We start from the raw sequence: 143,061 nt of genomic DNA, 5'->3' as shown, positions 1-143,061 counted from the left end.
GTAAATTTCAGTGTTCCTCAAGGCTCCGTTTTAGGACCACTATTGTTTTCACTATATATTTTACCTCTTGGGGATGTCATTAGAAAATATAATGTTAACTTTCACTGCTATGCAGATGACACAGTTGTACATTTCGATGAAACATGGTGAAGCCCCAAAATTGCCCTCGCTAGAAGCCTGTGTTTCAGACATACACAGACATTTCAGACACAGACATTTCAGACAGAGATGCTTGTTTTAGGTCCCAAGAAACAAAAATATCTTCTGTTGACAATTAATCTTGATGGTTGTACAGTCGTCTCAAATAAAACTGAAGGACCTCGGCGTTACTCTGGTCCCTAATCTCTCTTTTGACGAACATATCAAGACTGTTTCAAGGACAGCTTTTTTCCATCTACATAACATTGCAAACATCAGAAACTTTCTGTCCAAAATTATGCAGAAAAATTAATCCATGCTTTTGTTACTTTTAGGTTAGACTACTGCAATGTTTTACTTTCCAACTACCTGGATAAAGCACTAAATAAACTTCAGTTAGTGCTAAATACGGCTGCTAGAATCCTGACTAGAACCAATTTTTTTATCATATTACTCCAATGCTAGCCTCCCTACACTGGCTTCCTGTCAAGGCAAGGGCTGATTTCAAGGTTTTACTGCTAACCTACAAAGCATTACATGGGCTTGCTCCTACCTATCTTTCTGATTTGGTCCTGCCGTACATACCTATACGTACGCTACGGTCACAAGACGCAGGCCTCCTAATTGTCCCTAGAATTTCTAAGAAAACTGCTGGAGGCAGGGCTTTCTCCTATAGAGCTCCATGTTTATGGAATGGTCTGCCTACCCATGCGAGAGACGCAGACTCGGTCTCAACCTTTAAGTCTTTATTGAAGATCTTTGTGGGCTATATTCGGCCTCGTCTCAGGATGGTAAGTTGGTGTTTGAAGATGTCCCTCTAGTGGTGTGGGGGCTGTGCTTTGGCAATGTGGGTGGGGTTGTATCCTTTCTGTTTGTCCCTGTCCGGGGGTATCATCGGATGGGGCCAGTGTCTCCTGACCCCTCCTGTCTCAGCCTCCAGAATTTATGCTGCAGTAGTTTATGTGTCGGGGTGCTAGGGTCAGTTTGTTATATCTGGAGTACTTCTCCTGTCTTGTCCTGTGTGATTTAAGTATGCTCTCTCTAATTCTCTCTTTCTCTCTCTTGGAGGACCTGAGCCCTAGGACCATGCCTCAGGACTACCTGGCATGATGACTCCTTGCTGTCCCCAGTCCACCTGGCCATGCTGCTGCTCCAGTTTCAACTGTTCTGCCTGCATCTATGGAACCCTGACCTGTTCACCGGACGTGCTATCTGTCCCAGACCTGCTGTTTTCAACTCTCTAGAGACAGCAGGAGCGGTAGAGATACTCCTGACATTTACTCCTGAGGTTCTGACTTGCTGCACCCTCGACAACTACTGTGATTATTATTATTTGATCATGCTGGTCATTTATGAACATTTGAAAATCTTGGCCATGTTCTGTTATAATCTCCACCCGGCACAGCCAGAAGAAGACTGGCTACCCCTCACAGCCTGGTTCTTCTCTAGGTTTTGGCCTTTCTAGAGAGTTTTTCCTAGCCACTGTGCTTCTACACCCGCATTGCTTGCGGTTTTGGGTTTTAGGCTGGGTTTCTGTACAGCACTTTGAGATATCAGCTGTTGTAAGAAGGGCTATATAAATACATTTGATTTGATAGCCAGACATCCTGGGAGCTGAAATGAACCACCAGCATCAGATATCACAAAGGTGGAACATTTCAAACACCACCAGTCAATGCCACCAATCAGGTAGTCCGGTCTGAAACGCATGCCAGTCATGAAGATTGGGTAATGAAGTTAGATACATTCAGATCAACAAATACTTCATACCAAGACAAACTAATGTAAGGAGATCACGTTCTGTTTGTACAAGTCAGATAGATTGATGTGACCCAACATTACTAAAAACCAAGAATGCAAAGATAAGAAATATATTTCACATTTTCTCTTATCCATCTTTGCTGCTGCCTGCAAACTAAATAATTACTGAAATGAGACAATATAGATTTGTACCTGGTTTCACTGGTTGCTCCCAGATTGTGCTGTGGGAAATGTGATGCTCCTCTATGTACTCCAGGAAATAGTGAAACATTTTCTTTCAGTTTTGAACAAGGACTACAGGAGATATTTCCATATTGTGGTTGTACTCTCACTGTTAGACCAGGCGGGACACCCAGGTCTGGTTAAAGGATGTAGCGCCGGCTAAAACATTTTCACTGAAATAAAGTGATATTTCAGGGGCGTTTTGGTTGCACTGTAGCCTTTATTCATATTTGAAGTGGCCCAATTTTACTGTACAAGATGACAAGAGAATATGCCCAAACAATAAAAAATGGAGACCATACGAAACATTCCACACAATCATATCTACAACATGTAATAAAACAGTTGAGATGTCTAAAAGGTTTTTCAATGGACATCAACTGAGTCATGTCAGTGTATGAATATAGTTGCTGTACATCTCCAGCCAGGTTGAAGCAACGGGGACTGTGCAGGCAACTCACAGAGTAGGCAGGACTCCACCCGGTAGTGAAATCTGAAGTTAGAGCAGCGTTATTCATTGTTCAACTCAATGTATTATCAATAGTATTACAAACATCAAATATATATTTCAAATGGTTGCCAGTGTTATACCCCCATGGGGAGTGCAAGAACTACAAATGTTGAGTCCTTTCAAAATAAGCATTATCTTATAATAATGGAAAATACCACTGGCACATAAGACAGGGGTATTTTCCAATAGCTTTTCTCTCGTTCACACAGCCATAAAATTGTGATAGTTACAGTCAACATTATAATGGTACCACTTTGCCTGTGAACATCTTTCAGGTGAGATCATAGTTCAGAAGACTACTGTACCTCCGTTTCACTTCTTCCTCAGTCTCTTCATGAATGTCACCTCATCTCTGTTTCTGATCCCATAACTGACAATAAAACAATACAAGAAATGTTGTTTTCAGTTAACAAAAGCATTATGTAATATACTCCATAATCACAATGGTGTTTGATTGAAACTTACTCCTTTAGTTTCATTTTGTCATCATCAAGCTTCTCTCCTTGAAATACAAGATGAAAGGTTCTCCATACGTATCTCCTTCACAAAAAAATAAGAAAAACTGTGTGTGTGTGTTGTGTGTGTATAACTATAGTTGTGGGGACAATAATTTCCCACAAGAATAGTAAACAAACAAAAAAAAATGACCAATGATCAGGCCCTACACCCAAACAAGGGCACTGCGTTCATCCACCTCTGGCCTGCTCGCCTCCCTACCACTGAGGAAGTACAGCTCCCGCTCAGCCCAGTCAAAACTGTTCGCTGCCCTGGCCCCCCAATGGTGGAACAAACTCCCTCACGACGCCAGGACAGCGGAGTCAATCACCACCTTCCGGAGACACCTGAAACCCCACCTCTTTAAGGAATACCTAGGATAGGTTAAGTAATCCCTCTCACCCCACCCCCCCCCTAAGTTTTAGATGCACTATTGTTAAGTGACTGTCCCACTGGATGTCATAAGGTGAATGCACCAATTTGTAAGTCGCTCTGGATAAGAGCGTCTGCTAAATGACTTAAATGTAATGTAATGTAATGTAATTTAGTCCCCAGAAGGCCAAATGCTATTTCTAGGGGGTTAAGGGTTAAGATTAGAATTAGTGTTAGGAGCTAGGGTTTGTTTTAGGGTAATGGTTAGGATCCAGGGTTAGGTTTAGAGTTAAGGTTTTCGGGTTAATTTTTAGGATTAGGGTAAGGGTTACGGTTAGGTTTGGGGAAAATAGGATTTTGAATGGGACTGAATTGTGTCCCCCCACAAGGTTAGTGTGTGTGTGTGTGTGTGTGTGTGTGTGTTACCAGCTGACGTGCTTTACCCCACCCTCCCGTTGCTGTTTCAGCTCCATGAACCTCTGGATGGCTTTCTTCAAATCCAGCACCATTGCATTCTGCACCACCACTATGGCTGACCAACACACATTGGAATGTCACTTACACACACACAGTATCATTCATTTGACCTGCTCAAATAGTAGAATACCATATTTTTGTTCTAAGAAACATTAGTCAGAAACTCACGCATTACTTCGCCATCCGCTTTGCATACACGGACCGTCATGGCTTGGCCATACTCCAGGGCAACCTGGGAATTCACCTCCTCCAGAGTCACCTGCAGGAAAGCGACAGACAGTAAGTAGTGAGCCATTGGATAGGCTGGAGGACTTTACATCATCAAATAGATACATTTCACCAGTATGGATTAGGTCACCAACCTGAATGGGAAGGTCACAGAGTAGAGGGTCCTGTACAAGGCGAGCCAGTCCTTCTTCAAAGATGTCCAGGAATTCAGAGTGTGGCAATGCTTCTTCATCCTCCTCCTCATCTTCCTCTTCAACCTCCTCTGGCTTTTCATCCTCCACTTGGTTCATCTTTCCCTCTGCCTGTCCGAACTCCTCTTCCTTTATAGACAGACCCTCATCCTCCTCCATCATTTACACTGTGAATAGGAGTTTGTAACTAAAGTTGCTGACCAGTTTATGTTAGCTAGCTAGCTATTTCATGTAAGAGTAGCTAGCTAGATAAACGAAGATTTTCACACCTTATACTCTATTGATCAACGTGTAGAGTGAAATATATATTTCGTCATTCCTAAAACATACATAAACTGTAGTTTAAAAATAAAATAAAAAGTATATTTGGTTAAGTCTGAAGCTCTGCAATTCATGCTAAAACATTTAGCGACCGGCATGTACGTCACCTACAACATGCCGGAGTCAAACTAGTGGAGTGGAGGTTCTGACTTGTACCAATTTGGGATACTGCTATTTCTATCATCATTGCTCCATTTCTAGGGCTATTTTTCTAATATAATACAATATAGTTAACTTTAAATATAAATTATGATTTTAACAAAGAACCATAAAGAAAGAGCAAATGTAGTTTCTTACCGAACCTTTTTAGATGTAACAACGTTTCACACGAGCGTGGAGGTCAACAACGTTGTCAGGGATTTCGTAATTTAGATAAATGATTGAAATAGATGTACAAACCTAGCTACATTGTGAGATCGGTGCTGACCAATTTAGTCAAAAGAATATGCTTCTGTTTTGTCCAACATGTGGGAATGTGTTGATTGTAGAGGAAGGACAGAAGTGCTATCGATTCGCCTGCAACACATGTCCGTACGTGCATAACATTACTAGGAAGGTAAAACTAACTTTTACTTCATTCCTAGACTTCTTGCCAAGTAACTGATGTCTGTCATGTGTTCTCTCTTACAATGTGTCATTTTAAAACGTATTGATACATTAACATGTCCATCTTTCCCATAGGTAAACAACAGGAAGTATCCCAAACTGAAAGAGGTTGATGATGTGCTTGGTGGAGCTGCAGCCTGGGAAAATGTGGATTCCACGCCAGGTAAATTACCAAATCACCTGCATAATTTAGCTAACATTTCAATCATTCTGTGGTCACTGGTTATCCACGCCTAAAATTATAGAACACTGGCTGGATTGTAAGCCCAAAGGCTGGCAGATGGCATAGCTGGATTAGATTTGCCCAGCCTCCTCTGTCCTGTCTACCACCGGACCTATAGAGAACAGATGGTCCTAATGGGCAATATTCACTGTTACTTATAGCCAGGTATGTATTTACTCTAACCCTTGTTTTGTGTTCTTTAGAAAAATGTCCCAAGTGTGAGCACCCCCGAGCATTCTTCATGCAGATTCAGACTAGATCTGCAGATGAACCAATGACAACATTCTACAAATGCTGCAATTATGAGTGTGGACATCGCTGGAGAGACTAAACTGGTGTTCAATAGGATCTAGACCTGAGAACACTAGTTGAGTCAGCTAACCTGGTTTTATGGTGTATGTGCTGTAGCCAAATCTTCTGTTGTCATGCCAGACAGCTTTGGCATAACAGTGAATAAACAGATAGGAGTTTGGACCACATGACTTCTAGTTGACCACACCATTGGTGCCAAGCGTGTTGGAGAAAAAGTAGCAAGAGTTGGTGTAATATACACTTCTACCAAATGTACTTCATACACAAGAGTATGTCCTTATTTTATTTATCATTGTGATTAGTTATCTTCTCTGGGTTGTTTCCTATTACATTCAGAAGTCAATTGCACTTCCAAGTTATAGCTGAAGATACATAATTTGTGTTTGAGTAGTTGCCAAATGACCAGAATCCATTGTTGGTGTCATTTTATTTCTCCTAGATGTTTAACATACTATATAAAAATGACTGTTTTTGGATTAAAAGAGTATGACCATCTGACAAATGACTAATACTGTAAAATCACAAATACTGGTTTGTTATATTAAAATAACTGCACTGTATGCAACAGTAATGACCCAACTTATCATTTAGATGTACATTATACCATTTTTTTTTGAGGGGGCAACAGACCAAACTAGCTACCAACATCAAAGACCATCATTGTGTTCAAAGTTAAATACAATCCCTAAACTCTGCTTTTACTACATGTTCATTTTTTAAAATCCTACAGTGATTTTCTGGATTTTTTTTCTCATTTTGTCTGTCATAGTTGAAGTGTACCGATGATGAAAATTACAGGCCTCTCATCTTTTTAAGTGGGAGAACTTGCACAATTGGTGACTGACTAAATACTTTTTTTGCCCCACTGTATGGCCAGAGAGGACAAGTGCACAAAATTACAGTGATATCATGCAGAGCGCTTCACCATTCTAATGTGCCCCTCCTGCAGAGCGGATTGGACTCTGCCAGCCAGGTCGGCTTCGCTCCATTCCCTTCCTATACAGAAAAATACAAGGGAACCTGTTTCTCTGTGGACTGATAGATCAACTAGAAAATCTCAGCCTCTGACATGTGCATGGTGCTCGGTGACTGCACGAAGCTCAATGTAGTCCTGCATCAATGACAGGTGATCAGGTCTTACAAAATTAGCTAGTCTCCTTACCAGTTGGGTCTTAATGATAATGAAGCTTGGCAAGCAAGGCTATAAAGTATCTAACTGAATGACAGTCTAAACCACTTAAATAAAAACTGTACAGTAAATTCATGTTAATTCTGGTTTTATGAATGTATGACATTTCACATGGGAACTTGTGCTTATATAATGGTATTGCGAATGCACACATTTGCTTCATTATCAAAATTGAATACATTAACATGACTGGCATTATTGTAACAGCTCTAGCAAAAATCACTGGACATCAAGTGACTATCTAAAGCACATAGAGGATTAAAAAAGACAGTAACACATACTTCTCTCAATTAAGTGAGAACTAAATAAATTAAACTCAGTCTTACCAACTCGAGTTTGTCCTGACATCTGATACATGGTTATTTACTTGTAACATTTAAAATGGATATACATTAAGGTTGTAGGACAAACAGGGTGATAGAACATAAACAGAAAGTAGGTCTCAGACATGGACGTAACCGTCATTGTGCTCAATATTAACATGTTAAAATACATTAAATTACAAAAACAACAAAATAGTGACCCTGCAATTGCTGATGATTGCTGACAATTTTGATTAAAGTGACAAATGTTTACAGCTTTCCCAAAGTGTGACCTTCTCTACCCCTCAAGTTCAGAGCCTTCCCGTAACCAAAGACGTTTTTATAAAATATGCAAGATGTACCGTGTCTGCAACTCATCTTTTCTCAATTGTTATAGGTTTCTGTTTTTAGATCAGGTTCAGTCCTGTGTGATGTGTCTATCTAGCACTTATCTAAATGCCTGTACATAGCTAGGTAAGTGAGTCTGGACAATATATATAGCATAGGCGGCTGGTGGGAGGAACTATAGGAGGACAGGCTCATTGTAATGCCTGGAATGGAATTGCACCAAACAAATCGAATACATGGACACAACGTGTTGGACTCCGTTCCATGGATTCCATTCCAGCCATTACAATGAGCCTGTCCTCTTACAGCTCCTCCCACCAGCCTCCTATGATATACAGTAAGTATAGTGAGTGTGAACAAGTGCTTTAGAAAGCAAGAGTAAAGTTAGGAGGGCTAAATGAAGCACGACACACTGAGCAAATGTTGGAGAAAGAACATAGGCTGCAACTACAACCATGAGGAGCTGTGAGTTAATATGTGCATAATATATATACAAACACACGTCTGTCTGTTGGTGGTTAGCAGATACGCTTGTATGTGTAGATGTAGCCCTTGCAGTAAGGGCAGGTGTGTATCACATCCTTGAGATCATCGATCAGACAGGGAATCAAGCAGCAGCCCAGATCACACCTGTGGTAGAGATTTTTAAAAATTACAAAAACAAACCACCAGAGAATAGTCTTATTATAGTTAACCCCACTCATTTCATTCTGTGGTGTTCAGCCTGAAATCAAATATTTCCTGCCATAGTATATTATTCTGTGTTTATACCATGGTATTGTTGAATACTCGTTTCCGATTGGCTTGAATGTCATTCTAGAGCATGCATTATTTCCTTATAACACATGGTAGAATTCAATGGCTACTTCATTCTTACATGTTCTATGTTTGAGTTGCTTTTGAAAACAGAAGTTTAATTGAAAACATTATTGGCATTGTTGCATTCGATTTTCATAACAGCAAGCAGGACTGATGGTTCGGTTAGCTATACTAGCAAGTCGGTTTGGTTACCGAGGCAACTACTCTCACTACAGTGTCTTCAGAAAGTATTCACACCCCTTGAGTTTTTCCAAATTTTGTTGTGTTACAGCCTGAATTTAAATTGGATTCAATTGAGATTTTGTCATCACTGGCCTACACACAATACCCCATAATGTCAAAGTGGAATTATTTTATTTTTACAAATGAACAGATTGTACCTTTTTTCCCCCTTCCAATTTTCACCTAAAATGACATACCCAAATCTATTTGCCTGTAGCTCAGGACCTGAAGGATATACATATTCTTGATACCATTTGCAAGGAAACACTTTGTTGCCGTGATAAAAAAAAAAGTGTTTTGTTGTCATGCACTCTCTGCAAACAATAGCATGGCATTTTAACTGTAATAGCTACTGTAAATTTGGCAGTGCAGTTAGCTTAAAATCTTGTTAAACTTTCTGCCTATATAAGACATGTCTATGTCCTGGAAAGTTGGCTGTTATGTCATTCTAGTCACATTAGCAACAACCGTCCCGGTTTAGGGACACCGATCCTGTGGACGTTTTAATAAAAATTAAAAAGTTGAGTCAATAAATACTCAATCCCTTTTTTCATTGGAAGACTAAATAAGTTCAAGAGTAAAATGTTGCTTAACAAATCACATAAAAAGTTGCATGGACTCACTGTGTGCAACTGTTTAACATGATTTTTGAATGACTACCTCATCTTTTGTACCCCCCATACACACAGTAGTGACCCGTCATTCAGAACAGAGTTGCTTTGACCCCCACATTTTTTAGCTAAAAACAAATTTTGGGGGTGTGCCTGTTTTTCCATGTTATTTTGGCATTAATACGTGTCACATTATCAGTTTACAAACAATGTAAAAAAAAGTTAAAGACACATACGAATGTGATCTCTTTTTTTTGCTTTCTTGCGTAAGGCAGCTCCAAAATGCAGGTGTTTCAGCCTAGCGCAGTGCTTTCAGTGGTGGTGGGGCAAGCCAGCGCAAAATACGATGCGTAGGGGTTGGTAATGTTCTCTAGTTGCGCTGTGATTGGCTCAGTGTTCTGTTAGAAGTGCCCATCCAAGAAGGCTCAAGGTCATTGGCCACATAAAATGACATGAAATCATGTTATATCTACAGTAGCTTTGATTGATACTGACATGATCAGTCCATACTTTTCTAAATCTTTGCTAGTAATCATCATGAATCAAGTCAACGATTTACTGGCAAATCCTTTTCAATCCTTGTCATATGAAGAGAAATAATAGATAAAACGTATCGGTGCTCATTGGCCATTGGACATAAACATTACACAACAAGTTGGAAATCGCAAATTCAACAGTGAGTGGTTTGGAAGGAATCTGTGGCTAACTGCAAGTATTGCAAAGCAATCACTAGCCTGCTATTCAATTGAATGGCTGTGTGGTCCCAAGTCTGTGTTTAAGGGTCTCTTTTCCAAGCTTAAAATTCTAAACATTCAACATTGACCATGCTGTCAATCCAGCGTGATTTCTGCCTCGCTCAAAACAACTTAACTTGGAACTGGGAAAATCTGACTACAGCGAGTTCAAGACAACTAGGAACACGAAAAAACCAGGCTCCTACTGTGAAAATGAGTTTTAAACGGTCATCCAACTCGGAATTGTAAGTCAGAAACTCAGGCCTCTTTCTTAGAACTACGACCTGAAGATCACTGACGTAATCGTGATTCGACCTTGTTTTTCCCCAAATTCCCAGTTGTCTGGAAGCAACATAAATCCAGAGAATGCCCAACTTTGATGACAAAATTTGCCCACGATGGACCGCTGTGCCACCTTCCTGTTCAAATGAGCACAGCACAACAAGGTGAGTCCAAAAATGTCTTGTATGCGGCGGCATAAATTATGCAATATGCCAGGGAGATATGTATACAGTAGCTAAGTATTACTTTCTTAGCTACTGTAAGTGTATGTTGTGTAGTAAGCTTGGGTAGTAGCCCATGTGACTCACCCTAATAATTTGGTCTAGTTCACCTACTGCCCTGACTTTGTGGTGCACATGAAGACTATAACCTGTTTTAGAGAAATGTAATCATTGAATATTGTAAGACCTTTCATTGTCTGCTCATGTGCCCTTTATTTATCCTATGGTTCTGACTTGGTGTACAGAGAGAACACTATAAGAACGGCCCATGTTCTGAATTCTGCCGCTGTACATTTCAAAAGTTCCGAACAAATAGTTATACAGACTACGTCCGTCCTAGCTTGCTCATTAATGTCTTAATCAAAATGACGGATTGCCTCTTTTCAGCTTATCGTCCCCTTATGCCACAGTTTGTACATCTCAATTGTCAGTAGAAACCACATTTGTTTAAGCAAGTCAGCCATAACAGCTGTTTTTTTAAAGGCAGACAAGGCTCCACTGATAGCCAGGTGTAGCATTGGTAAGGTGTAGGCCCTAACGGTTTGTGGGCACTGTTTGTCACCGTTATAATGCAATTAATTTATTGTTTAGTGTTGTGGCTTTGCTGGCATGCACACCCACCACAAAAAAATTGTCCCACCAAGTAGCCACAAACACAGGTTCAACAACAAAGACCAGGGAGGTTATCCAATGCCTCATAAAGAATGGCACCTATTGGTAGATGGGTAAAAAAGAAGCAGACATTAAATATTTGTTTGAGCATGGTGAAGTTATTAATTGCACGTTGGATGGTGTATCAATACACCCAGTCACTATAAAGATACAGGCGTCCTTCCTAACTCAGTTGCCGGAGAGGAAAGAAACCGCTCAGGGATTTTACTATGAAGCGAATGGTGACATTAAAAGAGTTACAGAATTTAATGGCTGTGAGGATGGATAAACAACTTTGTAGTTACTCCATGATACTGACCTAATTGACACAGTGAAAAAGAAGACGCCGGTACAGAATAAAAATAGTCCAAAACATGCATACTGTTTGCAACAAGGCACTAAAGTAATACTGCAAAAACTTTGCTAAACAATTCACTTTTTTTCTTGAACACAAAGTGTTATGTTTGGGGCAACTCCAATACAACACATTACGGAGTACCACTCTCCATATTTTCAAGCATATGAATGCTATGGGTATTCATGTTATGGGTTTTCTTGTAATCATGAAGGACTGGGGAGTTTTTCAGGATACAAAATAAACAGAATGGAGCTAAGCACTGGCAAAATCCTAGAGGAAAACCTGGTTCAGTCTGCTCTCCACCAGACAGTGGGAGACAAAAATGGTTGTCTCGCAATGATCAACAACCAATTTGACAGAGTTTGAAGAATTCTTAAAATAATAAAATGGCCAAATGTTACACAATCCAGGTGTGGAAAGCTCTTAGAGATTTACCCAGAAAAGACGCACAGCTGTAATCGCTGTTTCTACAAAGTATTGACTCAGTGGTGTGATTACTCATGTAAATTAAATAGTTCTGTATTTAATTTTTAATACATTTTCTAACATTTCTAAAAACACGTGTTGACTTTGTCATTATGGGGTATTATATGTAGATGGGTGTGAATAAAACATAACATTAAATACATTTTGAATTCAGACTGTAACAACAAAATATTGAATAAGTTGAGGGGTATGAATACTTTCTGAAGGCACTATATCTAGTAAACATGTTAGCTACTTCAGTGGATGTGGAACACATTTCTACCTGCAAATGAACACATTTCTAGCAACAAATGTTTTCAATTATAGCCATGGTGTGAAAGAGATAATCAACTCGGGGCCTTACGCGCTCTCTGGAAAATAATGTAACTAAACATATCGTGAAACACATCTTCCACGTCGTTTTTATTATTTACCATAGAACGCATAGCCACTCGTTGGTTAACCTCTACACAATATAGTACACCAACTCTTCCTCTTACCCAACAAAGAAGCAGAAGAGGCAGAAGACAGCGTTCATGAGGCCCACACTGTGGTTGATGCGGGTGATGATGGGCTGCTGGCAGTGGTGACACACAGTCTGTACGGGTGCTGTCTGGAATATCTCTCCCTGTAGCACGGTCACTGTGGTAGCTGTCCCAGGGGGTGCTGTCACCGTGTGAGCCATCTGACCTGCCACAGGCCCAAATTGAATGGGCCCCGGGCCAAACTGCCCAGGGCCAAACTGCCCAGGGCCAAACTGCCCAGGGCCAAATTGCCCAGGGCCAAAGTGACCTGGCGGAGGGTAGAAGCCACCTGTAGGGTAAAAACACAAGGAGGCATGTACTGTTTATATTCTGTATACAGGTCCTATGCCAAATGACATGTGTATGCATTTAGAGTCGCCCATCTTATTTCATTCCCTCTGTAGACCAGTGTATGCCTACCATGTGGTATGGGCATGGCCCCATCTCCTGGGACGTGTGGCGGCAAGAAGCCTGGCTGTAGCGTGGCCTCGTAGGGTGGAGGGCCATAGTCTGGAGGCAGGGGGTGCCCCTGAGGAGGCCCCGTCGTTACAGGGGCCGCCGAGTCTGGGAGAGAAAAAACAGACAAACAAGAAGCATTTATTAGTGAGCTTTCACAGCAATGATTGATTGAAGAAACATGACTTATGTTGGGCTCAAATCAAGTAAGGCATTGGCCCATTATTGAGAACATGCATCATCATCTGTTACTCAGGCCAGAATAGCCGCACTTGTGTTTTTTCATAGCTTTACAATTCTCAAGGATTTGTTACGTAGTTTGTAACAAATACACTTTGTTGATCACATTCCTTTGACTGATCAAAACAGTATTTTGTTGTAAGGAAACCTGGGGTGGAAGGGGAGCCAGACAAATAAAGATTTGTTCAGACAGGGCCTACTTTCAAGGTTTAACTGATGATGTTTCTCTAGGCCTTCCTCTAACCAGCCACACAAGAGCTGTTATGGGAGGCATTTATGCAAATTCACACCAGTTTCCCTACAGCTAGTCAGCTACAGTGCAAATACTAAATCAGCAGCCCAGTCAAAGAAACCAGATGGTATTTTGAAGTTCACAGGTAATCAAAAGGCACTTGCACATCTGAGCAAACTTATTGCAGATGCATGGCAAAGCTGAACTTCATGAATGAAAAAGAAAACTGCACACTGCTCTTGATAGTGTCACTGATCTTTAATAAGCTTACGTATCGGCCTCACGGCCTTCGTCAGAGCTCTGATGAAGTTCACAGGTAAGCCTGTGTGTGGTTCCTACCCTGGACTTCTGTCCTTTTGTAAAATAGTCTCTTAAAATGTCTCTTTTTGTAGTCTTGTCCCAAACTAAATGTTTTTTTCCTCCACATCAAACACAATAAGAGACAATTATAGAATAATTGTACCCGGAGCGGCTGGCTGTCCATTCTTCTCCTTGATAAGAGGGGCGCTGGGAGCTCCGGGGTAGGGAGGAGGTGGGTCGCTGGACATGCTGGCTGGACCTTTGGATGGGGGGGCCTGGGGTAGAAGCTCCACTCACCACTGGCCTTGAACTATCTCAGCCACTATGTGAGAAGAACACACACACAGGCCTATCAGTTCAGTGACAGTCAGTTCAATACCCACACACTGCAACATGATACAACAGCTGTCTCGCACTTCAGCTATTGATGCATTCAAATAAATTAATTCATTTGTCATTTTGTCTCAGTATTGACTCGTCTAGGAAGACCCTAGATCTTTTCAATCCACTCTTTACCTAAACTTGTGTTAGGATAATAAACATTAGTAATGTTTAACATCTAACACACTCACGACAGTAAACATTAGGGAGTTGAGCAATGAGTTGGCAGTCTGACATTAAACAGAAATGACCTCTTAAAGCCACTAATATACACATAAAAACAAAACCTATGGCAGCAGGGTGAAGAGAAGGGACATCAGGCATGATTACCTGCTGATGACAGTGGGGAGTCTCCACCTACAGAGCCTGCTCTTCTGTCAGGTCCAACAGCCTTCAAGAAAAAGGGAAAAGAAAATATGACAAAAGTTTATTGCATGTGGTCCTATTTGGAAATTGCAATTGCTATTTTCTCAGGCGAATGAAAAACACTAACAGTGTGCAGCCATTAACAAGTGCTAGGTTAATTATAGACAACTTGCTTCCCTCAAACATTGGTACATTGGCATTTAGTCTCCAACATCATAACTATAAGATACTAACACATGCATGCCCATTAATCACAGTCGACTGCATTATGGCATTTCTATGGCTTCAATTCATTCACCTGACAACACAAGCGCTTAACCAAGCTAATCTCAGTAGCCTTTAAATAAAACAAGCACATTGCCTCAAAAATGGAACAGCAAAGCTGTCTGGTGTAACCAACTTATTAGCCTATGCCAATGAGAAATGTAACTCTATAGTCCTTCTTACTACAATTCACTTTAGCATAAAGGAGACTGACTGGCCAAATGACACAAAAGGAGCGGATATTATTGGAACAGTTAAGAACTAAGAACCTTTACCAACAATGCAGTTAAGAAAATACAATACAAAAAAAGAGTAACAAATACTTAAAGAGAAGCAGTAAATAACAATAGTGGGGCTATATACAGGGGGTAGCGGTACAGAGTCAATGTTTGGGGGCAATGCAAATAGTCTGGGTAGCCATTTGATTAGCTGTTCAAGAGTCTTATAGCTTGGGGGTAGAGCTGTTTAGAAGCCTCTTGGACCTAGGCTTGGCGCTCCGGTACCGCTTGCCGTGTGGTAGAAGAGAGAACAATCTATGACTAGGGTGGCTGGAGTCTGACATTTTTTATATACTTTCGTCTGACACTACCTGGTATAGAGGTCCTGGATGGCCCCAGTGATGTACAGGGCCATACGCACTACCCTCTGTAGAGCCTTGCGGTTGGAGGACAATCAGTTTCCATACCAGGCAGTGATGCAACCCATCAGGATGCTCTCGATGGTGAATCTGTAAAACCTTTTAATGATCTGAGGACCCATAACAAATCTTTTCATTCCCCTGGGGGGGGAATAGATTTTGTCATGCCCTCTTCAAGACTGTCTTGGTGTGCTTAGACCATGTTAGTGTGTTGCTGATGTGGACACCAAAGAACTTGAAGCTCTCAATCTGCTCCACTACAGCCCCGTCGATGAGAATGGGGCGTGCTCGGTCCTCCTTTTTCTGTAGTCCACAGTCATCTCCTTTGTCTTGATCATGTTGAGGAAGAGGTTGTTGTCCTTGCGCCACACGGCCAGGTCTCTGGTCTCCTCCCTATAGGATCTCTCATTGTTGTCGGTAATCATGCCTACCACTGTTGTGTCATTAGCAAACTTAAATTATGGTGTTGGAGTCATGCCTGGCCATGCAGTCATAAGTGAACAGGGAGTACAGGAGGGGACTGAGCACGCACCCCTGAGGGGCCCCTGTGTTGAGGATAAGCGTGGCAGATGTGTTGTTACCTACCCTTACCACCTGGGGGTGGCCCATCAGGAGGTCCAGGATCCAGTTGCAGAGGGAAGTGTTTAGTCCAAGGGTCCTTAGCTTAGTGATGAGCTTTGAGCGCACTATGGTGTTGAACGCTGAGCTGTAGTCAATAAATAGCATTCACACATGGGTGTTCCTTTTGTGCAGGTGTTAAAGACAGAGTGTGGGGTGCAACAGAGAGGGCATCATATGTGGATCTGTTGGTGCGGTATGCAAATTGGAGTGGGTCTAGGGTTTTGGGATAATGGTGTTGATGTGAGCCATGACCAGCCTTTCAAAGCATTTCATGGCTACATACGTGAGTGCTACAAGTCGGTAGTCATTTAGGCAGGTTACCTTAGTGTTCTTGGACACAGTGACTATGGTGGTCTGCTTGAAACATGTTGGTATTACAGACTCATGCCATCTCAGCAATGCAGTGCAATTAACATGGCTACAGAGTAGCCTAACACTTTCCCTAACAGACTCTACAACAACATAAACCTCACCTGACTACTACACGTGTCTGAAAACAAACACAGCCTAGGGAGCAGCTATGCCACCAGCTGTCCAGACCTGCCATCCATACTTCAGCCTACTAGGCTTCACTTTCCCAGTTTAGCTGACCATGCCTGTGAGAGATCACCATGCATGTCAGGGTGTCTCTAATTTGAACATAAGATGATTAGGAGGCTGGCCCGCCTGCTCCAAAACAAACAGTCAGAATGCCAGACAGCGCAATAAAAATAAGCCTTTCAAATAACTGGGTAATCTAAGGCAGTGATAAGGCAGAGGAGAGCTATCCAACCAGTTAGTGAGTGTGATGTGAACACTGATTAAGCTGGGGAAATGACAGGAATGTCCAGGGTATGATAGAAATAAAACTGTACAAATGCATGGCATCTGAATGTAGGCCACAGTTCTATAAGAGCCAGGCTAAGTTAATACCCGTATTTTGCCCAAGGCAACCTAGATGATGCCATGAATTTGCACTTCCTTCACAGTTTAATAAACAGAACAAGCATTAAGGCCTCGTACAATAGAACAGCATCAGAAATTCAGAATCAGAGTACAGAACACTTTGATTTAAGGGACATTCATTACATCTGGATGAGTTTGATTTGATCACAAACAGTTGAAGCGGGCCTTAATTTGTTCCAACAAAGTAATTGAGGATCAATGGATGGTGATGTTACAAAAAAGTGTAATTGTCAATGTATATGAATGAGCCATCATCCTTTTCAATAATGTATCTCTAGTGAGAGGCAACTTTCTAGAAAGCTTCATCCATCATTTTCCGGAATCCTCTTGCTACAGTAACGTTATTTACGTAGATGATCTGTTCAACCCACCAGACCAACACTCTTTACGTAATGTAGCTAACTATCTAGACATTGACACAGTTTATATCAAACATAAATGGCTGTCTTAGCTAGCTAGCTCGTCGTTACTGCATTTAGGACTTGTTGACGAGAGAGAAGCCTCGATTTGACTGGATGTTTACATCAGCTAGCTAGCGTTATACAACTGTCTGCCTAGTTAGTGTAGTTGCTAATGTAGCTAGTTCAACTAGCTAGTTAGGTATCTATCTAGCTATTATTTTCATCAGTGAAAATGGAACACATTTCAAAAGAACAGTCAACAGTCATTGAGTAACATCAGTTTATAACTAAACGGTGAATAACGTTAGCTAGCTACGTTACGTTAGCTAGCTGATAGCCTCTCAAATATTGTTTCCTAGTTATCTCTACACGGAATTTACCTGATGTGTTGTCTTTTCCACACAATTTGAATTGGGTGATGAGGATAGCTATATCCCAAGCCTGTTCGTAGGGAAGACAAATGATGGCAACCGTTAGCTAGACTGTTTATCATGAATCTACTCAACATCCGCCTCTTGTGGTGCTTTCAAGACAACTGGGAACTCGGCGAAAAAAACGAAGTCAAATCACGACATCGGTGAGCTTCAGGTCAGAGCTCAAGAAAGATGCAGCGTTAAAAACTCGGAAAGAAATCAGTTCAATTCAAATGGGCTTTATTGACATGGGAAATATGTGTTTACATTGCCAAAGCAAGTGAAATAGTATTTACAATGTTGGTTGTGATCCACTGGTTGCCCTTTTCACATGGCAACGGCCACAAATCCTGCTGCTTTGATTTCACACTGCTGTATTTCGCCTAACAGATATGGGAGTTTATCAATGCTTGATTTGTTTTAGAATTCTTTGTAAATATGTATCTAATGTGGTCATACATTTGGCAGGAGGTTAGGAAGTGCAGCTCAGTTTCCACCATTTTTTTGTGGGCACACAGCCGGTCTTCTCTCAAGATCAAAGTCTGCTATGGCAGCCTCTCTCAGTAGCAAGGCTATGTTCCCTGAGTCTACATTGTCAAGGTTTTTATTAATTTTGGGTCAGTCACAGTGGTAGAGTATTCTGCCACTGTGTACTCTCTGTTTAGGGACAGATAGTGTTGCAATTTGCTCCGTTTTCTTTGATTGATTCGTTCCAGTGTGTCAAATAGTTATCTTTTTGCTTTCTCATAATTTGTTTGGGTCAAATTGTGTTGCTGTCCTGGTGGTCTTTTTGTGAACAGAGCCCCAGAACCAGCTGACTGAGGGGACTCTTCTGTAGGTGTTTCACCTGTCTTTGTGATTGTCTCCACCCCCCTCCAGGTGTCACCCATCTTCCCCATTATCCCCTGTGTATTTATACCTCTGTTTCTAGTTTGTTTTTGTTTCGTCAAGCCTACCAGTGGTTTTCCCCTCTGCTCCTCTCTCTCGATTGTTCCTGTTTCCTAGTTTTTCCTTGTGTTGACCATTCTGCTTCTGTTTTGACTTGGTGGTGCACATGTAGCCTATAACCTGTTTTGTAAGAGCCTTCATTGTCTGCTTATATGCCCCCTTTATTTATCCTACCGTTCTGACTTGATGTACATGGAGAACACTGTAAGAATGACCCATGTTCTGAATTCTGTCGCTGTACATTTCAAAAGTGCTAAACAAATAGTTATATTAACTACGTCTGTCCTAGCTTGCTCATTACTGTCTTAATCGAAATTACAGATTGCCTCTTATCCGCTTGTCGTCCCCTTATGCCACAGTTTGCACATCTCAATTGTCATTAGAAACCACATTTGTTTAAGCAAGTCAGCCATATCAGCTATGTTTTTTAAAGGCAGTAAATGAGGCTGATTGAACTGTTTTGCTGGCAGACAAGGCTCCGCTGATAGCCAGGTGTAGCAGTGGTAAGATGTTGGGACAGCTTTATGTAGGCCCTAACAGTTTGTGGGCACTGTTTGTCACCGTTATAGTGCAATTAATGTATTGTTTAGTGTTGTTGTGTTGTGGTTTTGATGGCATATGCATCCCACTTATTATTCCTTTTTTTGCCCCGACAAGATTTAAATGGTAAAATCGCCACTGGAACCACAATGATTTGTCTTTCTTAACATATATTAATATGCCTCTGTGTGTTTTGTTTGTAAGCTCAAGTGATGTCCAATGGGCCTTCGAAAAACAAAATACTTTTTCTGTCTGTTATCATAGAATATGGGGTCATCCTCCAGGCTGTTTCTGAAACGAATTCAATATTTGTCAGAACATTTTGAGTCTAACATAGGGAGGGTTTCCGTCCAAGGTCAAGATAGAATGCCCTGCCCTGTTGTCCACTCCAGCCGCTAACAAGCTGCTTGTATCTGTAGTCTCATGTCAACAACATTGATGTGATGGTTAAGCTCATTCACCACCAAATATGGTCTACCTACCGGTTTATTGAAACTCTACACTACACTCAAGCTGTTGTGATATGTTGAATTTGATTACTGTACAATTATTGCAAGGTGCATTATGATGCAAAACCAGGTATAAACAGATGAACAAGAAAGTAAGGCTTTGAGAAAATGTACTTGAGACCTGTACTAGAGTTTTCTCCCAGGTGCCCTGGCATGTATGTCTCTGCTTGTCTTTGTCAATAAAACATCTAATACTCTGAAAGCCATCTTGATCTTTCTTTATTATTGATTACCCCGAGACCTTCACTGTCATTGAAATGGATATGCTTGAAAGTAACATGATAATTGTTGTTTGAACAGACCTGAAAAGGTGATATGTAGCCTCATATCTTTCTTATAATGTTCCATTTGCTTCAATAATAAGCGTGCTGAGTCAGATGTCCGTCCTGTTCTTTGGGAGATGTAGGCATATTTTCAGTCCTACAGAACAGAGAGTCATGAACCACTAGCTCCCTTTCCTTGCACAGCAGGAGAGGAAGAAGTGCTTGGGTGCGAGCCAAAGAGAACCTCCTGATACAGTGCAACTCTGAAGCAGACTCTCCACTGAGTCTTCTCTCTGGCTCAGAGCACTCTCAGTTTCACTACCCCCAGATGGCCTCTCGTAGTCTTTCTCAGGCAGCTACTGTTCGAATACTCAGTAGACACTTGAGAGCAGCTGAGCCCACAACCCTGTACCAGAAGAGTGCCATGTTCTTTTAAAGCTTGGATCTTTGTTTAAAAACATTAATTGGAGACTTGTGCATGTAAAAGGAACAAATTAGACAAATCAGTAACCCGCTATGTAAAGAGAGGATTACGCTATTGTTGCCGTTGGCCCTAGGATTTCCCAGACTCTCACTGTTTCCTTAGAGAATAAACTTAACTTAATTCCGCTCTCTGTTGAAGATGCATTAATGATATACATCATGCTAGGGGGCAAAACAGCAAAAACATTCACTTCAATACATAGACGAATGAAAGCGGTTGAAATAGGTGTCTCGATGGAGGTTTGCGATTATTTATATAGCCTGAATTTGTATGGTGTTGCGAAGCAATGGCTCCATGCCTAAAATGTCCACTAGAGAGCACTGTGCACAATGCATAACTATAGTCAGAAGTCTCTTCCTCAGAAGACACATTTAGTCTACCACTGCACTCAAATGCAACTATTTCCCCCGCATCTTAGGAGCAGATAATATGGACACTTTTATGCTGTTTTATCTCTAATGAGATATTTGTTTTTCGAACATTCTGTATGTTTTTGTTTCACATTGCATTTGAGTCATTAGGCCTACTGTCAGTTTTCCCATGCATTCAAACTTAAACAATAGTAAAGTTCCAGGCACAAGTTATAACAACAAAGTACTGCTGTTGGCAGAGTAGACACTCCCTTGTTCTCTGGCAGGTTTTACATCCCATAGTCTGAGCCAAGTTTAGAGGACAACCAACCCAGTCTCTCCTTTTCTATCACACTCCCTGTGATTGGTGAACTTGATCACAGTTTCCATGTGTTTATTGCCAGATGGAGTTGATGTGGTTATATTAAGAAAGTTGTTACTATGTCTGGTTTTGCAGTAGGATACATATTGACAAACTGTCCAGAAATAACTTCTTACATAGACTACAGTAGGCTACTAATTCGTGTTTTAGTACTAATATGAAGAGGCTGCTATAACATGTTGAACCAGCAAAACCAACCACCCTCTCTGTCCAGTATCTCCCAAACCCACACACCGGTGCTACAATTACTACAACTACTACACTGAAGCATGACTGGTGTTCAGAGTGAGATTGTTTCAGCAGACAAGAGGGTGAGGGGTCAGTCACATGCATGAATGGAATGAATGAAAGGGAGTGTTGTCTGTCCCACCAGAGCGTTATGAAAGGACATTTCTCTCTACCTGTGTCCCTGTGTCTGTTTTGTTTCACTGGAACACTAAGTTTCTGTTCTCAGATCAGTCTGTGTAATGAGAGACGAGGCACACTGCAGTGCTCTTATGTAACAATGGAGGGGGGGAGCAAGAGAGAGGGAGAGGATGGGAGTCATGGTGGAAAGAAGTGTCTCCTCCCCATCCTTTGAGAGTTGAACAGTCCTATTCCTCCCATTTGCACGAGCACACAAGTTATTGCACGAGCACACAAGTTATTGCACGAGCACACAAGTTATTGCACGAGCACACAAGTTATTGCACGAGCACACAAGTTATTGCACGAGCACACAAGTGAGATGTGAAGAGCAGTCCCACAGCAGAAATGATAGATGCTCATGGTGTATGTGTGTCAATATGATCATTCCCTTTAGGCAGTAGGATAAATACGACATGTTAATGCCATAGTAGCAGAGGGGCTACAAGTGATAAACATAGCTCTTTTCTTTGTCCTCGTTGCTGTAATCTCTACCTCCCTCTCCCTTTCTTCTATCATGTGCTGCTGTGTCCACTTTGTCCCCATCACCTTTCACCCACTTCCTGCTTTTGAGGGTTCACTCCAGGCTTACTCTCGAGTAGGTTTTTATCTCAGCAATCACGTCAGCTTCGCACAAGTTGTCCAGAAACATGTCTTATCTGAGATTGCATACTGCGACAGTCTATCCAAACAATGATCCTGACATAAACAATAGCTATCTTGTTATTGTATAGGCTAACCCACAATGTTCTGGAGATGGAGTGTATCATTTCTGTATATTTGAACCATTTCCCATCAGTACAATAGCTGGAGCACTTCTATTGTGTTATATCTTGAACACACCTACAATGCATAAGTTTCATAAACATTGCATGAAATCCATGTAAAAAAAATATGAAGTCAGCATAATGGTCATGGATGTGGTGGGTTGGAATGTGAGTAGTACAGAGTAGCAGAGAGTGGGGCAGTGTAATGTAGGAATTTCAGCCATGTAGCTCTGCTCCTCCATCTCGTCTTGTGTTCCTGGCAGCTCCACTATCATCCATGGCCAACCTGGCAGCTGCCTGGTATTCATGTCACGCCCTGCAAACAGAAACACACAAAAGTATTTTATGCACTGCTGCTGCCGGGGAAGTGGAGGTGAAACAAGGATAGTCATAGTCAGAAGAGACACACAACCCACCTCTCATTACTGCTGGTTATGTGGGGTGACAGAGAGAGTGGGGGGTAGAAATAGAAAAAGAGGGAGAGAAAGAAAGAACCGGAGGGGGTTCTGCATTATGAGAGAAGCCGTTGTTCATGTTTGCATGCCTGAGTGTTCTCCACATTTTGGGGCAAAAGCAAGTCACATTGCTGATCTCCCCTGGCGCATGCTCTCACCATTTCCTCTATTCTATTTCAGGCTAAAAGTACATCTCCAGTATGTATACCCAAACCATCATGTCTTAGTTTGGCTCAAACTAGCTTGCGCTTACAGTACTTCAAGGCTCTGCGCAGCAGGGAAATCTTGCGCTAGCCTGCTTACAGTTTTACAGTGCAGCAATTTGCAGTGTAAACAAACACCAACACGACTCACCAATCCCATGAGTTTTGAGGAGTTATGAGGATGGGTGGACTGCTCGGGGGCCACTCACCTTTCATTGTCAACTCAGAACAGACAGATCAGATCGATCAGTCTGATGTCAGCATGACATTATACAATGTACCAGACTAAGGCCTGTCCAGCTACAGAATACAGGGAGGTTCACCATGTGAGCAGAAGAAGAAGAATTGTTTGAGGTTGATAGGTGCACAGTCCAACTAGGCTCTGGTAAATGTTTGAATCCATGTCACTATGTGCTATGACTGTTGGAGCATAACCACGCTCACAGAACTGATGACGATCTTCAAGAGTTAAGTGGAGATTTTGCAAAGATACAAAACCACTCAAGTCAAAATAGAGAGAAGCTGAATAGCATACACAGGGGATGACATGAATGAAGACAACGTCTATCAAATGGGGAGAGCTGATTTCCTAAGCAGATGGGGGGGGGAAGTACAGTGGGGTGAAAATGTTTGTCATACAGAATCAAATCTGTACCACATAGACAAGGAAGTGGCCATAACATAGCACTGTTTGGTCTCTGCTTTGTCCTTGTAGTGAGGGATAAGCAGTATCTGACTCAACATCTCCTCCTCAGTCTGCTCTGAGGTTTTTCATCAATCCAAGGATGGAGAGGGAAGGACAAACTTTCATCTGTTTAGACCATTTCACATTTCCCCTGGTTTTTAAACAGTGCATCTCTCCTTGATGTGATGTGTGTGACTGAAGATTGCGTCATACGAACTCACTGGATTCAACATCCGTTGAGAAATAAACTGCCATCTGGAAAATACTAAAAGAACACAGGGTGTTGTGGGTTATAGTTCCATTAGAGCCCCATGTCCATTTGATACATAGAGTCAGACTCCAAGATCTAATGCAGTGTAATACATACAATATTTATTCAGAAAGACAAAATAATTAAGTTAATTGTCTGGTAATCCACAAAATTGTTGTGGTAGCTGTCTCATGGAAAACATTGAGGAACAGGCGTGTGTTCACGCAAACGATGTGTAAAGCAAAACTACGCTGTGATTATCAGATTAACAGATCGTAGAATATAAAACGTTTGGATGGGGCCTTCCCTGAATTTATCAGTTCCTTTCAATTGCAATTTTCATTCCATTGTACAAAATAAAAAAGATGATCAGGTGCCTAGACGAAACATTTTTGAGCCGAGAGTTCCTGAGACAGCATCACCAAATATGCTGGGTTTTTTCTTCTTTTTTTTTTTTAATCAATCTATATTATTTTTTAAAATATATTTTCCCTCTTTATTATTTTCCCCTAATATGCTGATTTCCATCTTAAGAAACGACAACACTGTATCAAAAACTATCTGTGTGCTACTTAGAGATGGTGCACAGCTGGAATATCAAGCAAGATGTCTGACTCTTGACAGAAACCTTTATCTCACTTATCCTCTGACACTAGTTGCTGAAAACAAAATCATACAAAAAACACTGAACAATGATTGAAGTATAACATCCTTTAGCATTCAATGCAGACATAAGACATAAAGAGGAGCAGTTTGTAAAGTTGCTTATTAAACATAGTTGGATAGCTGGTGTTCCTTCATTGTGTGAGTGGGACACCCAATGTTTGAAAAAGCAGATCCAAGTTGGTTTCTAAGCACATTAGAATACTAGAACACATGATATTCACACACTTACACTGGTTTAAAAAAATCAAGAAGAATGATGTTATTTATGCAGTGCACCCCCAGTATCAAAGGCATCCAGTCCATTGACACCACTCCAGAAAGACAAAGGAAAGATGATGACACTGTCATACACATCGGTGTGTACAACAAGAAGACCCTTCTTCGGCACTAGTCATACAAGTCCATCTTTGTCTCTGGTTTCAGATCAATGGAAAAAAATGAAACGTATGCCTAGCTAAAATTGTCTGCAGACTTTACAATGTGGCGTCATGTGAATGTTCATCAGCTGTATGCTCATAATTCCTCCTTTCTGTCCTCAGTGCATGTCCACAACATCGCTTGGTTTTCTGCTCTCCCTTACAGACAACTCAAAGAGGACTGCCCGATATTGGTTCCTCTTGTTATCGCGAGGCCCCTGCAGTGCTCTCATCTCTCTGCCTCCATGGTGACGCTGGCCTGTTCACTGGATGCCTGCTGAGTGACGGCTTGGGGCCACCCACAGGGAGGCACCTGAGAGGGCAGCTGCCCAGAAGTCCACAGGCCCTGCTGGGTCTGACCTGGGGCAGAAGGGCCCATGGCCCAGTTGACCTGAGGAGGAGAGGTCGCCATGGAGGCTATGGGACTGCTGCCGTAGAAGCTCTCTGAGGCCTTGAGGTGGGAGAACATGGCCAGGGCGTCTGGGAAGTTGGGAGGTGTTGCTGGTGTGTTGGCTGGAGTGTGCATCTGTGGAGAAAGGAGAGAACCATTAATAAGAGAACTTAAATCTGTATGCATTTATGATTGCATATTTCACTACTGACTTTTGTAATTACTGGCGCATTGTCTCCAGTTCTAATTGACATGGTTGGTTTGATTTGCCATCTTGACACTTATGTCCTCCCTCAACTGGTCCTTAGAAGTGCCTACATCATAATAGTTGTGGAAGCGAAAAAGGAAAAATATTTTCCCTTCGAAGCCCAACTTCCTCAGACTGACCCTTTGTCTTTGCACCAAATTCTACATCCTGCCCTGAGTCTGCCCTCTCAGCTGACACTACAGAGCGCAGGCCTCAGGAGACTGCTCTGTGACTGCCAAACACATTACCAGTCAGCCAAAACAAACATCATTCCACGAGCAAGAACCTAAGAGGGTCCAAAGGAATCGTACCTTCCGGGACATGAAAGGTCAAAGCAACCCGTGTTAGGATTCACCCCTACCATCTGAAGGCTACCAGAATGTCTGTTTTCTCATTGTGTGGACAGGATATCCACCACATAATAGATTATGCAATATCTCAAAACAGTCATGTGATTTGTAGTGCAACTAGAGGAAACAGATACCCCCCCCCCCCCCCCAAGGCACATGCTTGCCTTCAGAATAAGTTTGGACTGCGGTAAACATATTTCTGTAGGAGGATTGTCAGACAATTTAACTACATTTTGTTAATGAGAGCTGAAATACGTACAAGAAGAAAAAGATCACCACAGGCTAATAAAGAAATCCTTATTACTTGATAAGAACATTAGTGGAGTATCCCACCCACATTTATTTCTAAGGTTTCTATGGTGCAGTAAGAATGAATGAGTGAATGATTGAACAAACATTGGATTTCCCACAGGCATTAGCGTTGACCTGCTTCGGTAGGAACGAGACATGCAACGTAATCACTTATGATGCACAGTGAAGCTGGTGTGTGCATTGCTCAGTTCAGGACAAGCATGTCTTTGTTACAAAAAAACGGGTCAGCAGCAGTCATACTAGCATAAGGCTGGCTGCTTCAGAAATGTCCTTTTGCAGATCACTGGTAGCCTACATCTGCTTCAGTCGATAACACTGCAATAAATTGCAGCAATAAATTGTAGCAATAAATTGTAAGTGATCATAACAGACTTCCTGTCAATTGACACACATGGCGGCAACAAAACCATAACCTAAGATATGATTTTGAACTTTAAAAAAATATTCTGTATCGGTTTACAAAACGGTTAAAACTGTACAGCTGAAAAACACATATAATAATACAAAGTACTTCCGTTAATTTGATCACAATAACAAGAAAGCCTGGCCTGTGTGGGACTTTCCACTGCTTTACATTGAAAGAGGTCAGCAGTGTATAGGGAGAAGGGTGTTGAAGGGGTTGGCTATGTGGACACACGGGGTGTGGGCCTCAGTGTGTGGCGGCTGCTCAGTCAGATCAGCTGGCTCTGTACACATAAACACACAGGAGACCGACCGTGCATTTTCTCATCTGGAGCTGCAAAGTTGCTATAGAAACAGTCCTGTTTGATAGGGATGAATCCTGTAATAGCAGGGAAACAGTACATGAGAGCTTGTTTTAGAGAGTGTGGTCTTTCTCATCCCTTTTCCTATTGTTTATTGTCAGTTTGCCATATTTGTGCCTTAGAATAAACAATGGCAAACTGTACCCTGTACTAAAGCCCTGCATCCTGCCAACCAGCATTGTCCATATTAAAACACAATGTGCTATTGTACAACAGGCAGTCTACTCTGTCATTGTTCAAAGGGCTTGTAAACAAGCATCAGAGCACATCTAAATGTAGACACTAAACGTCTAATAGCCATCCCAAATATGAATAACAAGGGTAGTAGTACAGTTTACAAAAGCTGTTTCTTTTGGACGATGTTATGAAGACTCTTTAACTGACTCGATTCATGACTGCCACAGACCTCCTGGCATCCTAGACATTGACTGGGACATTGTGATAAGCCACACGTCTACAATATTGCCACCAGCCTATGCCTTATTAGCCTGCTTTACTTTTTAATCATTTTAATCATGAGGGATGTAATCATCTGTGGATTTAACATCCCATAAGCCCATTGAGTTTCAACACTGACCTCCATTGTGTGATCTACAAGATAACATTGTTGAGGGCATCATGGGTAATCTGTCTTTCGTGAGGCTGCAACCTTTTCCAGAGCAGTTTCACTAACTCACAGTCACCCTACACGTTGTCTGTCTCCATGTATGTGGTCAACTGTTCAACGAGATCAAAGAAAGGAAATTCAAACATCACGTGATACACAGTTTACATGACTGTTTTCTGTATCAACAAATCAATCTCACCAACCTCCAACACAAACAGGTCAATGAGCAACCATAGAGTGAGTCAATAATTAACCTAACACAGTCCCTTTGTTTTTTATTATACAGCCAGGGATAGATTAATATACAGATGCTGGTTTGTCATGTCAACTTGTTCAAGTGACAGAAGTGTCATTTGAAAACAAAGTCACAGTGCTCTTCATAGCAATACAACCCCTACTGACAACAGCAACAATAACCTACAGCACTTTCAAAAACATGACTTTTAATAGCCTTGGATGTAACAGAGTTAGTTTCGTAACCTCACTCCCCAGCTTGAAATGTCTCCACATCATGTTACATGTGCATTGGGCCTCTCCTACGCCTGGCCTTTCTGCACTGGTCTGTTTAAGGACACAGTGGGCACATACTGCACCATAGTTAACCTGACAACCATTTGTCAATGAAAGGGGCTCAACTTAACCTTATGCCACGCCTGACAGCCAACCCCTAATGTAAACAGACCACGCCAGATGTATTGCTGATGTCACTGCTTCTTATCTAATCTAATGTCTGCCCACATCCTGTTTATTTTCATCAGTTTGAAAATGAAAATAGAAGCCGAATGAGATCACTGGGAAATGGCAGACCCAGTGGTAGGTTATGAGAGGTAAGGTTCTAGACTTAAATAAGCTGATATCTTATTGCTCATGAAGCCAGATGTTGTTTTGAATGGAGGAAATCTATCGGCCAAATTGACAATCTATATGGCAAATGGTCTAGATTAAACTGTGCTAATGTCCTGTTATACATGTGTCAAGATTTTAACACTGCCATTCATTTTCAGTAATAATTTTTAATTAAAAGACAGCGTATGTTTTGTATAGTATGTACAGCATCATAAGTGCACTTAAATCATTTTATTTTATAACCTTTTTTTTTTTTTTTTACTAAAACAATGTTCACTTTTGCCGGAATCACCCTCCCCCACAAGACACATTTTCAAGACTTCAATTCAAGAAAAAGTATAGTAGCAGTGCAGATCCTCCATAACTCACATGACTTCATTTGACGACTATAAGTATTAGGCTACTATGTTTTTATCATGTCACCGTTCATGTGAAATAACACAGTAAGTAATATGCTACAGTACATGACAAGGCACTATGAACAACGTGGCCAATGTGTGTTTATTTTTGTCAGGCTTGTGTTTCGGTACAGGACATGGACGGCAAGTGAATGAATATGAATATAACCATAGATGTTGCAATAATCATCATCATAATGTAATAATAATAATAATACATCAAACATTCATTGTTATCAATAATACTGTAGGTTTTCTATACTTACCATTTGATGATGGTGACTGTATGGAATATTGGTTTCTTGAAAAAAGGCACTTAATGCAGTCTATTGAAAATAAAATATGTGTCAGTAAGCACCAGTCCAGTGTGCATTGCACATATGCCTATTGCAGACAGATACAACCTAAATCGATATTATACTCCTGTGAAAATGTTACATTGTGCCATTAGGCTGCTGAATACCATAGTTAACTACATTGTCATTGCATAATAGCATTACCCTACTGGGGTGTTGTAAAGATAACCAGATTATTTTACAAATGATTGGCATTACTGTATTAATTAGATGTATTTAATTAATGACTCCGAGAAACAGACACAGACTGATCTCTGTAACTGATCTATCTTCCATGCACCAAACTCAGACCATTGTCAAGAAAAGGTTCCCATACCTCGAACTGCCAATGTGCCGCTTGTAGAAGCTGTTTCGCTTGGTCTGCGGCGCATCCAGCAGTCAGGACGAACTGATTTATCATAACTTGGTGCTTTAGATCATCCATATTTGCAGAAGCGGGCTATTCTAAACCTTTCCCCTTGGGTTGGTGCTCAGTCCTTGAGGTTATTCTCCTTTGCACTACCCCTTTCCTCTCATCGACCATGGAGACAGCACAGTCCGCAGTGAAAACCCAAATATTTACTGTCTGAACTATGTTCAATGTCCTGAGCGCCCCTTTGATCGGCAGCAAGAGAGCGCAAATCAGAGCGATGGGGTGGGGCGATCAGTAGGTTGGTGACAGAAAGAACTACAAGTCCCTAACACCATGTAGTTTGACGTATCACACATCAGAAGGCTTTTGGCTAGAAACTTGTGTTTATTTTCTTTAGCGGAGACCAAGTTATTCTTGGTTCTATCGTTATTCTTGACAGGTACACAGTTGAATATATAAGTCGCTGTGTAATACCGAAGAAAGTCTAAAACTTGTTACAAAACGGTCCCTTGGACGATAAATACACTAGCGTTGGGGTTAGTAGTTAGCTAATTCTGTAGCTAATTAGCTAGCTAGCAACAACAAGGAAAGATGGGGTCGATTCTTAGTCGGAGAATCGCTGGCGTTGAGGATATTGATATCCAGGCGAATTCTGCATACAGATTTCCACCGAAATCGGGTAAATATAGCTATTAATTTAGATTGAAACCCTAAAACTCGAGCTATAGCTAACGTTAGCTAAACTTATATCAGCAGCTCCCAACATTATAGGCCTAACGTTACATGTGAACGCTATAAATGGTTAATTGTATGATTCTTCAGTCGTGGTGAGATGTCTATTTGATGAGGCAGAGTTGTGCATCGGTACACTGATCTTGTCCTGATTAAAGATAGGCCTTCCATCCTGATTTTATCCTGGTTCTAATCCAGTCACATACTTCTATTTTCTTTTAAGGGAATTACTTTGCCAGCCATTTTTTCATGGGAGGGGAGAAATTTGACACTCCCCATCCAGAGGGTTACCTATTTGGAGAAAACATGGATCTGAACTTCCTTGGAAATAGGCCTGTACAAGTAAGGACAAACAAGTGCGCTATACATTGGCAAAGGTTCTTATCTATGTTGTTAAGTTTTTCATTTTGCAAGTTGCTGACAGATAAGTAACATGCACAGCATATTAGTTGGAAGTGGAAGTTCAGGAGTAGTCCTTGATTCACATCCCCCATGCTATTGATTAGGCAAAAGCATTTGAAGTTTATCTGCATTGGGCTGTTCTTTTCTTAGACTAGTTGTCATGTCTCACCTTTGCTTAGTTTCCGTACGTGACCCCGGCACCTCATGAGCCTGTGAAGACCCTGAGAAGTCTGGTCAATATCAGAAAGGACTCCCTGCGCTTGGTCAGGTGAGGAAAAACCCCACCATATTCTACAGCGAGTAGTCTTCAGACTAACCTTTCCTCATGTGTTTTTCTTAGTGGTTTTCATTGTCAAGTGATTCAGGGTCAAAAATCCTGGCTGATTGAACTTAGCTTAACATCGATTCACTGCCTACCTTTCGTTTGATATTGACATGCTTTCATAAGTGTGGTGCATGAGCGATTATTTTTGTTGTTGTTGTTGTTGTTAACTTACTCATAGCTTCATTTTCAAAGTTATGTAATTTTGAAAATGGCCACTTGTGAAAGCTAGCTTAACATTGTTTTGTTTGTCTGCTTGACTACTAGGTACAAAGATGACACTGATGCTCCAGTAGAGGAAGGAGGGAAGCCAAAGGTTCTGTATGGTGTGGAGTTCACATTTGACGCTGATGCTCGTGTGGCTATCACCCTGTATTGCCAAGCTTTTGAGGAATTCACCAATGGGATGGCAATGTATGTAAGAGTCTGATTCAGAAACCTTTTCATTTACATGATAGACGATGCTTAGCATCAATATGCTATTTTAGTCATTCACTAATTACAAATACATATTTTCTTCCACTGTCTCTTGCTCCCAAATATATAACTAAATACAGTCCAGCGTTTTATCTGTTTCTGAAGATGTGAAATTGATTTATTCACTTTAAAGACGCATTGTATAAGAACATCTTATGGTAGTGGCCAATGTACTGGCCAACCACCTGTCTCCATGGATACGCATGTTGTCTGAAGAAGGAATTAATACAGTAGTTTATGCTGAGGTCATTATGTGAGTGGGTGGATGTGTTTTTCAGCTTTTCTGCATGTTTTTTATTGAGATTTTCCATTGATAAATTTAAGAGGGAAATTTCAGAAATGGATTTGAGTTAGGTCTAATGCTGTTTTTCATTATTTGTGGTCGAAGAAAGAGCTTTCAACAAGAGATCTGAAAAAGAACATCTTATATTTCCAGTATGCTAAATTAACTTTGATAGTTTTGTATTGATAATATATTGACTTCACTGTTTCTGTTCTGTGTAGGTACAACCCAAAGGGCCCAGCCCTGGTTTCTGAGACTGTACACTATAAGAGGGGTGTGAGCCAACATTTCTCCCTGCCTTCTTTCAAAATCGATTTCACCGACTGGAAGGAGGAGGATGTGAGTATATCTGGGCAGCAGCACTTAATCCTGTTGAGTGATGTCACCAGCTGACAGTTGATAAACTCATCTGTTGTCACCATTTATTTTATCTTTACAGCTGAACTTTGACCTGGACCGGGGTGTCTTCCCCATGGTGATCCAAGCTGTAGTGGATGAAGGGGATGGTAGGTGGTCCAAATGGTTGACGCTGAGGTTAATGTTCTTCGCTCCATATATCACCTCAAGGCTGACCTAATAACAAACTTAGTTGGCAACTGTTTCTCCGCTATACCACAATAGCAGGTGCTAGATGAGATATTCTGTATGCACAGAGTTCAGTTATCCCTTATAAATTAGTGTTTGTCCTTTTCCAGATTGCTTCGGACATGCACATGTGCTGCTGGCAGCCTTTGAGAGAGTAAGTAACTCATTGTGATGATTCAGTAGAAGAGGACAGTGTTTGAATTTGACTCAAATTTGCATCCCGTGTCTGATGTCATGAAGTTCTGTTTTCACACATTATGAAATATGTGAAGTAAACACAATTTCATCCTTTCAAGCATGTAGATGGCAGTTTCTCCGTCAAGCCTCTGAAGCAGAAGCAAATTGTAAGTTAACACAAGTTAATCCATGTCTTTATTATATTAGTAGATTATTCAAAATACAAAATGCCTGAATAACAAGAACATGCTCATTTACAACACATACATTTGTTAGCATGTGTGCTTACTTCCTCTTTATCTCCTATGGGACATAAGGCTACAATGTGTTCCTCCCATCGTTCTCTGTCCTTGGCCACGTGTTGCTACCATGTGTGCTCTCTGTTATAGGTGGATCGTGTGAGCTACCTGCTGCAGGAGATCTATGGAATTGAAAACAAAAACAACCAAGAGACCAAGGTTGTTATTCTAGAACTCACCAGGAACACCTTTTGTAGATGCATACAGTAGATTTATTTAACATGAATTTACAAAGGCTGTTGGAAAGCAGCACATTTTTACATTATAGAGGTGTAACCACACCTGACTCTTTCAGAAATGTAAACCAGAAATGTGGCTCATTATGCTGTAGGTTTTCAGACCGTTGGTTAGTCTATTTCTTTCTACCTGTTCATCACTCTTAACAAATATTTTTTGGTTCTCTGCAGCCGTTGGAGGATGAGAACAGTGACAACAGCAATGAGTGTGTTGTTTGTCTGTCAGACCTCCGAGACACCATCATTCTGCCCTGCAGACACCTGTGTCTCTGCAACTCCTGTGCTGACACCCTGCGTTACCAGGCCAATAACTGTCCTATCTGCAGACTGCGTAAGGAGCGACGCTGGTTTGTTTCCAATAGGCTTCCAAATGGGATGCCTTCGCAAATAGGAAATAGACCTGCCCGACTGCCATGTTTCAGAACTCTGCGAGAGAGACGCCAAATAGACGTAGAGATGAATGCCCTGTGGGGACTGAGCTGATTTAAGGAAAATGTTGTGAAGTTTACATTTTAGTGAAGATGCAGTCACATTTGACAGTGTGCAGTGTAACCAGTGTTTGGTCTCTTTCTCTCCCCAGCCTTCCGAGCCTTGCTGCAGATCAGAGCTGTGAGGAAGAAGCCTGGGCCGCTGTCCCCTGTCTCTTTCAGCCCTGTACTGGCTCAGACCATGGACCATGATGAGCACTCGGTACGGCGCACACGACCCAGGCATTTGTTGTTAATACACACATGGCATCATTGGTGTCAAGGATGGTTTCTTATTCTACTTGTATTTAACGAAACTCCAACTCCATCACTATGCAATTACAAAGCCTTTAATAAATGACTGTGAATGACTAGTGAAGATATGAGCAGTCTTTCTGTGTGTGCGTCTCTCCAGAGCTCAGACTCGGTTCCCCCAGGCTTTGAGCCCATCTCTCTGCTGGAGGCCCTGAACGGCCTGCACTCTGTGTCCCCCTCCATCCCCCCGGCCCCCCTCTACGATGATATTAACTTCTCTGGGAACCTGGTAGGGGAGGGCCGGCCGCTGGGCTCCCCAGAACACTCCGGTGACGGGGGCCTGCAGAAGGGCAAAGTCAGCAAGTCACCTGACAGGTAATCCTGGGACACAAGGGTAGTAACAAGCCCAGATCACTTTCTCCTCCATCTGAGAAGTACCATCTCCCTGAAGTGTACACTACACTCCCCCTCGTGGATTTAAAAAGAATGGACAGGTGTAAGGGAAGATGGTGCAACCTCCCTCCAGCGAATATTTAAACCAATCCAAAGCTTTGAAATCTTTTGACGTAGGGTGAACCAATGCACACTTTAGGAAGAAGGGGGAGAAACTGAAGTGGGCTAAAGTGTTCCAGTGCTGCTCTCTACAGTCCAGCTGCCTTCTGTGTGCATACATTCTACGTATGGGACCACCCATACGTAGAATGTATGCACACATGACTGTAAGTCGCTTTGGATAAAAGCGTCTGCTAAATGGCATATATTATTATTATTATTATTATTACATACGTAGAATGTATGCACACATGACTGTAAGTCGCTTTGGATAAAAGCGTCTGCTAAATGGCATTTATTATTATTATTATTCTACTGTAATTTTTCACACCAACACATTACCATTTGGTTTGAACAGCCTCTAACTTGGAGCATATGCAATTTTGAATTCTTTAGTTTTAGTATTGAGTTAATAGCCCTGACAGATTAACTGCCCTGGATGGATTTGCTTGTTGACATTGGGTTTGACTCTGGATTGATTGCTCATCAGTTTGTGTAACAGCTGGCCCAGAGTCTGAAAAAAAAATAGTCACCTTATGTTGTGATGAGCTGCTGCTAGAGGTCTTCTCCTGTATCCAGCGCCATGCTACAAACTGATTAGACGGCATGTCCTTGGCAATCCATCCAGTTGACATTGCTGAGCCTTGCCAACCTGCAGAAAATAAAATTACTAGGACAACAGTACAGAGTGCAGTCTGTTTATTATAAAGCTTCACGTCGGTTGTAAATGTTTTTTTGTTTACCAATGTCACCTCATTGTAAGTGTTTGAACCCCACAGCACCCTGAGGTCGCCCTCATCACCTATCCAGGAGGAGGATGAGGAGAAGCTGTCTGAGATGTCGGACGCCCAGCCTCACACACTGCTCTCCAGCAGCCCTGCTCCCACCGAGGCCACTGCAGCCGAGGATGTACCGGAGTCCATCTCCCCAGATGATGGTGAGTTCTGTCATGCTCTGAATGCGCGTAGTTAGCGGTCCAGTCTACATGTTTGGGTACGTGACCCCTCCAAATAATGACTTGAATTACCTACCAGGGTACATTGCAAACCCGTGTAAGGACATTTAGTTCTTGTTGCATGTTGTGACCTTGTCTCTCCCTCCTGTCGTGGGTGGTACAGAGGACAGGCTGCACTCTGGAGGAGAGAGAGAGATCCTTCAGGACTACAGAAGTGAACACCGCAGCCTGACCAAAACAGAGAGTGACCCGCCAGGGGACCTGTCTCTGCCAGGTAAGCTAATAATAACACAAGGCCCAGACCCGTGCGTATCTGTGCGCGTGTGCATGATTGTGTATGTTTGTCTGGATATTAAAGATATTCTCTGGTTCTTTTATATACTTTTTAGCCAGTAGTTCTGAAAGTAGGGCCCAGGAGCCAAAAGTGGCCCCAGACAATTGCGTACTATGTCACATGTGCACCATGTCTCTCTCTCGCTCTACTGTGTGCGTGTTGCTAGCTGTCGCTCCCTTGGCAGGCTGAAGATCATTGGCTGAAACTTTAATTGCTAGAGGGCTGGCCCACGTGGGGGTAAATGGAGGGAAAGTGGCACTGCACAGCTTCCAGAAAACAGGAATTTCTTGGCTAGTCCTGCTCATAGATTATGCATGAACTACAAATTAAAACATAAAATACGGGAGGTTTAAAAAAAGACTTACTAGTTGCCAAAGTACCAGAGCATGTCTTTAATGCTCAAACCAATTGTAAACATACATTTTTGATTGCACGTATAACACCTTTTAGCTATTTTTCTCTTTATTCTCCCAGGCTTTCAGTCCCCCAGCTTTTCATCTAACCTGTGTGCTGTTTGTTCTTCTGTTTCCTTACTTCCTGCCCTGTCCCTTTACCTGGCCTTGCTATGGCCAGCTCTAGGTCCTGATGCCTGCTCTATTGGTATGGAGGAATAAATGTGGTATGTAGGACTTCTCTGTCCTGTCTTTACCTATCTGTTTTTCTGTCACGTTGCTTCAGAGAAACCGATTCCTCGCTATCTGTCAGATTCAGGACAGTTGGTTAATAATCTGCTGCAGGTTGTAACTCTGTTTATCATGCAAATAGACAGCAAGTTTGTATTGATAAGTATGCAACTGTTTAGATTTATTTCACAGGTGTAAGAGATCCTCTTGTTTAATTGGATCATGCTCCTTGTGTCCACAGGGTCATCAGAGAGCCTGAAGAGTCAGAGTACCAACTGCTCCAGCCAGCCCCTCCTGTGTCCCCCCAGCAGCCTTCACATGGAGGATGAGCAACTTGACCCCTAATCTCTGGGCCCAATGGTTCTCCCTCTCTGGCTGAGTCCCAATTCACTTTCTTGCATGTATTTAACAATGGTGGAAACTCCCTCCAGTCAATAATTACACCAATCCAATGCTTTTAAATCCATGACGGGGAGTGTGAAAGTGCACATTTAGCCTGGATGGAAAATTTGGACTTGGTCTCCTCCCAAGCCCATCCCTCCCTCATGATCCAGTCCCCTTGGGCCTTGTAGAAGACCACTTTCCTACTTTAGTCATCGATTCATGCCATAACTGGCATTGATTCAAAATGTGTTTGTGGTGGTCACTGCAAGGATTTACTAAAACCATACTATACCTTAACTATAAAACAACAAGTCCTTAATTAGATTGCTTTACATTCAGTTGAAGTCAGAAGTTTACATACACCTTTGCCAAATACATTTAAATACATTTTTTCACAGTTCCTGTCATTTAATTCTAGTAAAATTCCCTGTCTTATGTCAGTTAGGATCACCACTTTATTTGAGAATGTAAAATGTCAGAATAATAGTAGAGAGTGATTTATTTCAGCTTTTATTTCTTTCATCACATTCCCAGTGGGTCAGAAGTTGTTTAACTCAAATGTTTTGGGTAGCCTTCCACAAGCTTCCCACAATAAGTTGGGTGAATTTTGGCCCATTCCTCCTGACAGAGCTGGTGTAACTGAGTCAGGTTTGTAGGACTCCTTGCTCGCACACACTTTTTCAGTTCTGCCTACAGATTTTCTATAGCATTGAGGTCAGGGCTTTTTGGTGGCCACTCCAATACCTTGACTTTGTTGTCCTTAAGCCATTTTGCCACAACTTTAGAAGTATACTTGGGGTCATTGTCCATTTGGAAGACCCATTTGCGACCAAGCTTTAACTTCCTGACCGATGTCTCTGAGATTTTGCTTCAATTTATCCACATAATTTTCCTACCTCATGATGCCATCTATTTTGTGAAGTGCACCAATCCCTCTTGCAACAAACACCCCCACAACATGATGCTGCCACCCCGTGCTTCACGGTTTGGATGGTGTTCTTCGGCTTGCAAGCCTCCCCCTTTTTCCTCCAAACATAACGATGGTCATTATGGCCAAACCAGAGGACATTTCTCCAAAAAGTATGATATTTGTCCCCATGTGCAGTTGCAAACTGTAGTCTGGCTTTTTTATGGCGGTTTTGGAGCAGTGGCTTCTTCCTTGCTGAACAGCCTTTCAGGTTATGTCGATATAGGACTCGTTTTACTGTGGAAATAGATGCTTTTGGTGACATCAGTGAGGGGCAGAGAAAGTTCCTTTGCTGTTGTTCTGGGATTGATGTGCACTTTTTGCACCAAAGTACATCCATCTCTTGGAGACAGAATGCGTCTCCTTCCTGAGCGTTATAACGACTGCGTGGTCCCATGGTGTTCATTCTTGCGTACTATTGTTTGTACAGATGAACATGGTACCTTCAGGGGTTTGGAAATTGCTCCCAAGGATGAACCAGACTTGTGGAGGTCCACAATTTTGTTTCTGAGGTCTTGGCTGATTTCTTTTGATTATCCCATGATGTCAAGCAGAGGCACTGAGTTTGAAGGTAGGCCTTGAAATACATCCACATGTATGTCATTTTATTGAATTTTCCAAGCTATTTAAAGGCACAGTCAACTTAGTGTATGTACATTTCTGACCCACTGGAATTGTGATACAGTGAATTATAAGTGAAATAATCTGTCTGTAAACAATTGTTGGAAAAATGACAATGACTTGTGTCATGCACAAAGTAGATGTCCTTACCGTCTTGCCAAAAGTATAGTTTGTTAACAAGAAATTTGTGGAGTGGTTGAAAAACACATTTTAATGACTCCAACCTAAGTGTAAGTAAACTTCAGACTTAAACTGTACATTTAGGAGTGTGTAATTGTTTGTCCATTCTGGATGGGGTTGTGGTGCAGTGGTGGACGTTGCATGATTCCAGTGGTTGAGTATGACTACCATCATATGGTAGTACTAGAAGCACACTCACTTTCAGTTTACTCTACTCAAATTACTGCTTGACACTAATTGTTTTAGAGAGCATTAATACCATTCCTGTTGTATTCATCTAAACTAATAACTTTTTAACATTTTATTTCTTGGTGCTTATATGATATGAAATGTTTTGGTGGACATTTGACATGATTAAACATGACAATTTAATGGAGTCATTTTTAAAGGTTTTGAGGATTCATTCATTTTGCTTTGTGAAATGGTGAATTCCTATGTCATAACAAGTCAAATTGAGGCATTTAATTTCAAATTGTCTTCAAAGGTTTTGAGGATTCATTCATTTTGCTTTGTGAATATCTACATTTGTTCGTTTTTATACTGAATTATGTGATATATTGTACCTGTACTAGAAATGTATGTAGATTCATTTGCAAAATTGTATATTTGTGTGTTGTAGAAGAAAATCTGGGGATTCAAATAAGGAGATTAGTAGATATAGCTACATGCACAGTATCTCAAATGTAGCTGATTGATTTTTAGTGACATAGTCCAGCTTTACACCTTAACAGCTGAACACAAAGAAAGATAGAGCCTGCAACAAGCCAATACACTATGCTGACCGTATAGCACAAACTGTGTTATTTGTAGATGTGGCATATTTCTATAGTTATATTGTGGCTTGTCATCCTGGCATAGTCGTTGCCTTGCTCAAGTTCCATGACTTGCAGTGTCTGACTTCCCTGTAGATGTAGCACCATACATATAGATCTATGTGCCTTCAACTAAACAGATATGGCTGCTGCTTGTTGCATTTTTTGGTGTTCTTGTGATGAAACGGTTTCAGGATATACATCTGTATGAGCCTGTAGTCCAGGAGGTTTTTATTCCCATTGGCTGGTATACATGTATAACATTTCTTTGCATTCTCAATGCATTTCTTTGCATTCTCAATGGTTCGTTAAATATTTTTAAGGAAACCTAATTGTTATTAAACCATTATTAAAACACAACTGTTCAGCAATTACAATTATGTTAAATCCATATATTGATACATTTTAATCTATAAATAGTAAGTACATTATGATTAGACTTGGTTGTTATATGGTCTGTATTATGTGTGTGTTTCTAATTTTTTTCCCAGGAGGAATAAACTAAATGCTTCTTAACCATTTTACTTATGCAACATCTTGAGACATTGCATCTTTAACCTAATGTTATCTTTTGCTTGTGAGTTTTGTTGTAGAACGATGTGTAAAACGATCCAAACTGCTTTGGATTAATACTGTTAATTTCATGTGTCTTTGACTAACGATGTGCCATGTTAACTTTGATGATACACATGTGCCTTGTTCCTGTTTCTCACTAGTATTGACCTGGTATCCAGGACAACCCCACATTTAGTGATTCATAACTCTATCAATATCGGTCTGTCCCTGTGTACAGATGTAGGATCTTCATTTGCTCAATCTTCTGTTACTGAGAATATTCCTGCACAGCAAGAAATGCAAACTTGTAGTGTATTCCATGTTTAAAAAGGCTTCTAAAGTTTGTAATTTCCACTTTAAAATATCAGACTAGATTTGCCCTAACGAAAAATGTATCAACCCCTACAAAAATGTCATTTTATTATAGTCCGAACACACAATTTAAATTTCCTGTTGCTGCAGGATTATTTTCCTGCTGTAGCGAACTGGCTCAGATTAAGATCCTACACGTGTAGCCTACAGCCGCATGTGAATAACAATTAAATAAATGTAATGTTGAACACTTCTGAACACAACTGCATGTCTCATGCTTGACTTCCATTGACATGTGAGGACCATTTAGGGTGAATTTGGAAAAAGTGGGACACTGCATTTCCGTCTTCTGTAACCTCTTTCGACATCTATCCAACCTATTAGCCCAACACATGATACATTTCTGAAATCCTCCAGATGTTTCCTAATCACACAAAAACACTACTGTTGATTTCATATTCACAGGAGGCATGACCATATTTTTAGTTCGCATTTGGTCGACTATGACACCTAATTGTACTTGTACTTAATTTTGTGTGATTAGGAAACATTTGAGGATTTCAGAAATGTATCATGTTGGGCCAATATGTTGTATAGATGTCTAAAGAGGTTCCAGAAGATGACAACGCAAAACGTGTTCCGCTTTCTGAATTCACTCAAATAACAGTACTACAAGACATAATTAACAGGATATAGTACTACAAGAACCAGAGCCTAACCTAAATACAGATGGTCCCTAATGTAAATCTTCCCTCCATTAGTAAAGCCTACTCCATTCTGTCCTACTTTAGCTAGCTATGGTTGGTAATGCGGGACAACAACAACAATGAAAGATAATACAATTACAAAATTGAAAGATATTGGGCAACATTATGTATTTTGATGCACCAGTACATAATATTCACATTTACATCAACATTTGACAGTGCATTATGTATGACAGTTTTACTAATTTAACAACAAAACAGAGAATCTGTCACTGATTTTACCGTGTGCTTCCCGAGGTGAGCTTCCTGTTTGAAGCTTTCTCTGCCCCTCACTGATGTCACCAAATAAGTGGTGATTTTGATCAGGCTTCTAGTAACAATAGTTTAAGATGTTCTCTTGTCAGACCAAGAAATAAAAGCATCAGGATTAATCTGTCCCAGATTATATCATGTCCAACTCTTTCCCGAATTCACCCTATGCATAGTCCTACAGGTTGAAATGAAATGTGTATATATTATATATACAGTACCAGTCAAAGGTTTGGACACATTGTCTCATTCAAGGGTTTTTATTTATTTGTACTATTTTCTACATTGTAGAAACTATTAAATAACACACATAGAATAATGTAGATACCAAAAAAGTGTTTTAAAAAATCTAAATAGATTTTAGATTCTTCAAAGCAGCCACCCTTTGCCTTGATGACAGCTTTGCACACTTTTGGCATTCTTTCAACCAGCTTCACCAGGAAAGCTTTTCCAACAGTCTTGAAGGAGTTTCCACATGCTGAGCACTTGTTGGCTGCTTTTCCTTCACTCTGTGGTCCAACTCATCCCAAACCATCTCAATTGGGTTGAGGTCTGATGATTGTGGAGGCCAGGTCATCTAATGCAGTACTCCATCACTCTCCTTCTTGGTCAAATAGCCCTTACACAGCCTGGAGGTGTGTTGGGTCATAGTCTTGTTTTAAAACATGATAGTCCCACTAAGTGAAACCAGATGTGGTGGTGTATTGCTGCAGAATGTTGTGGTAGCCATGCTGGTTAAGCGTGCCTTGAATTCTAATTAAATCCCTGACAGTATCACCAGCAAAACACCATCACACCTCCTCCATGAGGGAACCACACAATGTGGAGATCAAGCGTTCACCTACTCTGTGATCTCACAAAGACACAACGGTTAGAACCAAAAATCTCAAATTTGGACTCATGAGACCAAAGGACAGATTTCCACCGATCTAACGTCCATTGCTCGTGTCTCTTGGTCCAAGCAAGTCTCTTCTTACTGGTGTGCTTTAGTGGGGGCTTCTTTGCACTTTGCAGCAATTCGGCCACAAAGCCCTGATTCACGCAGTCTCCTCTGGACAGTTGATGTTGGGATGTGTCTGTTACTTGAACTCTGTGAAGCGGCAGGTAGCCTAGTGGTTAGCGTGTTGGGCAAGTAACTTAAAGGTAGCTGGATCAAATCCCTGAGCTGACAAGGTAAAAATCTGTCATTCTGCTCCTGATCAAGGCAGTTAACCCACTGTTGCCCTGTAGGCTGTCATTGTAAATAAGAATTTGTTATTTACTGACTTAGTTTACTGCCTAGTTAAATATAAAAAGCATTTCTTTATGCTGCAATTTATAAGGCTGGTAACTCTAATGAACTTATCCTCTGTAGCAGTGGTAGTTTCCCTGTCAGCTAGGTATACCTACTGATTAAATAATGGGTATAGCAAGTACGAGAACCTAACATCGACAATAACCAGTAGATGTCGCTAATACATCATGTCAAAACCAGAATTACCCAATTTCATCACAGAGCCAGTATGTTCGCAATGTCTACTACACACAATCTCTTTAACTGTAACATTTATGTATTCAATGTCTATAAAACGAGGAATTAATCAAAAGTCAATTAAAATATCGACCATGTGTAGGTAAAGTCACATCACAGTTGTAAAACATTTAACTCCAAAGGTGGCTGTTTTTACAATTAACTAAGGATGTATTCATTATCTGCAATTATTCAGGATACCGTTTAAATAATATGTATCATTAACTGTCCAATAGCCTACAGAAGAGCCTTAGTAACAAAACGGCACTTTCGTTTTTAAATCAAAACTCATCCTTCTTACAATTCATAAATGCACAACGTATACAATGACAGTCAGAAGCCAATTTATTTCTGATTAAATTGGGTAAAAAATATTACGCAGAATATTAAGTGCAATTACATTCTGTTTTCACTGATTTAATAACACATTTTTCCTATATATGCACTCATACAGTGAGCCGTAGAAACAAAGGTGAAACCTGTAAATCACGGAGCCAATCAGCGACCTGCAATTTGTTTAGGGCTATTAAAACTCAAGGCGGTCTTTTCTGTCTTTCCCTCAGTATGTTCGGATCTGTTTCTCCGCCGTTGTGGGATTATTATCACGCATCGACAGGATCTGAATGAAGGCTACTTTTGCAAATGAAGTCTTGGGTTTACATGTTTAGATAGCAGTTCCTCACAAAGCCGTCTGTACAGACATCGCAATAACGTGTAAGAGGTTTGGGTACCATATGAGAACAGTGGAGCTGATCACTCAAGTTGTACTGCGGAGTACACCAAGGTAATTGTACTGCTTTTGCTAATACTTCTTTATGAATGAATGGCCACTGTTCTTTTATTTTTATGAGTTTATAACGCAATATTTCACATTGTAAATGTAAAGTCAGCTGAGTGAGATCACACCAATATGTAAAGGATTCACAGGAATGACAGCCAGCAAGAAATGTAATACAGCAATCTTTTGTGGGAATTTATTAACAGGGTCACTTTACAATGCCAGTACTACCAAGTCAGGAGATTGCCACCAGATTCAAGGAGAAATGGATGAAGCTTCACCCAGAAGACCAAGACAATGAGAATGGTTCAGTGCACCTGGATGACAGTCTCACCAGCCTCCAATGGCTCCAGGACTTCACCATAGTCAGTGCGAGTCTAGAAAGCCTACTGGGCTCCACTTGCCAGCCGTACCAGCTGCCTCAGCCCAGCCACCTGCACCCTCAGGGCTCCGACTCCCCCTCCAGTCCACCTGCTGGGGACACTGCAGCCTCCGGCATGCCTCAGAGTGCAGGCAGCCCCATCACCTCCAGTGCCTCAGCCAACAGGACTAGTTACTACTCACTTCACCCGACAGTGACCAACCACCACCAGATCACTGTGCCAGCCAAGTCCCTGGAGGAGGTAGACTTCAAGACCAACCACGAGGTGAAGCCTCCCTACTCCTACGCCACACTGATCTGCATGGCCATGCAGGCCGGCAAGAAGAACAAGATCACACTGTCTGCTATCTATAACTGGATCACAGAGAACTTCTGCTACTACAGACACGCTGAGACCAGCTGGCAGGTTAGTGACTCAGTCTGTCTTCTACATTATTGATCAAACCTGAGAGAGGTACACAACACGGGGGGGAGAGAGACGGGTGGGCGATTGCATGCAACTAATCCCTCAGAGATACAGTATTTATTTTGATGTTGTATGGAAAAGAAGTTCTAGGCCTATCGTGGTTATATTTGTTCATCATTGACGTGACCGTGGGTTATTTCTTGTTTGATTTTTGGGGGGGAAATAAATAGAAGATGAGTAGAAATCATCGGACAGGAACAGGCGCAACTCTCGTTGACCATTCAAAAATGTGTTGTTTTATTTGACACGTTTAAATGATTGACGTTGTTTGATTTTCTTGGAATCTCTGTGATGGGAACTATATGATTCAGGAGAATAATGAACTTAAATTGTTATTGCCTTGTCCTGACGATGCACATTTGACATGTTATAACCAATGATTTATACATGCACATCGTTAGGTGTAACATTATGACGATCCAGCAACAAATGACAGAGAACCTTTAGTAAGACTACTATCAGTTAGCTCGTCTTTTCATGAACTACATTCTATTCTCTCCTCAGAACTCTATCCGTCATAACCTGTCACTCAACAAGTGCTTCATGAAGGTTCCCAGGCAGAAGAATGAACCAGGAAAAGGGGGATTCTGGCAGATTGACCCTCAGTACGCGGACATGTTTGTCAATGGAGTCTTCAAGCGCAGGCGGATGTCAGCCATCCATTTCAACACCCAGAGACACAGCAAAACCCAAGGATCATCCCGTAACCGGAAAACCCAGGAGTACCACCAGCATTTCTCCCAGGCCCACTACACAGTGTCCCACAGAGGAGCAGGTGCTGGGAACAGATGCAAACTTGGTGGCACAAAGTGGGAGACCGTCCATAAGTCACCACTGTTGACACCGGATCTCATGGAACCAGAGGCACTGAAGGGTGAACTAGACTGGGCCATGGTGTTTGACGATGTTCTGAATGGGAGCAGCAATAACTTTGAGGATCAAGACATTAACTTAGCTCTGAACTCCCTGGGCTGTAAGGTGGAGCTCTCCCAGCAGGATCTAGACATTAACTTAGCTCTGAACTCCCTGGGCTGTAAGGTGGAGCTCTCCCAGCAGGATCTAGACATTAACTTAGCTCTGAACTCCCTGGGCTGTAAGGTGGAGCTCTCCCAGCAGGATCTAGACATTAACTTAGCTCTGAACTCCCTGGGCTGTAAGGTGGAGCTCTCCCAGCAGGATCTAGACATTAACTTAGCTCTGAACACCCTGGGCTGTAAGGTGGAGCTCTCCCAGCAGGATCAAGGCCGGGCCTGGCACCTGGGGAGGTGGTGCAGCGGAGGGGCTGACCGGGACCACCAGCAGGCCTGCAGGTACATGGAGGTGACCACCATGGGCTGCTACAACATGGAGGAGATCCAGCAGCCGCTCCCTTTGGGGCTCCCTCAGTCCCTGACTGGACTGCAGCAGCCGCTCCCTTTGGGGGTCCACCCACAGCACTTTGAGGAGCTGACACTGTTCCCTGATGAGCAGCAGAGGCACCCCTGGGAGGAGCTGAAAGAGGAGGTGCAGGCAGTGCCTATTACCCTGGACCATAGTCTCAGCTTCTGTGAAGGCTTCTTCACTGAGATGCAGCCATGGGGGACAGCAGAGTATTATATGTGACACCCTCACCCAGCACCAGCCCCAATACTGAACAAGCAGTCCAGCAGGAGGCCAGAGGACCTATAGAATACTGTTTTGCTACATTAGCATCATGGATTCATTCAGAAAAATGTACGTTAATTGATTTTTTATATTTTATGTGCATTTTCTATTTGCTTTTTGATTGTTTGCATCTATGAAATTAACATGCTGTTTTTAACGTAGCATTGAATGTCTGTTATAGAACTAATAAATCTATCCTAATTAACAACCACTTCATTCCAAAAATCTATACACTAAAATCTATACACCAGTCAAAAGTTTTAGAACACCTACTCATTCAAAGGTTTTTCTTTATTTTTTACTATTTTCTACACTGTAGAATAATAGTTAAGACATCAAAACTGTGAAATAACACATATGGAATCATGTAGTAACCAAAAAAGTTTTAAACAAATCAAAATCTATTTTACATTTTAAATTCTTCAAATAGCCACCCTTTGCCTTGATGGCAGATTTGCACACTCTTGGCATTCTCTCAACCAGCTTCATGAGGTAGTCACCTGTAATGCATTTCAATTAACAGGCGTGCCTTCTTAAAAGTTAATTTGTGGAATTTATTTCCTTCTTAATGCATTTGAGCCAATCAGTTGTGTTGTGATAAGGTAAGGATGGTATACAGAAGATAGCCCTATTTGATAAAAGACCAAGTCCATATTATGGCAAGAACAGCTCAAATAAGCAAAGAGAAACGACAGTCCATCATTACTTTAAGACATGAAGATCAGTCAATCTGGAAAATGTCAAGAACTTTGAAAGTTTCTTCAAGTGCAGTTGCAAAAACCATCAAGCGCTATGATGAAACTGGCTCGCGTGAGGACCACCACAGGAGTGGAAGACCTAGAGTTACCTCTGCTGCAGAGGATAAGTTCGTTAGAATTACCAGCCTCAGAAATTGCAGCCCAAATAAATGCTTCACAGAGTTCAAGTAACAGACACATCTCAACATCAACTGTTCAGAGGAGACTGTGTGAATCAGGCCTTCATGCACGAATTGCTGAAACCACTACTAAAGGACACCAATAAGAACCAACTTGCTTGGGCCAAGAAACATGAGCAATGGACATTAGACAAGTGGAAATTTGATATTTTACACACACACACACACATGAAGGATAAGCAATAATGAAAAATGTGTGTATATAGTGTTTTGGAACTCTTCACATATTAATATAATATACTTTCAGAATCAGTATTTTGTGGGCAATCAGAGAGTTGTGCCATGACAGTTTTCTGGCTGTCCAACCGGCTGCATTATGCTCTGAAAGTCTTCAACTGTAAAACTTTATGATGATTTTTTAATATTCTTTCCATTAGTAGATATTCTAAAAAGGCTCAGGATTACCTAACATTAGTATAGCCATGGTTGTAAGGGTATGTTATGTACATGATGTTTTATGTATGATTCAAGTAATACAGTTAAAATATGAAAATACTGAATAACTTTTTCAGCATAGATGGTTATTTCTTTGGCAGTAAGTTTATCTAAATGTGCATGTGATGAATGGGGTGATTAATTATTGAATGATTAATTAAAAGGCTATAAATAATGCATTAATTAAATAAAGACAGTGGACTTAAAAATAAATGCTTTTGTGATGTAGTTTCTATGATCTTCCTAGGGATAGGAAAAAGATGGAACAAAGTAAATAGGTGTTAACTTGTGGAATAGACACCAGCTGAAATAGGTTTTAACCAATCAGCATTCAGGATTAGACCCACCCGTTGTATAAATCTCATTATAAACTGGGTGGTTCGAGCCCTGAATGCTGATTGGCTGACAGCGCTGGTATATCAGGCCGTATACCACAGGTAGGACAAAAATATATATTTTTGCTGCTCTAATTATGTTGGTAACCAGTTTATAATAGCAATAAGGCAACTCGGGGGGTTGTGGTATATGGCCAATATACCACAGCTAATGGCTGTATCCAGACACTCCACTTATGTCACGCATAAGAACAGCCCTTAGCTGTGGTATATTGGCCATATACCACACCCCCTCGTGCCCTATTGCTTAACTATACTGTATTATCTATTGTTAATGTATGTAGTAGACAGACAGATAGGACAAGTACATTTACAACTCTTCTACTCTACCAGGAATGAACTGTCCTATCTCTATCCCCTACCTACACCCTCTCACCATACACCACTGAAAGTTCATCTTATGAGGACCAGCCTGCCTAAGCCCCGGTCCCTCAGTGCATTCTGAAATGGATGGTACAAAACAAAGCACTTCACTCAGCAGGGCAGATGAACACACTTCCATCTCTGCAAGATGAAACGTTGCTTTCAGATCCCTCGAGGAGTTGTTTATTTATCAGCCTTTCCCAACAAATCCAAATTCCATTTCCAGAGGATCCATTAGCGATAGAGTGTGGCGAGGTATTGTAGCAGCGCTCATTCAATTTCACTCATGGTGGAGAAGTTCTTCCAGGATAAAAATAATTGTGTGTGTGTGTGTGTGTGTGTGTGTGTGTGTGTGTGTGTGTGTGTGTGTGTGTGTGTGTGTGTGTGTGTGTGTGTGTGTGTGTGTGTGTGTGTGTGTGTGTGTGTGTGTGTGTGTGTGTGTGTGTGTGTGTGTGTGTGACCCATTCTGAACACTTCCCTCCTTCTCTTGCCCCATGGTGTAATGAAGATAACCTCTTTGTCTTTCATAACAGAAAAATGTAGATATTTCCCTCAGGCATGTCTGAGCTTCTCGAAGCTTTATAAGATGGCCAGACCCACTGGACTAATAACTATGGTGCAACTTGGTCTGTCTGTGGAAGTCTAATGTTTTTGTAATCGTCACCCTGAACATGAGCAGCCCAGAGGCAGGTGCTAAGGAAGAGTCAGGTCAGGTGGAGGTGGTGGAGCAGGTCTGGGCATGCAGGGGCCATTGTGTTATTATGCAGTTCTGAGTAAACATAAACCAGTTGGATGTGTAGGTAGGTTGGGTCATCCTGAGGTCCATGGCCAATCTGCACATCACTTAAACTCAAACTGAACCACACCACAGCTTGTGGGCCTTACGGCAGCTTACTTTCTAGACAATCTAATGGAAGGTACAGCTGGGTGGTGAGCTCAAATCTAACATTCCCCCCTGGACTAACTTCTTGTCTGTTGTCGAAGCCAAACCTCCTGAGCTGCCCTGATAGACTTATCTCCCAGCAGGCAGAACCATGGGGCTCTATTCAAACAAGGAACTGTGGCACACTGTCGGCCCAACATGCAGATCTGTCAGGGTGAACAAGCAGGGCGGTCAATGCACCCTGACCCTGTCTGCTTTATGTCCTCCTGGTACTGCTGATTACAGGAGCTGACTACTGGGGGGGCACAGGACAGCCAAGGAGGAGCTGACTGCTGGGGGGCACAGGACAGCCAAGGAGGAGCTGACTGCTGGGGAGCACAGGACAGCCAAGGAGGAGCTGACTGCTGGGGGGCACAGGACAGCCAAGGAGGAGCTGACTGCTGGGAGGCACAGGACAGCCAAGGAGGAGCTGACTGCTGGGGGGCACAGGACAGCCAAGGAGGAGCTGACTGCTGGGGAGCACAGGATAGCCAAGGAGGAGCTGACTGCTCGGGGGCACAGGACAGCCAAGGAGGAGCTGACTGCTGGGGGGCACAGGACAGCCAAGGAGGAGCTGACTGCTGGGGGCACAGGACAGCCAAGGAGGAGCTGACTACTGGGGGGCACAGGACAGCCAAGGAGGAGCTGCTGGGGGCACAGGACAGCCAAGGAGGAGCTGACTGCTGGGGGGGCACAGGACAGCCAAGGAGGAGCTGACTGCTGGGGGCACAGGACAGCCAAGGAGGAGCTGAAACAAAAGGTGAGCTGACTGCTGGGGGCACAGGACAGCCAAGGAGGAGCTGACTACTGGGGGGCACAGGACAGCAAAGGAGGAGCTGACTGCTGGGGGGCACAGGACAGCCAAGGAGGAGCTGACTGCTGGGGGGCACAGGACAGCCAAGGAGGAGCTGACTGCTGGGGGGGCACAGGACAGCCAAGGAGGAGCTGAAACAAAAGGTGAACTGATACTGATGGGTTCACTCACGTACACAATACATGAACAAAACAAATCAGTTCATTTTTTATTAGTCTTTCCAGTGATATACAGTAGAAAGCACAACACAGAGTGGGGACAGCCTGAAAGCTCCATGGCTTGTTGTGTACGTTTCTATTACATCTGTGCAAACAGTCCCAACCTGACATACATATTATTGAACACATGGTCCCCAGTCCACATAGTCCATTCACTCTGAGAATGATTGCTTCTCATTGTTCCCTGCATCTTCATCCAAACCAAGTGGAAGTCTTTGTGTGGTGGAGAGACTCTGCCTGTTTTATGGTCGAAGTTTAAAGAGGGAGATAAGGGTATGTTTGATCGGTAGTCCTCTCCAGGTTCCCTTTATCTGATCCATTTTGGATTACTCAATAGAGTTTTGAGCTCTGCCTCCAGCTGGGGATCCATCTCCTTCAGATGTGTGAAGCCAGAGCAGAGAAGGGGATGAGGACCTGCATGTCTTAATGCACAGCTCTGCTGAGTTTAAAACATCATTCTAAATATATTTCTATACTCTTGAGCATGGTTATAGATATGTCTTCAATTATCACTGTTGTATACATCATGATAGGAGAAACCTGACAGGTTCCAACTTTTACATTCTCGGCTTTGCTGAAACAATCTTTTGGGAGACCAAATGTCATGGTTGATATTCAGTCACTCAAAAGAGATCCATTTTTATCATGTGGGATGACTGTCTCTCTATCTGTCACATGAGGGGTTAAACAGACTTATCTCATTTTCTCACATGGTCATTTCATTTCCACAGTCCATTCCTAATTCTGACTTGGGTTCTTTCCTCCAGAAAGAAAGACAATCTAAATATAGAAAAAAAAGAGTATTTGTTTTTACCTGCTGTTTGAACGACCAGGTTGCAGACCAAGTTACCTGCTGTTTGAACGACCAGGTTGCAGACCAAGTTACCTGCTGTTTGAACGACCAAGTTGCAGACCAAGTTACCTGCTGTTTGAACGACCAAGTTGCAGACCAAGTTACCTGCTGTTTGAACGACCAGGTTGCAGACCAAGTTACCTGCTGTTTGAACGACCAGGTTGCAGACCAAGTTACCATGCTGTTTGAACGACCAGGTTGCAGACCAAGTTACCTGCTGCTTGAACGACCAGGTTGCAGACCAAGTTACCTGCTGTTTGAACGACCAGGTTGCAGACCAAGTTACCTGCTGTTTGAACGACCAGGTTGCAGACCAAGTTACCTGCTGTTTGAACGACCAGGTTGCAGACCAAGTTACCTGCTGTTTGAACGACCAGGTTGCAGACCAAGTTACCTGCTGTTTGAACGACCAGGTTGCAGACAAAGTTACCATGCTGTTTGAACGACCAGGTTGCAGACCAAGTTACCTGCTGTTTGAACGACCAGGTTGCAGACCAGGTTACCTGCTGTTTGAACGACCAGGTTGCAGACCAGGTTACCTGCTGTTTGAACGACCAGGTTGCAGACCAAGTTACCTGCTGTTTGAACGACCAGGTTGCAGACCAAGTTACCTGCTGTTTGAACGACCAGGTTGCAGACCAGGTTACCTGCTGTTTGAACGACCAGGTTGCAGACCAAGTTACCTGCTGTTTGTATAAATATTATAGTATTCACTGAAGTATTTTGCCGACTTTACTGTAGTATTCACTGTAGGGTTTTGTGCAAAAGCACTACAGTGAATTCTATGGTATTTACAGTTAAATATAGTATAAATATTGTAGTAAGAAGAAAACTGTAGTATATAATATAGTAATGATTTTTTTCTTCCCTCAAATCGTGAGTGTAATGAAAACAGAGGCAGGTTTAAACTTTTCAAGTACATTTAGGGAGAAGGTAGAAGGATGCATGTGTGAGAAAGGAACAATAAAAGGAATGGACTCGGAATGCTGGAAGGATAACCCCCATGAATAAACCACTTAATTCCCAAACAGCATCTCTTTATTGTGAGGGGAACTAAATAGGCCCAATGAGTGATAATCCAATCTGTTGTGGTAAAGAATTATCGGAAGTGGCATTCCTGTTCTATTATTCACCCAGGAACATGGAAGTGCCTCTGTGGTGTCCTGCAGTGGTGGTTCACAAGTTCAGAAAGCAGTTGATTCCTTATATGAAACGGTAGTGGGAGCATGTCTCACCCCTGAGGACTCCGGACAGAAAATAAAACCACAGCATGGGCTTAATGCCATTTTTAATATAGCTATGTTCTAGATCTCTCTGTGTATACACCAACACAAAGCTGGGGTCATGCAGTGTGCCCTCTGGCTTTGATGGGCAGCAGGGTAAAGGTCAGAGGTCACAGATCTGTCAGATAGTTCTCCTGTTGAGGCTGTAATTAACTTGGGCCCCTCTGAGAAAGAGGGTGAAAGGATTGTCTCCTTTAGATTTGGTCTGACTAGATTTTGGTCTCATCCTTGGCCCTATAGATAGTCCAGTCTGAACATTTCCCAATCTCAGTACATCGGCAGGATAACTGACCATTGATGTCAAAACAAAAGAGGGGTCCAATTAGAGCAGCATCATGTCAGAGGATCCTGAGGTGACAGGCTGGGGGTGAAACATCTTCACTGCTGTTTGTGAACCTCTGTTCACGTCTGTTTGAGAACCTCTGATCAGGTGATCCTTAGTCATCATCATTTATGTCACATTTGAGTCATTTAGCAGATGCTCTCATCCAGAGCGACTTACGGGAGCAATTAGGGTTAAGTGCTCCACCTCTACACCAGCCTCCACCTGCTGTGGGTCTGCTCTATCCCTATGGGGAATGTGGATTATCATCAATAATGAATACCAAACAACAGCCTCCATTCCAGACCAGACTGAGAAAGAAGGGAATGCCTGTAACACAGCATGTTGAATAATTATTATCTATTGCTATTGAACCTTTATTTAACTTGGCAAGTCAGTTAAGAACAAATTCTTATTTTCAATGTCGGCCTACACCGGCCAAACCCGGATGACGCTGGGCCAATTGTGCGCCGCCCTATGGGACTCCCAGTCACAGCCGGTTGTGATACAGCCTGGAATCGAACCAGGGTGTCTGTAGAGACGCCTCTAGCACTGAGATGCAGTGCCTTAGACCGCTGCGCCACTCAGGAATTAGCTCTTGCAAATCTCTCGATTGTTATAAAAAAGTATTTTCTGCCACATCATTGCAATAAATGCATGTGTTCATTTGAGTTGTGTGCTGTGTGCTGTGTGCTGTGTGCTGTGTGTGTGTGTGTGTGTGTGTGTGTGTGTGTGTGTGTGTGTGTGTGTGTGTGTGTGTGTGTGTGTGTGTGTGTGTGTGTGTGTGTGTGTGTGTGTGTGTGTGTGTGTGTGTGTGTGTGTGTGTGTGTGTGTGTGTGTGTGTGTGTGTGTAAGCGCAGATGCTCCGTCCTCTTTTCTATTTCCCTCACCTCACAGCTCCCCTGATGAATAAGAAGGTGGGTTGACATTGCAGGCATTGTCTGGGTCTTGATGAGAGTCTTATTTGATTAGCTGCTCCCTGCTTTATGAAGCCTGGCATCTGGCTCCCTGGGCCAGCTAACTGGTTAATACAGGGTAACACTACACCTTCCTTCCCAAGGCCTGGGACTGGGTGACTGCACTGGGACCTCCCCTAATCAGCTGTCTGGATGGAGGGATGTGTGTATGTATGCTGGAGGTAGATGTGATGGGAGCAGAGTCTCTCTCACCTGCTCTCCTCTTAGGACATCATTATACTCAACACAATAATCTCTCTCTTTTACTAATCAGACTAACAATCAGTAGTCAATTTGACCAATCAAAAGAACAAGTGCCTACCATGATTCAGCCAGTAAAAGCAGACCTCGTTAAAAGATTACAATTACTTCCTGGAAGGACTATTCTGCTTTTGAAAAGGTTTTATGTAACTGGCATTCACAAAACATTATTAACCAGACTATACTGTATATATACTGAATAACAAAGCTCATATCGTGGAACACTTCTCAACCACTAAGAACAACATTCTAAATGTACAATCACACAGATTTTAATACATTGCAGAAATGATAGAGGCAAACAAAAGATGTAAAAAGCCACAAAACACCAGTCCGTAACACCATTGATCAAGATAGTGCCAACGGTGGCCTCTCTTGCAGAAGAGATCGGTGGGATTCATTAAAAGCGATGTAATTACTGTAGCTGGGACTACACCTGTCCCCGGCAGACTGTGGATCTAACATGCAGTACACCTGCCTGTCTATTGTGATTGGCCAAGAGGCACAGCAGGGAAGTGCGTGCTGTGTGTGCAGCTCCCAGAAGCCTCAGTTCCTCCAGGAGAGAGAAGGGTACCCTCTCCTCTCCATCAGCGTTACTTTAAATATTCATGCTGGATCAACAGTGGAACACAATCCTTCTCCTGGGTTTTCTCCTGCTTTGCTTTGGGAGGCATAGGTCTATGGTGGCAGACCCATTTTGGGCCGTTATCGCGCACATACACACAAGCAGAGCACACACAGTAAGCCGTCGTCATACTTAACACCTGATGAAAGCAGGCATATTGCAAGTGTTTAAGTGCATTTTTTTTAAACCTTTATTTAACCAGGCAAGTCAGTTAAGAACACATTCTTATTTTCAATGACGGCCTGGGAACTGTTCAGGGGCAGAACGACAGATTTGAACCTTGTCAGCTCGGGGCTTTGAACTCGCAACCTTCTGGTTACTAGTCCAACGCTCTAACCACTAGGCTACGCTGCCGCCCCGCATTAATCAGACAAATGTCCATTTTCACAGAAAAACAGAAAATATGAATATTCACCTTGTCCTGTCGGACAGCAATGTCATAAAAAGCCCATTGATCACTCTTAACGAATTACTGAACTGTCAAATATTAGAGTCAGGAGGCTCTTTTTCATCTAAAACCAGACGACGACGTGAGACCTCAGAGAGAAGAAGCTACATTGTGGGTAGGAGCATGGTTGGTATCTCAGGAAGGGGTATCAGGTACCGGGGGACCCTGGGCGTCCCTAGGGGCCAGAGCTCATTAGGCAGCTGCTTAATGAGAGAGCAGAGGGAGAGATGGGATAACTTGTGGCTCTCGTTAATGCTGTACTAGATGGTAACAATGGGAAAGAGAGGGAGAGATACCTGGAGACCATTCTGACCGAAATAGACAGGGTGAAGAACGTTGTGTACAAATATTGGTGATGTAACAAGCACATTTACATCAGTCAAGATCTCCCTCATCACCACAGATTGGCAAAGTCATTTTGAAGTAGTAGTGCGTGGTGAAAGTATGTATAAATCCTAGTATGAATGCCTTATTCCAACAGACTTTTATTTTTGACATTTTGATATTGTCTTCTAGAGCTCTCTAGAAGACACAGTCACAAGGGCATATATTACACTACACAATCAAGCACACAATTTGGCCAAATGATTCAGTGCACTTACTAAAAAACATGTCCTAGGCCAATCCTAATTATGGGGCTTGGATACTTGACGAGAATGCAGACCTCCGCGTCATTCAGAGCATTGTTTCTGGGGTATTGTTCAATACCCCTTTTCTGATCATATGAATACTTAATTGAGTAACTCTTTAGCATTTGAATCTGTCCATCCCATGGCTGAGAGAGGGGTCTTTGTGCAGTGGTAATCACGGGGTCTTGCTCTGGCATTATAGGGTCAGGACCTGTCCACACTCAAGATGCCTCCCTTTTTTATGTCACAGAACCAATTATCCTGGACCACAGGGACACGCATTAGCCAGCTTCTGTCAGGAGGAGAGAGAGAGACCAAATACTGCTGTAACCTTTGGGAATAGGACTACCCCGTATTAGGCCATCTAAGGTTACAGCAGTATTTCCCTCCCTCCCTCTCTCTCTCTCTCTCTCTCTCTCTCTCTCTCTCTCTCTCTCTCTCTCTCTCTCTCTCTCTCTCTCTCTCTCTCTCTCTCTCTCTCTCTCTCTCTCTCTCTCTCTCTCTCTCTCTCTCTCTCTCCTCCCTCCCTCCCTCCCTCCCTCCCTCCCTCCTGGCCGACATCAGACACAGTGGGCTCAGCAGGGGGTGGCATTCCAAAAGGACCATGCTAACCTCCCATTGGTCAACCGCAAGCTCAAGTTAACAGCTCATATGAACACCAACTGGCTATTTGAAGAGGAGAATGTGTGCACTTATTTGGAGGGTAAACATGTGGGTAACAATAAAGACAGTCAGGCTAATAATAAATCATGAAATATGTATAGAGGTGGTGGGTTGGCTTTTTGGATAACAGACAAAAAATGATTTGGGTCCATCCAGCTGTAACGTGTTTACTTGGATATGACTGAATCTGTGTACAGAATTGGAATAGACTAAAAGGAGAACACTGAAACAAGAATGTCGAGCCCCATGTCAGATCATAATCAACGAACAGTACTATCAATAAGATCTTGCTTTTCTGCTTCAAAGTTATATTGGCCCTAGAGTAACTGAAGCTATTTGTTATGCACCTGTGTTAGACTAATAATGTACAAGAGGGACTGATTGAGACATTGCCGGGTCATGCAGGTTTCACAGTGCCCCCTGCTGATGGTCTCCATAAAACTGGCCTTCTGGTACTCATGATGGCAGGTAGGTGATATAAGCCTGTGTGTGTTTACTTCGATTGTACTTCCTCTTGTGCACATCAACCACACAATAAACGTACACAACCACTTACCTGAAATATGCTAATAGAATTCACAGAGTCTGTCTCTTATACTCTTCCTCTCATCTCCATTTGACTATCTCTTTATTTGCTGTCCAGTTCCCTGAGTCATTTTACCATGACAACAGGAATGTGCCTATATAGCCCTCCTCTCCTCCCTGTCTGGTCAAGGTCACTATTGTCTACAGAATGACCCTGTATGTCCTTAACATGATGTTTAATGTCCGGTCCTTCATTTTAGACGATTGTTATAGTCAACATGTAATTCATATGTGAACAAAAAAAGAGGTAGAACACTTAAGAAATAGTTCTTCATGATACTAATGTTGATATAGAAATACTGCACGGTACAGATCCATTTGATAGTTTACACCAGGATATGTGTCTGTTGAAAGAAGAGACAGGCCAGGACTGACGTGGATACTGTGAAATGTTTGGTGCTGCCTTGTATGGCAATATACCAAAAAATAACCAGAGGGGTAATATGATAGACCTGGAATGTATAGTTACTTGGACAAGGGACAAGGGTGGGGGTGGCCCTGGGTCAACACCGGTGGCCTTTCAACTGATAACAAAAGGTTGGATCATGAACAACCTTGACAGTTCTTGACAAGCCGTTTAACATGAACTATTGTTCTTCAAAGTTTGTATTCTTTTATGATTCCTAAATATTGTGAATATAGCATGTATCATTTCTAGAATGGCCCTGTACAGATCATTCTTCTGCACCCTCCGAGGCGCCCTCTAGTGGGGAAACTGCAGTATAACCAACGGCATATGAGTAAATATGGTCCTTGCAATAAAAACCTTCACAAAATGCATTGTAAACGATGGGCTGTCAATAAATAACATACAGACACATTCACTGAGAATCGATGATGCACATCAGAACTGCAGTCTGCTTCCAAGAACAGGCGCCATGTTTGAGTAGACCAGTATGTTAGGCAAGAACCCACCGAGACCCATAATTGTGCACCATGGATAAGGACTAATAACTACTTGTCTCACTGTCCATTGTGTGTTGATGTGAATGACCTATACTTCTGAACCACAGCTGTTACCACAGCAAGCCCGTACATGCTCTGACTGACTGTTGATTACTGATTAGACAGTTCAGGCACATACATTCCAAACAGGAACTAGTGAAACACCTGTAATAATAATACGCTGCAATTGTTCTTGAGTCAATGGATTGGTCACGTTAGGTATTATTTTGCCCATATCATGTGTGCAAGGGGGGATACAGATCTTTATCGGCATTATGTGATTTATTTTTTGAGTATCTGCCCACTGGGCGAAAACTGGTTTAATCAACGTTGTTTCCACGTCATTTCAACCCTAAATTCAATGTGATGACGTTGAATCAATGTGGGAAATTGATTGGATTTGAAGAAAAGTCATCAAAGTCATCATTTCTTTTAACCAAAATCCAATGAAAAGCTGTCTCTTTTTTGTTGATTTCACATTGAATTCACGTTTGTTAAAATGTCAACCAAATGTAAAACTAGACATTGAACTGAAGTCTGTGTCCAGTTTCTCCAATCTCAGAGTAAGATCAATGTTCAGCTATGATTCACCTCTGCATCCTCTGACTTTTTTCAAATCTAATCAATTTTCCACGTTGATTCAATGTCATCGCATTGAATTTAGGGTTGAAATGACGTGGAAACAACGTTGATTAAACCAGTTTTCACCCAGTGGGCAGATACTCCAAAATATCATATAATGTTGATAAAGATCTGTATCACCCCTTTTCAGTCCTTACTCATAATATCTGTATACACCGAGTGTACAAAACATTAAGAAGACCTTCCTAATATTGAGTTGCACCCTTTGCCCTCAGAACCGCCTCAATTAGTTGGAGCACAGATTCTACATGGTGTCGAAAGCATTCCACAGGCCCATGTTGACTCCAATGCTTCCCACAGTTGTGTCAAATTGGTTGGATGTCCTTTGCATGGTGGACAATTCTTGATACACACGGGACACCATTGAGCATGAAAAAGCCATCAGCATTACAGTTCTAGACAGACTCAAACCTGTGGGCCTGGCACCTACTACCAGACCCTGTTCAAAGACACATCTTTTCTCTTGCCCATTCTCCATCTGAATAGCACACAGACGCAATCCACGTCTCAATTGTCTCAATTGTCTCAATTGTTAAAAATCCTTCATTAACCTGTTGTCTCCCCTTCATCTACACTGATTGAAGTGGATTTTGTGACATCAATAAGGAATCATATCCTGGATTCACCTGGTCAGTCTGTCCTGGAAAGAGCAGGTGTTCTTTATGTTTTTTACACTCGCTGTATATTATGTATTTTCAAGCCCTCATATTCCCTCCCTTCATTAGTCCAAGTATGACATTGTGTGGTTTCTTTTATGCAACAAACTGGATCCTGGACACTGGATAACTGTCTCTAAGCACAAAGAGGACAGTGTCTCTCACTGGACACTGGATGACTGTCTCTAAGCACAAAGAGGACAGTGTCTCTCACTGGACACTGGATGACTGTCTCTAAGCACAAAGAGGAGAGTGTCTCTCACTGGACACTGGATGACTGTCTCTAAGCACAAAGAGGACAGTGTCTCTCACTGGACACTGGATGACTGTCTCTAAGCACAAAGAGGACAGTGTCTCTCACTGGACACTGGATGACTGTCTCTAAGCACAAAGAGGACAGTGTCTCTCACTGGACACTGGATGACTGTCTCTAAGCACAAAGAGGACAGTGTCTCTCACTGGACACTGGATGACTGTCTCTAAGCACAAAGAGGACAGTGTCTCTCACTGGACACTGGATAACTGTCTCTAAGCACAAAGAGGAGAGTGTCTCTCACTGGACACTGGATAACTGTCTCTAAGCACAAAGAGGACAGTGTCTCTCACTGGACACTGGATGACTGGATAACTGTCTCTAAGCACAAAGAGGAGAGTGTCTCTCACTGGACACTGGATGACTGTCTCTAAGCACAAAGAGGACAGTGTCTCTCACTGGACACTTGCCAGGCTTGGCTACGGTCTGCGTCAAGTTACAAGGTCAGTCAGTCAGCAAGTGCAAGGCCAGGTCCATCCCCAAGACAATCAACTAAACCTAACCTCAACCCTAACTCTAACCCTAGCTTCATGTCCACACTCCGTCTCAACCCTAACTCTAACCCTAGCTTCATGTCCACACTCCGTCTCAACCCTAACTCTAACCCTAGCTTCATGTCCACACTCCGTCTCAACCCTAACTCTAACCCTAGCTTCATGTCCACACTCTGTCTCAACCCTAACTCTAACCCTAGCTTCATGTCCACACTCCGTCTCAACCCTAACTCTAACCCTAGCTTCATGTCCACACTCCGTCTCAACCCTAACTCTAACCCTAGCTTCATGTCCACACTCCGTCTCAACCCTAACCCTAAAGTTTACCCTATGCTTCCCAGTCAAAACACTTTGTACATATAATATATCTTTTTTGTTAGTTCTGGTCTTTGGCAGTTTTTTTCGTCTGTTCTCTGTCTGCACACAAAAACATTTATTGAGGCAAGTCGAAGTTCGGTAGCCAAAGTCTACACCCCTTAGTCTGTGATTGGTCAACAGTACTACTCCTAGTAAGAGTGGGAACATGAATAGTTTGTTCTCATTCAAAGAGAGACGACTAGGTTTCATGCATTTTTTCACTTGAGAAATACTGCACCAAACATCTTAGTTAAATGTAAAATTGCCTGACAAAGATCACGTCACAAAAACCGTCAAAATTAATGACCGATTTCTTGAGTTATTTTAGATTAATTCTGACTATTTTGAGGAAGTATTTCTGGCTATGTTGTTGCTATGGTGACTCAGGATGGACAAAATGCTTTTTTCCCTTTTGCCAAGTTCTGCTAGGAGCAAACCAAACCTACAGTATGTAGGATTCCTTAACCCTAGCTTCATGTCCACACCCTGGCTCAACCCTAACCCAAACTTCATTTAGGAGGACTCAGACCATATTTACCCCTGGACTTCAGCCATCCATCCTCCCTTTTCCCATTGCTGTTGACCTGTAGCCCAGTCTCTGTGTCATTTGTTAGGCCAAGTAGAGCTACTAGTCTCATAACCAGCTAGCGTAATCTCCCAGCACAGAAGGGAAGAAGAGTTATGAGACTAGGCTGTCAGAGGATGGGTGATCCTCTGGATGTGCCTGAGTAGGCAGCAGGTCGGTATAGATTAAAACAGTCTGGCACACTGTGCCAACCTCACCCACTAACCTCATTAAGCTGACACTGACAGTACAGCTCAAGAACCAATTCCATTTGCACACACACTGATGCACATGCAGGCACACATACACTATTTTGAGCCTGTAATTGAACCCACAAATGCTGATGCTCCAGATTCTCAACTAGTCTAAAGAAGGCCAGTTTTATTGCTTCTTTAAATCAGCACAATAGTTTTCAGCTGTGCTAACATAATTGCAAAATGGTTTTCTAATGATCAATTAGCCTTTTAAAATGATAAACTTGGATTAGCTAACACAACGTGCCATTGGAACACAGGAGTGATGGTTGCTGATAATGGACCTCTGTACGCCTATGTAGATATCCCATTAAAAATCAGCCGCTTCCAACTACAATAGTCATTTACAACATTAACAATGTCTACAGTGTATTTCTGACCAATTGTATGTTATTTTAATAGACAAAAAATGGCTTTTCTTTCAAAAACATTTCTAAGTGACCCCAAACTTTTGAACGGTAGTGTACACCACACACACACACACACACACACACACACACACACACACACACACACACACACACACACACACACACACACACACACACACACACACACACACACACACACACACACACACACACACACACACACACACACACACACACACACACACCATTCTGTAACACTACATTATAGTGCTCTTCTTATTCTGTCATTATTTCTTGAATGTATTGGCACATCCTGATCCAGTGATCCATGATTTTAGGTTATCAAATGTTTTAAGAATATAATGATATTCGTCAACAACTTTGTAAAAGAGAGTCTTATGTATCTGAGTGTAATCCAAAACATTGAACACTAACAAACAAGGACATGAACACATATAGGAGGTGAAACCTGATATGCCCTCCCAAACCCCCATTGCACGTCACCACAGCATAATTTCCTCCTCAACTCTCATTTAAAGTGGCTAGAAGCTGCAGCTCAGAGGTTTGAGTGCTCCTTGAGATAATTACCTTCCTGACAACAACAGTGAGACCCTACTCTCCTCTCCTCTTTCCTTTTCAAGCAAACTAGTACGACTAGGACAACAAGAGCTTTAGGTGGAACCCCAAAAAATCACGGCATCATAAAAAAACACAATCTGTGCAAACGCTTTAGGCCTAATATCCAGTGAGCCCCACAAGTGGGGATTTTCTCATTGTGATTGTCTTGGAAAGACGCAGCTGTTGGCTGGAAATAGAGATTTCACCATCCGTTTCTAAAGTTATCCTACAGACAATGCTTTTTGGTAGAATAGTGGTCTACAGAGCCGAGTTACTCCACATTCAGTGGTGTTAAAGCTATTATGGCTTTGCTAAGCCTGTGTGGATAAGACTATGGGGGGTATCCCAAAAGTCATGTTGACGTGGGCAAAGTTGTCTTAGTTGTCTACAATATCATATTAATGTAAACAGTATGACAAGTAATGAAAGGTTATACTAATAACTGATAAGGAATGGGCGGCGTGACATTATTTAGCTCTCTCATCCTTATCTTATTGGCTTTCTGTGAACTACTCAAGGAAGATTGTTTTGGTGATTAATGTCCATTTCAGTCACTATGCGAAGAAATGCTGCCATCTAACAATTTATCTGGCAATCTCAATATTAGAAACTAACAGACAAAGTTGCACCTTACAGATGGCCCTGGTAAAAATTAAATATTATATATACTAGCACAGTGCTACATATATTGTCATGTTTTGTCATTGATTATCATGTCTTGTCCCTGTGCTTCCCCTTCTATTCGTTTCCCTCTGCTGGTCTTATTAGGTTCTTTCCCTCTTTCTATCCCTCTCTCTCCCCCTCCCTCTCTCACTCTCTGGCTCTCATTTCACTCCTTACTGGCCGGGCTCGAGAGTGGGGCACAGCTATCTGGGAGGCAAGGGCTGATTGTTCTAACAATTACCAGAACTTTAAAGAGGAGATGATTCGGGTTTTTGACCGTTCAGTTTTTGGTAGGGAGGCTTCTAGGGCCCTGGCTTCCCTATGCCAAGGTGATCGATCCATAACGGATTACTCTATAGAGTTTCGCACTCTTGCTGCCTCTAGTGACTGGAACGAGCAGCGCTGCTCGCTCGTTTTCTGGAGGGACTCCACGCAGTGGTCAAAGATGAGATTCTCTCTCGGGAGGTTCCTTCCAGTGTGGACTCTTTGATTGCTCTCGCCATCCGCATAGAACCTCTTCGTCACCAAGCTCGTGGAAGAGAGCACTGTCAACGGTGTTTCCCTGCTCCGAGATGGGCTCAGAGACTGAGCCCATGCAGCTGGGAGGTATTCGCATCTCGACCAAGGAGAGGGAACGGAGGATCACCAACCGCCTGTGCCTCTATTGCTATTTGATGGACATTTTGTCAATTCATGTCCAGTAAATGCCAGAGCTCATCAGTAAGCGGAGGGCTACTGGTGAGCGCTACTACTCAGGTCTCTTCATCTAGATCCTGTACTACTATGTCGGTCCATCTACGCTGGACCGGTTCGGGTGCTACATGCAGTGCCTTGATTGACTCTGGGGCTGAGGGTTGTTTCATGGACGAAGCATGGGCTCGGAAACATGACATTCCTTTCAGACAGTTAGACAAGCCTACGCCCATGTTTGCCTTAGATGGTAGTCATCTTCCCAGTATCAGATTTGAGACACTACCTTTAAACAGTATCTGATAACCACTTGAGACTATTTCTTTTTTGATTTTTCGTTCACCTTTTACACCTGTTGTTTTGGGTCATCCCTGGCTAGTATGTCATAATCCTTATATTAATTGGTCTAGTAATTCTATCCTATCCTGGAACGTTTCTTGTCATGTGAAGTGTTTAATGTCTGCCATCCCTCCCATTTCTTCTGTCCCCACTTCTCAGGAGGAACCTGGCGATTTGACAGGAGTGCCGGAGGAATATCATGATCTGCGCACGGTCTTCAGTCGGTCCCGAGCCAACTCCCTTCCTCCTCACCGGTCGTATGATTGTAGTATTGATCTCCTTCCGGGGACCACTCCTCCTCGGGGTAGACTATACTCTCTGTCGGCTCCCGAACGTAAGGCTCTCGAGGATTATTTATCTGTGTCTCTTGACGCCGGTACCATAGTGCCTTCTTCCTCTCCGGCCGGGGCGGGGTTCTTTTTTGTTAAGAAGAAGGACGGTACTCTGCGCCCCTGCGTGGATTAAGGGCTGAATGACATAACGGTTAAGAATCGTTATCCGCTTCCCCTTATGTCATCAGCCTTCGAGATTCTGCAGGGAGCCAGGTGCTTTACTAAGTTGGACCTTCGTAACGCTTACCATCTCGTGCGCATCAGAGAGGGGGACGAGTGGAAAACGGCGTTTAACACTCCGTTAGGGCATTTTGAGTACCGGGTTCTGCCGTTTGGTCTCGCCAATGCGCCAGCTGTTTTTCAGGCATTAGTTAATGATGTTCTGAGAGACATGCTGAACATCTTTGTTTTTGTCTATCTTGACGATATCCTGATTTTTTCACCGTCACTCGAGATTCATGTTCAGCACGTTCGACGTGTTCTACATCGCCTTTTAGAGAATTGTCTCTACGTAAAGGCTGAGAAGTGCTCTTTTCATGTCTCCTCCGTTACTTTTCTCGGTTCCGTTATTTCTGCTGAAGGCATTCAGATGGATTCCGCTAAGAATGTCAGTGATTGGCCCGTTCCAAGGTCAGTGTCGAGTGAGCGCTTTTAGGTTTCAAATTTCTTTTCATTCGTAATATAATCAAGATTGCTGCCCCTCTCACAGCTCTTACTTCTGTCAAGACGTGTTTTATGGTCCGGTTCCGCCCAGGGTTTTGATCTTCTAAAAACGTTTTACGTCCGCTCCTATCCTCGTTACTCCTGACGTCACTAGACAATTCATTGTCGAGGTTGACGCTTCAGATAGGCGTGGGAGCCATTCTATCCCAGCGCTTCCAGTCTGACGATAAGGTTCATCCTTGCGCTTATTTTTCTCATCGCCTGTCGCCATCTGAGCGCAACTATGATGTGGGTAACCGTGAACTGCTCGCCATCCGCTTAGCCCTAGGCGAATGGCGACAGTGGTTGGAGGGGGCGACCGTTCCTTTTGTCGTTTGGACAGACCATAAGAACCTTGAGTACATCCGTTCTGCCAAACGACTTAATGCCCGGTTTGGGTTGTTTTTCGCTTTTGAGTTTGTGATTTCTTACCGTCCGGGTAGCAAGAACACCAAGCCTGATGCCTTATCCCGTCTGTTTAGTTCTTCTGTGGCTTCTACTGATCCCGAGGGGATTCTTCCTTATGGGCGTGTTGTCGGGTTGACAGTCTGGGGAATTGAAAGACAGGTTAAGCAAACTCACGCACACTGCGACTAGCAACATCCTAGTAACCTCCTTTTCGTTCCTGTTTCCACTCGTCTGGCTGTTCTTCAGTGGGCTCACTCTGCCAAGTTAGCTGGTCATCCCGGTGTTCGAGGCACTCTTGCGTCTATTCGCCAGCGCTTTTGGTGGCCGACTCAGGAGCGTGACACGCGCCGTTTCGTGGCTGCTTGTTCGGACTGCGCGCAGACTAAGTCGGGTAACTCTCCTCCTGCCGGTCGTCTCAGACCGCTCCCCATTCCTTCTCGACCATGGTCTCACATCGCCCTAGACTTCATTACCGGTCTGCCTTTGTCTGCGGGGAAGACTGTGATTCTTACGGTTGTCGATAGGTTCTCTAAGGCGGCACATTTCATTCCCTCGCTAAACTTCCTTCCGCTAAGGAGACGGCACAAATCATCATCGAGAATGTGTTCAGAATTCATGGCCTCCCGTTAGACGCCGTTTCAGACAGAGGTCCGCAATTCACGTCACAGTTTTGGAGGGAGTTCTGTCGTTTGATTGGTGCGTCCGTCAGTCTCTCTTCCGGGTTTCATCCCCAGTCTAACGGTCAAGCAGAGATAAATCAGACGATTGGTCGCATACTACGCAGCCTTTCTTTCAGAAACCCTGCGTCTTGGGCAGAACAGCTCCCCTGGGCAGAATACGCTCACAACTGCTTCCTTCGTCTGCTACCGGGTTATCTCCGTTTCAGAGTAGTCTGGGTTACCAGCCTCCTCTGTTCTCATCCCAGCTTGCCGAGTCCAGCGTTCCCTCCGCTAATTTGTCCAACGTTGTGAGCGCACCTGGAGGAGGGTGAGGTCTGCACTTTGCCGTTACAGGGCACAGACTGTGAGAGCCGCCAATAAACGCAGGATTAAGAGTCCAAGGTATTGTTGCGGCCAGAGAGTGTGGCTTTCCACTCGCAACCTTCCTCTTACGACTCTTCTCGTCATTGACTCTTCATTGGTCCGTTCCGTGTCTCCCAGGTCGTCAATCCTGTACTGTGCGAAGGAATCTTCGATCCTGTCTTCCATGTCTCCTGTGTCATTTCTTCGCACCCCGTTCGTCCCCTCCCCCCTCCCGTCCTTGTCGACGCACCTATTTACAAGGTACGTAAGATCATGGACATGCGTTCTCGGGGACGGGGTCACCAATACTTAGTGGATTGGGAGGGTTACGGTCTGAGGAGAGGAGTTGGGTTCCGTCTCGGGATGCTGGACCGTTCGCTATTGATGATTTCCTCCGTTGCCGCCAAGTTCCTCCTCGAGTGCGCCAGGATGGCGCTCGGTGAGTGGGGGTACTGTCATGTTTTGTCATTGATTATCATGTCTTGTCCCTGTGCTTCCCCTTCTATTCGTTTCCCTCTGCTGGTCTTATTAGGTTCTTTCCCTCTTTCTATCCCTCTCTCTCCCCCTCCCTCTCTCACTCTCTCGCTCTCTCTTCTCTCTATCGTTCCGTTCCTGCTCCCAGCTGTTCCTATTCCCCTAATCAATCATTTAGTCTTCCCACACCTGTTCCCGATCCTTTTCCCTGATTAGAGTCCCTATTTCTCTCCTTGTTTTCCGTTCCTGCCCTGTCGGATCCTTGTCTATTATTCACTGTGCTGTGTCTATGTATTGCCCTGTCACGTGTTTCCCTCAGATGCTGCGTGGTGAGCAGGTGTCTGAGTCTGCTACGTTCATGCCTTCCCGAGGCAACCTGCAGTTCTTGATCAAGTCTCCAGTCTGTTCTCGTCATTACGAGTAGTATTATGCCTTTTGTTTGTAAAGTAACTTTACTGGATTAAAAACTCTGTTTTCGCCAAGTCGCTTTTGGGTCCTCATTCACCTGCATAACATATATGATCACCATAAATAACTAGCATAGTGCTATATAAATGATCACCATAAATAACTAGCACACTGCTACATAAATTATCACCATAAATAACTAGCATAGTGCTACATAAATGATCACCATAAATAACTAGCATAGTGCTACATAAATTATCACCATAAATAACTATCAGTGCTACATAAATTATCACCATAAATAACTAGCACAGTGCTACATAAATTATCACCATAAATAACTAGCACAGTGCTACATAAATGATCACCATAAATAACTAGCACAGTGCTACATAAATGATCACCATAAATAACTAGCACAGTGCTACATAAATGATCACCATAAATAACTAGCATAGTGCTACATAAATGACATCATCATATATGATCATACTACTTTATTTGATTACAGATCTGTTCATCTGTCTGGTGACATCAAGAGTAGTCGTTCTGTAACCTACTCATCCTACCCCGTTCCTCCAGGCCCAGTAGATATAAACAGGTTTACTCTCCTCCAGGCAGCCCAGCAAACAGGCTGCTTTCATTCTCATTAATTAGCAGCTGAGCTAAACCTCTAAGCCATGACATCAGCCTTACAGCAATCCACCCAAATCTCCCTCTCTCTTTCTCTCTGGGTTTGTTACAGTGAAAGCCCACATGTCCTTGGAACTGCACACACATGCCTACCACGCCAGTAAGCCAGAAGCCACGCTACATCTCTTTCCATGGGTCCCTTGGGGGTGTCTCCAAAACACACCCCAAGGGCCCCACGTGTCAACACAATGTGAGCTACAGTATATCGGCTACGTTTGCTACATGCACATCAGATCCACGACATACAAACGTGGGAATATTGTAGCACGAGGCCGGCACATGAGAGCCGTCCAGAAAGGACGACGTGGGCGCCGACGTTAAGCGTGCCAAAAGGACATCATCGATGTGAGAGAAAAAAACATTGGTGATCTTGTTCACACTTTGAGCTTTAGCTTCTAAAGCTTAATGGAGGCTTCAAAACTCTTTAAGCAGACGTTTCACTCATCCTGTTTTAGTATATCATATAATGGTGATATAAGGAGCCCTTACATACAGTATGGTGCATTGAAGTGTGAACTTGGTGGATTTCTTTATGGATTGATTTAATAACAGTACAGTGAAAGGGAGAATATATTCAAAACTGGCCTTCAATTGAGTTTTGAGAAAACCCTGAACAAAATGAAGACTGAAGAGAATGAATGAATCCATCCCTAACATAATGTATATCACAGAGTTCAATGGTTTCCTTTAACCCAGACACTGCGCTGCATAAACATGCATGTCACCAGATTTGGTGAATTTTCCACCTCACGTGCCCAGACAGTGATCCCCTCTTTGGAATGACCACTTTGACAGATCAGGGGATGGGCCAATAAGAGAGAGAGTGCATGAAAGAGGGGGATAATGAAAGAGAGAGATAGCAAGAGAAGGAGATCAGGGAGCTTGCAGTGGAGGTGTTGAGACAAAAGGACAGGTACTATTCTACTGGTGAGGAGAAAGACTAGTCAGTTGACAGAGAGAGACTGGCAGATAGAAAGCACAGAGCAAGATAACCTCAGATGTGTATTTAGTGTTGCATTCAAAGACTATTATCATCATCAAACCACTCGGGAAACAAAAAAACGGTCAAGAGGAAACCAACATCTAACCAAGAAAATATCTACAGTAGTCTCTACAACAGAAGACTGGAAAGAGAGCTGCTATACTTGTAAAGACAGTACAGAGACTGTTTCCTCGTTATTATTCACCAGCCCAGTAACTGACCATCATGACACATCAGGTCAGCCGCTCTCCATTCCTCAAGCCCTTCTACACCAGGACCCCGGTTGGTGGGGTCATTCCGCGAACCCAGAGACGCCACACGCTCCCCGCCAGCGAGTTCAGGAACCTGACCCCACAGGACGCCATCAGCGTGTTCGAGATCGAGAGAGAAGGTAGGAGTGTCTCCAGATTCTACTGGTTACTCAGAAAATGTTGATTGTATAGGATTTGTTGGATTAGAGATACTTTTGGGTTTTATGTTCAACAAAATGCACATTTATCTTATAATCTCTAACACATAATGACAATAGCTGTCAGTCTCCACAATATAAATAGCTCAGGAAACTAAACAATGCCATAACCACCAAATGTGTGTTTATCACAGATTTTTGTCCCAAAAAAATGGATTGTGAATAACATCAATAAACTGTGACAAGAGAACAAGCAGCCTGTAATCCCTGGTTTGTTTGCTAATCTTCCAAGATGATTCATCTGCTCACTGACTGACTGACTGACCGTGTGTCTTGTCTTTCCTCCCACCAGCATTCGTCTCTGTGTCTGGTGAGTGTCCACTCACTCTTGACGAGGTGCTGAACTTCCTAAGTCAGTGTCCGGAGCTCTCCCTGGGCTGGTTTGAAGAGGGCCAGCTGGTGGCGTTCATCATCGGCTCAGGCTGGGGCAAAGAGAGACTGGAGCAGGTGAGACAGACACCACAATTTACAGTAGCTTACCTCCATTGTATATTTGGAATTGTTTTGCCCACAAAACAACAGATATTTGTTTTTCATAATGTAAAAGGTAACCATCAATAAAAGACATGTTTTTTTTACTCTGATCATACCGGGTCATCATACCTTTCCCTTTCCCTACCCCAGGAGGCCATGACCCAGCATATCCCAGAAACCTCGGCAGTGCACATCCATGTGCTGTCTGTGCACCGCCACGCTCGCCAGCAGGGTAAAGGTTCCATCCTGCTGTGGCGCTACCTGCAGTACCTGCGATGTGTCCCAGGCCTCCGGAGGGCCCTGCTGGCCTGTGAGGAGTTCCTGGTTCCCTTCTACCAGAAGGCAGGCTTCAAGGAGAAGGGGCCTTCTGCCATCACCGTGCCCAACCTCACCTTCCAGGAGATGGAGTACCATATAGGCGGAGCGGCCTACGCACGGCGGAACAGCGGCTGCTAGTCACTGCCGGCCGTCACCACCCCACTCATAATCACATCAACCCTAGCACTGGAACTCATCCACCATGTAAACATAGACTCTGGTCATCACAGTTGACCGTCCAGACCACACTATAGCAGACAGACAGATCCAAGCACCAACCTGGTCTCAGAGCATTTCATAATATACTGTAAGTAAATTCGAGACACTCCATTTAGTATGATAGGTTACATTTGGTATGGTCACATAAGACAGATGGTTACTTAAGGAGGGTGGTTGGTCAGGATGAGTGGGCGTATAACACAAACATCTAGCAAAGGTTGCGAGTTCAAATCTCATCACGGACAACTTTACAACTTTTCACTACTTACTACTTTTTAGCTACGTTGCAACTACTTAGCATGTTATCCAAAACTTCCCCTAAGCCTAACCTTAACCCTTTTGTCTGACCTTTCATGTTTAGCTAACCTTTCACGTAACTTCAACCTTTACCCTTTTAGCTAATCTTCCCCTAAACCTAACCCTAACCTTAACCCTTTAACCTAACTCATAAACTTAACCCTAACCCTTAGCCTAGCTAATGTTATCGAGCTTGCTAACATTAGGCACCTAGCTAGGATTTTCAACATATCATACATTTTGTATAATCCCAATATATTGTATGCTTTGCAAATTCTGAACATTTCCTACGAATTGTAATTTGTAACATATCATATATGAAATGGGTGACGGACGTCGAACCAATCAACACATACCATACCAAACGTAACATATCATACTAAATGGATTGTCCCAGATTTACATACAGAATAATATGAAATGCTCTGAGATCAGGTTGCAACCACAGGTGCTCCATGAGAGAAGGCACTGCCCCATCAATCTCAGCTGCAGCACCAGCAGGCTCCGAGACACCATCTTTCAGTGCCTCACAGACAGCATCCCGACTCCCTGCGACATAGAGAGGGGACATGCACCACCACATGAAGGGGACAAGGATGGGTTTTCTTAGAAAACAGCAACAGAAAGCAAAAAAATGTCTGTTAGCGATAGAAGACAGAATCAGAATATGTTTGAGATGCAATGTCGAGTTTCAGCATATTTTGTGTATACATCAATGAATTAACAAAGTTCAAATTTTTCAGTCCCAACATTCTTCATTTTTATTATGCTTAATTTTGAGAGTATTTAAATGAAATATTCCTTGCCACAAATCGTACTTTGTAGTACTATTCTTGTTTGAGGTCTTTATTATTACTAATACTACTATGGTTATTGAGATACTAATACTACTATTGTTATTGAGATACTGTTACTGAGATACTACTATTATTGACTATTATTGAGTTCTCTGAGTGTGATGTAAATACCATTTTATTTTTGTATTAGTCCTCTGGTGTGTTGAAATGTTAGGCTTTTGCTTAGCTTTTCGTATTAACACTATGATGTACTAAGGCAACAAAGGGAAACAATGCCACTGATTTTATAGCTCCTCATACTCCCTATAACATTGACATACATCACGGAAAACAGTGGTGCCTTCAACAAAGCTGATTGTTAGCGAACGGTAACTAATGTTCATGTCTGAAAGTAAAGGGCAGCATCAGTCACCACAGAGAATCAGACAGACTTCACCGACGGATTTCTTTTCAAGTTTTTTACTTGTTCTATTCAGTTACATATGAGTAGATAGGTAGCTAAAACACTACCTTGTTTCAATCAATCATTACTTCTTAAGAAGCAACAAACAAATAAAAAGGGTAGCATTCGAGTGCTCAACGTATTGTAACAAAAATATGGCAGTAGTTGGTACATTTATCAGCAAGGCACCAAAGGTATTAATGTCTGATTTGTTTGTCCCTGGTTGTTTTGAGAGGTTGCCTGAATAATTACAAAACCTACTCCTGGATTGTGAGTGTTAAAAACATGAAAATAAAATTTAAAAAAGAACAAATTGAAAAAATACAGAAATATTTCCTTCTGTCTATTGTACCAGTGATGACTCCTCCAAACTCTGCCTTATACGTGAAGAGAGAGAAATGTGGGAGGGGCTTAGATACGGGGTTAGACCATACCCTTCTCTCATTGGTCAGTGGAGGAGAGAAAATGGTGTGTGTGGGGGGGTGAAAAGAATGTGATTAATGTCTCATGACGAGTGCAGTGGCATTCCTACTTATTCATACAGACAGACCGAGTAAAAAACACAAGCATATTGTCATCAAAGTTCAGTTCACAGAGCCAGAGGAGAGGGAACGCCGCACAGGACCCCCCCCCCCTCCTCTTTAGCCACACTATAGGACAGAACAGAGGATTGGTTGATAACACCTGCCAATCGATGCCTCTTGACCTGATGTCCCTCCTCCGGCGCTACCTTCCGTCTCCTCAGTGGAGGTGGGCGTTGAGGTCATACTTCTCACAGAACTTGTCTGTGAAGGGGATGCAGGTGAGCAGTTCACACCAGTCACACTTGATGGGGTAGACATAAAAAAGCACCACGAGGCCGGCGAACAGCCCCAAGAACACCACCAGGAAGACGATGATCTGCAGCCGCTTGCGGTACATGTCCATGCGTCCGAAGCTGATGTAGGGCAGGAAGGCGAAGGACAAGAAGAAGCCAGAGATGAAGCCAAAGATGTGGGCAAAGTTGTCGATCCAGGGCAGCAGGCCGAAGGCAAAGAGGATGAGCACCACACACAGCAGCTTGATGAAGGCCCGCCACGGCTGGGCCAGGATCTGCCAGCTCTGGAACAGCTCCACAAACAGGCAGGCCAGGATGCCAAACTGGGAGCCTGCTGGACCCACCTGACGGAGGGAGGGGGAGAGAGAGGGACCGGTCAGTCAGTGGAAAAGGTCAACATAGAAATACTCAGCACCTAGAGTGGACACATTCTATTAGACACATTCTATGAGCTGCACAAAACAATGAAAAATCACCCCCAGTCTGAACCATACATCTAGTCTGTCTCATCTGACACTATTACCAGTCATGTGTTCTGAGCTGTCCAAATTGAACCCTACATATTGAGGTGTGCGTGTTAGTATGTGTTATGGGTTTATTGAGACCTCTGCTCTGTAGGGCAGGAAGATGGCGCTGGCTAGGTTTCCGGTGATGCCAGACAGGATGTATATGATGGAGATCCTTAGCCAGCCTGCCAGCTTCTCCAGGTCTCTCAGGATGGTCATCTGGAAGCACATTGACACCATGCAGTGAAGGATCCTACAGGGGGACAGAAAGACACGTTACACCATGATGTGAAGGATCCTACAGGGGGACAGAAAGACACGTTACACCATGATGTGAAGGATCCTACAGGGGGACAGAAAGACACGTTACACCATGATGTGAAGTATCCTACAGGGGGACAGAAAGACACGTTACACCATGCAGTGAAGGATCTTACAGGGGGACAGAAAGACACGTTACACCATGATGTGAAGGATCCTACAGGGGGACAGAAAGACACGTTACACCATGATGTGAAGGATCCTACAGGGGGACAGAAAGACACGTTACACCATGATGTGAAGGATCCTACAGGGGGACAGAACAACACACTACACCACGCAGTGAAGGATCCTACAGGGGAACAGAACGACACACTACACCATGCAGTGAAGGATCCTACAGGGGGACAGAACGACACACTACACCATGCAGTGAAGGATCCTACAGGGGGACAGAACGACACGCTACACCATGCAGTGAAGGATCCTACAGGGGGACAGAACAACACGCTACACCATGCAGTGAAGGATCCTACAGGGGGACAGAACAACACGCTACACCATGCAGTGAAGGATCCTACAGGAGGACTGAAAGACACGCTACACCATGCAGTGAAGGATCCTACAGGAGGACTGAAAGACACGCTACACCATGCAGTGAAGGATCCTACAGGAGGACTGAAATACACGCTACACCATGAAGGATCCTACAGCGTGTATGCGTGTGAATGTAAGAGCATGTCCTCTGCATGTGATGAAGGGATCCAGCTAATCCAGCTGCTGTGAGAAGACACCTCCACAGCCAGCCAACCAGGGATCTCTAGTTTATCCAGCATCAATATGTCTCTGCTGTCTGTCTATCTCCTCAAGCCTAATGAGGGCTGCTGCCTGCAGAGGGGACACTTCCTTTAATTACCCCGGGGAGGAGAGGAGAGCAGAGACAGATAAGAGGACTGCTACTCTGCTCCCTCCTCTTCCTCAGTGGTACGTTAGTGTACACACTCAGCTCCTGCTACTAATAGGCTCATGACACCTGGAACCACTGACATTCTGACTGAAGAAGTCAAAGACAATAATGAGGCGCTTGAAGAAGGAGCTATTGGAGAACGTGTACATGAAACATAATGAACCAGTGAGAGGACACATCATTGGTCACCCAATGGAAGGAATCGTAGGCCACCCTTCTGCCTCATTATAATACAGCTGCTCCAGGGATGTCTAACAGCACAGTTCCGGTCGAATGTATTAAATGCTGCTAGGATGGACAGAGGATTTGTGATGAAATGGCAGAGGCAGGCAGCCACTTACCCAGCGTGCAGGAAGAGAGAGAGCCACAGTCTGTAGAACTGGTCTGGGATCTCTGGGTTGAGGAAAGGCAGCAGGCCACACACATCATCCATGCAGTGAACCTGGGGGAGGAGGTAGACTACATCACATACAGGACACCATCTCTCTCTTTATCTCTGTTGGCACACACACACACACACGAAACCACACACACAATAGCATAACTGATGCCCACTGAACTGTTGTTTTTACTGTCAAGCTATTCTAAGATGAGGATGTCACTGCAAGTACTAGTAGTAGAGGATGCATTTTCATTTGACACATATTGTGGAATGAATACGTCATATTGATAATGAAGAACCTCATGCGTGAATATATTTACTTGTGGCCTGGATATTCTGTAGCTCAGAGCAGAGGGGATTACAGTGAGGACAGTTTGCATACTCAGTAGGGTATTGTGTGGCACCCTGTATGGTGATTAAACACTATCCACTCTGACAGCTTAGGTCTTCCTCTGCTCCTCAACGGCTGCCTCCGACTCAGCCTGTCTCATTATCCTAGTTGGAACGGGGTCGGGGGTTATGGTCTGGGTTATGTCTTTGTAGGACAGGGGCTATCGTATCCATCATACTAGCTAGCCACTGAAGATGACTTGGCAATATCCTAACGCAACGTAATAGTCAGATATTCATTGAGTAGAGAGATGCTTACTTACTTGGGAGCAGAGAGTAGCCTCCTCGTGGAAGTAGCCCTTCATGAAGTCACAATACTCCCTGGATGTGATCTCACACCTGAGGAACGGGAGAACCACAGCATGACCTCGTTGACCACACACTCCCTTGACTCCTCCCCTTCATGTGCACTGATAGGTCATGAACATGACACATGGTGACCACAACACTGCTTACATATTGCTGCTTTACCAGATCAGTGAAAATGAAGGCAAGAGGGGAGAGGAAGTCCATATAGATTATTGAGATGCAGCCTTGTTTAAACATCCATCTACCAACTACATGTACCACAGACACAGGCAAATCAACACCACAGTGTCAATAGTAAATAGACTCTGAATGTGTGTGTGGTGTCTGGCGTGACTGTTTGCATGTCTGGTTTTGTATGTAGGCTCTCCTCACCTCCCTTTTGTGCCGATGCAGCAGGGCCGGCCTGTGATGGTGCAGTCTATGTGAGGCAGGTTGGTGTGGTTCCCTGTGTTGTACCTGGTGCAAACCTAAACACACAGCCAGAGGAAACAGTGAGACACTGACTGATTGACAGGTCCTCTGACCTCTCACCCTCTCATCATGACCAATGGGGTTCCACAATACTCACTGGCCACTTGGTGATGTCATCAGGCCATTCATGTGGTGCCACCGATGCTGGCTCTAGACAAATCCTGTTGTGGGGTGAAAAATATGAATGAAATATTAGTATGGATACACAGTTCAGTCAGTGGTCCCAATAAACACACAGTGTAACTACAGTAGCATGAGGGGTGTGACGGCGTACTGCTGAATGTCAGAGTGGTTCTCTCACCGGGGGTCCTGATGGCACACTGAGCCGTACTGCCTGTCTCTGCCCTCCAGCTGAGGGGTGCTGGGAGGCCCCGGCCACTTCACCCACACGGCCAGAGTACTCTGAGACAAAACAAAGATGGAAAGGTAAAAATATTGACCCCTGAATAGATCTCTCGTGGAGGTAGAGTACAAAAGAGTGAGGTGGAGAGAGGGAGTGAGTGAGAGAGACGGAGAGGGATTCACGACTCACCGAACACTCCTCCTCTGAGGTCTGTAGACAGCCGGAGCGGTCGTTGCGCACACAGCAGGCAGAGTCTCTCTCTATGTCTCTCTTGTCCCGGATCAGGTCGTGCACCTGCTGGTCCTGACGCATGCAGGGAGAGTACTTGGCCCCCAGGTGGATCAGAGCCTCCTAACGAGGGAGACAGATGGCATGCAGACAGTCAGGAATAGACACATAGAACACCCTCCCTTTATCAGGCCTAGTTAAAGCGCTCACATAAGTACCTTCCAAACTGAAAGGATCGGACATATCTGGTCATGGAACAGAATGTTTGAATGAACAAAAGGGGAGTAATGTGAATGTGCTTACTGAACTGGGCCCGACCCAGAAGTTCTCTTGTTGTACAAACTTGACATTTTCATATACACCTTTGTTTCTTAGAACCTGGGGAGGGAAACATTTCACATTTCAAGTTGATCATGGAAGGTTATAACGACTGTAAGGCCATTGTAAAGCTGTAATGATTTGTTCAGAGGACTCTTGAATATTGTTTTGGATTATTTGATTAATATTTTACTGCACGGTTAGGAGCTGGTAACACAAGCATTTCACTGCACCCGCAATATAACGCCTGCTAAACTGTGTACGCGACAAACTTGGATTTGATTTGACTAGGGAAGTGAGGTGGTACTCACAGAATCAACCGTCTCGTGCTGGGAGAAGCCCACGGGGGCGATGCCATAGATGCAGACAGCCAGGATGGTGATCAGCAAGTGGACAACGGTGATCCAGTACGTAAAGAAAGGCCTAATGGAAACACAATGTCCATATTAGAAAACAACGGTTTTAAACAGAAGTGCTCTACTCTACACCAATGGTCTCATATATTAAACACCCTGAGCCTCAGCATGGTCTTAGAGACCATTACCTATGGTCATCCATGTCCTCTATCTGCCTCTTCACATAGCTGTCGATGCGCTTGCGGTAGGTGCGGTTGGTGAGCTTCCCCACCATGCCCAGCCCGTAGGGCCTCTTCTCCCGAGCGAACAGCTTCTTGACGGGCACAACGATGCGCTGCCCCCGTCGCTGTCCGTTCACACTCACCACCTCCTGCCGCAAGGGCACCTTGGGTGGTCCTGGGGTTCCCTCTTTGGCCTTACGCCACCCTCGCTCCAGAGGCCTGGGATGGGAGGGGAGACAGAGAGGAGGAGGGGTAAAGTCTGTTTAAAGAGGAACCCACCACAGAACCACCCTTGGAGAGCGTGTGGGTTCTCTTTAAACCAAACACTGTGTCATCACAACTGAATGGTTCACTGAGATGCTCTGGTAGTGTATTGGATATTGGCAACAGGAAACCAAAGATACTGTAGTCATTTCAGATGTTTCTGTGGACTTGTTGTCATGATGAGTGTGCCTGACTCACAGCATGAGATGGCTCCTCTCCAGTTCACTCTTGTCCAGAGCGCTGCCGGTCAGCTCCGTCTCGTCCAGTTTACTGCCCTCCTCCTGCACCACATCCATCATAGCCGCCTCCGACGGAGACTCAAACACCTCGTCAGCGTACGTGGACAACTCTTCCTGCATCAGACAGTCCTGGGGGAGGGATTGGGAGGGGGTAGGCCAGGTCTGAGAACAGTAGTGGGTGGGAACTAGGCACAGGAGATTTTCCTGGTCAGCTCACACATGGTTTAGGAAAAACTCCTGGCCGTAATGAAAACACACACTAACTGGTCGGCCAATCACAGGCCTTTAGACTCTATCCCTGGCTGCAACTCTGTTAGAGACCTCCAGGGGGTGCTGTATGTTCTCTTTTAGATGGAGGCTTGAGATGAGTTTCTAACTACAGAGTAGATGAGGACATGTCCTTACTCTGGCGAAGAAGGATGTGTCCAGCTCATCAGGTAAGTCCACCACGTCCTCCTCCATGAAGCTGGCAGGGGTGAAGCTGCGTCTCTGCATCCGCCGCAGGGTGGCGTTTTCCCGCAGGGAGCGCCCCTGAAACGCACACACACACACACACATAACAACACAACACACACTATAAGCTGTCACCTAGCACAGCAGGCTGTAGTGTTTTGTCTAGTGCCATACAGCAAACAAACGGTGCAGACACACAAACAAACACACACACACACACACACACACACACACACACTAACATTGAGTTGAGTGTCTTTTTGCATGTCAGAATTGTTGGAGACAGTAGCTCATAATTATAACACATGCATAGTAGGCATATCAGAGCTTAAGTACCCATGTTTGGTCATTCCTCCACGTCACTCTTGCACTTCCAAAACGGTAAGCTCTTTCATAACAGTAGTCCTAAACACAGCACTGCTGCTCTTGAACATGCAACACAGCACATAGTGGTCTCCCTCAACACTGAATGACACAACACAGCACATAGGGGTCACCCTCAACACTGAATGACACAACACAGCACATAGTGGTCTCCCTCAACAATGAATGACACAACACAGCACATAGGGGTCACCCTCAACACTGAATGACACAACACAGCACATAGGGGTCTCCCTCAACACTGAATGACACAACACAGCACATAGGAGTCTCCCTCAACACTGAATGACACAACACAACACAGCACATAGTGGTCTCCCTCAACACTGAATGACACAACACAGCACAGAGATAATGTCTCCTTTAGAAAATAAATGTATCCGCCCTGAAGGAACTCAGTGTTGCTCTAGAACGCCGGAGGCCGACTGATTCCACACAACTGATCAGGCCATGCTGTTTCACTGAGGGTACCTTATCGATTAAGGGAAGAGTTTGGTCATAGTGGTACTGGGTGGGTATGGTTTGGATCTGTGTGTACAGTAACAGTAGAGGGCTTTAGCAACTGACAGTCTCTAAAAGAATGAATCACTTCCTTCAATAGAATGTCTCGTCACACAGCAAGCTCACCTTAACCAGAGCTGCTGCTGCCCTGAAGCTCATCTTGGCGACAGACTCCCTCTTGCGTCGCCGCGGCAGCCGGTTGAGGCCTGAGCGGGAGGAGGTGAAGGAGCAGAGGGAGGCAGCGCCGGGGGTGACGGGGGTCTGGGGCACGCTGTAACCGTCCACCTCCTCCACCATACGGAACGCACGCCCCCTCGCCAACGGGTCCACGATCTGAAGATGACAGACACAGGCAGAGCGGTTAAGAACTGGCTATCTAGGACTGAGTTTATATTGTGAAACTGGATTATGTTCGAATAATCAACCAAGATTCTAATCGGGAAAAACTACTGTGGATACCACAGGAAATGAAAGATAAACATTGATACATCCTAAAATATGTTATCAAGATCCACAATGAAACCCTCACTGAGGTACAAAAGAACTATAGGCATAATGACCCAAATATATAGATGACAGAGGCATCATACCTTCTGCATGCCAAAGGCGTGTGCTGAGGAGGGTACGTAGAGGGGCGGGGGCGTCTCGGTGCTGGTCAGAGAGATGTTGTCCTGACTGGACAGGTCCATCTCCCGGATCACCTGGGGCTTCAGACGGCCATAGCGCATGCTGCAATGGCGCAGACTCTTCCTCTGCCATTTCTGGGTGGCATCGCTGTCCTTACTGACCCCGAACCAGTCCGCTGTGCCCCTGACACCACAAACACCAGCCACTCAGTCCGCGGGAAGCACACATCTCATCTCACAAACTCCAACCTATCCACAGAACTCTCTCTGATCACCTAGTTCCGCAGTACTTCTCTTGTAGAGGGAGTCTGCTAACTCCAGCTATCTAGCACAGAGTGCATCAGTTATTAGCCTGAGAGATATAGAGCTGTCATTAGATGTTCTCCTCAAAGCTCTATTTGGAAGACTGGGTGGGCAAACATGCAATGAACTGATATCACCACACTTCCCAAGAATGGAAAAAATGACTAATTGTTCTTGACTGCACTAGTAATAGGCTATCAACCAGAGAGAGGGAATAAGCCCAGACGTGTTCCAGTCCAGGCACACACACCCATCTACCCACCCACCCACCCACCCACACACACACACACACACCCATCTACCCACCCACCCACCCACCCACACACACACACCCATCTACCCACCCACCCACCCACACACACACACCCATCTACCCACCCACCCACCCACCCACACACACACCCATCTACCCACCCACCCACCCACCCACCCACACACACACCCCATCTACCCACCCACCCACCCACACACACACACCCATCTACCCACCCACCCACCCACCCACACACACACACCCATCTACCCACCCACCCACACACACACACACCCATCTACCCACCCACACCACACACCCATCTACCCACCCACCCACCCACACACACACACCCATCTACCCACCCACCCACACACACACACACACACACCATCTACCCACCCACCCACCCAAACACACACCCATCTACCCACCCACACACCCACACACACACACATCTACCCACCCACCCACCCACACACACACACCCATCTACCACCCACCCACCCACACACACACACCCATCTACCCACCCACACCCCACCCACCCCACCCACCCACACATCCACCCACCCATCTACCCACCCACACACACACCCACCCACACACACACACACACACCACACACACACACACACACACACACCACACCACACACACACACACACACACATCACATCCATCCACACACACACACACACACACACACACACACACACACACACACACACACACACACACACACACACACACACACACACACACACACACACACACACACACACACACACACACACACACACACACGCCCACACCCACCCACCCATCCACCCACACACACACATCCATCCATCCACCACACACACACACACACACACACACACACACACACACACACACACACACACACACACACACACACACACACACACACACACACACACACACCGTCTCTCTCATGGGTCTGGTGTATATGTATTACTTTGTCTGCCTTTGCAGCATTACAGCACAGTAATAAAGTCATAAACATTTGAATAAATGTAAAGACTGAACACTCTCCATTCTCAAAGCATGCTGGAAGCATTATGCTGCTGGAAACGAGAATGATATACTGCTCTCCTGGGAATAGACCCAGATTCTTCTGATAATTCGTAGGTGATCGAATAAACCCCTACTTCTGTATTTTTGTAAATAATACCTGGTTTACGATATTTAAGGAAGTCTCAAGGTTTTGCTCGCCTGAGGTAGAGTATCTCATGATAAGCTGTAGACCACACTATCTACCTAGAGAGTTTTCATCTGTATTTTTCTTAGCTGTCTACATACCACCACAGACTGATGCTGGCACTAAGACCACACTCAATGAGCTGCATTCCGCCATAAGCAAATGGGAAAACGCTCACCCAGAGGTGGTGCTCCTTGTAGCCGGGGACTAATGCAGGATGCAGCTTGTTAAATGTGCAACCAGAGGGGAAAACTCGGGGCCACCTTTACTCCACACAGAGAGATGCATACAAAGCTCTCCCTCGTCCTCCATTTGGCAAATCTGACCATAATTATATCCTCCTGATTCCTGCTTACATGCAAAAATTAAAACAGGAAGCACCAGTGACTCGATCAATAAAAAGGTGGTCAGATGAAGCAGATGCTAAACTACAGGACTGCTTTGCTAGCACAGACTGGAATATGTTCCAGGATTCCTCCAATGGCATTGAGGAGTACACCACATCAGTCATTGGCTTCATCAATTAGTGCATCGATTACGTCGTCCCCACAGCGACCATACGTACATACCCCAACAAGAAGCCAAGGATTACAGGCAACATCCGCTATGAACTAAAGGCTAAAGCTGCCGTTTTCAAGGAGTTGGACTCTAACCCGGAAGCTTATAAGAAATCCCGCTATGCCCTCCGACGAACCATCAAACAGGCAAAGTGTCAATACAGGACTAAGATCGAATCGTACTACACCGGCCCTGACACTATCAGACTAGCTAAACTACCTCTATGCTCGCTTTGAGGCAAATAACACTGAAACATGCATGAGAGCACCAGCTGTTCCGGAAAACTGTGTGATCACGCACTCCGAAGCCGATCTGAGTAAGAACTTAACACAGGTCAACACAGGTCAACATTCACACGGCCAAAAGGATTACCAGGACGTGTACTGCGAGCATGCACTGACCAACTGGCAAGTGTCTTCACTGATATTTTCAACCTCTCCCTGTCCGAGTCTGTAATACCAACATGTTTTAAGCAGACCACCATAGTCCCTGTGCCCAAGAACACTAAGGTAACCTGCCTAAATGACCACCGACCTGTAGCACTCACATCTGTAGCCATGAAGTGCTTCGAAAAGGCTGGTCATGGCTTACATCAACACTATTATCCCAGAAACCATAGACCTACTCCAATTTGCATACCGCTCTAACAGATCCACAGATGATGCAATCGCTATTGCACTCCACACTGCCCTTTCCCACCTGGACAAAAGGAACACCTGTGTGAGAATGCTTTTCATTGACTACAGCTCAGCGTTCAACACCTTAGTGCCCTCAAAGCTCATCAATAAGCTAAGGACCTTGGGACTAAACACCTCCCTCTGCAACTGGATCCTGGACTTCCTGACGGGTCGCCCCCAGGTGGTAATGGTAGGTAACAACACATCCGCCACGCTGATCCTCAACACAGGAGCCCCTCAGGGGTGCGTGCTCAGTCCCCTCCTGTACTCCCTGTTCACTCATGACTGCACGGCCAGGCATGACTCCAACACCATCATTAAGTTTGCCGATGACACAACAGTGATAGGCCTGATCACCGACCAAGACGAGACAGCCTATAGGGAGGAGGTCAGAGACCTGACCGTGTGGTGCCAGGACAACAATCTCTCCCTCAACATGATCAACACAAAGGAGATGATTGTGGACTACGGGAAAAAGAGGACCGAGCACACCCCCATTCTCATCGACGGGGCTGTTGTGGAGCAGGTTGAGAGCTTCAAGTTCCTTGGTGTACACATCACCAACAAACTAACATGGTCCAAGCACACCAGGACAGTCATGAAGAGGGCAAAACAAAACTTGTTCCCCCTCAGGAGACTGAATAGATTTGGCATGTGTCAAAGATTATCAGATCCTCAAAAGGTTCTACAGCTGCACCATAGAGAGCATCCTGACTGGTTACATTACTGCCTGGTTTGGCAACTACTCGGACTCTGACCGCAAGGCACTACAGAGGGTAGTGCGTACGGCCCAGTACATCACTGGGGCCAAGCTTTCTGCCATCCAGGACCTCTATACCAGGTGGTGTCAGAGGAAGGCCCTATTGTCGAAGACTCCAGCCACCCAAGTCATAGATTGTTCTCTCTTCTACCGCACGGCAAGCGGTACCAGAGCGCCAAGTCTAGGTCCAAGCGGCTTCTAAACAGCTTCTATCCCCAAGCCATAAGACTCCTGAACAGCTAATCAAATGGCCACCCAGACTATTTGCATTGCCCCCCCCCCCTCTTTTACACCACTGCTATTCTCTGTTATCATCTATGCATAGGCACTTTAATAACTCTACCTACATGTACATATTATCTCAACTAACCGGTGCCCCCGCACATTGACTCTGTACTGGTACCCCCCTGTATATAGTCTCACAATTGTGATTTTACTGCTGCTCTTTAATTACTTGTTACTTTGATTTCTTATTTCATATTTAGATATTTTTTAACTGCATTGTTGGTTAGGGGCTCGTAAGTAAGCATTTCACTGTAAGGTCTACTAAACCTGGTGTATTCGGCATTTCACTGTAAGGTCTACCTACACCTGTTGTATTCAGCATTTCACTGTAAGGTCTACCTACACCTGTTCTATTCAGCATTTCACTGTAAGGTCTACTACACCTGTTGTATTCAGCATTTCACTGTAAGGTCTACCTACACCTGTTGTATTCAGCATTTCACTGTAAGCTCTACCTACACCTGTTCTATTCAGCATTTCACTGTAAGGTCTACTACACCTGTTGTATTCAGCATTTCACTGTAAGGTCTACCTACACCTGTTGTATTCAGCATTTCACTGTAAGGTCTACTACACCTGTTGTATTCAGCATTTCACTGTAAGGTCTACCTACACCTGTTGTATATTCAGCATTTCACTGTAAGGTCTACTACACCTGTTGTATTCAGCATTTCACTGTAAGGTCTACTACACCTGTTGTATTCAGCATTTCACTGTAAGGTCTACTACACCTGTTGTATTCAGCATTTCACTGTAAGGTCTACTACACTTGGTGTATTCAGCATTTCACTGTAAGGTCTACTACACTTGGTGTATTCAGCATTTCACTGTAAGGTCTACTACACCTGTTGTATTCAGCATTTCACTGTAAGGTCTACTACACCTGTTGTATTCAGCATTTCACTGTAAGGTCTACCTACACCTGTTGTATTCAGCATTTCACTGTAAGGTCTACTACACTTGGTGTATTCAGCATTTCACTGTAAGGTCTACTACACCTGTTGTATTCAGCATTTCACTGTAAGGTCTACTACACCTGTTGTATTCAGCATTTCACTGTAAGGTCTACTACACCTGTTGTATTCAGCATTTCACTGTAAGGTCTACTACACCTGTTGTATTCAGCATTTCACTGTAAGGTCTACTACACCTGTTGTATTCAGCATTTCACTGTAAGGTCTACTACACCTGTTGTATTCAGCATTTCACTGTAAGGTCTACTACACCTGTTGTATTCAGCATTTCACTGTAAGGTCTACTACACCTGTTGTATTCAGCATTTCACTGTAAGGTCTACCTACACCTGTTGTATTCAGCATTTCACTGTAAGGTCTACTACACCTGTTGTATTCAGCATTTCACTGTAAGGTCTACTACACCTGTTGTATTCAGCATTTCACTGTAAGGTCTACTACACCTGTTGTATTCAGCATTTCACTGTAAGGTCTACTACACCTGTTGTATTCAGCATTTCACTGTAAGGTCTACTACACCTGGTGTATTCAGCATTTCACTGTAAGGTCTACTACACCTGGTGTATTCAGCATTTCACTGTAAGGTCTACTACACCTGTTGTATTCAGCATTTCACTGTAAGGTCTACTACACCTGTTGTATTCAGCATTTCACTGTAAGGTCTACTACACCTGTTGTATTCAGCATTTCACTGTAAGGTCTACTACACCTGTTGTATTCAGCATTTCACTGTAAGGTCTACTACACCTGGTGTATTCAGCATTTCACTGTAAGGTCTACTACACCTGTTGTATTCAGCATTTCACTGTAAGGTCTACTACACCTGTTGTATTCAGCATTTCACTGTAAGGTCTACTACACTTGGTGTATTCAGCATTTCACTGTAAGGTCTACTACACTTGGTGTATTCAGCATTTCACTGTAAGGTCTACTACACCTGTTGTATTCAGCATTTCACTGTAAGGTCTACCTACACTTGGTGTATTCAGCATTTCACTGTAAGGTCTACTACACTTGGTGTATTCAGCATTTCACTGTAAGGTCTACTACACTTGGTGTATTCAGCATTTCACTGTAAGGTCTACTACACTTGGTGTATTCAGCATTTCACTGTAAGGTCTACTACACTTGGTGTATTCAGCATTTCACTGTAAGGTCTACTACACCTGTTGTATTCAGCATTTCACTGTAAGGTCTACTACACCTGTTGTATTCAGCATTTCACTGTAAGGTCTACTACACCTGTTGTATTCAGCATTTCACTGTAAGGTCTACTACACCTGTTGTATTCAGCATTTCACTGTAAGGTCTACTACACTTGGTGTATTCAGCATTTCACTGTAAGGTCTACTACACCTGTTGTATTCAGCATTTCACTGTAAGGTCTACTACACCTGTTGTATTCAGCATTTCACTGTAAGGTCTACTACACCTGTTGTATTCAGCATTTCACTGTAAGGTCTACTACACCTGTTGTATTCAGCATTTCACTGTAAGGTCTACTACACCTGTTGTATTCAGCATTTCACTGTAAGGTCTACTACACCTGTTGTATTCAGCATTTCACTGTAAGGTCTACTACACCTGTTGTATTCAGCATTTCACTGTAAGGTCTACTACACTTGGTGTATTCAGCATTTCACTGTAAGGTCTACTACACCTGTTGTATTCAGCATTTCACTGTAAGGTCTACTACACCTGTTGTATTCAGCATTTCACTGTAAGGTCTACTACACCTGTTGTATTCAGCATTTCACTGTAAGGTCTACTACACCTGTTGTATTCAGCATTTCACTGTAAGGTCTACTACACCTGTTGTATTCAGCATTTCACTGTAAGGTCTACTACACCTGTTGTATTCAGCATTTCACTGTAAGGTCTACTACACCTGTTGTATTCAGCATTTCACTGTAAGGTCTACTACACCTGTTGTATTCAGCATTTCACTGTAAGGTCTACTACACCTGTTGTATTCAGCATTTCACTGTAAGGTCTACTACACCTGTTGTATTCAGCATTTCACTGTAAGGTCTACTACACCTGTTGTATTCAGCATTTCACTGTAAGGTCTACTACACCTGTTGTATTCAGCATTTCACTGTAAGGTCTACTACACCTGTTGTATTCAGCATTTCACTGTAAGGTCTACTACACCTGTTGTATTCAGCATTTCACTGTAAGGTCTACTACACCTGTTGTATTCAGCATTTCACTGTAAGGTCTACTACACCTGTTGTATTCAGCATTTCACTGTAAGGTCTACTACACCTGTTGTATTCAGCATTTCACTGTAAGGTCTACTACACCTGTTGTATTCAGCATTTCACTGTAAGGTCTACTACACCTGTTGTATTCAGCATTTCACTGTAAGGTCTACTACACCTGTTGTATTCAGCATTTCACTGTAAGGTCTACTACACCTGTTGTATTCAGCATTTCACTGTAAGGTCTACTACACCTGTTGTATTCAGCATTTCACTGTAAGGTCTACTACACCTGTTGTATTCAGCACATGTGACTTATACAATTTGTTTTGACAAGCTTTTTTAAAAGGAGATTTGGCCATTTAAGTAACATCAAACCTACAATGGAGTTGATTTTATTGCATTTTGATGTTCCAAACATATTGCTCACCATATGTCTTCTGCAGAGGGACAACAGGGAGCCATGGGAAAACGAGTTTTGATCAGTCATGGGGATAAAAGTGCTGAAAACAAAAAGTCTCTCTATTTAAAAAGAAAAACAAGCTCTGAAGGAAAAATACTTGGAACCTTGGTGTAAAATAATATTGCGATAGTTGATACGATATATTGTCAAAATAAGATATTCCGATATGTAACTATCGATTTCTTCCCTCACCACAACTAACCCACTGAACTGGTTTTCTCATGACTCTCTCTTGTCCCTCTGTAGAAGACATATGGTGAGCAATATGTTTGGAACATCAAAACGCAATAAAATCACAGTATCAAATGCAATACATAAATACTCATGAGAATCATGATATTATTGTATCATGAGGGTCCTGGGAATTCCTGTCATGTTTTGTCTTATTTTGTCTTGTCATTTTGCTTTTCCCTCTGTTCGTTTTCCCCCTGCTGGTCTTTTTAGGTTCGTTCCCCTCTTTCTCTCTTCCTCCCTCTCTCTCTTCTCTCTATCGCTCCGTTCCTGCTCCCAGCTGTTCCTATTCCCCTTATCAATCATTTAGTCTTCCCACACCTGTTCCCTATCTTTCCCCCTGATTAGAGTCCCTATTTCTCCCCTTGTTTTCCGTTTCTGCCCTGTCGGATCCTTGTCTATTGTTCACCGTGCTGTGTCTGTGTATCCCCTGTCTGTCGTGTTTCCCTCAGATGCTGCGTGGTGAGCAGGTGTCTGAGTCTGCTCGTTCAAGTGCCTTCCCGAGGCAACCTGCAGTTCTTGATCGAGTCTCCAGTCTGTTCTCGTCATTACGAGTGGAATTATGCCTTATGATTGTAAATTTACTTTACTGGATTAAAGACTCTGTTTTCGCCAAGTCGCTTTTGGGTCCTCATTCACCTGCATAACAGAAGGATCCGACCAAGTATGGACCCAGCGACTATGGATTCTCTCTACTCTACTCTCGAGTTCCAGGGACGATGCTCGGCAGACACGAGCAGGAATTGTCTGCTGCTCGGCATGCCGTTGAGACCCTGGCCGCTCAGGTCTCCGACCTCTCAGGACAGTATCAGAGTCTTCGTCTCGTGCCACCAGCTACTTCCGGGTCTTCCGAGCCTCCGGAACCTAGGGTTAATAACCCACCATGTTATTCTGGGCAGCCCACTGAGTGCCGCTCCTTTCTCACCCAGTGTGATATAGTGTTCTCTCTCCAACCCAACACATACTCAAGAGAGAGAGCTCGGATTGCCTACGTCATATCACTCCTTACTGGTCGGGCTCGGCAGTGGGGCACAGCTATCTGGGAGGCAAGCGCTGAGTGTACTAACAATTATCTGAACTTTAAAGAGGAGATGAGAAGAGTTTTTGATCGTTCAGTTTTTCTCTGCCTCTGCCTCTCTCTCTCTGAAGCTTCTTGGTCCCTGTCTTCCCTATGTCAAGGTAATCGATCCATAACGGATTACTCTATAGAGTTTCGCACTCTTGCTGCCTCCAGTAACTGGAACGAGCAGGCGTTGCTCGCTCGTTTTCTGGAGGGACTCCACGCTAAGGTTAAGGATGAGATTCTCTCTCGGGAGGTTCCATCCAGCGTGGATTCTTTGATTGAACTCGCTATTCGCATTGAACGACGGGTAGATCTTCGTCACCGAGCTCATAGAAGAGAGCTCGCGTTAACTGTGTCTCCCCTCTCTCGGACACTACCATCTTTCCCCACTGACTCAGGTGTTGAGCCCATGCAGCTGGGGGGTATTCGCATCTCGACTAAGGAGAGGAACGGAGAATCACCAACCGCCTCTGTCTCTATTGCGGTTCCGCTGGTCATTTTGTCATTTCATGTCCAGTTAAAGGCCAGAGCTCATCAGTAAGCGGAGGGCGACTGATAAGCGCTACTAGACGGTCCTCTCCGTCAAGTACCTGTACTACTTTACCGGTCCATCTACGCTGGACCGGATTGGCAGCTTCCTGCAGTGCATTAATAGACTCTGGGGCGGAGGGCTGTTTTATGGACGAAGCCTGGGCTCGGGAACATGACATTCCTCTCAGACAGTTAGGGAGCCCACGGTCATGTTCGCCTTGGATGGTAGTCCTCTCCCCAGTATATTATGTGAAACACTACCTTTAACCCTCACTGTATCTGGTAACCATAGTGAGACCATTTCTTTTTTGATTTTTTGTTCACCTTTTACACCTGTTGTTTTGGGTCATCCCTGGCTAGTGTGTCATAATCCTTCTTTTGATTGGTCTAGTAATTCTATCCTTTCCTGGAACGTTTCTTGTCATGTGAAGTGTTTAATGTCTGCTATTTCTCCTGTTTGTTCTGTCCCCTCTTCTCAGGAGGAACCTGGTGATTTGACAGGAGTGCCGGAGGAATATCATGGTCTGCGCACGGTCTTCAGTCGGTCCAGAACCAACTCCCTTCCTCCTCACCGGTTGCACCTGACGTCACTAAACAGTTTATTGTTGAGGTTGACGCGTCGGGGGTGGGCGTGGGAGCCATTCTGTCCCAGCGCTCCGATACTGACGATGGGGTCCACCCTTGTGCGTATTTTTCTCATCGCCTGTCACCGTCGGAACGTAACTATGATGTGGCTAACCTCTCTGCTCGCCATCCGTTTAGCCCTAGGCAAATGGCGACAGTGGTTGGAGGGGACGACCATTCCTTTGTCGTTTGGACTGACCAAAGGAACCTTGAGTACATCCGTTCTGCCAAACGACTGAATGCCCGTCATGCTCGTTGGGCGTTGTTTTTCCTCGTTTCGAGTTCGTTATTTCTTATTGCCCGGGTACTAAGAACACCAAGCCTCATGCTTTATCCCGTCTCTTTAGTTCTGCTGTGGCTTCTACCGATCCCGAGGGATCCTTCCTGTTGGGCGTGTTGTCGGGTTGACAGTCTGGGGAATTGAAAGACAGGTTAAGCAAGCACTCACGCACACTGCGTCGCCGCGCGCTTGTCCTAGTAACCTTCTTTTCGTTCCTGTTTCTACTCGTCTGGCTGTTCTTCAGTGGGCTCACTCTGCCAAGTTAGCTGGCCATCCCGGCGTTCGAGGTACTCTTGCTTCTATTCTGCCAGCGGTTTGGTGGCCTCTCAGGAGCGTGACACGCGCCGTTTCGTGGCTGCGTGTTCGGACTGCGCGCAGAAGAAGTCTGGTAAAAAAAATTCTGCTTCTGCTCCTGGTCTTGCTGGGTCTCAGTCTGTTCCCTGCCATCGCATCTCTCCTGTTCTTGTTCCTGCCCTTGCTGTGTCTCAGTCTGTCCCTAGTTGTTACTCTCCTGGCCTGTTTGGTCCTGTTTGCTCTAAAGCTTTCAGTTCTCTACCCGTGTCTCATTTTTTTTTTTAGAGTAGTACCCTAGTTTCCCTTTTTTCGTTTTTCCGTTACGGTCCTGAGGAGAGGAGTTGGGTTCTTTCTCGGGGCGTGCTGGACCGTTTGTGATCTATGATTTCCTCCGTTGCCGCCAGTGTTCCTCCTCGAGGCGCGCCGGGAGGCGCTCGGTGAGTGGGGGTACTGTCATGTTTTGTCTTATTTTGTCTTGTCATTTTGCTTTTCCCTCTGTTCGTTTTCCCCTGCTGGTCTTTTTAGGTTCGTTCCCCTCTTTCTCTCTTCCTCCCTCTCTCTCTTCTCTCTATCGCTCCGTTCCTGCTCCCAGCTGTTCCTATTCCCCTTATCAATCATTTAGTCTTCCCACACCTGTTCCCTATCTTTCCCCCTGATTAGAGTCCCTATTTCTCCCCTTGTTTTCCGTTTCTGCCCTGTCGGATCCTTGTCTATTGTTCACCGTGCTGTGTCTGTGTATCGCCCTGTCGTGTCGTGTTTCCCTCAGATGCTGCGTGGTGAGCAGGTGTCTGAGTCTGCTACGTTCAAGTGCCTTCCCGAGGCAACCTGCAGTTCTTGATCGAGTCTCCAGTCTGTTCTCGTCATTACGAGTGGAATTATGCCTTATGATTGTAAATTTACTTTACTGGATTAAAGACTCTGTTTTCGCCAAGTCGCTTTTGGGTCCTCATTCACCTGCATAACAATTCCAAACCCTAATCCCTAGCAACAGTTATTATAGCCCACTAAACTCCTACTGTACCTGTTGCATGTAAAGGATTATTCTGGGTAATATGGACAGATCATTTGAAATACTGTGTCCTGTGTTCCCCTGGGTTGTGGATGGATGTACTATCTCTATCAGTCTGTTAGTGACATGATTGAATTTCTGGCATTCCAGACCAGCTGCCCTGTCCTCCAGGTCGTGGCGTGTCATCAGAGTCTGTCAGTCTGCCATCCGTGACCTCTGAGGCTATAAATAGACCTCTGCCTGATGGAACATCTGGAGCGACTCTCTCCCTCTCCCTCTAGCTCTCTAGCTCTCTCTACCTCTCCGCGTCTCTCGCTCTCTATCTCTACCCCCCTCTCTAGCCCTCTACCTCTGCCCCCCTCTCTCGCCTTCTACCTCTGCCTCGCTCTACCTCTGCCTCACTCTACCTTGGTCTCTCGCTCTCTCTTTTTAGTGGCATGGGAAACATATGTTTATCAAATTAGATTTGTTTTCAAATTCTTTGTGGGTCTGTGTAATCTGAGGGAAATATGTGTCTCTAATATGGTCATACATTTGGCAGGAGGTTAGGAAGTGCAGCTCAGTTTCCACCTCATTTTGTGGGCAGTGTGCACATAGCCTGTCTTCTCATAAGATCCAGGTCTGCCTTTGGCGGCCTTTCTCAATAGCAAGCTCTCTCTGTCTCTGCCTCTCTCTCTGCCTCTCTCTCTCGGCCTCTCTCTCTCTCTCGGCCTCTCTCTCTCTCTGCCTCTCTCTCTCTCGGCCTCTCTCTCACTCGGCCTCTCTCTCTCTCTGCCTCTCTCTCTCTCGGCCTCTTCTCTCTCTCTGCCTCTCTCTCTCTCTGCCTCTCTCTCTCTCTGCCTCTCTCTCTCTCTGCCTCTTCTCTCTCTCTCTGCCTCTCTCTCTCTCTCTCTCTCTGCCCCTCTCAGCCTTTGCCTCTTTTTTTTCTGTGAGCTGTTGTTTTCTATTGAATCATATCATCTGTACAGTCAATAAGGATCACAATACAATGTTCTCTGCCTCTGCAGGTCTAATCTAATCAGGTGCTGCAGAAGGCCACGCTAACCCAACCCTGCCGCTATACACAAACTAACCAGAGTGGCTTAGTTTAAAGAGCAACTCAGGTTAGTTTAAGACTCAGTCAAACGCAAGTATGGTCTTTTAATGACTGTAACATCAAATCAGTGGACATGTATTCTATGGTCCCTAAAGTCTGAGGCGACATTATTGCTGCTTAGTCTTTGGCCTGACCACAATGGAATGTGGTGGTTGTTGTGTATTCCAGGAAAATGGCAGGTCCCTGTGTTAGGCTCCTTTTTTATGACCAATTCAGTGTGAGTCAGATGTGTCAATGAGGTGAGTCATATAACAAAACCAGTCATAGCACAGAGAGAAAACAACAGCACCCCTGAAGAGAGGCTTATGGCTATAGGCAATGGAAGACGGTTCATTCAGTTCATTCAAGCTGTGTCTTTATGCCTGATGCAGTTTTCTATCTTACGGAGACCCTGCACTCTCTTGATAATTCTCTCTGTTCTGAACATCATACTCTTTGTACTCCCTAGATCTGAGCCATTACCAACATAACCTAGGACACAAACATTGGTGGGGTAAACACTCAGCTAAACCTGTGTCAGTATGTTATCCATCACAAGATGTTATGGCTACCCATGGTTGCATACTGTATGTTACTGCAATCAGACAGGAAGTGCTGTTCTCATTGGCCAGTGTACTGTAGGCCCAGTCTGACCTCTGACCTCTGGCCTGCAGTACCTGAGCAAGGTTCTGGAGAGAGAGTGATGCTTCCTGGGGCCGCGGCGAGATGCCCGCTGACCCTTAACGGGCACTGTGTTAATCCGCTCAAAGTGCACCCTCCTGCTGCTGGAGACGGGCAGTGGGAGAAGGTAGGAAGGTGAGAGGAGGAGGAGGACAGGGGAGGGGGAGGGGGAGAAGGTAGGAAGGTGAAGGAGGAGGAGGACAGGGCAGGGGGAGGGTGGAGAAGGTAGGAAGGTGAGAGGAGGAGGAGGAGGACAGGGCAGGGGGAAGAAGGTAGGAAGGTGAGAAGAGGAGGAGGACAGGGCAGGGCAGGGGGAGAAGGTAGGAAGGTGAGAGGAGGAGGGTGGGAGGTGGAGGAGGACAGGGCAGGGCAGGGGGAGGGGGGGGGAGAGGGTAGGAAGGTGAGAGGAGGAGGGTGGAGGAGGGCAGGGGGAGAAGGTAGGAAGGTGAGTGGAGGATGGTGGAGGAGAGCAGGGGGAGAAGGTAGGAAGGTGAGAGGAGGAGGGTGGAGGAGGGCAGGGGGAGAAGGTAGGAAGGTGAGAGGAGGAGGGTGGAGGAGGGCAGGGGGAGAAGGTAGGAAGGTGAGAGGAGGAGGGTGGAGGAGGGCAGAGGGAGGGGAGAGAAGGTAGGAAGGGGAGAGGAGGAGGGTGGAAGAGGGCAGGGGGAGGGGGAGAAGGTAGGAAGGTGAGAGGAGGAGGGTGGAGGAGGGCAGGGGGAGGGGGAAGAGAAGGTAGGGAGGTGAGAGGAGGAGGAGGACAGGGCAGGGGGAGGGGGGAGAAGGTAGGAAGGTGAGAGGAGGAGGAGGACAGGGCAGGGGGAGGGGGGAGAAGGTAGGAAGGTGTGAGGAGGAGGGTGGGAGGTGGAGGAGGACAGGGTAGGGGGAGAAGGTTGGAAGGTGAGAGGAGGAGGAGGACAGGGCAGGGGGGAGGGGGAGAAGTTAGGGAGGTGGGAGGAGGAGGAGGACAGGGCAGGGGGAGGGGGGGGAGAAGGTAGGAAGGTGAGAGGAGGAGGAGGACAGGGCAGGGGGAGGGGGAGAAGGTAGGGAGGTGAGAGGAGGAGGAGGACATGGCAGGGGGGGGGGAGAGGGGTAGGGAGGTGAGAGGAGGGAGGAGGACAGGGAAGGGGGAGGGGGAGAAGGTAGGAAGGTGAGAGGGAGGAGGCGGACATGGCAGGGGGGGGAAGGGGAGAAGGTAGGAAGGTGAGAGGAGGAGGGTGGGAGGTGGAGGAGGACAGGGCAGGGGGAGAAGGTTGGAAGATGAGAGGAGGAGGAGGACAGGGCAGGGGGGAGGGGGGGAGAAGGTAGGGAGGTGAGAGGAGGAGGAGGACAGGGCAGGGGGAGGGGGGGGAGAGAAGGTAGGGAGGTGAGAGGAGGAGGAGGACAGGGCAGGGGGAGGGGGAGAAGGTAGGAAGGTGAGAGGAGGAGGAGGACAGGGCAGGGGGGGGGGAAGAATGTAGGAAGGTGGGAGGAGGAGGAGGAGGAGGAGGAGGACAGGGCAGGGGGAGAGAGGTAGGGAGGTGAGAGGAGGAGGAGGACAGGGCAGGGGGAGGGGGATAAGGTAGGAAGGTGAGAGGAGGAGGAGGACAGGGCAGGGGGGGGGAGGGGTAGGAAGTTAGGAAGGTGAGAGGAGGAGGGTGGGAGGTGGAGGAGGACAGGGCAGGGCAGGGGGAGGGGGAGAGGGTAGGAAGGTGAGAGGAGGAGGGTGGAGGAGGGCAGGGGGAGAAGGTAGGAAGGTGAGAGGAGGAGGGTGGAGGAGGGCAGAGGGAGGGGGAGAAGGTAGGAAGGTGAGAGGAGGAGGGTGGAGGAGGGCAGGGGGAGGGGGAGAAGGTAGGAAGGTGAGAGGAGGAGGGTGGAGGAGGGCAGGGGAGGGGGAGAAGGTAGGAAGGTGAGAGGAGGAGGAGGACAGGGCAGGGGGAGGGGGAGAAGGTTGGGAGGTGAGAGGAGGAGGGTGGAGGAGGGCAGGGGGGGGGGAGAAAGTAGGGAGGTGAGAGGAGGAGGAGGACAGAGCAGGGGAGGGGAGAGAAGGTAGGAAGGTGAGAGGAGGAGGAGGACAGGACAGGGGGAGGGGGAGAAGGTAGGGAGGTGAGAGGAGGAGGAGGACAGGGCAGGGGGAGAAGGTAGGAAGGTGAGAGGAGGAGGAGGACAGGACAGGGGGAGAAGGAGGAAGGTGAGAGGAGGAGGGTGGAGGAGGGCAGGGGGAGGGGGAGAAGGTAGGAAGGTGAGAGGAGGAGGGTGGGAGGTGGAGGAGGACAGGGCAGGGGGAGAAGGTTGGAAGATGAGAGGAGGAGGAGGACAGGGGCAGGGGGAGGGGGAGAAGGTAGGGAGGTGAGAGGAGGGAGGAGGACAGGGCAGGGGGAGGGGGAGAAGGTAGGAAGGTGAGAGGAGGAGGAGGACAGGGCAGGGGAGGGGGAAGAATGTAGGAATGTGGGAGGGAGGAGGAGGAGGAGGAGGACAGGGCAGGGGGAGAAGGTAGGGAGGTGAGAGGAGGAGGAGGACAGGGCAGGGGGAGGGGGGAGAAGGTAGGAAGGTGAGAGGAGGAGGAGGACAGGGCAGGGCAGGGGGAGGGGGAGAAGTTAGGAAGGTGAGAGGAGGAGGGTGGGAGGTGGAGGAGGACAGGGCAGGGCAGGGGGAGGGGGAGAGAGTAGGAAGGTGAGAGGAGGAGGGGTGGAGGAGGGCAGGGGGAGAAGGTAGGAAGGTGAGAGGAGGAGGGTGGAGGAGGGCAGAGGGAGGGGGAGAAGGTAGGAAGGTGAGAGGAGGAGGGTGGAGGAGGGCAGGGGGAGGGGGAGAAGGTAGGAAGGTGAGAGGAGGAGGGTGGAGGAGGGCAGGGGGGGGGGAGAAGGTAGGAAGGTGAGAGGAGGAGGAGGACAGGGCAGGGGGAGGGGGAGAAGGTTGGGAGGTGAGAGGAGGAGGGTGGAGGAGGGCAGAGGGAGGGGGAGAAGGTAGGGAGGTGAGAGGAGGAGGAGGACAGAGCAGGGGGAGGGGAGAGAAGGTAGGGAGGTGAGGAGGAGGAGGAGGACAGGGCAGGGGAGAAGGTAGGAAGGTGAGAGGAGGAGGAGGAGGACAGGACAGGGGGAGAAGGTAGGAAGGTGAGAGGAGGAGGAGGACAGGCCAGGGGGAGAAGGTAGGAAGGTGAGAGGAGGAGGAGGACAGGACAGGGGAGAAGGTAGGAAGGTGAGAGGAGGAGGAGGACAAGGCAGGGGGAGAAGGTAGGAAGGTGAGAGGAGGAAGAGGACAGGACAGGGGGAGAAGGTAGGAAGGTGAGAGGAGGAGGAGGACAAGGCAGGGGGAGAAGGTAGGAAGGTGAGAGGAGGAAGAGAGGACAGGACAGGGGGGAAGGTAGGAAGGTGAGAGGAGGAAGAGGACAGGACAGGGGGAGAAGGTAGGAAGGTGAGAGGAGGAGGAGGACAAGGCAGGGGGAGAAGGTAGGAAGGTGAGAGGAGGAAGAGGACAGGACAGGGGGAGAAGGTAGGAAGGTGAGAGGAGGAGGAGGACAGGGCAGGGGGAGGGGAGAAGGTAGGAAGGTGAGAGGAGGAGGAGGACAGGACAGGGGGAGAAGGTAGGGAGGTGAGAGGAGGGGAGGACAGGGCAGGGGAGAAGGTAGGAAGGTGAGAGGAGGAGGAGGACAGGGCAGGGGGAGGGGGAGAAGGTAGGAAGGTGAGAGGAGGAGGAGGACAGGACAGGGGGAGAAGGTAGGGAGGTGAGAGGAGGAGGAGGAGGGGGACAGGGCAGGGCAGGGGGAGAAGGTAGGAAGGTGAGAGGAGGAGGAGGACAGGGGAGGGGGAGGGGGAGAGAAGGTAGGAAGGAGAGAGGTGGAGGAGGACAGGACAGGGGGAGAAGGTAGGAAGGTGAGAGGAGGAGGAGGACAGGACAGGGGGAGAAGGTAGGAAGGTGAGAGGAGGAGGAGGACAGGGCAGGGGGAGGGGGAGAGGGTAGGAAGGTGAGAGGAGGAGGACAGGACAGGGGGAGAAGGTAGGGAGGTGAGAGGAGGAGGAGGACAGGGCAGGGGGAGGAGGGAGAAGGTAGGAAGGTGAGAGGAGGAGGAGGACAGGGCAGGGGGAGGAGGGAGAAGGTAGGAAGGTGAGAGCAGGAGGAGGACAGGGCAGGGGGAGGGGGAGAAGGTAGGAAGGTGAGAGGAGGAGGAGGACAGGGCAGGGGGAGGGGGAGAAGGTAGGAAGGTGAGAGGAGGAGGAGGAGGACAGGGCAGGGGGAGGGGAGAAGGTAGGAAGGTGAGAGGAGGAGGAGGAGGAGGACAGGGCAGGGGGAGGGGGAGAAGGTAGGAAGGTGAGAGGAGGAGGAGGACAGGGCAGGGGGAGGGGGAGAAGGTAGGAAGGTCAGAGGAGGAGGAGGAGGACAGGGCAGAGGGCAAGAAAGAGAAGGAAATAGAAGGAGAGAAGAAAAGAAGAGGTGATGAGCAAGAAACAGCATTTAGAAAAGCAATAGACAGAAATAGTGCAAAAGGAGTAAAGCTTTTCAAGCATTGAAATTGTGAAAGGAAATAAAGTTTGAACATGCATTAGAATCATACACACTGACCAGACGAAGAACCAGACATGCAGAGGGATTCCCAACTCATTCATTCAGACTGTTGAAGAATCAATGCACACAATCACAGCCACAGTGATTTCAAGTTTTAAACACTGTAATATGAGCCCATCTGCAGACCCAGACAGGCACTATGATAAAACACACCACAAACAAACACCTACAAATAGCAGTCTGTCCTGTCAAATATCCACTGTCCTCAGTTCAACCAGACAAATTGCAAGCAAATACAGAAGTCTGGTAAAAATCAATAAGCAATCAAACCGCCAAACTGAAGTGGGCGGAATCAGGCAGAGAAACGGACATCATGGTCTCATGCCTTGTTACTGGCATCACACAAGTAGCCCACAGTAACAAACTGATCAAAAACATGCCATCCGTGACTTACAGATCCGGATAAAACATGCTTATTTCACACCATCATGACAAGTTCATAATCAAATATTTCCAGTGGGCCCACTGCAGGTCGTACGATTCCGTGTCACAACCATGATCTAACCAACCAAGGTGTCCTTCAGTAGCTCCAGAACGTTGATATGTTCCCCTTACCTCTTGATGGTCTGTGTGATGGAGGACTGGCGTAGCAGGGGCGGCCGGCGGGGGTCAAAGAGGTCGCGAGGCGGGGACCGGAGGTGGGAGGGCTCCACTGGCATGCTGATACTGCGGAGGAAACCCTGGCGCTTCACCGGCTGCAGTGGGGGGAAGAGACCCATGGAAAGAGACAGATATGAAATACACACAATGAGAGCCATATTGCATGCAGAGATTCACATACAGGTACAACAGACCACAACACAACTCTGTGGGAGAAACCATGAGAAAGCAGGGAGAAGAATGAGACCCAGAGAAGAAGTGTGGGATACAAGGAAAGGCATGCAGATGGAGAGAGAGGGAGAGAGGAGGGGGAGAGAGAGGGAGAGAGGAGGAGAGAGAGAGAGAGAGAGAGAGAGAGAGAGAGAGAGAGAGAGAGAGAGAGAGAGTGTGTGTGCTGTACCTGGACGAAGGTGGGTGGCTCATCCAGGGACACCTGAGCAGTGGGAATGTCCAGTCTGAGCCATGGAGGCTTCTTCCTCTGCAGGCTGCTGGTGCTCTCATGGCGTGGTTCAGCCATGCTCCCAACCCCACCCCACGCCTCCCACCTACAGGGAGAGAGAGACAGATGGAGGGAAAGATGAAATTGATACATATCCATCCTACAAGTATAACCACATCCTCTTTGTCCCTCGGGGGTTTCGTTTACAAATCTAATCAGCAATTTGTAAATGAAAGCCTGAGAGCATCCCAATAATAGCTTGTGTTGCAGAGTCATTACACAAGATGGTGCTGATGAGCCTTGAGTCACCCCATGTGACAGGGTCTGTACTGCTATCATAAAACCAGTTAGAAAAGCAGAGAGCCAGATGGAGAGATTACCAAACCACAGCTGCTTGCTCTTACCCAGAAAGAAACACACGGAACCCTTTAACAAAGCAATAAATATTTGTGCAGCGGGAATGGAGAAGTTTATGATCTAAGGACTAATCCCGAAATGCCAGAGATGAAATTGAATTGAATCCCACCGTGTTGTTATGTATTCATCTATTCTAGGCCTATCCCCCGCCAGACATTTATGGGAGAGACTACATTGCTAGGTCCTTTCCCTGTGCATTCCCATGACGCAGCCTAGTGACCACAGGAGGTGTAATGAGCCTGGCAGGCCTCCGTCAGAGAAACCTCCTCATCCCTAGAGCATTGTTATCAACAATCCTTCACTTCAGCTTGGGTTTCTCTCTCCCTGTTATTTGGTCAAATAATACTGTGACCTTCACACACAAGGGTGGCACTCTTAACGTGCCCTGCGACATTCTCCCCAGGGGCATCATAGGACAAATGAAACAATTATTCCCGCAGTGAGATACACGAACGCGTAAATAAAGACTACCTCCCCCGAGAAAAAGACTCAAGCGTGCGCCATTGGTTAGTTCCTCACCAGAGAAGCTGTTGTTAAACCCTTTGAACGTGAGGAAAAACACTCTCCTCACGTGTCACATGATATTTGCCTTTCACAGACTCTCATTTTGCTCAAATGCCCCACAATACCAGGGATGAGGGCCCTAATGTGGTCTTGTGCTTTCACTTCAGCAGCATCAGAGGGCTATGAGCGGGCTGGCAGCAGTCATACAGGGTCACGCATTCCCCTTCTATGGTTACAGAGCTTTAGGTCCTTGGAAAGTCCACGGCAATGTCAAGCACATCTGCTTTGCGTTGCATTTTAACTAACACACTGCAGGCTCCTGTTTTAGCCCAAGTGATGATGGGAGTGTTCATGTGAAACATAAATCCTGCCACAGAGCCAGCGAGGCTGACAATGGAAGGCAGTGGAGGGAGGCAGGAGTGAAACCCCAGGCCGGAGGCGCTGGCCACAGATAGAGAGGAGAGGAGAGAAGGTGAGGTCAACCACACTGTGCTAGTAACAACCACACTGTCCTGGTCCCAGTCAGACAAGTCATCATTGACGGCTGGTGTTCACGAGCCATCGGTTCACAGCAGGACACACATGCAGTCAGTCCCATCCTGACCTGTCCTATCATGTGTGAAAAGGGTCTACTACACACAACTGGGTTCAAGTGGTATTTGCTTTAAGTAAAATACTTTAACTGAGTTTGATTGAGCTTGCCTTGTGCAATGGAACCAAGGGAATAGAACCAAAAGCGCAAACCAAGCCAATATTGCACTCTATGTATGCTCAATCAAATTCAGCAATCATTTGAAAGAAAACACATACTATTTGAACCCAGGTCTGACATAGAGAGAGCATACTGAACAAGCCCATTAGCGTGTGGTAAATAGCTAGCTACTGTGAAGACAGAGCCAACAAGAGGTCGGTCACTTCACCCATGGATGCCATGCTGAGACATTCTGCCCCACTGCACAGAGTGGAGAGAGGGCTCTGTGGGGAATGCTGTCCGACCTCACCAGCCTTTATGTCTGGTCAGGAGCTCTGGGTTGTGATGACTGGCCAGGATTAGCTGTTAGCTGAGCCAGACGGGAACAAAGCAGGCCAGCCTAGGGTGTGAGGGAGGCAGGAAAGAGGGGGAGACCGCCCTCACTGACTCGCAACCAGGTTTTTCTGTGCAGAGGAAGATGAGCAGGAAAAATATCACAAGATTACACATTTCAAAGCACGGTCACTCAGCTCCATATGAGCTCAGACTTCTCGTGACAGTACAGGTCATGACTGTAGGTTTTCTGACTCGGGGGGAATAAGGCGTAGTGACAGCCTCCCCTGGTCTCCTACTGGGGTGAGTCATGGACCAGGTGAAGCTCTGTTAGACCAGCAAGCAACCAACGCCTGGAGGAGGGAAACTTCAGCCTGTCCGTCTTCAGCCTTTGCACTTGTACAAAACACCCACTACAACATTTCTGCCAGAACCACACACACAAACCCTCTCTTCTATAGCCCAGACAGCCCTGAAGCGACAGCTCCCATAATTTGCTTTTAACTACAAACTCTAGGGATCTTACAGCAGAGGCATATGCCCTGGTTCTGCAGATTGTATCGAGGGATGGGAGCCTAATTGTCTTCCACACTCAGTCTCATTTGATTCCAGGCCTTGGAGCCGTGACTGTAGTGTGTTTGACTTGGGACTCAGCCTCTGTCTACTGCTGAATCTATCGCTCCACTATCTCCTAGGTTTGTAGCTAACACTGGGGGCTGGGGGCTTTGGCGCCTCCGATTCTCACCACGGTTTTCCTACGGCCAACCCACTTAAATCCTCCTGCCTGCTGCCTTGCTTTCCTCTCATCCGTACTACCCTGTGTACACACTCTGAGTGTAACTCTGAGAGAGGCAAGGTGGTTGACGCGTCTGGCACACTGAGACCTATGAAAACCTGAAACCTTAGACAGACCTACTTACAGACCGACAGACACAGAACTGCAGACAGACAGACCTACAGTCAGCGGTGTGCTTCGGAAGCCTGTCTCCTTCTCTCTTGTCCTTCAGTCCAGTCCAAAGACAACATGGCAGCTGACTTGGCAGAGTTCTGAGGCTTGTGTCTGGGGAGGAGGATGGGAAGATGGCAGCCGCCAGCCGGATACTAGGTCTGCAGGCTCCAGGACACCCAGCATGGACACAGGCTGTGGTTATGGCAGTGATCGGGCTGCCTGCTACCACGTGGGAGTCTATAACATGGCAGTCATCTCCTCTCACCAGGATAATGAATGAGTACAGTACATTAGGCCTGCATGAAGGCCAAGGGCCTAGCTAGTATTCAGGGTCATCCATCCCAGTCTGAGAGGCACACTGACTGAACTTTAGAGGGAGGAAGTCCTTGAGCAATGGAGACATCCTTGAGGAGAAATGATGTTGATTGAATTCTACATTTTGGACACCATCCAAGGACACAGGATTATGATTTTCCCTGACTCCTGACTCCTTATAGTTTCAATTCACATTCAAAAGGGTTGAAAATGCCATCTTACTGTAACGCAAGTGCCTCAACCATTTATTTGATACTATCACATTAATGCTTATTACAGCTTAATATTAGTAATTGAGTTGAAGAGACAATGAAGCCAATTATATGTGCATGGAATACTATATGTCTTATCTAAAGGTTAAAGGTTAAAACAACAAACAATTCCATGCCTGGAGATAGCAACAGTTTTCCCACCATGATAACTGCTCTCTCCGTCTGTCGGTCTGCACTCAGCAAGTCGTTTGGGGGTGGGGCTGGACAAATCTTTTTGCCCGCTCTGGCGCTGCAGATGGATATATTTTTTTATTGATACTTTTTAAATTTCTGATTTTTCAGGGGGTGCTGCAGCACCGTCAACACCCCTACTTCCCACGACTGTGAGGTTAACGTGATTTAATCTGTGGGCCCTTTAAAGAGATTTGTTTTAACTTCCAGATCCACATCTGAAGAAGGAAAACACCCACTCCCATCCTTGCAACATGCACACTGCAAGATTAGCTTCCTGCTGATGCTTCAACTCCAGGCTAATGGATGTGAGAAACAAACACTTCCTACTCAACCATGAGATGCATTTACAACAAACTCGATTGACTGTGTTTTTACGTTCTGGTGTTGCTGTTGCTCTCCATTAGAGGGTGGGTGGGAAAGACTGACAGGCAGACTAAACCCAGAGGACAGACCCGGGTCTCTCCAGGTGCAGGGTAGGACAGAGAAGTCCATGAGGCTTTCAGGTTATCAAACTGACAGCCTGTTTTACCTCCCTGGTGTGTGTGTGTGCGCGCGCTCTCTCTCTCTCTCCCTCTCTCTCTCTCTCTCTCTCTCTCCCTCTCCCTCCCTCTCCCTCTCCCTCTCCCTCTCCCTCTCTCCCTCTCTCCCTCTCGCTCCCTCTCTCACTCTCTCTCACTCTCTCTCTCTCTCTCTCTCTCTCTCTCTCTCTCTCTCGCTCCCTCTCTCTCTCTCTCTCTCTCTCTCTCTCTCTCTCTCTCTCTCTCTCTCTCTCTCTCTCTCTCTCTCTCTCTCTCTCTCTCTCTCTCTCTCTCTCTCTCTCTCTCTCTCTCTCTCTCTCTCTCTCTCTCTCTCTCTCTCTCTCTCTCTCTCTCTCTCTCTCTCTCTCTCTCTCTCTCTCTCTCTCTCTCTCTCTCTCTCTCTCTCTCTCTCTCCCTCTCTCTCTCCCTCTCTCTCTCTCTCTCTCTCTCTCTCTCTCTCTCTCTCTCTCTCTCTCTCTCTCTCCCTCCCTCTCTCCCTCTCTCGGGTTTTTAGGCCATCTATTAATATAATGACTTGGTAAATGGGGGCCAGTCATGCATAGAAAGGCAGTGAGTTGTGACAAAGGAGGACCCAGCTGTAACAGGTAAAGCTTGAAGACAAACAGTGGTGAGGAGGGCTGGGGGCTGCAAGGAGCTAGTTCTCCTGCTGCTATCTCACAATAACGTTTCCTTAATTGATACATCCTGTCTCACGTTAACCGACATTCTAAATATAGCCCTTTTTTGATGCCTGCTAAGCAGAAACAAATGTTCCACTGAAAAATCTTCCTTTTATCTGTTTAAACTAGTAGCCCTGACATCCAGATAGGAAACACCCCTCGACATAACATCTAATCGATATAAAATGATAACTGATCCATCCATTCCATTTTCCATGTGTACAAACTACATGCCCTCCAGGACACCTACACCACCCGATGTCACAGGAAGGCCATAAAGATCATCAAGGACAACAACCACCTGAGCCACTGCCTGTTCACCCCACTATCATCCAGAAGGCGAGGTCAGTACAGGTGCATCAAAGCAGGAACCGAGAAACTGAAAAACAGCTTCTATCTCAAGGCCATCAGACTGTTAAACAGCCACCACTAACATTGAGTGGCTGCTGCCAACATACTGACAATGCCACTTAATATAATGTTTACATACCCTACATTACTCATCTCATATGTATATACTGTACTCTATACCATCTACTGCATATTGCCATCTTTAAATACATGTATCACTAGCCACTTTAAACAATGCCACTTTTATATATTTACATACCCTACATTACTCATCTCATATATATATATATATATATATATATATATATATATATATATATATATATATATATATATATATATATATATATATATATATATATATATATATATATATATACTGTACTCAAAAACTACTGCATCTTGCCTATGCCATTCTGTACCATCACTCATTCATATATCTTTATGTACATATTCTTCATCCCTTTACACTTGTGTGTATAAGTAAGTTGTTGTGAAAATGTTAGGTTAGATTACTTGTTGGTTATTTCTGCATTGTCGGAACTAGAAGCACAAGCATTTTGCTACACTCGCATTAACATCTGCTAACCATGTGTATGTAACAAATAAAATTGTATTTGATTTGATTTCAATTTTTCCACAATTCTTGACATTTAATCCTAGTAAAAAATCCCTGTTTTAGGTCAGTTCTTGGTGACAGGGGGCAGTATTTTCACGTCCGGATGAAATACATGCCCAAATTCAACTGCCTGCTACTCATCCCCAGAATATAAGATATGCACATTCTTAGTAGATGTGGATAGAAAACACACTGACGTTTCTAAAACTGTTTGAATCATGTCTGTGAGTATAACAGAACTTATTTAGCAGACGAAACCCAGAGGACAAACTCTCTTTTAAATGGGTTTTCATTGGGAATTCAGATTTCTAAGGGACCTTCTTGCAGTTCCCGATCACTTCCACTGCAGGTCAACAGTCTTTAGAAATTGATTGAGGTTATTCCTTTGTGTAATGAAGAAGTACAGCCATCTTGAACGAGGGTCACTTGAAGTGTACTGTTAGAGGCGCGTGACCAGAAAGCTAGCTACAGTATGTTTTCCTCCTGTATTGAACACAGATCATCCCCGTATTCAATTTTATCGATTATTTCCGTTAAAAAATACCTAAAGTTGTATTACAAAAGTAGTTTGAAATGTTTTGGCAATGTTTACAGGTAACTTTTGAGATATTTTGTAGTCACGTTGTGCAAGTTGGAACCGGTGTTTTTCTGGATCAAACACGCCAAATAAATGGACATTTTGGATATATATCGACTGAATTAATCGAACAAAAGGACCATTTGTGATGTTTATGGGATATATTGGAGTGCCAACAAAAGAAGCTAAGGCATTATATTTTTAGTTCTGCGTTTTGTGTCACGCCTGCAGGGTTGAAATATGGTTTCTCTCTTTGTTTACGGAGGTGCTATCCTCAGATAATAGCATTGTTTGCTTTCGCCTAAAATATTTTTTGAAATCTGACATGTTGGCTGGATTCACAACAAGTGTAGCTTTAATTTGCTATCTTGAATGTGTGATTTAATGAAAGTGTGATTTTTATAGTAATTTATTTGAATTTGGCGCTCTGCATTTTCCCTCGCTAGCGTCCCACATATCGCAGAGAGGTTAAGATAAACACTTTATTTTAATAATGTGAACTGTCAGAATAATAGAAGAGAGGATGATTTATTTCAGCTTTAATTTATTTCATCACATTCCCAGTGGGTCAGAAGTTTACATGCACTCAATTAGTATTTGGTAGCATTGCCCTTAAATTGTTTAACTTGGGTCAAACGTTTTGGGTAGCCTTCCACAAGCTTCACAATGTGAATGTGGATTTTGGTCCATTCCTGACAGAGCTGGTGCAACTGAGTCAGGTTTGTAGGCCTCCTTGCTCGCACATGCTTTTTCAGTTCTGCCCATAAATGTTCTATTCAATTGAGGTCAGGGCTTTGTGATGGCCACTCCAATACCTTGACTTTGTTGTCCTTAAGCCATTTTGCCCTAACTTTGGAAGTATGCTTGGGGTCATTGTCCATTTGGAAGACCCATTTGTGACCAAGCTTTAACTTCCTGACTGATGTCTTGAGATGTTGCTTCAATATATCCACGTAATTTTCCTCCCTCATGATGCCATCTATTTTGTGAAGTGCAACAGTCCCTCCTGCAGCAAAGCACCCCCACAACGTGATGCTGCCACTCCCTTGCTTCACAGATGGGATGGTATTCTTCAGCTTGCAAGCCTCCCCCTTTTTCCTCCAAACATAATGATGGTCATTATGGCCAAACAGTTCTATTTTTGTCTCATCAGACCAGAGGACATTTCTCCAAAAACTACCATCTTTGTCCCCATGTGGAAATGCAAACCATAGTCTGGCTTTTTTACGGCAGTTTTGGAGCAGTGGCTTCTTCCTTGCTGAGGGACTTTCAGGTTATGTCGATATAGGACTTGTTTTACTGTGGATATAGAGACTTTTGTACCTGTTTCCTCCAGCATCTTCACAAGGTCCTTTGCTGTTGTTCCGGGATTGATTTGCACTTTTCGCACAAAAGTACGTTCATCTCTAGGAGACAGAACGCGTGTCCTCCCTGAGAGGTATGACAGCTGCGTGGTCCCATGGCGTCCATACTTGCATACTATTGTTTGTACAGATGAACGTGTTACCTTGGCTGATTTCTTTCGATTTTCCCACGATGTCAAGCAAAGAGGCACTGAGTTTGAAGGTAGGCCTTGAAATACATCCACAGGTACATTAGCCTATCAGAAGCTTCTAAAGCCATGACATCATTTTCTGGAAATTTCCAAGCTGTTTAAAGGCACAGTCAACTTAGTGTATGTAAACTTCTGAGCCACTGGAATTGTGATACAGTGAATTATAAGTGAAATAATCTGAAAACAATTGTTGGAAAAATGACTTGTGTCATGCACAAAGTAGATGGCCTAACCGACTTGCCAAAACTATAGTTTGTTAATAAGAAATTTGTGGGGTGGTTTAAAAACAAGTCTTAATGATTACAGCCTAAGCGTATGTAAACTTCCGACTTCAACTGTACATTTATAAAATGGGTCTTGTACAGTATGTTTCCCAAGCCCTCTATCCAGGGACATAACCTGAATTCATAATAAACTGTCACTGGAACATTCCATAGCAACATTCCATATGATCTTCAGTTGAACAGCCCCCCACTATCTCTCCCCCTCGAGATTGCTGGCTTAGCTGTTAGCAGGGCTGAATCATTCAAATTCCTGGAGAACATCATCTCTCACAACCTCAAGTGAGAGGACATGACCACAGCGGTCACCAAGAAGACACAACAGTGGATGTACTACCTGCAGCAGCTGAAGAAAAAAAAATCAACCAGGCAATCCTGATCCGGTTTTACGCATCAATCGTTGAATCCATAATCACCTCCTCCATCACAGTCTGGTTTTGGTCTGCCCACTGCAAGGGCAAACTGCAACGTATTGTCTGTTCTGTATAGTGGGTCATAGGCTGCCACCTGCCCTCCAGGACAAAGCATGCAGGACAGATCATCACGGACTCCTCCCACCCTGGTCTCCCCCACTCTAAAAATTCAAGTTTCTTGCCCCGGACTATGGCCCTCACCAACCAGCTATCTGGCGCAAAGAGACTAAAGGACTATGGGCCTCACCAACCAGCTATCTGGCGCAAAGAGACTAAAGGACTATGGGCCTCACCAACCAGCTATCTGGCGCAAAGAGACTAAAGGACTATGGCCCTCACCAACCAGCTATCTGGCGCAAAGAGACTAAAGGACTATGGCCCTCACCAACCAGCTATCTGGCGCAAAGAGACTAAAGGACTATGGCCCTCACCAACCAGCTATCTGGCGCAAAGAGACTAAAGGACTATGGCCCTCACCAACCAGCTATCTGGCGCGAAGCGACTAAAGGACTATGGCCCTCACCAACCAGCTATCTGGCGCAAAGAGACGAAAGGACTATGGTCCTCACCAACCAGCTATCTGGCGCAAAGAGACGAAAGGACTATGGCCCTCACCAACCAGCTATCTGGCGCAAAATGACTAAAGGACAATGGTCCTCACCAACCAGCTATCTGGCGCAAAGAGACGAAAGGACTATGGATACTAAAGGACACTATGCTGCACACCGCATCAAGCTATCTCTGAACTGTACATAAAATAACTGCATTATACTGCATTGCACTCTGTCCATCTCTCTGCATTTAGATATATTCATACTGATACTGTAAATTTGTACATCCACTGTATATCAACCGTATACCCAGTGTATATCAACCGTATACCCAGTGTATATCAACCATATACCCACTGTATATCAACCGTATACCCACTGTATATCAACCGTATACCCATTGTATATCAACCGTATACCCACTGTATATCAACCATATACCCACTGTATATTTATATATCTGCTCATTCTCTTATAGCGCTATGCTCACTCTACCTAATTGTATATAATGTATGTAAACTTCGTATGAAATCGGTTGCCTGTATTCTGTCTCTAAATATTGTCTATTACTTGTAGCACCATATCACCAAGTAAAATTCTGAGTATGTGTAAATGTACCTGGTGAATAAAGGTGATTCTGATTCTGAAAGTGAGCAGCATTGCTGGAGAAAGCACATCAAGTGTAACCAGTCTGGTCAGCCAGTGACAGAGCTCCAGACAGTGCAGCTGGCTGCAGGGCAGAGCTAAGGCTGAGGAGGCAGGCTGGGTAGATGAGGGCGGCTGGGCAGAGGGAGGCAGGCTGGGTAGAGGGAGGCAGGCTGGTTAGAGGGAGGCAGGCTGGGTAGAGGGAGGCAGGCTGGGTAGAGGGGGGCAGGCTGGGTAGAGGGAGGCAGGCTGGGTAGAGGGAAGCAGGCTGGGTAGAGGGAGGCAGGCTGGGTAGAGGGAGGCAGGCTGGGTAGAGGGAGGCAGGCTGGGTAGAGGGGGGCAGGCTGGGTAGATGAGGGCGGCTGGGTAGAGGGAAGCAGGCTTGACAGAGAGAGACAGGCTTGGCAGAGAGAGACAGGCTTGGCAGCGAGAGACAGGCTTGGCAGAGAGAGAGGCTTGGCAGAGAGAGAGGCTTGGCAGAGGGAGACAGACTTGGCAGAGGGAGGCAGGTTGGATAGATGAGGGAGGCAGGCAGGCTGGGCTGAGGGAGGCAGGCAGGCTGGGTAGATGAGGCAGGCTGGGTAGATGAAGCAGGCTGGGCAGAGGGAGGCAGGCTGGGCGTAGGGGGAAGAGGAAGAGTAACAGAACAGGCATGCTGGCGTGCAGGCTGAGGCAGGCTGGGTAGATGAAGCAGGCTGGGCAGAGGGAGGCAGGCTGGGCGTAGGGGGAAGAGGAAGAGTAACAGAACAGGCATGCTGGCGTGCAGGCTGAGGCAGGCTGGGTAGAGGGAGGCAGGCTGGGCGTAGGGGGAAGAGGAAGAGTAACAGAACAGGCATGCTGGCGTGCAGGCTGAGGCAGGCTGGGTAGATGAAGCAGGCTGGGTAGAGGGAGGCAGGCTGGGCGTAGGGGGAAGAGGAAGAGTAACAGAACAGGCATGCTGGCGTGCAGGCTGAGGCAGGCTGGGTAGATGAAGCAGGCTGGGTAGAGGGAGGCAGGCTGGGCAGAGGGAGGCAGGCTGGGCGTAGGGGGAAGAGGAAGAGTAACAGAACAGGCATGCTGGCGTGCAGGCTGAGGCAGGCGCCATGATGGATGATCTCATTAATCTGGGTACTGAGAAGGCTAGAAACTTCCTTCCTGAGAAACTGAACTTCCTGGCCCCAGGCTCTGGTTCCTTGCTCTCTCATTCTCTCTCGCTTCCTCTCTCTCTTCACCCAGAATGTCTCCGAATATATATTTATCTTTCTCTCATCCTCTGTTGCTGAACCTCAATCACTTTATTTTGTTTTTCTCTAAATGTCTTTGTGTATAATTGTAGTCTTCCTTCTTTTCTCTTGATCAGTGATCCACTTGCTTACTCATGACCCAAGATACACTCTGGAAAACTATAAGACAATGACTTAGCTTTAGTACCGCATATCATGTTCCATAACAGAATATGCACCATAAATACTGTAAGCCTGGATAAAAACAGAGATTCTCTCTGGTAATGTTGACCTTCACCATGCTGGAGTCACTAACAACAATGCAACCTATCCATCATGGCTGCAGTCAGCCTGCCTCACTACATGTTGAAAGCAAGGCAAACCCTGATATTAAGGAAACAATGTGAGGAAAATATGCCATTGAGCAGCTCACTCTCTTACCCAAACACTGACCTCACTCCTCATATGACTCTATAGGCTTACTATGCTGCAATCTGCATGCACCTTAGGCAACAACACTCCCACAACGTCATTACTGCCAAGGAGCCCAACAAGACCTCATCCTTCAAGTGTTTTTAGATGGTTAAGGAACGTGCTAAGCAATTAGAACACGCATCTGATCTGGCAATGGACCGAGATGGGAGATCTAGAGACTGTGAATCAATTGCACTTAATAACAACGGCCTCAGTGTTGTGTAACACCTGATCCATCTGAGGCCCATCTGGGCTTTTATTACAGCATGGTGCTGCTTTTGGTCTTTAAATAGCGCACACACACACACACACACACACACACACACACGCACACGCACACGCACACACACACACACACACACACACACACACACACACACACACACACGCACACACACGCACACGAACACGAACGCGCACACGCACACACGCACACGCACACGCACACACACACACACACACACACCACTGTCAAGCGAGATGAATTAAGAAGCTGTCAGAACCGGTAAAGCTGCAGTGTGTTAGTGTTTGGAGCCTGTGGATGACTTCTGAAACAGACGCAGATTAAAGGACTAAGAATATCAACACAGCATTCGTTGGAGGAGCGACAGCAAGACCAGGTGACCACGCTGATTGTGGAAGCAGAGTTAGGACACAGACGAGAGTTGCCTCTGTGATATAACCACGGGTGTAAACGCAACTCTCTGTTTCTCTTTCCCTCTTTCCCTCCCTCACACCGTCTCCCGGATGACTAACAGAGCAGTGTGACTCGAAACCATGTGGTTTCCATGAACATGGCGCCGGGATGACAAGGGGATTTTCACCAGGGTTTTTTAAGGGGAAAAGGAAGGAGGGTTCAGCTCTGGTTCCTCTCCTCAGTCTGGGCGTATGGCCTGGCGGTATGCTCCTCTTACATGGAAGGAAATACTCCACATAGCTGCAGACCAGACCTGGGTAGCGGAGGCCAAGGAGCCGCCCTGTGTCCGGCCCGCTCCGCACCATTCAGATTCAGTGTCTAGCCTGAGGCAAACTGACACAGTGTGACAGGCTGTCCCCCTGAAACATCCCCGTCTGACGTTAAAACACAAACTCAACAGGAATACCCTCTGCAGCTGACCCAGGGATCCAGTGTCATGGCTGAGGAGGGGCCAGAGGGGGGGGGGGGGGACTGGCATGACAGACCTGTCTGCTGGAACCTCATTCCATTCCCCATGTTTGCCCACTCAGACACCCGGGTCGTCTCGCCCTACCGTCCGGGAAAACACACGCACGCACGCTCATACACACACACACACACACACACACACACACACACACACACACACACACACACACACACACACACACACACACACACACACACACACACACACACACACACACACACACACACACACACCACAGGGGGATTTTACAGTGCAAAGTCAACACTTGGAAGTGAGTGGCTTTCAATCCAAAGTGAGTGTGAACATGCGACATACGGTGCACGGGAAAAACCTACGCTACTGCTGTCCAAACAGTATTGACTGCGTGCTAAGATCTAGTGCCAGAGGTACTATGTATGAGAGGATAAGTAGGTCTCTGTCGCTGGTCTGTGTGCATACAGTCTATTTATAGAACTTCAATGGCCAACGTCCTGCTGGAGATAGACTATAGACAAGCTTACATAATGGCAGACATGCTAGATATCAAGGCAGTAGCAAGTACTGTAGGATGATATAACTGCTACTGCTACTACTGTAACTGGCAAAATGATGGCCGCTTCTTTTTAACATCTCACTAGTGACTTCACAGTACGATGTGCACTGTACTGTACAGTGACAGCAGACAACATCCCAATGAATACATTGAGAAAACAGTGCATATATCTTCCTCTGCAAATCAAGGTGAAAAAAGGGTGAGATGTGTTTTATATCAGGGAGAGGAATTAGCCCTGAATTGCAACGTCTACTGATTCAGTTCACTTGAAGTTGAGTAAGTTCTGACAGTCAAAACGGTTTTTCCACTTTTCTTTAGGGGGTGAAATATTATTGCAAGGGTGGATAATTCTACGGATAAATTATTAAGCCATCCTACACTTGTGAATAATTCACTGTGTATTTCCCATTGGAGCTGGCATGGCACGCACGCACGCACGCACGCACTCACTCACTCACTCACTCACTCACTCACTCACTCACTCACTCACACAGAGAGCAACAGAGACAGAGAGAGAGAGAGAGAGAGAGAGAGAGAGAGAGAGAGAGAGAGAGAGAGAGAGAGAGAGAGAGAGAGAGAGAGAGAGAGAGAGAGAGAGAGAGAGAGAACCACTTGGCCCATAGCACTCTGTGACTACACTAGTACACTTACTGTCTCTTTCCTCAAAACTCTTAGCGTGCCCCTCTTAGCGTGCCCCTCTTAGAGCAACTCTTTAACATGCCCCTCTTAGCTCAACTCTCTACTGTGCCCCCCTTTTCTCAACTCTCTAATGTGTCCATTTTACTGAAGCTCCACTCCTGAAACACAGCAGCACTTGAGATGGTTGGTGCATATCTTTACTCTGGTGGAAAAACCAGCCTCCCTGTAAATCTGTATCTTGTCTGGACACATGCCAGTGTTTGTACATCTCATATAAAGAGAGACAACTCTAAACTTGCCTCGTGGGCCAGATGCCTTATACTATTCTAAGACAATGTAATTTGATTTAACACAATCAAATACTGTGTCTTCTTGTGCGTGGACAGTGATTACATCAGCTGACTCTTAGGGCACACACACACACACACACACACACACACACACACACACACACACACACACACACACACACACACACACACACACACACACACACACACACACACACACACACACACACACACACACACACACACACACACACACACACACACACACAACCTCCTCAACTCTGAGATGTGGTGGGAATAGAGAGGGTGTTTCAGCCTAGCCTGAAGTCCCTGAGACTGCTGCTATCATGCCAGGGTCCCAGACGGTACTTCTTCGCATGAAAACTCTCCTTATCTCCCCCAGCAGGCAACCCAGTGTGCCCACGCAGGAAAGCCTGTCACCTGGGGAGAGAGTGGGATTAGAGATCCACCTAGACCCAGGGCCCCTCTGACATCCACCCCCCAGACCACTGCAGGGTGACCATGACAACAGCTTCTCCATGTAGCCTGTATAACAGCCTTGATACAGGTATATCTATGAGTTTCCAGTGTTTAACAGCCTGGAGATGGGTAGGATTGCTGTGGGGACAAAGAGCAGAGTAAAGGATGGAGTTTATGAAATGAACATGAGCATGACACTCACAAGGACGTGACCTCATCTTACATGACATCAATTTAAGGAGAACTAGGAGATCTGGGTCAAAGGTTAAAAACACAGAGGTGGCGGGTGATTGGACAATTTCAACCATGACCATTTATCAACATGAACCTTTTAAGCTGGGTTGGTTTAACTGAGGTTGAGGGGTTTGACAAGATAATATAATAATAATAATAATATATGCCATTTAGCAGACGCTTTTATCCAAAGCGACTTACAGTCATGTGTGCATACATTCTACGTATGGGTGGTCCCGGGGATCGAACCCCCTACCCTGGCGTTACAAGCGCCATGCTCTACCAACTGAGCTACAGAAGATAACGTCTACAGTAGAACAATGCTGAGACCATCTTCTGTCAAACTTCTACATAACAATAACAACATACCTTGTTACTCAAAATGCCAAAAGGGTTATCCAAGTAATAACATTACTCAATATTTCATGATATATTCATCTGACAGTTTTACACTCCATAATAAATCACAGCAATTACATGTGTATAAATAAAATACTGTCTCTCTGCTTTCTGCACTGACAGTTAACAGCCAAGAGATAAGATAATTGTTTCCATGACCTAATCACAAATTCAAAACACTGCTGTGAAACCGGCCTGACAGGGCAAGGGAAACCACTGGGTGAGCCACAGCATGCAAATCTGAAACAGCCCCCTCTCTCTCTCCATAATCAGTCAATCAATAACGTTAGCATTTGACTTAGTGACCGGATTTTAGCGTGTTTGACCTCCTGACCTCTCACCGTTGGATATAGAAGTGTCTGTATGGATTTACATCCTCTTGAGAGACTGGGCAGCTTTAACAAAACAAAGGAAAACAAACTCAAAGCAGAATGTCTCTCCTCCACTACTACCCCCCGTAGAGAGGCTCCCAGAGGCATCCCCAAACTAGCTAAACAAGCGCCTTATTGTCTGTAGAAAGCAGTCAGAAGCTGCCCTTCCTGTTAGCCAAGTGAGCTAAGAGGGGACTCAGCAGCAGCATGACCACATGTGATCCCCATCTAAATAGTTTCCAGCATGATATCAGCCTGAATCGCTCCCGCCTACAAAAGGCTGCATTGTGTGCTGGGCATCAGGCTGATGATGCGCATGGGGCTGAAGGAGGGTCATTGTTGTGGAGACTGATCCAAAATTCCTCCTCAACGTGAGGGAAGGACAACCAGGCTGACTGAAGGATTCATTCCTTTATCGATTAAAACTGGGGTGTCAGCAAGTTCTGTGTTAAGCTAATGACTTTCTGTGTGCATGGAGTTCGTTAACCCCATCATGGTTAGGAGGGCGTAAATGTGGACAGATTCCTGTATCGGACAGACAGCGTATCTTGTTATGAAGTCCTTCAGACGGTGTATGCTGGAGGTGATACGGCCTGTCACCACCATATTACTCACTGTGGGCACTCCTAGGTTTAATTCCACGCTCTGGCCAATCAACACGAGTAAAAATACTTCACAAAGAGACGCCATCAACTGTGTGACCTCACATCCTCCCTAAAAGACCACCAGCATGGAGAGGTCAGATGACTGCTTATTTAAGATGTGCTGGTAGGAAGTGGGGAGGAGAGGAGGAGCTGAAGAGACCTCTGAATGGGAAAGCAGAAAACACACTGCTCTCTGGGAGGCTTCTCCACAACGTCCACTGCGCACAGCCACAACACACACACACTAATCAATTTCATCCCATCACTGGCCATGAGGCATCCCTCCCCTCCAAATACCACAGTAGAGAACAATAGCCACCTCTCCCTCCTCCCTCTGTCCTGTCCAGTCAGCCCCCTCTGGCATCTCCATTCAGTATGAAATCTAAGCTGTTGTCTCTATTGAGGAGAGCAGACGAAGTGTGGCCTGTTGCTCTGGGACAAAGGAATTAGCCAGACTACACACGGATTTAGCCAGGGGAAAGAATGGGCATTTGGCCTGTCCAAATCAGCCCTCTGATCTCCAATCAAAGCCAATGAGTTCAAACCTCCTGAACTGGCCAGGGAGGGACTGGCAGGAACACCCACCCTCTGTCTGTCTGCTGGGGTGAGGGATCAACTGACACACCATCAGACCTGGGTCCAAACAGTATTTGTTTACTAAACTCAGGTTTAGTCTTTGAATACTATTTGAACCCAGGTCTGACAAACCGCCAGATAAAATGAGCTTCACCATTATGTACTAAAAACATATACTGAAAGGTTCATTTAATGACATTCATAATCCATGGATTCATTCATTTATTCATTTACTACTAAAACGTTCTTTCATATATTATATAAAAAATGTTCACTACTTGGTAATTAGTTTTTTTCCGAGGGGAATTCTACAGTGATTGTAATATGATTCAAAGCCTCTTTAAATCCCTTCATACAGATTTGCTTGACCTTTATGGTTAATTAAGAATTCTCTATATCTTTCATTCGTTTTGGGTTTGGAGTGAGTCAAATATGTATTGAAGAATACAGAACTCTTCACGGTATCACTTCCCTAAACCAAGAACATTCTTGTATGGAAGGAAGTGACCTCAACTGGTTTAGTAGACGGCCGGTTTCTGGTGAAACGTGTACACAAATGAGAAATAACACACAGAATACACACAAGCAGATCGAAGAAATTGATTTCCCGACCCGCATCACAACAAACAGGGTCTGAGGCCTAATACCTGCTATGACCAGTCATAATATTAAGACTGGGGGCTTCCTCTGGGATGTTACAGCTAGTGATCGGGGCAGAGCACTCACTGTTAGTGCTCGGACAGAGGACAGGCAGGGCATGGGATGGTGGTCTTAAAGCCAAGTGACAGGGGATGGAATGTCCCAGAGCATGTGATATGTGCCATCTTTCAGCAGTAACCCACATCACAGCAGGGGCCATAGATGAACCACTGCTGCTGTGTTGTACCTGTATCCATATAGCAACAAGGCAATTCAGCAATGGGGGCAACAATCTAAGGTCTCAATCTAATCAACACATATACAGTCACTTACACATTAGCTGTTGAGGATGTGTACTATGGATATTTAATCTTCAACACAGAGTGACTCCAACCAGACAAACCCATTTACCTTTGACATATACACTACCGGTCACAAGTTTTAGAACACCTACTCATTCAAGGGTTTTTCTTCATTTGTTTTACTATTTTTCTACATTGTAGAATAATAGTGAAGACATAAACTATGAAATCACACATATGGAATCATGTAGTAACCCAAAAAGTGTTCATATATTTTATATTTGAGATTCTTCAAATAGCCACCCTTCGCCTTGATGACAGCTTTGCACACTCGTGACATTCTCTCAACCAGCTTCATGAGGTAGACACCTGGAATGCATTTCAATTAACAGGTGTGCCTTCTTAAAAGTTAATTTTGTGGAAATTCTTAATGTGTTTGAGCCAATCAGTTGTGTTGTGACAAGGTAGGGGTGGTATACAGAAGATAGCATATAGCAGTATTTGGTAAAAGACCAAGTCCATATTATGGCAATAACAGCTCAAACAAGCAAAAACAACTGACAGTCTATCATTACTTTAAGACATGAATGTACATCAATACAGAACATTTGTGCAGCCGCAAAAAAAACATCAAGCGCTATGATGAAACTCGCTCTCATGAGGACCGCCACAGGAATGGAAAACACAGAGTAACCTCTGCTGCAGAGGATAGGTTCATTAGAGTTACTTGCCTCAGAAATTGCAGCCCAAATAAATGCTTCACAGAGTTCAAGTAACAGACACATCTCAACATCAACTGTTCAGAGGAGACTGCATGAGTCAGGCCTTCATGGTCGAATTGCTGCAAAGAAACCACTACTAAAGGACACCAATAAGAAGAAGAGACTTGCTTGGGCCAAGAAACACGAGCAATGGACATTAGACCGGTGGAAATTTGTCCTTTGGTCTGGAGTCCAAATTGGAGATTTTTGGTTCCAACCAAAAATCGCTCATCTTTGTGAGATGAGCGTGGGTGAAAATGTAATCTCCACATGTGTATTTACCACCATAAATCATGTAGGAGGAGGTGTTATGGTGTGGGTGTGCTTTGCTGGTGGCGATGTCTGCGATTTATTTAGAATTCAAGGCACATTTAACCAGCATGGCTACCACAGCATTCTGCAGTGATACGCCATCCCATCTGGTTGGGCTTAGTGGGACTATCATTATTTTTCAACAGGACAATGACCCAACACACCACCAGGCTGTTTAAGAGCTATTTTACCAAGAAGCAGAGAGACGGAGTACTGCATTAGATGACCTGGCCTCCACAATCCCCTGACCTCAACCCAATTGAGATGGTTTGGATGTGTCGGACCGTAGAGTGAAGGAAAAGCAGCCAACAAGACTGTTGGAAAAGCATTCCAAGTGAAGCTGGTTGAGAGAATGCCAAGAGTGTGCAAAGCTGTCATCAAGGCGAAGGGTGGCTATTTGAAGAATCTCAAATATAAAATATATTTTGATTTGTTTAACACTTTTTGGGTTACAACATGATTCCATATGTGTGATTTCATAGTTTATGTCTTCACTATTATTCTACAATGTAGAAAATAGTAAAAAAAATTAAGAAAAACCCTTGAATGAGTAGGTGTTCTAAATCTTGTGACTGGTAGTGTATATGTATATCCCTCCAGTGTTATGTCTCTCTGTCTGTCCCAGACAAAACAGGGTGATTTTCATATCCCTCCAACGTTTAAATCCCTTTCATCTGTAATACATCGCAGATATCCAGGGAGATAAGAGGATAAAAGTGGAACAGGTGAGACTCATCAATATAGTCAAACCCAAAGGTAGAAAGAGGAAGTGATGTTCTTCCTGTGGTTGAGTCTTCGAGGTGTATCGCTGTTGCCATGCGGTGTAGTAAGACAGGTGCTCCACTTCCACCTTGTGCACTGATTCCCACAGCCAGGCAGCCAGCCAGGCAGCCAGCCACCCAGACTGCCTGTTTACAAGTCCCCACATTCCCACATTCAACATGTACACTCTGCCCAAACTAGTTGTTTGTGTGTGAAAAAAAAGCAGCACTCAACTATACTGATGCTATGCTGATATGAGCTCTTTCTCTGAACATCCGACCCTTATAGAGTAAACCTCTAGGCCCGGAGTTCATGACGGTTTCTTATTAAAGCCTCTACTAAAATAAGGAACATTATTGTGGTCCTGTGTAACTTTGTATAAATAGAGATATATAGCACAAGTGAGTATTTTTGTGCTTGATACACTCTATCATAGTCTCCTGAGCACCGTCAACAGACTGTGAAAATAAGATACAAACGTTACAATGACAATGCCGATGCGGTTTAGATGCTATGTCTGTATTTCATATCACTCAGTATTTAATATGTGCACCGTATTAGATGAAGAGGAAAAATGTAAGTTAATCATCTCTTTTTTTTGTGATTTTAAAAATGTGGCTACATTTGGCCATTCTCTCAGCTCTCCCATGCCCTGGAATCTCCCCCACTCCCACACACACACAACCTTTGATTGACCTGTTTCAGACAAGTCCCTCACCTGTGTCTTTACATGGCATTCCCTCATCTAACACGGTGCCAAAGGATTCTCTATCATTAAGTCATCTCTGAGGAAGTGAAGCTGGCTCTGGGGGGATCATCAGAAGGGAGGCTAGCCAGGGTTCAGGTCTGAGGGGTCGGGGAGAGAGAGCAGGGAGGACGGGCTGCTGCAGCCAGCTGTGCTGCACAGAGAGTCATGGGAACTCCCAAACGCAGGCACGGGAAGGCTGACTCTAGGGCTGGGGCAGACCCTATGGGAGATACAGTAGGCTGGGGGAGGTTTCCTCGGTCCTCACCCTGTAGAGTGGGCTGAGGAAAACACAGACTCCTCCACAGAGATGAGCTCAATGTTTTGACAGGGGAAAGAAGGGGGGGGGACAAGGGATGACACATATCCCAGCTTCCCGGGTGTGCTCGTCATTGTGAGATAATCCAAATTATGACTGAGTGATTACGAGAGACCATATAGAGTGGTGCTGATGAGTGTGCAGAACCAATGAGTGTACAGCAGCAGAACCAACTTGACTCACTGTATCTGGGCTATGTCCCCAGACTGAAGAACCTGACAGACTCTATTCATTGATTTATTTTTCTGTTGAATCGCTGTTCTACATGCAAATGTCCTTCACCACTGTGCTCCCAACCAGAAGAATCCAGAAGACTTATTGCAGTGAGTGATGTGGGTGGCAACACTGGCACCACTGGTAGGCTTTACATCATCTTCCTGGCACAAGGCAATGCCAAGCACAACCACTGACAACTGGCCAATCGATGGGAGAGTTGGCATGGTTCTGAAGTGTAGCACAGGCAGCAAAGAAGAACAGGAGAGCAAACTAACGGAAAGGACAAACAGAATTATAGGATGACGTCCTCAGCAATTTCAGTCATTGTGACACAAAGAGCTTAAAACACAACCGAACAGTTCAACTGCAGAACCTTTCCAAGTTGTCTCCCTGTCAGTTATCATTAGTCATTCCTGGATCCACCTCCTCCCAGAGGACCAGGCAAGGCCAAGTCACAGAGCTGTTCCAAAAGCACACCCTCGTTTCTTGGAAACTCCGTTACAGAGTGAGTTGGGCCCAAGGTATGTGATGGAGGTGGTGTTGGGGACTGATGATGGAGACCGACCAGATATTACTGTGTATGACTCTGTGTGCTCTTCCATTCAGGGGAACAGTCTACATGAGTTTACCGCTGTAATACACCATGAGGATACGCAGTCCATAGGGCAGGGTTTCCCAACTGGCAGCCCATGGGCCGGATTTGGACCTTGTGTGATTTTATTTGATCCCCCCCCCCCCAAGTTTACTAAGCAAAAATGTAGTTTTTGCTGTTGGACATAAAATACTGTAAAAACACCAGCAAATCAGCTCCAAGTGATCTTCATTATGGAAATCTGTTCCAAAGTATTCCCACATACAGTAGAGAGTCATACAGTCCCTCTGAAATTATTGGGACAGTGAAGCATTTTTCCTTCTTTGAATCTGTACTCCAGCAATTTGGATTTGAAATGATACAATGACTATAAGGTTAAAGTGCAGACTGTCAGCTTTGAAATTGAGGGTATTTTTATCCATATCAGGTAAGCAATTATAATAGCACTTTTTGTACACAGTCCTCCCATTTTAGGAGACCAAAAGTATTGGGACAAATTCACTTATATGTGTATTAAAGTAGTCAAAAGTTTAGTATTTGGTCCCATATTCCTAGCACGCAATGACTACATCAAGCTTGTGACTCTACAAACTTGCTGGATGCATTTGCAGTTTGTTTTGGTTGTGTTTCAGATTATTTTGCGTCCAATAGAAATGAATGGTAAATAATGGATTGTGTCATTTTGTAGTCACTTTTATTGTAAGTAAGAATAGAATATGTTTCTGAACACTTCTACATTAATGTTGTATCTACCATGATTACGGATAGTCCTGAATGTATTGTGAATAATGATGAGTGAGAAAGTTACAGATACACAAATATCATACCCCTGCAAAAATACTAACCTCCCGTATTATTGTAATGGTGAGAGGTTATCATGTCTTAGGGGTATGATATTTCTGCGTCTGGAACTTTCTCACTCAACTTGTTCACAATAGTGACACTCATTGTCATTGTATCACTTTTGTTTGGGCTTCTTCCGGTCAATTTGCAGTCTACAAATGATCTGTAATTATGTTACGGCCCCCTGACCACCCGCATGAAAAACATTGTCCCGTGACTGAACCTAGTTGATGATCCCTACACTAGGGGCTGAAGGCTTGCTGGGCCAAAGATAGCAGGCCACCCTATTTAAAACATGTGCTCTCAACTGTAACAGTCCCTGGGATAGTAACTATAATTGTCCCTCTCCAATCCTTGTGTCTGTCTGGCCATTCAGTCTTTTAAAGAGATAGTGTGTGTAGTAAGCCAACACTATGGACAGTCTGACAGTAGAGACCTGTGCTAATGGGCTCGAACTGAAAACTGAAGAACAAAGATTTCTCTTGGGGATTTTGCAATAATGGAATGGACTTTGTTGGTGCACATGAGAACGCTCACTTCCTAGCAAAAAGGTAGAGGAAAAGTGCTGAATGTGGTATATGTTATTTTTAGTCCTGCACTCAAAATTCCTGTCGAAAAAGAACAAGACTGACAATAGTTCCACAAACTGTCCACTTGACAACCATTTAAAAAATGAAGCCTATATTACATCTGTTTTGAGTGGCAGGATCTGAATTGGACTAGAGATTCTGACTTGTTGTGTAAACTCTGTGTTATGAGATACTACACAGGTCAGGATCTGAATTGGACTAGAGATTCTGACTTGTTGTGTAAACTCTATGTTATGAGATACTACACAGGTCAGGATAAGCACTATCCACATGCCAACAACTATGGAACAATACGATCCTATGGACCCCTATTTTTTATCTGTGAAAAAGAAAAACACCCAAGATGAAAATACACAGAGCAGTTCCTCCTCCTTTGAGCTCTGGTCTGCTTGGTGGGAGCACCCACAACATTCCCATAGTCCTGAGAATGACGAGTGCCGCCGGGTAAACCAGTCTCAGACCAGACGCCACCCCATTGAGAACAACAACCAATGGAATCCATAAAAACCCCCAGCAGCAAGGACCATGCCCTAAATATCATCTCATCAGACTAAGCCCCACCTAAAATCAGCTTTAAACAAATAATAACATAAAACAATCTATATTAATCCCTACATTCAGTTAAAGGAAGTTCACAGTCTGCCCTGTAGTCATAACAGGAAACATGGGTATTTGAGTTTCTTGGGATTCCTGACTGTGGATCCCAACATAGGCCATGGCTGAGTTTTGATAGATGAGGTGGTAACATGGGGACTAAGAGAGAGAGAGAGGAGCAGGCAGAATGGCTTGCTGGCAGACAGAGCCTTGGAGACCAGAGGTAGACCTGAAATAGCATTACAGCATTACATCACATCTGACTGAGTTTGTAGTCCTGTCTGTCGGCCGGGCCTACCCTCTGCAGCACAGGCCCTACATGCGACCTCTAAGATGTAATGGGAGGGTTACAGTTAGCTGCTTCACGGCTGCTTTCCTGGGACACATAATCAAGGCCTGAACACTGACAGGAAACTCACAGACCAAAGCAATGTTCCATTTATTCATACACGGGCAAACTCAAGACACTCGAGGGAGGACGATTGTGAATACAAACAAGTAGCCTCCATGACCACGCCAACTCCTCACACGACACAAAATGGTGGGGGAATGGTTTTGATGAGGCTTTTTCATTGTGACTGTTGGGAACTAATGTGAAGGTTTCTGTTTTCGCTTGCAAGGCGTTCAGTGTCTGACAGCATGAGGAAAACATCTTCCTGTTCACAAGTATTCCACATAAAGCGTAATCACCACGGCATATTCTCCACGGTTCAGAGATTGGCAGATTGACGTGACAAATCATTTTTGCAACGTCTGAAAAGAGTGGTCTGTTTTTGCTTATCAACCATTCCTGAAGCCTTGACACAATCTGACACAAACCCCAGACCGACTACAAGCACATCAAAGTTATTGACGGTAGTGGTTGAGCAAGCATCAATGGGGCCCAGATCAAAGAGAGCGCATAGGCAGTAAATTGTTCTTCTCTCGCCATTATTCTTCAGTGAAACTATACCTGCCATGCTTGTAAAGCACCGTCCATCTGTCTGTCGTGGTGGGAACACTCTCAACTGATCTGCTTGGAACACCCAGCTTATTGTTATGAAAGCTGCTGACCAAGCTGGTTGACATGTTTAACTGCAAGACAAGAGATACCGTTGCTTTGCCTTATATTTTACAACTACAAGCATGCTTCCACAAACTGAGGAATCCTCATTTGAGATGTGGATACACATACATAACTCAGATTGTTGGGTGTGTGAGTCACGTTGAGAGTTCCGTGTTAGGGCCTCCCGGGTGGCGCAGTGGTTAAGGGCGCTGTACTGCAGCGCCAGCTGTGCCATCAGAGACTCTGGGTTCGCGCCCAGGCTCTGTCGTAACCGGCCGTGTCCGTGGGGCGACGCACAATTGGCCTAGCGTCGTCCGGGTTAGGGAGGGCTTGGCCGGTAGGGATGTCCTTGTCTCATCGCGCACCAGCGACTCCTGTGGCGGGCCAGGCGCAGTGCGCGCTAACCAAGGTTGCCAGGTGCACAGTGTTTCCTCCGACACATTGGTGTGGCTGGCTTCCGGGTTGGATGCGCACTGTGTTAAGAAGCAGTGCGGCTTGGTTGGGTTGTGTATCGGAGGACGCATGACTTTCAACCTTCGTCTCTCCCGAGCCCGTACGGGAGTTGTAGTGATGAGACAAGATAGTAGCTACTAAAAACAATTGGACACCACGAAATTGGGGAGGAAAAGGGGTAAATTTAAAAAAAATGTAAAAGAGTTCCGTGTTAGGATTTAGCCCACACTAATGCTACAATTAAACCCAAGCCTTTTCAACCACAGATATGCCTGTGGTCGAAAATGTATTCTCTTCAACAATTGATATTACTTTGATTAATACTAACACTATAATTACTAATAAGAGAGCAATAATAATCAGCTATTGCATCAATCCTATGTCATTTCACGCCATAGTCATTACTACATGATTATAATCTCTGGGTCTCACATGACGTAGCAAGGCCTTTTGAAGCCGCAGCAGGCAGCCTGGGGTGATTTAGAGAAGCATGTGCTCAGTACACAGGCACGAACACACGTGCACACACACACAAAAAGAGAACAAGAGAGAGACAGAGAGAGAGAGACAGAGGGAGGGGGAGAGAGATAGACAGAGACAGAGAGACAGAGACAGAGGGAGGGGGAGATAGAGAAAGACAGAGAGAGAGAGAGATAGAGAGAGACAAAGAGAGAGAGACAGAGAGAGAGAGACAGAGAGAGAGAGAGAGAGAGAGAGATAGAGACAGAGAGAGAGAGAGAGGGGGAGAGAGAGAGAGAGAGACAGAGAGACAGAGACAGAGGGAGGGGGAGAGAGAGAGAGACAGAGAGAGGGGGGAGAGAGATAGAGACAGAGAGAGAGAGACAGAGACAGAGGGAGGGGGAGAGAGGGAGAGACAGAGAGACAGAGACAGAGGGAGGGGGAGAGAGGGAGAGGGGGAGAGAGAGGGGGAGAGAGGGGGAGAGAGAGTGAGTGAACTGAGACTAGGGTAAATACCTGAAGGCCATGGGAGAGAACAACATAGTTTCATAACAAGACAGGCTGGTCTTTAGACTAGATGTAACATAGTAAACGTATGATATGTTATGTTTGGTATGGTTACATAAGACAGAAGTTACGAAAAGAGGGTGGTTAGTCGGCGGTGGGTAGGTGGGCCCAAAGGTTGCGTGTTGGTAACAAATTTGTAACATATTGTACGTTTTGCAAATTCGTAAAATATTGTACAAAATGGATGATGGACATACACAAATGAATACATACCATACGAAGGGTAACATATCATACTAAATAGAGTGTCTTGGGTAACGTACAGAATCATACGAAATGCTCGGAGACCCCGTTAAACAAGAAGATCCTTCCAGGAAATATGCAATTGCTTAAGGGGCTGCATCATGTCATTGACTGGACGGAGCAGCAGCGGGCCTGGCATGACACATCCACATCTGAAGACGGGTCAGCTTTTCAATCAGTCATCATGAGGTGATTCGAACAAACACCGACACAGAACACAACCTCATGGCTGCCTTAGAAGGCTTTAAATATAATAGAGATAGATGCATGCTACCATGCTAGTGTCCTTCCCCCTAAATATGAAAAAAAATACCAAAACAAGTCTGGCACAGACTGGTGGGTTCAGAACGGGACTCCTGAGTGTGAGGCCGGTTCAACCCAGTAACCCAAGTGAAAACAACACCACATGGAGAGAGAGTGAGTGAGTGTTGCACACTTAGCAAGACTGACTGATAGATAGACGGATACTGCACCATGACTCGTGTGGGCATGACTACAGTCCAGTGTGTCCTCTCAGCAGCTCCCTGCTACACCCACATACCAACCAACCAACCAACCAACCAACCAACCAACCAACCAACCAACCAACACAGGCCTGGCTAGCCCATTCCCACCTGCTCCATTCAATGCCAGCTCCAGAACCCCTAGGTTTTTTCAAGGAATACGCTGTCTCGATTGTACGGCACACAAATGCCACACACCTTCCTCCACACATGCCTCACACTGTACACACACAGACAACACCCCCCCCCACACCCAGTCTCTTCCTCAGAGAAACATTCCCTGTACCTCCATTCCAGTTGGAACAGTAAGTGAGGATGAACATGACCCGTCACTACCACACATCACGGTGCATCTGTGTCATGACATCAGCCCTCATGATGATCCTCTGGATGCTATCATGTTTCAGCAGGCCATGTGCTGCTTGCCTGGCCTGCTGCTCCTCTCACTTTGACAAAATAACATTTGAATGCATCTCTCATTCCTGTTGCAGACAGGGGGCTATAGTGCAGTCTCCATTGATCAGGTAGCACAGTGGAGTTTAAAGAGTGGCATTGCATTCATGACATGTCTGAAAATGTTAACAAGCAATCAATTACCTAATAATTACTATCAATAGTTCATAACATAATATTGATAATGGTCGACATGAACACTCGTTGAAGTACAAGGTGAAAGAGTACAGTCATAATAATTGTATTCCAATGATTTTGCTTAGAAAACACCTGAACCCACTTACATTCATCACCTGACAAAATACCTCAGGTGTAAGCCTGCGTAATAGCAGTCATATTATGTAGTAATACCTTGCTATGTGCTCCTTTACAGACCGGGCGTGCTCCTATGCTACAAATGAACATGCCGGGCTGTCGTGAAGCCTAAAGGCGCTCGCGGAAATGTCAAACATTTATAGAATAGAAGCACTGGTATTGAGGTGATGACAAGCTGTCATTCACAATCACAAATATGCAAAACGAAAGAAAGGTCTAATATTGTATAGCGATACACGTAGATCTTTGCAACCTACAGCACAAATGCATGTGAACCAGGAAATTCAAAACAGGTTCCAATATCAAATAGTACAATTGGTTCGATACATTCCCTTTGGCTCGTGTGAGTAGGCTATCGATCCCGGTGTAGGCTATCGAACATACATGCGCACACGAGACAGAGGGACAGATCGTTTATTCAGGATCGTCTTCTTAACATTCTATTTCTGATGTTTTCAATCCTATATAGCCTAGCACTCTAAACCCAGCCTATTCATGTAGTATAAAAATAAACTTACCCTTATCAAAATCAAATCCTATGTTTTCCGGTGTAGAGGAAAAAATCTGGTTGTAAAGATTTCAGATCACAGATCCCAGTTACTGAAATGTGATGTGGTGTCACTTCATTCTGAGAAGGAAAAATAATAATTCATTTCGAGTCAAACAAGAGTCCAATTCTATATCCTGGAACTAGCCACAAAACGTTAAGACATTCTCAGATATGTCTATTGGGCTCCTATTTTCACAGGCAGTGTCCAGCGCATTCCCACACCACAAGGCTCAACAAGGGTAAGTTTTCTTCGGCCGGTAATTCAGTTCCACCGACCGAGAACCCCGCCCTTGTGCATCGGACAAGACTGTCAAACCCACCAGCCAATCGGTTTACATGGGCAGCCACTGCCGCGCTCGGCGCTAACCGGCTGACGGGTGTGACTAAGCAAGAAGAGATCAGGTTTCAAAAATATTAAAGAGACAGGATCATAACAAATAATGTATGCTCTCATTTGGCACTTCCCAGACATTGGCCTATCCAGGGAAATCATATGACATGACATCATAGGACATACCTGACCAGCCGTGATCAATAAATAGTTGATCATGTGTCTATAATTGAAGGTTATTAGCCTACTATGTTATTACACCCCTCTTCATAGGCTACTGATTTTGTTGTTAAAGTAGGGGATGGTCATTTCAACAGATCTGTTCAATATCTGTTCTTTATATTCCAGTCATAACATCTTTATTTGTAAAGCATGTTTCAAGCCTTAATCAAACTGGGGGGAAACAATGGTCCTATAACATGTTGATGAATAACAGATGTGGACAGAATGACATAGACATGCATGGTCCTGTGTCTCAAGGGTCGCTGTTGTGAGAGCAGTCCTGTGGTATTATGTCACATCACATCCTTTTAGATAACTGAACCTAGAAGCTGACGTAACTCAAACCCCATCCTGTCTGTGTTTGTTCAATTCCATGGACAAGTGGCTAGACACCTCTAAAAATAGATACTTAAATGACTATTTTAGGCAACCTGTCCTATAATAAACCACTGTAGCCTCGTGAATTCCCAAGATAATTGTATAAAATAACATCTGCACTGTGTACAGTGTAAGGTTCTAAAAGATTCTATCACTTGAGTTTTAGTTAGGCATTGATGGGTATATGAGCAGGGTGTCTGCTGTGAGATAGGTTCACATCACAGTCAGTTGAAATGAAGATAGAAGAAATTAACTCCACTGCAGACATTTGATAGTTAAGACAAATATATCACAATGACGTGTGACATTCCATTATTGTCACCTCAGGTACCTGAGATTCCTCCCATACCTGCCCTCTGGGACTTTCCAGCCATGTCTTTGTGATTACTTACTCTACTCTCCAAGCCTCATGTGCTTTCCTTTCCCAACCCACGGACCCTGTTCCCATTCACCACTCCATTTCCTCCTGAGAGAGACACATGAAAAGCGCAGAAAAACACACAAGTTTGTGAGACTAAATTGGTCTTGTTCTTTCATATTTTTACAGCCCTGAATCAAATCAAATCGTATTTGTCAGATGCTCCGAATACAACAGGTCTAGACCTTACAGTGAAATGCTTGCTTACAAGGGTCATATGTACATGTAGGTAGGGGTAAAGTGCCTATGCATAGATAATAAACATAGAATAGCAGCAGTGTAAAAAAGGGTGTGTGTGGGGGGGGGGTAGCCATTTGATTAACTGTTCAGCAGTCTTATGGCTTGATGGTAGAATCTGTTACAAGGCCTTTTGGACCTTGTCACGATTGTTGGGAAGCATTCTCTGACCAACATGCAGCGTGATCTGGGTTCCACATCTTTTATTACAAATAAGCGAACCACACAACAAAACAATAAAGACTAAACGATACGTGACGACAATGGAGAGCTGACATGCAACTACATATAAACAATATCCCACAAAACACAGGTGGAAAAAAACGACCTAAATATGATGCCCAATTAGAGACAACGATTACCAGCTGCCTCTAATTGGGAATCATACAAAATCACCAACATAGAAAAACAAAACTAGAACCCCACATAGAAATAATAAACTAGACTAACCCCCAGTCACGCCCTGACCTACTCTACCATAGAAAATAAGGGCTCTCTATGGTCAGGACCTGACACACCTAGACTTGGCGCTCTGTAACCGCTTGCCACGCGGTAGCAGAGAGAACAGTCTATGACTAGGGTGGCTGGAGTCTTTGGCGATTTTTAGGGCCTTCCTCCGACACCGCCTGGTATAGAGGTCCTGGATGGCAGGAGGCTAGGCCCCAGTGATGTACTGGGCCGTACGCACTACCCTCTGTAGCGCCTTGAGGCCGAAGGCTGAGCAGTTGCCATACCAGGCGGTGATGCAACCAGTGTTCTCAGTGGTGCAGCTGTATAACCTGACGCCATGTGTTTTCCCTGTTTCCAGGTCAGATTTGTTTTTCATGTCAGCTATTAACAATCTGTCGCAGACAATCACAGTATGGCTCAAATTAACAATTTGATATTCAAAGTACTCTCTGTTCTTTAATTCAATCCAAGGGAGGTTTTTGTCGCGGAATACTTGTTTGGAGCTTCTAAGTGCTCCTCAGAGAACAAAATCTGTTGGTTCTAATGTAAAGACCATTCAATTCCATGTTTTTAGAGAAAGCTCATATCCAATCTGGGCCTTTAGAGTGGGGAGTCTGATACGTGGGCAGGAGGTGCCAGAGATAATGATAGCCCTAGTGGGTTTCTCTAGATTGAGACTGCTAGGTACAGTAGACCCAGGTTCTACTCCTTGTAGGGGTTACCTCAGCCTGGGATCCCCTCTCTCATGACTTTCTGGCTCCACTTCTCCCTCCAAACACTTCCTCTTAACCAGAGAGTCTGGAAGCCCTGAGGCTGTCCCTGGCTGAAGTCGACCCTTATTCATGAAAAGCAACAGGTTGCCTAGCAGTGTTTTCCCTCCCCTGTAAAACACTGACTCACTGCTTCCAGAACTGACCACAAGACACACATGGCTGCCGTCACGTCAGGAGAGTGGCAATGAAAACCTTGCAACACCTCGAAAGTGGCACGACTACTGAAATGTACTGCCATTTTCCGCCTACAAAGTAAAATGATGTTAAGTTCTGAAGAAAATGTCAGAAACATTTGCAAACATACTGTATGCTTCTGAGCTTCTATTAGCATTGGGGCGGCAGGTAGCCTAGCGGTTAAGAGCGTTGGGCCAGAATCCCTGGTCAAATCTGCCGTTCTGCACTTGAGCAAGGAAGTTAACCCCCAACCACACAACAACAACAACTCCCTGGGCGCGGATGACGTGGACGTCGTTTAAGACAGCCCACCACACCTCTCTGAATCAGAGAGTAGGGAGTCTCTGATTGATATACCATGAAGTAGGTGTGATTAACGGTGAACTCTCGAGGAGAGGGGGAAGTGCGAAAGAGGTGAGGCCAGGCCAGGGCATAGGCAACTAGCGATTAGACAGCTGACGCCAGACCTCTAAGAGCACTCCAGCTCCCTTGAAGCTCCATCAATCACACACAGATAAAAGGGTTGACCTGCAAAGGCCATGTTTAAGCAAAGGAACACTGTCAGACGGATAACACAGCAATTTCCTCCTGTGTCAGCCAACCACAGATGTGGGGGAAGGACCATCGTTTCTGAGGCGAAGCTAAAGCAGAGAGAGAGACAATAATTCCTGGGCTAAGCAAGCAGTACAGTGAGGATATTGGTCATGCATGGGTTATAGCCATTCTCATTCAGGTGGGGAAAACGGATACATACAGCAGGCTGGGGGAGTGGAGGCATCGGAGAGACAGGCAGGCTGGCAGTCTTCAAAGCGGCATAGAGATATCATCCCGACAGCAGACTGATAGTTCCATCAGGGATCTGAAGCTTAACAAATAGACTGGGGGAAAACAACAGAGAGTGAGACCATGTAATGCTTCAGTGCATTAACATCAGCAGACTGACAGCATAATCTTATAGTGTACAGCTTTGAGATAATGAGGCTTTTTTTCTACATTTCTTTAGGGTCATGGGTGACTCACTCATTTTATACTCTATTTTAGAGTAACTTCATTGTAAGGTTCACATAGTTTATTCCATAAGAGAGAATGGATCTGGAAAGGGTATAATGTAAACTGACATAAAAGAGCAGCTAGCATGAAAAGAGACTCAGATAGAGCCTGTCAGAATGACTTATTGACAATCCTTGAGTAGCCTACTCTCAGTGGCTGTGATGTTCAATGTAAAGCCACAGCCTCTGCTCCATCAAGATTCAAAGTCAGTTCACTTGTCAAATGTTTCACCCTCCATACACCCTGTAACCCATACACCAGCTGCCACTGAGACATCTCAACAACTACCCTATACAGTGATACTCTGCACAGTTGACTTTTTTAAATACAGTACCGGTCAAATGCTTGGACATGCCTACTCATTACAGGGTTTTTCTTTATTTTACTATTTTCTACATTGTAGAATAATAGCGAAGACATCAAAACTATGAAATAACACATATGGAATCATGTAGTAACCAGAAAAGTGTTCAACAAATCAAAATACATTTTATATTTGAGATTCTTCAAAATAGCCACTGTTTGCCTTGATGACAGCTTTGCACACTCTTGGCATTCTCTCAACCAGCTTCATGAGGTTGTCACCTAGAATGCATTTCAATTAACAGGTGTGCCTTGTTAAAAGTTCATTTGTGGAATTTATTTCCTTAATGTTTTTGAGCCAATCAGATGTGTTGTGACAATGTAGGGGTGACATTTAGAAGTTAGCCCTATTTGGTAAAAGACCAAGTCCAGATTATGGCAAGAACAGCTCAAATAAGCAAAGAGAAATGACAGTCCATCATTACTTTAAGACATGAAGGTACATCAATATGGAAAATGTCAACAACTTTGAAAGTTTCTTCATGTGCAGTCGCAAAAACCATCAAGCGCCATGATGAAACTGGCTCTCACGTGGTCCGCCACAGGAAAGAAAGCCCCAGAGTTACCTCTGCTCCAGAGTATAAGATCATTAGAGTTAACTGCACCTTAGATTGCAGCCCAAATAAATGCTTCACAGAGTTCAAATAACAGACACATCTTAACATCAACTGTTCAGAGGAGACTGCATGAGTCACTACTAAAGGACACCAATAAGAAGAACAGAGTTGCTTGGTTCAAGATACATGAGCAATGGACAAATCTGTCCTTCGGTCTCATGAGTCCAAATTTGAGATTTTTGGTTCCAACTGCCTTGTCTTTGTGAGACGCAGAGTAGGTGAACGGATGATCTCTGCGTGTGCTGTTCCCACCTTGAAGCATGGAGGAGGTGTGATAGTGCTTTGCTGGTGACACTGTCAGTGGTTTATTTAGAATTCAAGGCACACTTAACCAGCATGGCTACCACAGAATTTTGCAGCGACATGCCATTCCATCTGGTGTGTGCTTAATGGGACTATCATTTGTTTTTCAACAGGACAATGACCCAAAAACACACCTCCAGGCTGTGTAAGGGATATTTGACCAAGGAAAGTGATGGAGTGCTGCATCAGGTGTTATTTCATAGATTTGATGTCTACGCTATTATTCTACAATGTAGAAAATAGTAAAAATAAATAAAAGCCCTTGAATGAGTAGTTGTGTCCAAACTTTTGACTGGTAATTTATACTGTATATTGAATTCCAACCCAATGAAATCTCACTTTCACAGATTATAACACATTAATAATAGACATGAAGAATACAAACGAAGCAGCCGGAGGTTGCATTCAGATCAAACATCTAAACAAGGAGAAAACCATCCATCCCATTCTCACATTGAGCAGCTGGATAAGTAGAGCAGAGTGAGGCCTCCAAAAGAGTCATTGGGGTAAAATAAAGATGAAACAAAAAACAGTTGTGGCTGCAGGCACACAGAATGTGATTCCCTAGCTATGATCAGAGCAGTAGCAGCAGACTGTGGGCTGCAGAGAGCCTTGCTTCCACCACCTGCCTGCCTGGCCTAATGGCTGTTGTTTAACAGGAGGGCTTGCAGGTGTGACTGGAGACAAGGACGCTGTTATCAGGCTACACCAAGAAACTCAATGGTCAAGGGGAGAGTCCCCTTTGTGTGAAAACATCCTCCTTCTAAAACTATGGTCTCGCTCGCTCAATCAATCAACGAAGCATACAATTGCTATTATCTGTGAGCAACAGATGCTTGTGTGTTTTGCTTATGATATTGTTTGAGAAGCTTGCGAAGTGACGTTAATATTTTGCCGTTATTGACTAAGGGTCAGTATTATGCAGCTACAGTGACAGCATAGGGTCTTTAGTCATTTCCTTTGTCTTTTCCTCCTCTTTCATTACAGCTCTTTCAACTCCATTCAGAATTCGTCCCAGTTTCTGTATCTCTAGTTTGATCAGAATGAGCTGCTTTCTTGAGAACCACACAAAGTTGAGTGACTAAATGTGAACAGGTTGGACAGATGTTTCTGATCAAAGCATATCCCTGACAGTTAGGCGGAGCCGGCCAGGGGCCTCTCGGAGACTCTTGGAGCCCAATTCCAGCGGATGTTGAGCAGTAATCTTGCCTCTCCCTCCCACTGAGTATCTGCGCTCACCTGACACCACTGTTGCACCACACAAGAAAGGAGTCGCGTGAAATATTCATTATCATCTATTAAATATTAACCCCATCAAACAGAAAGGAGGCAGATGAAGATTAGGCTCTGCCATCATCTAAAGGCCTCGCATATGGCTTCTTCTCATCAATTAGTAACAAGAAACCTCAGTGACTGTTTTTCATTAACAGGTGAAAGATCAACTCAAGGCTGGATTGCTGATGAAGGTGATTGAGCGCTGTAGAGAACACCTGGTCTAGAATCCATGGAATGTTCTGAAGAAGAAGTCTGATGCCAACTGAAACAAACAGGTAGCTGTAGATACGATTATGTGCCAAAATCACTTAGTAGCCGCAACTGCTTCTGTAGCTGATGAATAACAGTATGGACAACCACTTCAAACACAGAACACAGACTATGATCCGAAACGAACAGCATTTGTGAAAGACATCCAAAGATTTTAGGCAGTTTGTCAACTGTAGTTGAATTCAGTAAAACATGACACCACCCGTTCAATGTAGAATCAATGTGCCTATTTAATGGAGAGAAACCTAAATACATTACTGCTCAAGTGCTTGAGCAAAGGGAAGAGATTATTAAATAATTCAATTAAATGTTTCTAGCATTTCTCTCTGATTCACTCAGCTGCAGTCCCGTTGGTCCTCTGACAAATGCAAGTCTATCCAACCAAGAAGAAGCAGCAAGCATGCCATTGACCTGCCACTGTAGCAAAATAAACATTTTAAGCCACTACTAACTGAATGAAACCACCAATACTCTGTGATTTATAATATTCAAAGAGAGCGAGACAGTGCGCGCAAGAGAGAGAGAGGGAGAGCAGGGAAAACTAGAGTGCAAGACTATGGAGCCTCTGATTAGTAACGTTTGGATCTGCTTGTCAGCTGACAGAGATATCAGGTTAAATTTAGCAAAGGTTCAGTGAGGCGAACAGAAGGGGCAGTGTCAGAAAACACTGTGTTCTAAAGTTGTGGCTACTTGCCTTAAAACTTCATGTTGGGGTTTAGTTATGATTTATTTACATTGTGTGGTACTGCAGCAGCTATTTTCCTCATAGTTCCTTTGAGTCTAACGTTGGCTTCAGGTCTGTGTACTGTTAGTTGTCGGCTCTCTGCTCTTCTAAATGGGTTATGGCCGTGCTTAATTCATGGTGTTTGTCCTTAAAGATTAACGTGAGGGATGATGAGCTGCTGTGGAGAGAGTTAATACACTGAACAAAAATATATAACTGCAACAATTTAAAATATTTCATATAAGGAAATCAGTCAATTAAAGAAATGAATTAGGCCCTAATCTTTGGATTTCACATGAATAGGAATAGAGATACGCATCTGTTGGTCACAGATACCAGTTTAAAAAAGGTAGGAGAGTGCATCAGAAAACAACATGTAACCCCTAGCCTCTGCGTAAAAACAAAAACAAAACAGTTCATCTCCTTCGCATAGAGTTGATCAGGCTATTGATTGTGTTCTGTGGAATGTTGTAACAGTCCTCTTCAATGGCTGTGCGAAGTTGCTGGATATTGGCTGGAACCGGAACACACCGTCGTACACATCGATCCAGAGCATCCCAAACGTGCTTAATGTGTGAGTATGCAGGCCATGGAAGAACTGGGAGATTTTCAGCTTCGAGGAATTGTGCACAGATCCTTGCGACATGGGGCCATGCATTATCATGTTGAAATATGAGGTGATGGCGGTGGGTGAATGGCACGACAATGGGCCTCAGGATCTCGTCACGGTATCTCTGTGAAGAGCACACTTCTCCACCGTGTCAGTGGACATTGAAGGTGAGCATTTGCCCACGGAGGTCGGTTACAGTCAAGTCAAGACCCTGGTGAGGACAACAAGCATGCAGATGACCTTCACTGAGACGGCTTCTGACAGTTTGTGCAGCAATTCTTCAGTTGTACAAACCCACAGTTTTATCAGCTGTCTGGGTGGCTGGACTCAGACGATCCCGCAGGTGAAGGAACTGGATGTGGAGGTCCTGGGCTGGCGTGGTTACATGTGGTCTGCAGTTGTGAGGCCGGTCGGACGTACTGCTAAAATCTCTAAAATGGACATTGGAGGTGGCTTATGGTAGAGAAATTGACATGACATTTTCTGGAAACAGCTCTGGTGGACATTCCTGCAGTCAGCATGCCAACTGCATGCTACCTCAAATCTTGAGACATATGTGGCCTTGTGTTGTGTGACAAAACTGCACATTTTAGTGGCCTTTCATTGTCCCCAGCACAAGTTGCACCTGTGTAATGATCATGCTGTTTAATCAGCTTCTTGATATGCCACACCTGTCAGGTGGATATATTATCTTGGCAAATGAGAAATGTTCACTAACATGGATGTAAAGTTTCTGCACAAAATTTGAGACAAATAAGCTTTTTGTGTGTATGGAAAATGTCTGAGCTCATGAAACAACACTTTACATGTTGTATTTATATTTCTGTTCAGTGTAGTATGAAGATAATATACATTTGGCATGAGGGGAAGCATAATGAAAAGCATGCAGGATTTAATACTCCCAAACAGTATGACTTTGCTCCCTCTCCTTGGTGTGGTACACCAAGCACACTAAGCCAAGCAGGTGCTCCACTGAAACATGAGAGGGTTGCCATCTGTCTGTTTAAAACATTGAATAGGTAAATCATTGCATATCGCACCATGTGAAAGCACAGTTAATATGTTGTCTTACAGAGATGCCTGCATTGACAGCTTCAGGGTATTTCTATGAAAGCAATACATCTTCCAAACACCTTTTTACAAACAGCAAGCAAATTATTTTCTAAATGCCATGTCAGAAGTCACTGGTGGGTCAGAGTGAATTCCTCCTGGATCGTGTTCGGTAGGGCACACCGTAGTGAAACCTTTTTCAATGGAAAACAAAAATGTATTTGTATTCTGTATGGACAAGAATGCCAAGAGTGTATTCTAGTCTGTATTCTAGTCTGTATGGACTAGAATACAACCCTCATGTAAAGGCTTTATAATTGGTTAGTGGCTTCAAATATGCTTGAGTAAAGTCAAAGTATACCGAACAATACTATAAACGCAACATGTAAAGTGTTGGTCTCATGTTTCATGAGCTGAAATAAAAGATCCCAAAAATGTTCCATACGCACAAAAACCTTATTTACATTTACATTTACATTTAATTTACATTTACATTTATTTCTTATCCAGAGCGACTTACTTCTCTCAAATGTTGTGCACAAATGTGTTTACATCCCTGGTAGTGAGCATTTCTCCTTTGTCAAGATAATCCATCCACCTGACAGGTGTGGCATTTCAAGAAGCTGATTAAACAGCATGATCATTACACAGGTGCACCTTGTGTGGGGGACACTTTTTGTGCATACAGTATGGAACATTTCTGGGATCTTTTATTTCAGCTCATGAAACATGAGACCAACACTTTACATGTTGCATTTATATTTGAGTTCAGTGCAATTAGGGGGCTGTGAGTCATAGTGCTATAAGATATCTAGACAGTCTGTGCTGCCTTGCGCTGGCTGATGTATTCTGGTTGTTGTACGGAGACCAACCATCTGTGCATCACAGACATGTCATTTGGCGTCCCTGCAAAGAAGCACTCTCATAGCTGTGTTCACCTCAGAGATGAAAGAAGGCCAGAATTAAAAAGGACAGCCACGCTCTACCCACCACAACCCACCCAGCCCATTTAACTCATCAGTGGCACTGCCAAGCTGCCAGGCCCAGCCCAGAGCCCATCCACACTGCTGACAGTCACAGGAAACACAGATAACCGAGCCAACAGATAGAGCCAGAGCATGGCAACGATGGCCCTCAGCCAGACCATCAGATCAGATATATGACAGAGTCATCAAACCATCCCTGGCCTCTACTACCAGAGCTGCCCTGGGGGGTTGTGTCTGGCTCCCACCTCAGCTCACCATCAGTCAGTCACAGACTTGTCGCCAATAGGAATGAAATGACACCTGGTTTCCACATTGGCCACACATAATCTTCCAATAACTTCAACACGCTGCCCTCAAGGCATAGAAGTGTTTGATTTGCAATGTTGATGTACTCAAAGTACTAAAGTAAGGCAAGGAATTGACGTACTCAAAAATGGTTGAGCTCTCTGTTATTTTGGGATAATGACCAGCTACCCTTTTCTCTATCGCCACATAAAAAGTATAGCATTTCCATGTAAAAAAAAAACTATGAGCACTAACATGTGAAGTTCATATGAGCATATCAAATTTGGTGGCTAAGAGTCTGTGTTTTAGAAATGAAGGCATACAGTGCATTCGGAAAGTATTCAGACCCCTTCCCCTATTTCCACATTTTGTTACGTTACAACCTTATTCTAAAACGGATTAACTAAAAATGTTCCTCATCAATATACACACAATACCCCATAATGACAAAGCGAAACAGGTTTATAGAATTTTTTGCAAATGTATTAAAAATAAAAAACAGAAATACCTTATTTACATACTGTACATATTCAGATCATTTGCTATGAGACTCAAAATTGAGATCAGGTGCATCCTGTTTCAATTGATCATCCTTGAGATGTTTCTAGAACTGATTGGAGTCCACCTGTGATAAAATCAATTGATTGGACATGATTTGCACACACCTGCCGATATACGGTCCCACGGTTGACAGTGCATGTCAGAGCAAAAACCAAGTCATGAGCTTGAAGGAATTGTCTGTAGAACTCCGAGACAGGATTGTGTCGAGGCACAGATCTTTGGTAGGGTACCAAAAATTGTCTGCAGCATTGAAGATCCCAAAGAGCACAGTGGCCTCCATCATTCTTAAATGGAAGAAGTTTAGAACCACCAGGACTCTTCCTAGAGCTGTCTTCCCGGCCAAACTGAGCGATCGGGGGAGAAGGGACTTGGTCAGGGAGGTGACGAAACAACCCGATGGTCACTCTGACAGAGCTCCAGAGTTCCTATGTGGAGATGGGAGAACCTTCCAGAAGGACAACCATCTCTGCAGCATTCCACCAACCAGGTCTTTATGGTTGAGTGGCCAGACGGAAGCCATTCCTCAGTAAAAGGCACATGACAGCATACTTGTAGTTTGCCAAAGGGCACCTAAAGGACTCTCAGACCATGAGAAACAAGACTCTCTGGTCTGATGAAACCAATATTTAACTCTTTGACCTGAATGCCAAATGACACATCTGGAGAAAACCTGGCACCATCCCTATGGTGAAGCATGGTGGTGGAGCGTCATGCTGTGGGGCTGTTTTTCAGTGGCAGGAAGACTAGTTGGGGTCGAGGGAAAGATGAGCAGAGCAAAGTACAGAGAGATCCTTGATGAAAACCTGCTCCAGAGTGCTCAGGACCTCAGACTGGGGAGAAGGTTCTCCTTCCAACAGGACAATGACCCTAAGCACACAGCCAAGACAACGCAATAGTGGCTTCGGGAGAAGTCTCTGAATGTCCTTGAGTGGCCCAGCAAGAGCCCGGACTTGAACCTGATCGAACATCTCTGGAGAGACCTGAAAATAGCTGTGCAATCCCCATCCAACCTGACAGAGCTTGAGAGGATCTGCAGAGTAGAAAGGGTGTGCCAAGCTTGTCATACCCAAGAAGACTTGAGGCTGTAATCGCTGCCAAAGGTGCTTCAACAAAGTACTAATTAAAGGTTCTGAATACTTATGTAAATGTGATATTTCATTTTTATTTTTAATCCATTTGAAGAAATGTCTAACTTTTTACCAGAATGAATGCAACTGAATTGGCTACAATGGGTATTCATAGTAGTCACAAACCACAATTGGGCCACCTGCTCCTGTCCTCCCTTCCACTGGCTACTGTTATGTTCAGCTCATAAATGTTTTATTATTTCTGGCTCGCGGTGATTAAAGCAAGAGTGTGAAACCATTCTGGACAACTCCTGCCTCTCTCGCTCCAGTTATTGTCAGCTCTCTGAGCTCTTACCGACACCTATCCATGAGCCCTATCTATTTTAATTTACTGTAACCAGCCCTCTCACCCACTGACCATTGAATGACACTGAACGTCCGTGGACGTTGAAAAGTAGTTGAAATTTGGTCAGTCCAAATCTGAACCAATCATATGTTTCTGTTTCACAAGTTTGAACAGCACAGTACAGTATAACACCCTAGAGTAGAGTACAGTGTGATTTACTGAACTACACTGTACTGTAATCTACTCTCGTGATCTGTACTGAACTTTACTCTAGTCTATTGTACTATACTGTTCTCTACTGTGCTGTACTTTGACGTCCAAACTTGGGAAACATAGACGTCTATGATTGGTACAGATTTGGTCCGGTCAAACCAAATCTGGTCTTGTTTGGGGGCGGAGCTCATTCGAATAATAGCCAGTGTGTAGAATAATAGCCAGTGTGTAGAATAATAGCCAGTGTGTAGAATAATAGCCAGTGTGTAGAATAATAGCCAGTGTGTAGAATAATAGCCAGTGTGTAGAATAATAGCCAGTGTGTAGAATAATAGCCAGTGTGTAGAATAATAGCCAAACATACAAAGGAGGTTATTCCATGTTTCTACTTAATCAGAATACATCACCATATTGAGAATGACATTCAAAATGAAGCCTTTTTGTACAGTATAGATCAGGGACCCCATGAGGTCATTCTGTTACCATCATTCTCTAACCAGATGTTAATCAACTTCATTTACTGTAGTTCAATAACAATAATGTGTTTTATCATAGCTGACACCCTATTCTTTCTGCAGACATCTTTCAATCTTAATTCAGGGTAGACATTTAACAGGGAATTTGGGAAAATGTCACATAAACTGAGGGAAATTCTACCGTCATTCTGTCACCAAACTTTACACCTGAACTGTTTGAGGAAGTCTGTTTTTGTACACTTGTCAGTGGAAATTGTTAAAACTAGTCCTTGTGCATGGAGTTGTATGGTTTGTTTAACTTCACAATCAATGTTTTTTGTTTGGCGTACTATTAAAGTGAATAATCAAAGTCTCATTCTGTTATTCAGTTACCGTGGAATAGCCCAGTATACATTCCCAAATTATTGAGAGATAATAAAATCAAAGCTCTTGATAACGATGATATCTTCAATAAAACCAATCAGATCTCCACATATCTTCTAACTCTGGACCATTAGATCACTTGGTCACACAAGAGCAAGTGATAAAAGTACTACAGGACAGCTGCCATGACATCATAAAAACGAGCCATGCAAATATTAGATCTGGGAATGTTTATGCCATCCTTAAGTTACTGATATCAACTTACCCCCACTGGCAACTTCCTGCGTGCCCTTCACCTATTTCTGCCATGCTTACATATAAGACCACAACTCCACAAGCACACTGCTGTCTCTGGCAGGCCTCCAAAACTTTGACTGACTGACTGATCCACACAGGGAGGCACTGCTGGGGTGCAGAGATCAGCAGTTAGTACATCACCACCCAAGCATGCATTGCATTTCTCCGATTGAAATATACAGCATCATCTTTTCTCAGGAGTGGCAACAGACCAAAACTAGAGAGAAAGGCCAACCTTAATATGAGGAAATATATAATAAAGAACATACACTGCTAGTCCAAGATCACTTATCTCCCATAATTTGATCAGCTGCGATATGGGCTAGCATAAATAAACCCAGTCCTTAAGGCCACACATCTCCACATCTCCCAGTCTATCAGCCTCACAACAGATGATAGGCCTGACAGTTGACTGACAGCTGGTTTAAATGGACTTGTTTTCTAGGAGGTGCAGTAACCGCCTTCAGCTCAGGGTCTTCTCTCCCTCTTCTCCAGATTTATCCTAGCAGCCTGGTGCTTGGTAACAGACTTTGACCACTTCCTTCTCCCGTAATTGCAAGAGTCCTGCCTTGGAAAGGCTTCAGAGGGGCCTGTCATTGAGCCATGGGATACAGACTCCAACATGTTCCCCTCTACTCCTGTGTTCCTGTGCTGGTTCAGAGCAGCTGAGCAGGCTGTCTTTGGGGAGCAGGAGGAGAAGGCGGTAGACCAGGCGGCTGGGAGCACGTCTGGCTGGTGCTGATGACAGAACCGTACAGCAGGGAGAGGCAAGGGGGACCAAGCTAGAAACCCCAAAGTCTGTCAAACCCATCGGAGTTACTAACCATCACACAATGTTAGGCCAACCTGGCCAACCTGGGGCCCACTCTCATCCTGCAAAGTTAAGTCCTAGAAGAATGTGAAAGCCAAAACGGGAGTGGAAAGTAACCCTGCATCATAATACTGAAGCACAACATCTTTCTCAAATCATCTGCTGTTTCTATTTTCTACAATTGTTGTTATTGCAGGCAGTTTCAGTGAGTAAAACTGAAAGTGGGAGGTAGGGTGAAAGTAGAATCAATTTTTGCCCTGTACTGGAACTCATGGGCCTGCACCAAACATTTTATGGGGCTAATCATATAATTACATATAGAATCCCTATTAAATTCAATAGGATCTCTGTGGGCCTATTCATAAAGAGTAATCATTTTAAATGTATTACCTTTATTGTGACATAAACACAACCAGTCTGATTGTCAAATAATCACTTCAAAGGGCTCATTTACTAGACTACCAGCGTACGTTCATTCACTTGCAACATATTTCCAGCATCCAAAACAGTGGTGAAAGGAAAGAGACATCTGTTACATAAAACACCAAAAAGTGTAATGACATTTGGTGATTGTCATTAGGCCAGAGTTTATGCGTCCACTGCTGTCCGTGTATGTCTCGGTGTCGGCCACTCATCTTAGCCTGTGGTTCTCGTCGAACCACATTGCATTTTGGAGCGTAGGCCATAAGCTACCTCACGTTTTCAAGTCCATTCCCTCATTTTTCATCCCTCTGACTTCCGTGATTTAAAAAAGGGGTGTAACAGCATACAGTTTTGTTGACATTTTGTTTTACTTATGTGATAGGCTCATGTTTTAGCAGTATGGTGTACCCCCACTATTTATTCTGCTGGGACGCTGTACCGGACTGTACCGCCTGACTATGAAACACCATGGCACATTCAAAAATAATAGCTAATTTCATATCACTACCTCTGAAAGACCTCCTAAACTATTGTGTCACAAAAAAACAAACATTTTAAACACAAGGATAATGGACAGACTGCTGTACTGTACTTAATTCCCAGTGTGCCATGCTGTGTTCACGCTCGTGTCACATTCTGTTATAGATGGCCAGACTGGCACATGGATCAACACAGCCTGGGGCCAAGCTGCCTGGTGCAGACAGTCCTCTTCCTGGGCACGGTCGGGCAGGCACGAGGACATCAAAACTATTTATATCCATTTATATCCACTTATTAGACCAGCACTATTTTCCTAATGAAGATGTGTCAAATGATAAGGCAGAAAGAGGAAAGAGTGGACCCAGATCTACTTTATGCAGTACGAAATGCCCCTTGGAGATTGAACACTTGTTCCAACCTTCAGGGAACCACTCTAGCCCTTGATATTGATGGATGAATGCCGGAGGAGCAGTGATTATTCAAACTACTTTGTAGAATGTTTGTTGCTGTACTTAGTTGTTTTTTGGGGGT

At 44.6% G+C, this 143,061-nt stretch overlaps 8 protein-coding genes across 16 annotated transcripts; 4 read left to right on the top strand and 4 right to left on the bottom strand.

The window, feature by feature from the left end:
• Positions 1–2,321: 2,321 nt before the first annotated feature.
• On the bottom strand, positions 2,322–5,426 carry LOC123999149 (U11/U12 small nuclear ribonucleoprotein 25 kDa protein-like). Of its 3 annotated transcripts, none has more exons than XM_046304613.1 (7): positions 5,014–5,426; positions 4,339–4,562; positions 4,145–4,235; positions 3,926–4,031; positions 3,098–3,172; positions 2,938–3,002; positions 2,322–2,614 (listed from the first exon to the last, which is right to left on the bottom strand). In XM_046304613.1, the coding sequence occupies exons 2-6, from the start codon at positions 4,555–4,557 to the stop codon at positions 2,945–2,947; spliced, it is 549 nt and encodes a 182-aa protein (XP_046160569.1). In that variant the 5' UTR covers positions 4,558–4,562; positions 5,014–5,426; the 3' UTR covers positions 2,322–2,614; positions 2,938–2,944. The 3 variants fall into 3 exon arrangements, with proteins under 3 accessions (XP_046160569.1, XP_046160570.1, XP_046160571.1); XM_046304614.1 differs by having other exon boundaries at positions 5,019–5,358; XM_046304615.1 differs by lacking the exons at positions 3,098–3,172; positions 5,014–5,426 and having other exon boundaries at positions 4,339–4,839.
• LOC123999151 (DNA-directed RNA polymerase III subunit RPC10) lies at positions 4,866–6,424 on the top strand. Its single transcript, XM_046304617.1, has 3 exons — positions 4,866–5,272; positions 5,398–5,485; positions 5,749–6,424. The coding sequence occupies exons 1-3, from the start codon at positions 5,162–5,164 to the stop codon at positions 5,874–5,876; spliced, it is 327 nt and encodes a 108-aa protein (XP_046160573.1). The 5' UTR covers positions 4,866–5,161; the 3' UTR covers positions 5,877–6,424.
• Positions 6,425–7,117: 693 nt separating this feature from the next.
• On the bottom strand, positions 7,118–17,968 carry LOC123999148 (cell death-inducing p53-target protein 1-like). The gene is made up of 6 exons (XM_046304612.1): positions 17,807–17,968; positions 14,523–14,583; positions 13,975–14,133; positions 13,004–13,147; positions 12,560–12,872; positions 7,118–8,326 (listed from the first exon to the last, which is right to left on the bottom strand). Exons 3-6 carry the CDS (start codon positions 14,057–14,059, stop codon positions 8,215–8,217), a joined length of 654 nt encoding a protein of 217 aa, XP_046160568.1. The 5' UTR covers positions 14,060–14,133; positions 14,523–14,583; positions 17,807–17,968; the 3' UTR covers positions 7,118–8,214.
• Positions 17,969–24,175: 6,207 nt separating this feature from the next.
• Positions 24,176–30,020, bottom strand: LOC123999150 (UBA-like domain-containing protein 1). Its single transcript, XM_046304616.1, has 3 exons — positions 29,750–30,020; positions 29,344–29,403; positions 24,176–25,688 (listed from the first exon to the last, which is right to left on the bottom strand). Exons 1-3 carry the CDS (start codon positions 29,855–29,857, stop codon positions 25,392–25,394), a joined length of 465 nt encoding a protein of 154 aa, XP_046160572.1. The 5' UTR covers positions 29,858–30,020; the 3' UTR covers positions 24,176–25,391.
• A 95-nt stretch (positions 30,021–30,115) lies between these two features.
• LOC123999147 (probable E3 ubiquitin-protein ligase MGRN1) lies at positions 30,116–37,010 on the top strand. 2 transcript variants are annotated; one of them, XM_046304611.1, is made up of 16 exons: positions 30,116–30,464; positions 30,741–30,859; positions 31,099–31,187; positions 31,509–31,655; positions 32,223–32,340; positions 32,441–32,507; positions 32,697–32,740; positions 32,883–32,930; positions 33,153–33,221; positions 33,470–33,629; positions 33,879–33,988; positions 34,181–34,395; positions 35,352–35,509; positions 35,691–35,801; positions 36,435–36,480; positions 36,726–37,010. In XM_046304611.1, exons 1-15 carry the CDS (start codon positions 30,377–30,379, stop codon positions 36,473–36,475), a joined length of 1,584 nt encoding a protein of 527 aa, XP_046160567.1. In that variant the 5' UTR covers positions 30,116–30,376; the 3' UTR covers positions 36,476–36,480; positions 36,726–37,010. The 2 variants fall into 2 exon arrangements, with proteins under 2 accessions (XP_046160567.1, XP_046160566.1); XM_046304610.1 differs by lacking the exon at positions 36,435–36,480.
• Positions 37,011–43,229: 6,219 nt separating this feature from the next.
• LOC124000599 (forkhead box protein J1-B-like) lies at positions 43,230–46,316 on the top strand. 2 transcript variants are annotated; one of them, XM_046307098.1, is made up of 4 exons: positions 43,230–43,625; positions 43,826–44,407; positions 44,972–45,412; positions 45,473–46,316. In XM_046307098.1, the coding sequence occupies exons 2-4, from the start codon at positions 43,838–43,840 to the stop codon at positions 46,067–46,069; spliced, it is 1,608 nt and encodes a 535-aa protein (XP_046163054.1). In that variant the 5' UTR covers positions 43,230–43,625; positions 43,826–43,837; the 3' UTR covers positions 46,070–46,316. The 2 variants fall into 2 exon arrangements, with proteins under 2 accessions (XP_046163054.1, XP_046163053.1); XM_046307097.1 differs by having other exon boundaries at positions 43,232–43,625; positions 44,972–46,316.
• A 22,316-nt stretch (positions 46,317–68,632) lies between these two features.
• LOC123999575 (serotonin N-acetyltransferase-like) lies at positions 68,633–71,780 on the top strand. The gene is made up of 3 exons (XM_046305486.1): positions 68,633–69,139; positions 69,510–69,664; positions 69,842–71,780. The coding sequence occupies exons 1-3, from the start codon at positions 68,974–68,976 to the stop codon at positions 70,145–70,147; spliced, it is 627 nt and encodes a 208-aa protein (XP_046161442.1). The 5' UTR covers positions 68,633–68,973; the 3' UTR covers positions 70,148–71,780.
• Positions 71,766–127,300, bottom strand: LOC123999574 (inactive rhomboid protein 1-like). 5 transcript variants are annotated; one of them, XM_046305481.1, is made up of 20 exons: positions 126,946–127,299; positions 98,824–98,968; positions 98,379–98,518; positions 93,287–93,394; positions 79,765–79,984; positions 79,301–79,507; positions 79,145–79,201; positions 78,242–78,367; positions 77,796–77,965; positions 77,301–77,552; positions 77,068–77,179; positions 76,742–76,816; positions 76,400–76,561; positions 76,169–76,269; positions 75,965–76,028; positions 75,769–75,863; positions 75,351–75,426; positions 74,657–74,757; positions 73,187–73,340; positions 71,766–72,925 (listed from the first exon to the last, which is right to left on the bottom strand). In XM_046305481.1, the coding sequence occupies exons 2-20, from the start codon at positions 98,938–98,940 to the stop codon at positions 72,506–72,508; spliced, it is 2,757 nt and encodes a 918-aa protein (XP_046161437.1). In that variant the 5' UTR covers positions 98,941–98,968; positions 126,946–127,299; the 3' UTR covers positions 71,766–72,505. The 5 variants fall into 5 exon arrangements, with proteins under 5 accessions (XP_046161437.1, XP_046161438.1, XP_046161439.1 ...); XM_046305482.1 differs by lacking the exon at positions 79,145–79,201 and having other exon boundaries at positions 126,946–127,298; XM_046305483.1 differs by lacking the exon at positions 93,287–93,394 and having other exon boundaries at positions 126,946–127,298.
• Between the last annotated feature and the right edge of the window lie 15,761 nt (positions 127,301–143,061).

Source organism: Oncorhynchus gorbuscha, linkage group LG16 (assembly GCF_021184085.1).
Source record: "Oncorhynchus gorbuscha isolate QuinsamMale2020 ecotype Even-year linkage group LG16, OgorEven_v1.0, whole genome shotgun sequence".
NCBI lineage: Eukaryota > Metazoa > Chordata > Actinopteri > Salmoniformes > Salmonidae > Oncorhynchus > Oncorhynchus gorbuscha.
This window is presented reverse-complemented; position numbering and strand designations above follow the sequence as displayed.

Excerpts from the sequence above, each read along its gene's own strand:
- LOC123999151 (XM_046304617.1), top strand. The coding sequence starts at position 5,162 with ATGCTTCTGTTTTGTCCAACATGTGGGAATGTGTTGATTGTAGAGGAA. Across the intron at positions 5,273-5,397 it reads TGCATAACATTACTAGGAAG|GTAAACAACAGGAAGTATCC; the intron begins GTAAAACTAACT and ends TCTTTCCCATAG. Across the intron at positions 5,486-5,748 it reads AAATGTGGATTCCACGCCAG|AAAAATGTCCCAAGTGTGAG; the intron begins GTAAATTACCAA and ends TGTGTTCTTTAG.
- LOC124000599 (XM_046307097.1), top strand. The coding sequence starts at position 43,838 with ATGCCAGTACTACCAAGTCAGGAGATTGCCACCAGATTCAAGGAGAAA. Across the intron at positions 44,408-44,971 it reads ACGCTGAGACCAGCTGGCAG|AACTCTATCCGTCATAACCT; the intron begins GTTAGTGACTCA and ends TTCTCTCCTCAG.
- LOC123999575 (XM_046305486.1), top strand. The coding sequence starts at position 68,974 with ATGACACATCAGGTCAGCCGCTCTCCATTCCTCAAGCCCTTCTACACC. Across the intron at positions 69,140-69,509 it reads GTTCGAGATCGAGAGAGAAG|CATTCGTCTCTGTGTCTGGT; the intron begins GTAGGAGTGTCT and ends TCCTCCCACCAG. Across the intron at positions 69,665-69,841 it reads GCAAAGAGAGACTGGAGCAG|GAGGCCATGACCCAGCATAT; the intron begins GTGAGACAGACA and ends TCCCTACCCCAG.
- LOC123999148 (XM_046304612.1), bottom strand. The coding sequence starts at position 14,059 with ATGTCCAGCGACCCACCTCCTCCCTACCCCGGAGCTCCCAGCGCCCCT. Across the intron at positions 13,148-13,974 it reads TGGACAGCCAGCCGCTCCGG|ACTCGGCGGCCCCTGTAACG; the intron begins GTACAATTATTC and ends TTTCTCTCCCAG. Across the intron at positions 8,327-12,559 it reads CTCTTCTGCTTCTTTGTTGG|GTGTGATCTGGGCTGCTGCT; the intron begins GTAAGAGGAAGA and ends TCTCTACCACAG.
- LOC123999150 (XM_046304616.1), bottom strand. The coding sequence starts at position 29,857 with ATGGATGATCTAAAGCACCAAGTTATGATAAATCAGTTCGTCCTGACT. Across the intron at positions 29,404-29,749 it reads CGGCACATTGGCAGTTCGAG|ACTGCATTAAGTGCCTTTTT; the intron begins GTATGGGAACCT and ends TATTTTCAATAG. Across the intron at positions 25,689-29,343 it reads ACAGTCACCATCATCAAATG|ATGCACACTCCAGCCAACAC; the intron begins GTAAGTATAGAA and ends CTTTCTCCACAG.
- LOC123999149 (XM_046304613.1), bottom strand. The coding sequence starts at position 4,557 with ATGATGGAGGAGGATGAGGGTCTGTCTATAAAGGAAGAGGAGTTCGGA. Across the intron at positions 4,236-4,338 it reads TCTGTGACCTTCCCATTCAG|GTGACTCTGGAGGAGGTGAA; the intron begins GTTGGTGACCTA and ends GCTTTCCTGCAG. Across the intron at positions 3,003-3,097 it reads GACAAAATGAAACTAAAGGA|TTATGGGATCAGAAACAGAG; the intron begins GTAAGTTTCAAT and ends TTTTATTGTCAG.
- LOC123999147 (XM_046304610.1), top strand. The coding sequence starts at position 30,377 with ATGGGGTCGATTCTTAGTCGGAGAATCGCTGGCGTTGAGGATATTGAT. Across the intron at positions 30,860-31,098 it reads TTGGAAATAGGCCTGTACAA|TTTCCGTACGTGACCCCGGC; the intron begins GTAAGGACAAAC and ends ACCTTTGCTTAG. Across the intron at positions 33,222-33,469 it reads AAAACAACCAAGAGACCAAG|CCGTTGGAGGATGAGAACAG; the intron begins GTTGTTATTCTA and ends GGTTCTCTGCAG.
- LOC123999574 (XM_046305481.1), bottom strand. The coding sequence starts at position 98,940 with ATGGCTGAACCACGCCATGAGAGCACCAGCAGCCTGCAGAGGAAGAAG. Across the intron at positions 93,395-98,378 it reads ATCACACAGACCATCAAGAG|CAGCAGGAGGGTGCACTTTG; the intron begins GTAAGGGGAACA and ends GCCCGTCTCCAG. Across the intron at positions 77,966-78,241 it reads ACACATCCTTCTTCGCCAGA|GACTGTCTGATGCAGGAAGA; the intron begins GTAAGGACATGT and ends TCCCTCCCCCAG.